We start from the raw sequence: 105,593 nt of genomic DNA, 5'->3' as shown, positions 1-105,593 counted from the left end.
CTTAACAGTCTATGATACCAATGCAGGCAAAAATACAAGAATTTAGTACCTACTTGCATATTTTATCGCCCTTTAACCCTTCCTTGACTCAAACGAAAATTTCAAGTGTAAATAAGTCAAATCGGTTCAGGCGTCCTCGAGTTTCAGGGTTCTAGCGTAGTTTTTAAATGTAAAGAAAAAGGAACAGACAAAAAAAAATCAAAAATTTTATATTTAAATATAAAACCAAAGCTTAGTCGTCAATCAGATCTCTAACGAAGTTAGCACGCATATTATCATAACCACACAAAATTTTAAACAGCAGTTAAGTCAACTTACACTTTATTCAATTTTTTAACAAATTTGCTATCTTGTAATAGATAAAAATAATAAAAAACTTAACGAAATAATAAAAAACAACAAAACTGCACGTCGTCAATATACGACCGTGGTGGGACTCGAACCCACTACTTCCGATCATTAAATCGGATGCCCTTACCCATAGGCCACACGGTCTTGATTTAGTGTAGCGAATTTAACCACTGCAATCGAAGTTAGGTAGGTAAGGCTTTATTTGAGTGTGTTTTCAACTATTTTAATTACATCTTAGCCTAGCTGATTCCCGCGGGTTCACCCGCGCATTACAGGTCTCACAATAATGTTTCTGTTTTCTCTTTATCATTTTTTTGTCTTCCCCGCAACTTTTCAACATTTTATCAAGGTTTACACCTTCGATGCACTTTCACGGGTATTTCAATACTAAAATAAGCCAAATCGGTTCTGCCATTCTCGAGATTTTTCTGCCAATTTTCTTTTCGCATCCAAGACTAACACAATCCGTGCGAAGGTAGAACGAAGTTAAACGCCTAAGCAATGTGTCACTGGAAAAAATATTCAAGAGATCTTGCACAGCTTTAAAGAGGCAACTTTGAACTTTGGCATTGTGGACCAAGTCTTAAGATTAGAACCTGTAATGCGACATATCGGCTAACTTACTAGAGATAGCTGCTTTAGCAGTATCTGCTGTATCCGCGCACTCATTACCCGCGATGCCCATATGGCCCGGTATCCATGCAAGTATCGCCTCTATATCCTTCCTTACTAGAGAGAAGCTAAAGCTTTTAATTTATATGATGACTGGACTTCGGAGTCGCTTATGTAATGTTACTGTGATAAGAGATATATGAACATGCCTCTAGAATACACACTCCACTGAACATTGGAATTGAAGTAATTGTTGGTACTTATAAATAACTAGCTGTTGCCCGCGACTTCGTACCCGTGGGTAGAAGATATAAGTTATGATTTATACCTGCCCTGGTTTTTTTTCACATTTTCCGTTGAATCTTCGCGTCTATTAGTCGCAGCGTGATGGTTTATAGCCTAAAGATGAATGGTTTATTCAACTCAAAAATATTTTTTCAATTTGGACCAGTAGTTCCTGAGATAAGCGCGTTCAAATAAACAAACTCTTCAGCTTTATATATTAGTATAGATAAATAAATAATAATTATTACTTATAAATAATTGTATTTAGTATTAGGAGAGTCACTACTCTCGACCTGCAATTGAATCGACCTAACTTGGCCAGAGCAAGTTTGCTGCACGTCTCCAGCCAAAAAGTGAGATAGACAACAGATTCCTTATTGAGGCATTGTAAAGCCATACTAATATAATAAATACGAAAGTATCTCTGTTTGTCTGTCTGTCTGTCTCGCTTTCACGCCAAAACTACTGAACCGATTGCAATCAAAGAGCTATGGCGGCTTTCCATACATCACTTTAGTTAGTAACTAAATTAATTTAAGCGTCCCTATATGAAATATATCTCGTTTTAAAGAGCATGTGTTGCCTTTGCATAAGAAAAAACACCGCATTTATAGAAGGTCAGGTTTTTTATTTATTAAGCTCAAAAGTTTTGTAGCTTGTCCTTATATAACCATAATTATCCGTGCATTGTAGTCCTTAAAAATAGTGTATTGATATTAACTCAATGGCAAACATTATTCAAGATATCTTCCAAAGAATATTAATAATTTCAGTAGTTTAGCAACCTGGGATATGTGTTCAACTTGGATTATTGACCACTAATCTTGAAATTCATCCGTTGTGCGTATGAGAGAGAAAGCTATTGAATGAAGATCATGATAAATTAAACGAAATCTATCAGATGCCTTTTGCTGTAGCTTCACTACATATTATCTATTATTAAAACAGGTTGCTTTCTTCAGTCTGCTTACATCTTTAAAACCAGCACTGACTTCGATGCCGGTTTTTCATTATATGACATGCCAAAATACCCAGCGGAGGGTGGGAAAGGGTAGCAAAATATATGATATATACCAATATTAAATATTTCCTTACACTGAAGCGGGTCATGAGATGACGGCTTGTTATAATTCTTTCTAAAAACATTTATTTCAAATAGGGACAGCACTAGTGGCTCATAATATGCTCATAATGCGTATGGATAAGGTAGGGAAAATGATTAATAAAAACGATTTTTTTTACAATAATTTATTCTTCCTCATCCTCTAAAACTGCACCATCGTGAAAAAAATCAGCTGGCCCAAGGATATTTTGTTCATAATTTTTAAAGGAATTGAGGGAAATCTTGCACAAGAATTCCACGCACTTTATCTATTAACGTCTCCATTGTGCGACGCGGCATTCCTATTAAAGACGATATTCTGGTGTTTGGATCTCCAGTTCCGAGTTTTAATAATAAAATGGCTAACCCCAATGTTCGCTCTCGCATCTCATTTAAACGAGGTACTTCATTTAATAATGCTCTGAATTGCTGTTTCGCACCCAAAATACAATCGGCATAAAGAACTTCTAGACCAAAAGCTTAAAAGAAACTCCACATTGCGTTAATCAACAGACAACAAACACACCGGAAGACGATTGACATGACAATTGTATTAAACAAAACGTTTTTTTGGCGTCTGTCAGTGTCAATGTCACGCAAGTTCCATCTGTACTGTAGTCCGGTGCTGTCCGATCGTGGATTAAAAATACTATCAATTACAATCAAGAATCAAATTAGAGTAGATTCACCTGTTTCTTATCAGTAAAATTAGTTTAAAGGTTTCATTTTGTTAAAATGTCAACAATGTTTCCTGCTTTATGTCGCATGTCTCGTACTTTCGTAATCAATAACAACAATTCTGTTAAAATAACGCTTCGGAATACGATACGATACAACACCACTGTAGCTAATGTGCTAAAATCCTATAAAGTTAAACCTAAGAAAGAACCCGGGGAAGTGTTCAAATGGATTTTATTGGTATGTTTATATACACATGAAGAGCCTTGTTATATTACTTACTTGTTATAAAATACTTACTCTTAAAATTTAAGTTAACTGAAAATCAGATCATATTCCTACGAAACTATCAGCCTAGATATAATGTTCAAGAGGGTCCAAATCTATCAATGTAAACCTACTACCTACTAACATATGTATTGCAGATGATTCCAGTGACTTCTTTTGGTCTTGGTTGCTGGCAAGTGTACCGTCTACAATGGAAACTAGGGCTCATTGATATGATGAAAGCTAAGACTAATGCTACTCCAGAGCTAATACCAACAGAGTGAGTATTCACAACAAAATGTAAAACAAAACATGTATTGCACAATATTAGAAAAGTAAAAATGTTATATAATATTATAGTAATCATACATTTCCGTATTCTTAGTTTTGCAGAACTGGAACACATGGAATATATGCCTGTTAAGGTAAAAGGAGAGTTTCTCCATGACAAGGAAATACTTATTGGGCCCAGAGCATTAATTGAACCCGACACCCCTTTACCTAGGACTGGATCACTTGTCTCTGACCCCAAGACCAACCAAGGATGGCTAGTGATCACCCCATTCAAGTTGTCTGAAACAGGGTAAGAAATTATTTTATTTTTTACACTGTCCAATACTACACGGAAAGAAGTACACCTGTGTATGCATGCTTTCTTGACCTCTCCAAGGCATTTGACCTTGTGTCGTATGACTTGTTATGGGAGAAACTCAGAAAACCGCGTGCCTACACAGTACAACGGATTTTTCATTTCTGGTACCAAAACCAGAATAATTATGTAAGGTGGGCAAATGCCTTCTCGGACACGTACAGGTTGGAGTGCGGGGTGAGACAAGGTGGTTTGAGTTCTCCTAGGCTCTTCAACTTGTACGTGAATGAGCTTATAGTTGGGCTCAGCAGCACACGAGTGGGATGCTGGATTGACAACATTTGTATGAACAACTTTAGTTACGCAGACGACATGGTGCTGCTGACCCCAACTGTAAGTGCAATGAGGCAGTTGCTTGCAATATGTGAAACATATAGCATTCAGCATGGATTGATGTACAATGCTAAGAAGAGCGAGTACATGGTTTTCAAGGCCCCCGGTAAATGTACATTGAATGTGCCCGCAATAAAGCTAAATGGCATTGAACTAAAGCGGGTAGAAAAGTTTAAATATCTTGGACATTACGTTACAGAGGACCTTGAGGACCAGGTTGACATAGAACGGGAACGTAGGGCATTGGCGGTTAGAAGTAATATGCTGGCCCGCAGGTTTGTGCGTTGTAGTAAACAAGTTAAAGTCACTCTATTTAAAGCCTACTGTCAGACTTTCTACACGTGCAGCCTGTGGTTCAGATATACGCAGAGGACGCTCAATGCCTTACGTGTCCAATATAACAACGGGTTTAGGATGTTGTTGGGGTTGCCCCGTTTTTGCAGTGCCTCCGGTATGTTTGCGGAAGCCAGGGTAGACGGCTTCCACGCGGTAATACGCAAGCGGCTCGTATCACTACTGAGCAGGGTCAGGAGCAGCACCAACAGCATCCTGCAGGTTATTGCGGAAAAGCAGGACTCAGACATCCTGAAAGCATTTATACGCGCACAAATTTTACTATAAATCTTATTATTTTGTAATTATGTATGGACATTGTTCTGAAATAAAGATTATTATTATTATTATTATTATTTTATTTATGATTTAAATAAAATTGTAAATACTGTCAAATATTTGAGAGAGAGAGGAGCTCATGGCTAAGCTATAACCGCATAAGTGAATCGATCACAGGTTAAGCTATGCTCGACGCGGTTGGTCCGTAAATGGCTGACCATCTTTGTCATAACAAGTTCCTCCGTGTTTCGGAAGGCACGTTAAATTGTGGGTCCCGGCTGTTATTCCTACATCTTTGACAGTCATTACAGGTAGTCAGAAGCTTGAAAAAGTCTGACAACCAGTCTAACCAAGGGGTATCGTGTTGCCCAGGTAATTGGGTTGAGGAGGTCAGATAGACAGTCGCTCCTTGTAAAACACTGGTACTTAGCTGAAAACGGTTAGACTGGTAGCCGACCCCAACATAGTTGGGAAAAGGCTAGGCCAATGATGATGTAAATACTGTCAAATATAAATGTAGACAAGGAGGTAGGCAATAGGACATTTCAGAGTAGAATGCGTCATTTACATTGCAGGGAAGAGTGCAGGACGAGTATGTAAACATATACTTCTCTTGCCACTGCTTAATGTCACTCGTGCTGCCCAGCGCTCCCCAAAAGAGCGGTTTTTAGTGCGGACTTCAAAGGACCGGCAGCGCGAGCGGTAGGGTGTGTTTACATTCTGCTCAAGCGCAAAAAAGACAAATACAATGCCCCATAGAATTCTGCATTTCAAAATATTATCTTAAGCAGGTTGCTAGGTACTTACAAAGTTCTATTACGATGAATAGACCTTCATCTTCTACGACGTCTTTCCTTTTTTTTTTCATTTGATTTATTTTTAACTGACGCACATAATTATGTATCGCTAAAAGACACAGCGCGGACGCTGCAAAAATGTCAACTGCTGATCAAATGCTGATCTGCCATTGCCGGAACTTGAAAGCGAAGTGAGAGGAAGGGCAGTATGTAAACACACATATCCGTCGATCCTGCCACAGCAGTATTAAGGGAATTATTGCCGGCAGCGCGAGGAGCAGCGATAGGGGCTGAATGTAAATGACGCATAAATACCCTGGAAGTTTGGTTTTTTCACTGATAGGTGTTTTGCTCTAGTACCCAGCAGGGACCAAAAATGCTCATGTTATTTTTTGTGATCATTATTGTTATAAAATCTCACTCATAAACGGCAATCTAAACCTGGCATACTCTTAGTAAAGCATGTACATAACCAGATCAGTGATAACATAAAAGAAACACAAATATTAATGAAGCTTATATTGGTCTTGTTTTAAAATCTGCAGCCATAGTTATTTAGTCATTGAACCATTAGTTAAAATGATTTCAGAGAGGTAATTCTGATAAACCGAGGATGGATCCACCAAAGTCAGCGACCAAAAGATAAACGTCAGCCATCATTAGTGGAAGGTGAAATTGAATTGGTTGGTGTTGTGAGATTAACTGAAAAACGGGCACCTTTCATGCCTAAAAACAATCCAGAAAAAGGATCATGGTTCTCTAGGTAAGAAATTCTTTGAAAACCTTAGGCTTAATTTGGACTTATTAATTATCACGATACTAATAACTTTATGTACATTTTAGGGATTTAGACCAGATGAGTGCTTACCTTGGCTGTGCCCCTGTGTGGCTTGATGCACGGGGCATACCAGATCCACCACAAGGCTGGCCAATTCCCAACCAAACCAGAGTCACTTTGAGGAATGAACACCTATCATACATTGTCACCTGGTATTCATTATCCATACTTACAGCTATCATGTGGCGTCGCTATTTTATTAGAAAGTTACCATTATTGTAAATAAATAGTATTATTTACGTTATTGTTACATTGAAATGCATTTTACTTTGTAAATTAGCTATTTATAGTGCTTTTGTTAATTGCTTTAGATGTTCAAGAGTAATACGTATTTGTAACTAGTTTCAATAAATTAAGTATGTAATAGTGAATTTAATTGTAATCTTCCTATTCAAAGACGTCACGGTAAATTACCGATACAAGTTTCGATATCCTTTCTAAACTTTATTTTTAAACATTTCTTCTAACCAAAATAGCGCTCTCCCGTTATCTAGAAAAAGCAAGGTTCCAGTGGTCTCTAAAACTAACACCACAAAAAACTATTGGCCCTGTCTCCGAAGCATTTCGAAGATAGTACATTATTTTCCCTGCTGAACTACCAATTTAAAGATAAAAATCCTCAAATTGAAAACCTGGAAATGGCAACTGCTGTTTTAAAACTTTTCAAGGGTAAGTCCTAATTTTTCTTCAGCACATATTTTAGTGTCTTTTCACATGTTTTAAAAGCTTAATGTTACATTAATAATAAACTTTCAAGGTTGTTATTGATGTGGTTTCTTTCTTCAGGAATTGGTGGGAAACACAAATTAAACACAGTAAATAATATGATTGAGATCTAATTGGACTCATAAGAGTTTGATAAACAGATATATGAAATTAGTATTAGCAGGTCTACTCTTGAATTCGATTTCAGTTGAAGTATGAAAATATGATTACATAGTATTGTATCCAATGCTGATCAGTAAAGAAATTCAAGAGTAGACTTACGTTGCAACATAGATTTCAAAGGAATAAGTCCCAAGTGTTGTAGCCCTGAGAATATTATTAGCGAAACAAATCGTACATGAACTGAAATCCCTGTGTAGTATTTTTAAATGATGCTGTGCAAGGGTATATTGACAGGTATGCTGTGTCATTTTATGCAAAAGCCCCTACTCTCGCCGTGCCGTCATCTTAATAGATACAGATAAAGCACAGCATAGCAATATATATAGGTAAATATCACAAAAATGACCACAATTCTTTACGTCTTTGATTTTATTACAATTATGTAGAAAATTGCTTCAATAGTTGGGACAACTCCATACTTTAGGTAACTATAAAAACCGTATTATGAATATGTTAGTTTTAAACTACGCAGCTATCAAGCGCCTCTGCGTATTTGCGCCTTTACTCAGTCTTTGCCGCAATGTGTGTTAAATATTAAAATACGGTTTTAATTCGTTTACACACAATTCTTATCTGCAAATAAAATCCAATCCAAAACCTTATGGTTACACCAACATAATTTATGATGATACACAAATGCGACTCAAAACCAACCATACTCTGAGACCTACACAGTGGTAAAACGAATGTTATAGGAGTGTATATGATGATCAAGATGTTTCAGATGATTCTTAACAATTATAAAGTAGTCCACCTTCTTTTCGGAGGAGAAAAACATATTTAATTTAGATTTTATTCAACTTAATATCTCTATAGAAACAAAATGTAATATATTTTATTCCATTGAAATGGATATAAAGATTTCGTTAATATAACGAAGTGCGGCGCGTAAAAGATCGAAACGCGCTGGTGGCAATGCCAGATGATGAGAGACACATAGATGTCTAATAATTTTACATGATACTTAATTACGTACAACTTAATAAAATTACATATATATACAACTTGTCAGAAATTTAACATTAAGAATTTATGAGAAATAATTTTAATAAAATAGCGCCGTATCTTATTGTACTTAACAAAAGTCGAACCAAGGGTACCTACCTTAAATAACATAATGCAAAGTAACTGTGTAATTAATTACATATTCTATTATACATAATTATTACACGCTCAAGTAATCAAGACGTTTAAATAAGTAACCTTTACAATTCGGAAAACGCGTTGAAAAGGTCACTGATACACGTACAGTTTACTCGTTCATGTATACCCAGAAAGAGCAAGGACAATGAAAAAATAAAGCATTTATAACAATTATGTATAGTGATTGTCCTTGCGATAGCTATAAAAAACTTAATTTAGATTTTTGATCATCTTCCGGTAACATGTTATTAATTGTTAAATGATAGGTGTGCAGTATAATTAATAACTGTGATAAATAACAAGTTATCGAAAAATGTTGCGCGGGAGAATAGAAGGCTGACTCGACAAACGTCGAGCAAATTTAGAGTTTAAAATCCAATTTTGTAGCTCCGCTTGATTCTTATTACCAATCGATGTTATAATTATTTTTTTAAGATTAAGAAAAAACTTAAACACTAGTATTTATGTCAACACGACATACGTGAAGACGTTACATGAACACAGGCAATATGAACTTAAATTCAAGCGGGCAAGTCAAAATTCGACACGTGTATTTGAGGCACGTGTACTGGATCAATTTTGGGCGTTGTTTTATAATCGCATATTCCACACTCTTTAAGTTTCCATTCCCATCCCATCGTCTGTACTGCGTGCAGAGTTTGTGCCTCTGTGTGTTGACGCCGAAGCATGCCTTCCTGTAATTTTTACGGATTGCCGTCAATACTTGTGGAGAATAGTATAAAAACCATATTTTTTTTAGGTTTATCAATGCAGATATTTCGGAACTTACTTTGATCTTCTCCCATTTGTCATCGACTTCTTGGAGCCAAGAATTAATCTGTCTGCCGTTGCAGCGGGAGCGCTGAGCGTTACGTTTCTCTTCCTGCTCTGGGGCTAATACATTGTAGACTTCTTTGTCTCGTAGTATTGTGCACACGGAGAAAGGAAGAGACTGTGAACAAAATTTCATGTTAAACGAACGCACAGACTTTCTATCTAAAAGGAAATGCTTATACTTCCAGGAAACTGGATGAATCTGATCATTCCTTGTTTAATAACAAGAATTGCTTGCTTATAGAGGTTATCCAAATCTCTGCACACAATGAATATCTCAGAAATAAAAAAACTTACTTGGTTGGCCACGGCGCGTTCGGCGCGCCCGTGAACACGCAATATTTCTTGTTCGACAGCCAACACAAGCTTCTCTTTTTCTACTAGATGTTGTATACGCAGCCTTGTTCTATTGAAATGTAAATAATTAAATCAGTAAAATTAAAAAAAGGAAAAGAACTACGAATGACAATTAATTACACCAACTTTTGTTTAGAAGTTTAAAATGAGATAAACAGTAAGATCCGCCTTTGTATGACTGTTAAATAAATTGATTCACCTTTCTTTTTCTTGAGTTGTAAACTCGTTAATCATTTGCGATGGCAAATTGTGGGGTATTTCAATTTGCGGGTCAGCATTCACGTTACCCTGAAGTGTGTATGTGCAGCGATTCATCAAATATTTGTTGAAATCCTTTGGAGGTTTGGGTTTTACCGGGAACAAACCTTTCTGGCGACGGTCGATCTGTACGAAAGGTTATATAAACCAGAAATTAAATATAGACAAAACTGCATCACATTTATATTAAAAAAAAAATATGCTTTCTTTTGCTTATGTCGATACACAAAGAAATTATAGGAAACTCACCTGTTTTCTAATGTGAATATACATTTGGTATGGGTTGGAATGGGTTATGTTATGCAGGCTTGTGCTTGTTTCATGTGATTCGCTCTTGGATTGATCACGCGAATGACCATCCTTTGATGCTTTAATTTTCCTTTTTCTTGGGTGAAGTTCCACATGCCCTGCATTTGCTAAAATAAAAAAGCATAAATAATAGTATTTGATAACAGTGGAGTAAAATAGAAAAGAAATATAACTATTTTGTAAATGTTTAACTTACATTCCGATCTACCCGAATTCGACGATGACACCGTGTGGTCGTGATCTTGGCCCTAAAATGAAAAATAACAAAGTATAAGCATCACACCTATTTACGAAAAACGTAAAGGAATTGAACATTTTCAAAAGGATCGTGTGAGTTATATAAACAACTATTGTTAAAAATTTGAACTACTCATGTACTTACAGAGCCCGAAGGTTGAGGACTTTTATTGGAATTCAAGTTAGCTTGAGCCTGTCCCGCCCCGGAGCGGCTGTCATTCCCTGTCTGAGGGGACGTCCTCTCCTTATCTTTATCTTTCTCCCCGTCATTCGCCCTATGAGAACGGAGGACTCTCTGTCCAGCCTTCGGACGAAAAGTAGGTTTATGAGCATATGTTAGTTCAGGTATTTAGAATAATCATGAAATGATACGTTATAATAAAAATAAAATGAGGCTTTGCATTCTGTAACACTAACACACGAATGTTTTGTAAAGTTAGAAATCTTAGAAATAATGTCGAATATTTATTACCTTGCCTCCTTCCCCTCGCTTGTCATCGGAGTTGCCGTCTGAGCTATCGGATGTCTGTCCTGTGTCTGTGCTGGTACACGGAATGACGTACGGCAAAGTCGATGCGCTACCCCGACCCTTGCCGCTTCCTCTTTGACCTGTACCACCTAAAGAAAATTAGTCAACACGAATTGTAACGGAAATTTACGAAAATATTACACAAAGCGAAGAAAGAAAACATACTAATACTAAAAGCGCGGCAAAGCTGAATATTCAAATATTTCTAAGTAGCAAAAATGCCATTCCAAAATCTTGCGGAAAAGAGGCACGACCCTGCAGCCGTCCCTCTATAGTTACATCGAGTTCGATAAAATCTTACCCTCACCCTCCTGCTCGTTCCTGCTGCCGGAGCCGCCCGCGCCGCCTGGGATCACAATCTTCAACGGCGGGACTTTCGGTGCTGCTGACTCCTGGCTTTTTGGATCGTCGTCGCCATCGTTGTTGTCTTTGGCTTGATTTGGTTTTGGACTAGCTACTGGGCTCTTTCTGTCTTGTTTGCCAAGTTGTAGGCCGCCACCCTTTCCTCCTCCAGATTTGCCCTAAGTACAATGTAATAATATTGATGCAATTAATTTGCACTTTTCAATTTTAAATCTAAGGGCCCAAGGGGTAAGATATTTATGTTTACGTTTAATCAAAATAAAACACTGTTATAAGGATTTTATATTTATAGCAGGCCTGACTGACACAATTTTAAAGTAGCTGTCATGTATCATCCCAATCAAGGCAGTAAAATCTTAGTTTATGGAAAAAAAATGTGTTCAAGCCAACATCTACCTTATTTATTATTATCATGACTGAAATATTACCTGATGTGAACCTTGTGCGTTTGCCTTAGAGCCAACGCCTCCTTTTCCCTGCGACTGCGCCGCCCCCTTGCCGGAGCCTCCAGCTCCGCCCTTGCCAACGCTCTGAGAGCCACCGCTTTTACCCAGCGGCAGGGCGCCCGTCTTGCTCGCCGGTCCCGGTGGCTTACTGCCGGTTAGGATACTGTGAATTAAAATGTGATGAACCCTCGACTATACTTAGGTGATTTAGCTCATCCCCGAATATTACATTAGTCAAAGGCGTAAAAAGCTCGAACAAACAATACATTAACTGCCACTATTTTAAATTCCGGTAGGCATCATGGCAAGTATAATTATATTATACTTATAAATATTGTATGGTATAGCTCGGTAGCGACCCGCCTCACCGTCCAGTTCCACTCCGCGCCACGGGGGCGGGCTTCCCCATCGGCTCCTTTTCTTCCGTCTCCTTCCGTTTCTTACGTTTGGAAACATCATCTTCGGCCGCTTCATTGTCTCCAGATTCTTCGTATGAACGTTTGTTGCATTCGTCCTGAGTCGATGACACCACCCCGCTACTTAGCTGTGTACCATCTGAAATCAATGAAAGATTGAATTACAATCTTTACTAAATTTATGTTTTCATATCTTACAGTAAACTCTGTACCCATTTTCTAAAAACCAACTACATATTAATTTGTTTAGTCGCCCAAATGCATCAATCACCTCCAAAACAATTTAACACAATTGTTACAGTTATCAGAATTTAAGAGTGCTTGTTTTGTATACAATTACTAACCAGCATTTAGATATTTCCTCTCAGTGGTAACCAATTTAAGAAGATTAAATGGTGAATGTTTCATGTAAGCTTATTTAAACAAATGTTCAGTGTAGATATTATAGCATTTTATAAGTGTACTGTATTCTAGGTATTCATTATTGGTTTATTCTTATGAAAAATAAACATTATTTACATTCACACAAACAAACATACACAACATACAGTAAGTACATAATATTATACAACATATTTTCGTATGCATTTTCAGGATATCTCTAAAAACCAGAAACTTAAGGAATAAAGAAAAAAATATAGTTAATACACGTCTGGTAATAAAATGATGTTCCAATTAGTTATTGTAATATAATTTACAAATCATCAATAATTATAAGGAATCCAAAAATTGACGAGGTTAAAGTTGCGCCCTGAGTTAGGCCATATTCAAAATTTTTTGGTTGCCTCTAACCGTCTCTGGATTCAGCGGTTCCCCCTTTTTCCTGTGTGGTGATGTCCTTGCCATCAAAATGTTCCCCCTGCGCTAGGGTCTCCATGTTGTTCCGCTTACTGCAATCGCTGTTACCACTGGCATTGCAACCTTTTTTGATGCTGTCATCCCTTGCCCGACTGACGTGTGTTGCTCTCGCGTTATTATCTGTTTAAATAAACCAACATGTTCCACATAAAAAGGAACTTTTTCCTGAGATAGTTAAGTACAGTATATATACATGACAGTCCCAGTCTATGTTTTTTTTTTTTTATATTTTGCAAACTTCTTCAGCACTGTGTGAATGAGAAAATCTTATAAAGCTTTGCGATTTTTATATTAGTAGATTTTAATTATAAATTAACTAATGTGTTGGTATTGCAACTTATGAACAGATAAAAACAAGATGTTTTAAGTACATAATAAAACACATTTTATATTGATATCATTATACTTACCTGAATCAGTTAGTGATTATCATGAGGGTATAACAAGTTCAGACAAAGGTGGGGTATACACTGTTAGTGATATTTGGTAAGACTGTTATTCTTTAGTGATTATTCAAAATTAAGCAGTTAGCAATTAATTCATGTCAATGATTAAATACAGTCATAAAGTAATAGATACTTTGTCCATAGTTCAAGCTTTTACACTTTTAAACTAAGTCCTTAACTACCAATAACTTTTTTAAACCTAATGTCTAAACTAACTAAAACTTTTTCATTAAGTTTGTTTAAGAGTCTAAATATAGAATTCCAGGATTGTGCAATTTGTTTCAATTTACTTGATACTGAGTCATTCCTTTTTAAGGTTAAGTTTAGATTATGGTTATTTATAACTTTACATTAAGAAATTGTGAATTGAAAGCAGTTAAATAAGTAATTGGTACATAAAAAATACATATACCCATACTAATTAAGCTATGACTAATTACAATAATTAAAGAATAGCTGGAAGTCATTAGCCTGATAACTACACATCATTGTCAACACACAATAAATAAGTTATTGACATTTAAGTGTTATAATAATCCTACAACTAAAGTAGTAGACTACTTCAAAGTGCACCAAATACTGTCAATCATGTCCTAAACTGACAATTAAAACTAAGTAACTTACCACAAATGATCAACTCATTTTTCAAATAGAAAAAGTCATTTAAATTCTTAATAAGTTTTATTTTACCTTAAAATCATTATATTACTTTATGACTGCCAGGCCCATTCAAACTTCACTAAACAAAACACTCCACACTTCAGAAGAAACTTTTGTTAGTACAATTCGATTTATTTCAGAGTAACAAACTTTCGTAATGAACACAGACATGTACTTTACAGATAATTACAACAGTTTCTCAGACGTATGATTTGTAATTAACATACTTATATTAAATAAGACAACATTTCTTTTAATAACTCAACTTAAAAATTTAATTATCATGACGTTCTGCAGTATATTTAAAGTGATATAAATAAAATGAACCTGTTATGACTGCAATGAGTGAAGGTTTAACAGAACACTAATACGTGTGTTCTAACATAATCATATTGTCACGTCAATAAGATCATCATTAGGAGTTTACGCAGGGGTCACAGCACGACCGCGGATGAAGTGCGGCGTGCATCATGATTTTGGTCAAACTCTGAGGCGAATAATGAGTACACTTGAACTCCCCTTTATTGTGCGAGAGCGTCCTCCTTTGCATTTCACGTTGGCCGACAGTTTGATAAGATTATACTCGTCCGTAAACTGTAATTTTCCACAATAAAAACTTATGCTAAATCGGTCTACAAGACCGCCACGAAGTTGGCGTCAAGGATCGGCCATCATTCGACAGCCTAAGAAACACGCCCCAAAACGTTCCTTTGTACGTACATGTGTGGATGTAATACTGTCAAAAATAGTATCAGTTTCTTAGAAATATTATTCTGAACATTTCTTACAATATCAGATGTTTTCTTTAAACGGAGGTTGATTTACAATTAGTTTTAACTACCTTTACATAAAGTGTTAAATTCGACAAGATGACGTATTTCATTATGCTTATTCTTAGTTGGTTACAGACAAAACATGTAACGAAACAATAGAATCTACGATGGAATGAATGACAATGTTCACGAAACGCACGAACTTCAGTTTGATCTACGTTCCATTACGTGTAGAAGACGTTTTCTTCACATATTTATTTTAACATTTTTTTTACTATTATTATTTGCAAGAGGCATTTTTTAAAGTTTAATGATATCATAAGACTATTTGCATTTTACGAAAAGGCTGGCGCAGATAGTGGTTATAAAAGTATAGTTTGGTATCTAATATTAATAAATTATAGAGCAATCTAAATGTCTGACATTAGATTATTTAGATACCCAGGCTTTAATTAATATAGTAACTTTTCTTTGTATTTAAGGAAAATAAAACTACTTCATATAGACATCTATGGGATTTCGAAATAAACCACTAAGGGTTCCGTATTAATTTGTGATAAGTTTAAAAAAGTAACAAGAACCAAGTAGCGAACACCAACTTACCGTAAACCAGGTGCAAATAGAACTTGCACACAAAGGGTTACGTATCATTTTGTAAAAACAGCGAAAATAAGCAATTTGCTGTCTTGGTATAACTGTATGGGTGATAAGTCCTTAAAATATTAGCGTAATTTTATTAGCGACATCTCATACGTTTATGTGGACTGTAAAAATTTAAAGATTTTGGCTGTCGATAAACGGACGGGCAGACAGAGGGGTCCTATTAAAAGGGCCTTTAACGAAGACCCCTTGGTTACAGAACAAAAAACATCCAGTTTTTTTGGCATCGGATAAGTAGGGTAAAATATCGCAGGCCTCGGCTTCGCATCGTCAACATTTATCGGTGAAAGAGAATGAGTGAATGAATGAGTTTCAGAAAGAGAGGTATTTTACACAAATGATGAGCTATCCAATGGCAATAATAGGTGGCATAGCCAAAAATCGGCCAAATATAGGAAGTAAAAGTTAATTCAATTACTTTGAAAAGAGGAAAGATGGATGCTTCCAATTCCAGTGACTTTTGAACACGAGCACACTTCTGAACTGCTAATGAACGCAGCGTGAGGCTTTTTTAAGCTTTCGAGATGGACACTTTGAATTGAAGAACGAAACTCGCGGAAGACTGCCCAGGCGAAAAATCAATTGAGGGGGTGATGGGAACCGAGGCAAAACAAACTACATGAAAAATAAATAACCCAAGAATTAGCGGCACGGCTCCTTTCGTTAGGATACAATATTTGCCCATTTGCGTCTTTGGGCTTGTGACTTACTCCGGGACACGGATTAAAATCCGTGGTGCAGGAGCATTTTTTTTTTAAATACCTTTATCCGATCTGGTCAAGTATTCACGGCAAACGTCTAAAACATCCCCAACTCATGAATCTCACTTTCCCGTTAATATTTCCTGAAAACGCAAGAATATATAGGGCGAAAGTTTTAAATCTACAGGAACTGCAGGTAGAAATGAAACGATTCTAACCTTGCTACAACGAACTACATTTTTTAAGGGATTTGGACGATTTAAAATTTGAAATTATGTTTACAGGTTGTCGACTGTAGATCAGAATTTTATCGGCACAGCATCAATTTATAGTGCGGCCGATGCACGTCAGAATAGAACTACAAACTATCGTTGTCTCTGTTTAACATAACTAGTTTGTATACCTTTATCTCGCTCTAACAAACTTTAAGTTTCTTCCTTTTACATATTATTAGGCAATATTTTACTTATATAAATAATGTAAAAGATAAAAAATCGGAAATGTCATGCTTTCACCCCTAACAATTAAATACCACCCTATTCAGTCAACCAATTTAATAAAACAACCGGTCGGGTTTTTCTGATCAAGTGGCAATTCACGATCAAAATGCAAACACGCTTCGGGCGAACGTAAACCACTAAAGCAATAAATAATTAATTGAAACCGAATTAATGAAATATATTCGCAATGTCGAATGCGGTAACTGAAATAATGACATCGTTACATCAATAGTACGTATACGTTTATACTAGTGCATGAAGCTAAGAGTCACAACAATGTATACTATCTTACAACTATCTTCACGCTAAAATCCATTTTCGACGCTATGGCGTAAGAAATCACGGCCTATTTCATACTAGTCCTAAAATTGGCATATATTATCTATACTAATCTATATCTATATACTAATATATAAAGCTGAAGAGTTTGTTTGTTTGTTTGAACGCGCCAATCTCAGGAACTACTGGTTCAAATTGAAAAATTATTTTTGTGTTGAATAGACCACTCATCGAGGAAGGTTTTAGGCTAAAAACCATCACGCTGCGACTAATAGGAGCGAAGATTCAATAGAAAATGTGGAAAAGCAGGGCAGATATAAATCATAACTTATATCTTCTAACCACGCGGACGAAGTCGCGGGCAACGGCTAGTAAAGGCTAAAGTTACTCTGTATATTTTGATAACCACTACAGTTTACCAAATTTTAATAAAAAAGGTATTTCCCACGCTCTGGTGCTGTATCAATTTAAGCAGAGTGGGTTCTTACGTTTTTCCCTTTTCAGCCCTGCTGTGTATATTTATAACGATTTAATGAATACTTAGGATACATCAACATTTATAGTTATTACAATTCGATATTACTGGTAAACTGAAACTGTTTTGAAAAAGTAAAAAAATATGGATTTAGAAAAGATAATTACTAGGGCCTGAGAACTTTCTTATTTTCTTCTTGTTAAGTTTATTTTCGGTAACGTCTGACCTTTACTCGCCTTTCCATTTATAAACTCACTGAGTACCTATTTCATAGCAACCAGATTCGTTGCGCGAATGTAGCGCCATCTAGTATAGTCGACTAATACTGAAAATAAACGCGGCTGTGCAGTTTGCTTCTTTAGTAATGGATGGCTAGGTCTCTCAACTACTCTATCTATGAATTTATTTATTTACTCCTAACTTCGTCTTGCGTTTTAACTCGCCTCTTCTTTCCCGCAGAATTGTCGAGTAAGGAATTTGTCCACGTAATTTACTATCTGTATGTTAATTTCATCTGATTGTATTCTGTCGTAATTGCCTTTGAGAATAAAATAGTAAGAACCACACAGTAAAATTTTAACCATCCTACTATAAAGGCGAAAGTTTGTAAGTATGGATGTATGGATGTTTGTTACTCTTTCACGTAAAAACTACTGAATGGATTTGAATGAAACTTTACCACAATATAGCTTATACATCAGAATAACACATAGGCTACAATTTTTGAGGTTTCTAATGTGAGGTCGTAAAAAAAACACATTTTTTGCGCTTACATTGCAAACGCTGACTGAATCCTACAAGATAGATAGAAGGCAGGTATAAATTATAACTTATGTTTTCTAACCACGTGGACGAAGTCGCGGGCAACAGCTAGTAGCAAAATAAAACTTGTATTATTGGCATAGCTTCTTAATACCGTTAATATCAGCTATTGATTTCATTTACATTAAGATATTCTGGCTCTGCAGAAAATTGCGATTGTTTTTGTAAAGTTTAATGTATACTCCATGGTAGTCTTTTTTTGCTACTTGGTTTGGTAATAGAGATCATCAAAACACTACTCTACTTTGCACGATTTCCTTTAAGCCATTCCCGAAATAGGGCAAACGTCGGGGAGTTCATAATAATAATATTCGGTTAGGTCTGGATGTCCTTTGTGAGAAATTGAATAATAGCGAGACCCCTGCGACGTACAGGATCAATTCCCAAGGGCTCAAGTCGTAAAAAACGTAAGCTCTTTGAAAGTTGTCAAAAGGGCAGACTTCATTCAAATTAATAATAGATTCTTATTAGTGATCCGCAATGCATGAAGGTTATGCTATTTCCAACCGAAACTTGTACATTAATAAACCAGATAAACGATTAGCAATTGTTAACCATACATAATTAACTGGACTAATAATTTCTTTAATAAGATAAAGCATAGAAATTTAGGTCACTTAAAATACCTCATCGGTGAAAAAAGTAAATTAAATTTATTATGTTATATTAAATTTTTAAAGACCTGTTGCCTCTTGCATTTATGGAAGCCTAAATTATTCTAACACATTGTTTTACAAGCTATGAAGAGTATTCTTTAAATAACTGCATATTATAAGCAAAGAATCTTATACTTGTTAGACTTACTGTAGCATCTAAAACAGTAATGACCGTCTGCATTTACAATATTTGTGAAGACTTACTTTTTATTAAAACAATATTTAAGTAAACAACTATTATTTAACCCTCGCAAAAACGCTAAATAAACGTATTAAATAGTTTAAATTATATATTTAAATACCATTATCATCATCCTACTCCTACATATCATTAAATATTTTAAAGAAAATACCACAAAAACAATATTTTTCCAGATTTTGTCTGTATACCAACAAACAAAATTAAATGTGAAGTCAAACACCTGTTGATTCTTATAATTTAAGAAAACGCTTTTTCTCTTTTCAAAATAACATACTAAAATGCAATTATGTTTGAACTTACCTATGACGCAACACAGTAACAAATTGTTTTCGTTAACAAATTTCTACCATCAACTAGCATAACACTAAATCCATATAATTCTAAACATCAAACAACATGCATTTATTGGCCAAAAATAACCAAACCAATTAGTCAGATATTTTAGTCCAAACAAAAATCTAAATGGAACTACTTGAGGAAGCTATGATTTATCAACATGCCGAATCTAAACACATAATACAGTTAATGATGTATGTAAGGATCAGTCGCCAGATTGTGATGTTCTAGGCATCTACTTAGTTACATGAGGTGAACATTCAGTTTGTTTGAGACAAGCATGACTAGTTTTCGACTTTTTTTGTAATATTATCAAAATTTTGTTGTTCACTGTACATATTATAAATTTGGTCATTTGATACCCTTAATTTTGTTGTTTTTAGTCATATACAATGTGATTTTATGTGTTAATTTGTTCCCTTAGATGGTGAAACCTTACAAAACTGTAGATTGTCCAGTGCAAATTAATATGCAATTGATTAAAGGAACTCAATGGTTTTGTTGGTGAAATGATAAGGCATAAAACTTACAAATTGTATTGTTTGTAAGATAATGTCAACTTGTACCATTATATTTAATGAAAACATAATATTAATGAGTAGCTAGTGTATAAACTATGCTAGCTCTATTATGAAGGATTAAATAACTAAAACATTAATATTTCTGCATATTATTTTACCCTAGACAGTCGACTATAAATAGATCAATCGGAATTAGGAAAACATACCTTTCAAAGACTCCACGTATTCAAAGATGTGAGGTGCTGCATAATCTGATGGCATTTTCCCCTTAGTGTTCTTGACAAATGGATCGGCTCCATGTTCAATGAGAAACTTAACCATTTCTAGATTGCCAGAAGTTGTGGCATCATGTAAAGGAGTATCATCATCTAAACCCTTTGCATTGACATTTGCCCCACCATTTACAAGTACCACTACAACTTGATACCACCCATAACTGCACGCTTCATGAAGTGGTGTCCACCCTATGATTTAAAATTTTAGTTATTATTATAACATATTTGCTCCATCCAAGTGAGCTAACTCCTCTTGATGGTGATATGTTGAATGTGTTGTTGACAACTGTGCTACCTGTGAAGTTTGTATTGTTCCTGACTACGATAAAAATTAAAATGAAACTAGATATTAGTTTAAAGTAACGTTATTAAAATAATAACTATCTACCAGAAATTAAATAGATTTGACTGTAAATCTTGCTAAGATAAGTTAATGCCGAATACTAGAAATGTTGAACATCGCTAGTTTTGTTGTTGACACCCCTTACAAACTAATCATGCTTGTGCTAGGGGAGGAATCATCGCAACATAGATAAATTCAAGCTCACATTATAAACACAGATCATATTAGATAAAAGTATTCTTGTAGCCTGAGTAGTGAGGTTTAGCTTGAACTTATTGTATTATGTTTGTTTCTATGTGAACATGAACAAGTATTAACTAAAACATCAATACAACATGTGACAACAACAAACATTGACTTTAAAAATTCAACATCAACAGTCTCAAACATATATTTCTTGGATTGACAAATGTAAGCAAATACATTTCATACTTGTAATAATGTGAAAGCAAAAGTAGAAACATGGATAAAATGGAGGAATCTAATAGAACATTGACCATTTAATGGAATCACTACATTACCAGCAAAATCTGGTACATCAGGATCTTGTCCTTGATCAAGCAGCTTCTTGACTTGGTCGTGATCACCCCTGATAGCTGCTACGTGCAGAGGTGTCTCACCACGCTCGTTGCGCTGCTGTCTCGTACGTTTTCGTTCTTCTGCTGGGGTCGGAGCGGCTGGACACGAAAATGGCGGGAAGTCAGTTCTGGCAGCACTAAGCAGCCTAAACTTGGAAAGTTTTCAACTTTTGCAGGAACTAACCTGGTGGGGCGTCCTGTGATGAGATCTGCATCACCAGCGCCAGTTGCTGCCGCTCCGACATGGGCGCTATGACTTGGGCCCGTGGCGCGCCGTCCGGCCCGCGCCCGGAGCCCCTCGACCGCGACGTCGATGGCATGCTTCGGGCATAACCAGCTCTCTACGTAAATAACCAAATTGTATGATTCAGCACTGCACATTAGATAGCACTAACAAGTATTTAAGAATCACTAGGCCACCGAATATACTATAACAAGATGTAAAACGACAATAATTAGGTACCTTACTTATGGCGCCAGAGGTAAGTCTACCTACATTTAAAACATCGTCATTAAGTTATTACACATTTTCACCGCGGAAATAAAGAAGCAAGAAAACTAAGCATATCAGAATTTCTTGAAATTCTACAAATTCGAAGGTAATCTTCAGTGAATAATTTCTACAACACTCAACAGACAGAGGAATGACAACTTCATATAAAAAAAGTGTGAACAAAATTCGATTATGCTGCCATCTAACTAAGTTCCAATATACTATTTCAAGCGGGAAAATTTGTAAGCAAAGCCCATGCCCATGTGAAATTGATATACATTTGAAAAGAAATGTGAGCACGATAATCAGTTTTAGTAATTTTAATGACAATTAGAAAGTGTAATCTCTCAATTTTATTTATCAACAGCTCACTCAGAAAAAAATAAGATACAATACGAAGTATAAAAAGTAAAACCAAACAAATAAGGTTGTTATTAGATACCGATTATAATAATAATGATGGCACTCGGTTTTTAGCTACAGCTACAAATTAGCCACTTTTGTTGGCCTATAATGTAGGATCGATGTAAAAGTCGTTTTTCAATAGTTATTTACTATCACAAAACAAGGCTTAGAATTAGAATAAAAATGATTCACAGAACATTAGGAATATGCAACAGAATATTGTATCTGACTGCAATTAAACCATTAGAAACACATTGATAATACATGTGATGATAGTAAGTATAGGAACACCGTTTACTGAATTAATTTTATTGTGATTGGATTAGAAGAAGTAACAACACAAGATTCGAGACTCGTTCAGATCTCGTTCAGTCTTATTCTTGGTAGTCTGTGGCAAATACCCATTGAGAATCGAGGACATCATAAATAAAATTTTGCACGCTGCGTACCATTACCAATCGGAAAGTTTGTTTTCATGTGATCGTCTAATTAATTTAAAAAAATGTGGAGGCCGACATTCACAATATTACGGAAAATTGTTTTGCCATCTCTAAAAGAGAACGTGACTTTGTCAAAGATACTTTTCTCCACTAAAAGCCGGCTTCCAAAATCAACATCAAAGTTAACCCTCGTTAGTGCCAGTATCGGAGTTCTGATAGGCGCGGGTTATGGAGGTTACACACATTACAAAGTTAATGTTAAGAAGCCTTTCATTCCGGTTGAGAATGAGGAATACGCATTTTTTAAAGAAGCTCCCGAGTATGAGGCTCAATACAAAGTAAGCATTTACATAACATTTCGTAAACGTTCCCGCCTCTGCAGTGCATAAAACTTTTCTATTGTTAGCTTCACTAATACTTATTTATTAGTGCTTTTAAAAAAAAGACGGACTTTAATTCGAATTACTACTTCATTATATTTTTATTAACAAAGAGCATGTGAGAGTAACTTCATTTAACTGCCTGTAAAAAATATTTTACGATAATAAATATAGTAGAGGAATTTAGCCATAGAAACCAGTTATCATGCAAGAAACAGCTGACATCATATATGATAAAATAACCGAAATAAAAAAATGAGAATTTTCTACCTACCTGGGATTTTTTAAAATTGAAAATAAATAGCATTTTGCCTGTCACATTAATTTATGGAATAAAGTATCAATAGGGTTAGGTACCAGGATATTATTATTATGTCCCTAGATTTTTTAATATATAAGAGTTCCTTATAAAAAAAAAAGAAATGATATGCAATTAAATTAAAATATAATTGGACATCATACTTTTTGAATGTAAGAAAAAGAGAAATATCATTTTTCTTACATAGAATTAATTTCCATTTGTCAGGGATACTATAAATAAGTTATTCTCACATTTTGCATGTGTAAGTTGAAGTATTCTTTATGATGAAAATCCTATCACTAAAATTATGCTGGATAGGCAGAACTAACTTCATCTGCATCCAAAAAATTAAACATTAAATAAATTACTGTTGAGATACAAATATTTTTAAATTTTTATCTGTATTGTACACATATTAAATATATCACTTGACTGCTTAATTCACCACTCAATTGAAAAATTATATTCACAATGCAGTGCCATTGAACTTAGCCCATTATTATTGAAACATCTAGCTAACTATGTAACAGAAAGGCTACTTTTTATAAAGAGTGACTAAAACCATAAAAAAACAAACATGTGAGGTGTTATTGCTAAATGTTCAAGTTTTAGGTTAATAATCAACAGCTGTGCAAGGCTTTTAACATCTTCTGTTGTGATTAACCTAAAACAATGTACATGTATTTAGTGATCTCTAATGATGAAATAAAACATCTTCTTACTAAAATTACCAATCAAAAAGCTCTGTGAAAAGGTAAACAGCATAATATTCATGCTATAATTGTACCTAGTGTTCTGTAAATCATAAATATCATGGTTTTGATATTCTTATCACTATAATGTAGGCATAAATTGTGGTTTAGGTATCAGGTTAATGAAAACATAAAAAATAGGTACTAATACACTGACTAGTGAATACACAACTTCCGAATCTGCACTAAACCCTCTGTGATCTCATTTCATCATGTAATAAAATGGATTTATAACATTTGCTGTGCATAAGTTGTATTACATAACACAAAAACTCACCTTGACAGGCACACAGGTCAGAAGTAGGTCTGTGAATGGTCTCAATTAGAAAATTAAAACCTCATTGTACATAAGATGCAAATAGACATACAGTTTGGTTTGTAGAATGATAACTATATAAAGCAAGTAGTGTTTGTAATGTAGTAATCTGTTAGAGCCTTGTTATTTGTATTATTGATGTCCGCTCATCGTCTATACTTGAAATTCCCTTGTTCGGGTAACTTGCTTTGTAAACTACCTAATGCTAGTTTTTGGTCATCACTTGATGAATAAACAGCTAGATTTTCTCTTGTGAATATATAGATCCTAAGAAGAGACAGTATAAGATCTAAGGATAATATTTTAGGAGGAAATTTTTGCACACCAAGAAACATCTAAGATGTGAAAAGCACAATACTGGAGGGATTTATGGGCTTAAATTATTCCATCGGTGGAGCTAATAATTCCCTCTAGTATCATGTATTCTCATCAAAACATCAATAAAATTAACATTGATCTCATACAGTCGGCGTGTGGTAAAATGGCAATAACGTAACATTAATTATTAAATTTTATAGTTTCTAATTACGATACAACCATTACCACAAGCAACATCAATAAAAGAAAGTAGAAGAAGACACTGACGTGCATCAGCATAGAAATATCTACATTTCAATAATAGCATATTCACGTTTATTATATTCTTTAAAATCACGTCAAGAATAAGCTTTTTAAAAGAGCTTGGTCATGCAATTTTCTCGACACACATTATTTGAGAGTTACAGATGTTAATTTGTTATCATATCATCCTTTCGTACCCTCAAACATTAACAATAAACTTACATAATGTCCACGATATATATTTTCATACCTTTACTTTGCGTTTTGGCATGTTTTCACTAAATACTGTACAGATATAAGACTAATGTATTTTTTATGATATTTGATGGTGCGACGTTAGCGGGTGATTACTCGTCGGAGTGCAGCCGCATATAGATAGATACATATTTCTTATGTACGCATGTGCAATATAGGTGCTATTGATTTTTATGCAATCTAATTCCCGGCTGTGACAACACCTGATTTATGGCTTCGTTTTCAACTTAATATAATGTTCCACTCGATTACTTAACATCACACGACTTTGATTTATACGATTCGCACTTATTTCCGTTTAAGGGTTATGTTTGTTGACGGGTGTTTACGACTCTTGCAATGCATTCAGGAATCAAATAGGTTGTGTCCACTAAATTGTTTATTTAAATTATTATGCTTATTAAATGTGTATATTGTAATATAACATAAAAAACTGTTATCTTTCATATTTTGCTGTGCTACCCTAGCGAATGTACCAATTTCTGTTACTCGGCGAATTTTTATTGATTTTTCTTAACGGGCCAATTTCATAAATTTACTGCTACTTTACGGCGAAGTATTGTTCATGTTGTTACTTAATAGCTTATTGTTTTTTGGCTGCTTGCAAATCTACACATTTTTGGTTGTATTTCGTATATTATGTACCTAAATACTTAGCTCATTTAAATTTGCTGGCCATTATATTAAATAATCTGGTTAAAGAAGAATGTGCCCAGGTCAACTCTGACCTAAATGTAGATTTTAAAAAACGTGTATTTATCTCAAATAAAATGTTAAAAAAATAATAAATCAGAAGTTAACTTGACGCTTGATTTGAAAATATGTCCGTTACAAAGTGGCGCAAGATTCCTAGAGCGCAGACGGCTATTACAATGCCTCATTCACACTGAATGGTGCATTGCAATAGCTTGATATGCGAACAAATCGTTCGGGCAGGTGTTTGAAACGCACCATTGACGGAAATTACAATAGGAAGGAGACAATCATAGTCCCACGTGCTCTTGTTCGAACATCTATACATCTTAATGGTTACATGTTGACAGTTACGCAATTTAGTCAATATGCCTTAAAGCAAGCATTCAAAAGCGAAATATAGTACACAAATTAATCGCTTATCAGTATTTAAGAATATTTAGAAAAATGTTTATACTAACTTCCAACCTTATATCAATTTTTATTTAATTTTGCAACATACGAGTTTAAATATTGATAAAAAGTCGTTAGCATATTCTTCGATACTTTAGAATAATAATTATGTTAAGTTTTATCGCAAAAGGTCGTCAGGTTCGGATTTTGATATCGGGCACTATTTTGAGACATGATTTTGGCTATGGTCTTCTTGACGAGTAACTTTATCAAAAGTATCATAATTTTTGTTTAAGGTAATAAATGAGGGTGATACGAGTAATCTGCAGCTCACGCTGTTTCAATATCGAACTTGTCCGTTTTGCTGCAAAGTGCGGGCATTCCTGGACTCGCGCGGAATCAGCTACGAAATCGTGGAAGTGGATGCTGTACTTCGTCAGGCAATCAAGTGGTCAGGCTACAAGAAAGTCCCGATACTGCTGGCGAAAGTCGATGGAGGTTATCAGGTAACTTTAGTGGACCTTTAGTTTTAGCCACTTGTCTATTAAGGTACTCAAAGGATTTCAGTATCATTTAGCGAGATTAATTACATTTTCAGCAACTTTTGGACAGCACAGCCATCATATCTGTATTGGAGACGTACTTCCAAGATAAATCACTGCAGTTGACAGACGTTATCAAGTTCTACCCCGTAACAAAGTATGTGAACGATTCAGGGACTGATGCCACGGATATTGCCAATAAATACTTCATTATGCATAACGCACAAGTGCCTGATGAAAAGGAGAGAGCTGCCGAGTTGTGAGTACGCTTTTAAATTAAGTCTCGACGCGACGCGACGGGAGGGTCGTTGCGTTTGTTATTAGTTTACCGTGTTCATTAATGGGGCGTAAAAGGGGGTGAATGTGTTTCGAGAGCGGACATTACATCTACTCTGTTAAGTTGTTTGAAGGTCCATTGCACAACGCCAATTTAGAACTATAAAGACTTGTATGGCAACACCGTTTCCGTATGCAGTTTGGTTATTAATGAGAAATGTCACAATTGACGTTTATGACGTAAGATGAATTATGTATTTCCAATCTGATATGAAATAATGGTAGTTCTCATAAAATATGACGTGATAAGAGTTTTTAATTGGCGGTTGCCGTGTTTTTGGTATACAAGTATTTTTATTATAGTTTTCGTTTCGATTCAAAAAGCATCTACAACTCAGATCATTGTTCGGTACTTGCCGGTAATATTTGTAATGCTATCAATAGAAAATTACTTTTTTATGTACCCTTGTAATTTATTGACCACATTTATTACTCTTATACTTGTACGTGCCGTTTACGAGAGCTTTATTGTTTGTTTACATAACGTTATGTTCTTGATGAATTTTTTAGCGCGTTTTATCTGAAATTTAATTGTAATTTAATTAGTTTTGATGGCCAGTATTTATAATTAATTCAAAGCTAGCTTAACAATGGAAAAATTAACAAAATATAACAAATTTACAGGGAAGAGCGAGAATGGCGTCAATGGGCTGACCGGGTCCTAGTTAATACTCTGTCGCCGAACGTGTATAGGACCATGGCCGAGTCTCTGGAGACCTTCCAATGGTTTGAGGAGGCCGGAGGTTGGAAGAAGTTCTTCCCGGCTTGGGAGTGCGCCCTAATGGTATACGTCGGAGCGGCCGCCATGTATATGATTTCAAAGAAGCTTAAGACTAGGTAAGTACCACTTATAGCATTTCTAAACACATGTAATAAAGTATTAAACACATATAACAAAAAATAGGGATTGACAACAGTGCTTCACATTCCTTTGAGTAGAAATTTTGTGTTTTGTCTGGTGTCATTATGTTTTGAATAAAGCTTGTTTTGATAAAGTAGTAGCGTTCTTGGGATATTACTTCTTAGTACTTGCCTTAGTAGAGTTTTCGTCGTAAAATATTTTGTGGGTTTTTACCTCAAATGTGTACTTACGCGTTTCACGCATTTAGCAATTCATTTCTATACTCTCCCCTTCGGTTTAAGTCGCCGACGACGCTTGTATTTGAGGGTATCTCTGTGTTCGTTTCGATGCAAACATCGTCGGATAAAGCAAAAACTCATAAGAATGTCTGCTACTCGATTCAAGAAATAAGTAACTTAAGTTTCATGAAATATTCATGACATCCTTCCCTACTTCCCTACTAATATTATAAATGCGAAAGTAACTCTGTCTGTCTGTCTGTTAAGCTTTTACGTCTAAACCACTGAACAGATTTTAATGAAATTTGGAACAGAGATAGAGTTGACCTTGAGAAAGAACATAGGATAGTTTTTATCCCGGACTTTTGAAGAGTTCTCTTGAAAACGCGATATAACCGACCTCGACGCGGGCGAAAAGCTAGTTCTCTATAATGTACTTAATTAACATGCATTTCATGCCGTTAGGTTAACGGCACTGAGAATGGCCCGGGTAAAACCACACAGCATAGATTATAAAATAGCGCATTTATCTATTTCTGTAAATTAACGAAATGTCATGTAGGACATACGCCCATGATAAGTAGAACAACTAACAATGGATAGAACGTATCAAAAACGGACGTCGTTTGTTTTCCTAGTACATACGCTAGACTCGACAGCTTTGTTCTCGTAAATTATTTTTCTGACAAAGCGAACTTTGTTATTGTAAGTTTGAGCATAATAACATGCCGCTAGCCTTTTGGACACACTCCCATATTCGTTATATATTTGATGCCTTGTTTTAATATTGTTTTCGTTTTACTGTTTTGGGCACACTCCCATCCGATGTATTTTTGATGCCTTGTTTTAAATATTGTTTTCGTTTTCTAGTACTTATTTTTAGTGTATATGCATTTAATCAGGTTTGTTGTTATACAAGTTATATAGCTGTATATTAAACGTGGATAATTGACGATAGTTAATATAGATTAAAATTCATACTAATAGGTACCTAAATAATTATTACACAATGTTAAAATGTATGTTCGCATAGTCGAATCAAAATTAAGATATTTCGTTTAGGCATAGTGTGTTTGACCTCTTATCTTTTATTGATATTTTTTATTTTGCTTTAGATATTACTTGAAAACTTATTGCGGTCCATTATTTAGAGGGTCTCCACAATTATACCTGCAAAGGTAGTGAAAATTTCGTAAATTTAAATGACAGTTCGCGGTTAATTTTCTTTTTAAATCGGTTTTACGTCGATTGATGATTTCAAAATACATTTTGAAAGCAGTGACTTTAAATTTCGCTCGGACTGGATGCGGTAAAGAGGGTACTGGGTGTTGTGGCGCAACTTGGGGTAGGTCTATGTCCAACTGTGGGCCTCCATAGGCTGATTGAATATTGATTAATAGATTTCGTTTAGTAACATTGCTGACACTCAAATGATAGTCGTATGTCTTAATTAAATGTTTATACTCTACTAAAGGTAAACTATGTTGTTAACTTTTAATGATAACCATTTAGAAACTAAATTTTAATGGTTCCATAACAATATAACGAACACAAATCAAACGAATCGGTACTTGAAGCAGTATGTTGTTAGTTTTTTTTTTACTAAAAAGTCTTTACCTATCGGAATAGAATATTTTCAAAGACCACGAACAGAACGAGTACAATATCGAAAGAATTGATACTGCTTTTATAATAAAGAAAGTTAAAATACGAGACTGCGCAAGGTGTTGACTTCATTGCTAATGGTATTTATTTTTACTATACTCATTACGTTGGTCACGCCACAAGGGAAACTAACCGGTCATTAGTAGTGACTGTAAACTTAGCTGTGTTGGTTTTTTGTTTAGATGTTTTATCGCCCGTTTAATCTTAGTGTTGAGGAGAGCTTTTATAAAAAACCTTTGCCTTAGTACTTGCTGATACTACTGACGCACATAAAAGTATTGTGGTCTGTTTTACGTCGTCGCGTCGAAGTATTACATATGTAGTCTAAGTCCAGGTCTCAAATTGACGAAATAACTTTCTCATTTCAGGCACAAGATTAAAGAGGACGCTCGTGAATCCCTCTACGATGCTGTGAATCAATGGATGGCGGCTGTTAACAAGAAAGGCACACCCTTCCTCGGAGGAAATAAGCCCAACCTCGCCGATGTCACCGTATTCGGGGTACTAAGTAGCATCGAAGGCTGCTCTGCCTTCCAAGACCTAAAGAACAACACAGACATTGATAAATGGTACAGCAACATAAAGAACACCATACAAAGGAGAATGGGTAAAGTTATCGCCGTACATGCATAAACCATATTCGTAATGTGTTTTGGTGTTGATAAGCTACACTTTTCTATAAAAAATATCAATATTCAGGTTTAAATGTTTGCAATATTAGCCTTAATTAATATTTACTACTGTTACTAGATATTATTTATATTAGTCAATATTTACATTTGTTTTTGAGCGTTCATGCTTTAGCGTTATCGGCCAGAGTTACTTGTGTGGACTAGGAGTATTAGAAATTAGATAGATTATTGTAATTTTTCAGTACAAATCGTAAGTACTTATTGAAGTTAAAACTAAATTTATATTTGGAATATTATATCTAGCGATCCTTAATACGGTCTATAGGGGTGACATGTTATGGCACGTAAATATTGAGAAATTTTGTTTTTGTTACTTAAATAGGAATTGTACGGTACCCACTAGCTTAAACTAATGTAGAAAGCAAAGGTTTCACATAGAAGGGTGCACGTGAATGCACACACTACACATGTCACACAAAACATGACTCATTCCTAATGGGTTCGTACAGTCTTTAGTCGCGTAAATGATAAATTTTAATTAGAATATTAATGCTCAGCGTGCATCTCGTTCTAATTATACTATAACGTAAAATATGCGAATTAAAGCAAGCAAATAACGTTATGTAATACGGCTTTATCGAATGTTTTTGTTGCTTATCGCTCTTGCCCACGGACCGCTCATCATCACGTGTAGTTTATTTATTTAATTAATTTAGCTCGTAAATTTATAGTTAGTACAGAAGTAAAAATTACAGTCTTACAATTATTACTTAAATGAAATGGTTCGTAATAATAAATAACGAGATTTTTTCTTAAAAATAAGTTTTATTAGGACTTGATAATTAGGAAATTATTTTTTACTTGAAAGAAGTATGGAGGCATATTTTATTCTTGGCTAAGTTGAATAAACATGGCCTAAAGAGAAATCTGACTTATTGTTATTAAGTTATGGGTGAATTATTCAATTTTGGTCGTGATCTAACAACCCCCAGCCAATTAGGTGAATGGGATAAAAATACCTAATTATTTTCTATGTTCAGAGATATTGAATGAAGTTAATAAAATATGTATTATTTTACACAATTTCTCGTACTTGAAACTAGCTATAAACAAACTGTTGTTATTCGTTCATAAGATCACTAAAAACTTAAACAATCTTTGTCACAAATGTACATAATATACTTCATGTTAAAGTTTATAATCAAAAATCATATATTAATACAGTAATAGCTACTTAAAATTGTGTGCCTTCATAAAAGTCCTCATTGTTATTCGATCATGGTCTGATTTATCCTAATTAGAGTATTTTAAAATGTTATTAATACAACGCTGTCAACACCAAAGCACGTAGACTAGCTTCCTTCAATTGTTAGAAGAATGTAGAGCAATATGTAAACATGTGATTTATTGTTTAGTTGAATTGTTATTAAAATACATGACTATTTATATGTTATGCTTATTATTTTAACACTTCCGTTACTTTATTAAAGAACAGCTTCTTACTTTTTTTGATTGATTTCTTTTTTGTTTCGTTTTAAAAATAATTGAAGATTGTGCAATGTCAATAAGCCTTTATGCGTTTTAATAAAAACACTAAACGCTTTACAACACATTGGTGTGAGTTACTTTCTGATGATTTAAGTCCTGTCATAAATAAAACACAATTTTTTTAAAAACATATTTTATTATTTTAATTTAACCATTGTTTCGAAAAGGAAACAATAACGTAAAGAGGTTTTACTTTAGTGGTACTCGTTATTTCTCGTTTTCTTATAATTATAACATTAAAGTCTCCTTTTCAAAAGTACATAAAGTAACCTATCCCATATATAGTAGAAACAATAAGAAAACTAAACGAAATATAGGCTAAGCTCAAAAGGAACTGAAGCTGAAACCTGACTTATTTAAAAAATAATGCACTGGCTGCTAACCGAATGACCTCTTAAAAAAAACTGAAAAAAATGACTTTTGAACACTGATTTACGCGACTACTCCCTCAAGACAGACCTGTATCTCAGGGTTCATTCATGTGTTTTAAAGGTCACTATTCCTATTTATCGGGAAAAGGCTAGGCCAATGATTCCTATTTATCGATAAGTATTTTTTTTTCTTTATAATCTTTGAATAGTTTTAGACTTAGTGATGTTATGCATTGGCTATATTAATATGATGCAATATGTAGCCATTTTTATTGATTTAATATGTAGTGTTTTATCAAGCGTATTTTTTTTATTATTTCCTTGTTGTTCGCAAACATACGAGAGCAAATTTGAATGTAATTTGTAGAAATTAACACGCGACTTGCGTGTACATTAATGAGAATCCTCGATTGGCGACGTCGGGCGGCGTCGCGGCTGTAGCCCCCTCGTCTGCGCTAGTCACCACATACAAAACAAACGGCTTAGCACCACCTGCAAGTTTAAAAACCATTAGAATTGATGCTTATGTAAATTATCGGATTCCCAAGGCCACAAATAGGTTTCGTAAGTCCTTAAGAAATTAATGTATCCGCTGTTTGGTCGTATCCGTCGTTAATGAAAAGGCAGATAAAGCTATTATTTCCAAAAAATGCCTAAGCTATAACCGCATAGGTGATTCGGTCACAGGTTAAGCTATGCTTGACGCGGTTGGTCCGTACATGGGTGACCATCTTTGTCATAACGAGTTCCTCCGTGTTTCGGAGGGCAGGTTAAATTGTGGGTCCCGGCTATTATTCCTACATCTTTGACAGTCGTTACAGGTAGTTAGAAGCTTGAAAAGTGACGGCCAGTCTTACCGAGGGGTATCGTGTTGCCCAGGTAACTGGGTTGAGGAGGTCAGATAGGCAGTCGCTCCTTGTAAAACACTGGTACTTAGCTGAAACTGGTTTGACTGGTAGCCTACCCCAAAATAGTTGGGAAAAGGCTAGGCCGATGATGTTGATAGGATAGCGAGCACAATCAATTTAATAGATTTACCCATGAGACAAGACAAGATCTAAAACATTCTACCCAATACCCAAATACTCACTTTGAACAGGTACAAATCCAATGCCGCAGAACCGATCCGTATTAACAGCTACACCAGTCGCGACGACTACAGGGTTCGGTATCACCACGAAGTCAGTCAGACAGTTACCGTTGTTCAAGGCACCTAGCGCTGTTCCTAGGACAGTGTTATCAGCCCCCTCCACATCGCCGGTCACGGTGAAGGAGAAGACGTCGTTGGCGACCTGTGTATAAACAATGCAATTGGTTGAATAAGGGAGATTAATTTTCAAAGTTTTTTTTTTCATATATGTAGGTACTACAGCCGCATTAAGTTCAGGAATATTCAGACTGAGAATAGGCATTCGTGGACAAATTTATAAATTCGAGTTATTAGACGATTTGAGAACTTTGAAGCTTTTTGAAGTCGGTTGAAAATTTTAATACATGATAACCATTTAAGAATAAAATTAGCTTACTTGATTGTACCGAATTGTACAGTAACCAGCTTCCATCCTGATGCAAATTCCGTAGTTCAAGTTGGCGATTTGACGGGTACCAGTTACCAAGGAGGCACTGAGAAGTGTGTTCGCAGCAGTTCCATAGTTGAAGCTATTGATCGTTCCCGTTATGCCCGTGTAGTATTGAAGGCAGCCGTTGGGCGCTGGAAATTATTCATTTTTGATATTGTGCAGGGTAGTGATAGTAATATACCAAGTGACTGAGTAATATTGTTCTAGGTCAGATCAAGTATCAATAGAGCAGACTGATTGATGTAAAGGTTATATCTGATAGGGTCATTTACATAGTTATTATATGTTCGTGATTTGCAGTGGGGTTCGGTATAGCAAAGCAGAGAGGAAGCGAAAGGATGTGTGTTGAATAACTAGTCATTTCAAATCTCCTCTTCGCTTAGTTTCGGAGGATTGGATGTGCCTGACTTTGCCCTATGAGTTGTTCAGTTAAGGATAGCTTATCAATATAAAGCCTAGATAACAAATAAGTTTGTAATTCAATATCTTACCTAGTCCAGGACAATCGCATCCAAGTTGAGTCAGCCTAAGATTCCATCGTCTCGAGAAGGTAGTGGCTAAAGTAGCGGTGATTATGATAGTGATGGCTGCGTTCCCGTTGAAGTCCACATATATAGTTTGTCCCGTCAAATCTCCGCAAAGTATCGGGACGACCGTATTCCCTCCTGTGATTGCAATGGCGTCTGTCATGCAGTTTCCGTCGCCGTTCGGTTGTGCTAACACTAGATCCAAGAAGTCTATGCGGAGCTGTTGGGGTTGAAAATTATAGTTTGTTTTAGTAATGCAGTTGTTAATGGTTATGCGATCCTATAATAGACCTAAGGAAAATCTTATTTTTATGAATTGGAAGTTCATAATCCAAAACCTGAGGTCTAAGTACGGTCGGAATGTACGGTCGGTCAAGAGATTCTTCTCTACACGCTTTCACAACTTCCGCAGTAGGTAAATATTGAAATCTTGCATATTTGCAGATTGTATTAGCTGTCAGAGACTTTTACATTATGTTTGGAAAATGTATTTATATTTGATTATTTTCAGAGAATACAGATAAGAACAATAATAGAGTACAGGTAATAGCTTTGTTTTATAATATAGTTTACGCAGGTCTGAGTATAGTAGACCCCTGCCAGGAAGTCGAACTTAGTCGTTAAGAAGAAAATATTTTTAACTTATCTTTTAGAAAAAAAATACAAAAGTTCAATTCATTTTTAAATTCTCGCTTTATACTCGTCTGAACAGAATAGTGTATTAAAATACGGTTGCGTTACTTGACATGTCTCAAACGCATTGGCGTCGTGTCTCACCTGACATATATTGTTGTTACACCGGTTCACAATCATGGAGCAGGCGGGCCCGCCGGCGTACGCCGCGGGGTAGCCCGGACTCGTGAAGTACGTATTATTTACGTTGGTAGTAGTACCGCACGTACGGGACACTGAAATGTATTGGGGATGTAAGTAGGTCGTTCAAATAAAGCGGCCTGGGAATGTTTGCTGTCTGCTAAAGGGTTGAAAATAGGTTGAGTTAAGAAACAAGTGTAGAGTAAAAAGTTTGACACATTCCCTTAATGATTGTGTTTTTTTACATATTTTTTTATCTTGTTTTAATGGAGTCGCGCCTCGCGCTTGTTGCGTCTCTTACGAAAGGCTAAAAAGTGTAATAATCAGGGTTTTGTCCAACATCGACTTGGAATTGACTTGAAATTCTAGTAGCCTTATTTGGATAATATTGATACTTATTTGAAAATAGACAAACAAAATATGTCGGTCAACCTATTGTACTATTCCAATTTATATGTAATTTTTTTACTACCACGAGTTACTAGAGTGCACTGCTATGGTTTATACCCTAAACTTTAGGGTATAAAAGCCGATACGCAATAAAATACGATCGTTGTAATCGTAAAGAGAAAACTAGATCAGAACCCTTCTAAGCTACGCCAACGTTAGTCATATACTGCCAGTTTGTCTGCTCAGGGCAATTACACTGGTTATAGTATTTGAGATGAAGGTAATTTTACATGTATGGCTTTAAAGAGTACCGTGTGCAACCGAAGTGTGACTGTTATCCTCTTAGATTACAAAATAGGTTTGACACTAAGTACAGTTAAACAAACTGTTTAGATACAAATCTAACGATGCACAGAAGAATGCTGGCAATTCGTACATCAAATTGTGTTATCCAAATTCTTTTGCTAGGATTTAAGTTTCCCCGGGGGCCGAATTCCATTTCTGAGATCGGGATTTAAGAGCAAACAATGTGGCACTTGACAAGTGCACAAAAATCAAGAGGGAAGCTACATTTAGAGGATCTAAACCTCGACAATGATTCTGCAATTGGTACAGTAGAATATAATTACCTACGTACAATTCTAGTTTATACCACTAGCAGGGGTAAAAATAGAGGATTTAACCCCTGGTTTCTACAGTTTTCTTCTCGATTCACTTACCGACACAGCACCTCCCTCGCCTAGACGCGCAAGTGCCCGTGATGGTACCGTTCAGATTGTTGCATTCTCGTCGTGCCAAACAGGTGCCATTCATCGTGTTAGCAGTCGCACAGTCAGTGTTCGCGAAACGCACGATACTTACAAACGGGAACACTGCAAAAATAATGAAGAGGTAGATGAATGGTTGAAAAGCAATAATACTTTTATATAGTGTTGAAATAAAATGAGATGTTTGAGGTGTAAGTTTACTGTTTTGTTACGTATGCGAACGCTTCAGTTTTAGATTTGAATGCCAAATATGTATATCGAAGTCTTCATTGATACCTAGATTACCTACCAACAACGGATAGTATATATTAAAGGAAGAATGAACAGCAGTAGCTTGACAAAGGGTTTTAGCGTAGCAGTTACAAAGGGACAAGAGATGTCGAGGCGGTGATTGATGTCCTAATTCTTAGACTGGTCACCTGCAGTGTCGCCTTGGTGACACATTCGGTTACTGTGTTAATCCAACTTGTTAGCTGCCCCTATATCATTTTTTTATCTCTTTGTCTAGCAGTAAGAGTGTAAAAGGAGGTAAAATATACATACATAATATACATACACATTCACAATATTTCGCCTTTTGATTTTTTTACAAATTCTCGCTAGCGGTCTGACATTAAATTATTTATTAAATGCCAATTGTAGATATTAAGAATTCAAGAAAAATTATTGAAAATAGTAAGTTTAATTTCTAAGAACCGTTTACAGCTGAAATAGAGTCAAAAGGTCCGGAGGTTATAGAAATCAATAGGTACACATTCGCGCAGCTTTAAAAAAAATAGATATTTTGGTATATACTTAATAAAAGTAAGAAACATCAAACAACATTATACAAATATTAAATTTTAAGACGACTTACATATTTTGCCTTTCCGTTCTCCGTACTGCGTCACGTTGGTACTCTCGAGATCCCTGTCCTCATCGAAGGTGTCGAAATCGTCGTGACCCTCAAAATCATCATTAGGATCAAGTTCGTCCTGATTCAGCCGATTGATAGAAGTAGCAGTAGTAAGTACTAATACAGCAGAAAGAACTAACCACCACATTTTAGACTCCATTTTTTTTAAGTTACAGAAAACCGAACTACTAGTTTAAGTTTCTCCACATTTGTTGCAATAAATATGAGTTTTCGTTTCACTCGTCCTAATCCCAATAGAAAGGGTCACGAAATGCGAGTAGACATGCCTATCATGTATAAATAAAGTGGGTGATAACGGTTGTCTGTTTGTGCAAACTGTTAGGGATGTTACCGTTTCTCATTTAGCACTTGCTGACTAGCAAAGTGTTAATATATCTCTAGTTGTAATTTTAGAGCAATGACAAGTTTACCAAATATCTGGGTCAACGTTGGATTTCTTGACCTAATTCCTTGAATGACCTGAATCTTGATTTTTTTAGCAGCACTATGTAGCGTGAGTTTTTGCCAGGAATTGCAAGAGCGTAATGTATCTCAAATATAAAAAGAGTCACGATTCGAAGTAGCCTCGCTATATACCAACTGTATCTGAATTTCTAAAATAAGTTCCCCATTTGTTTGTAAATAGGACGAAAAACACAAGGTTAGATATCGATAGTTTCCAAAACACGCGTACAACAAAGGTGCAATAAGTTTAGAAATGTAAGTAGTGTTATGCCAAAACAATATTCGCGGCATCGGTTACTTATAGTTTGTACACCTGCAGGCTGAATGGGACAAGCACAATTCACTTAGGTGCATAAAACGTTAAGTGTAATTGTTTCTGTATAAGCTAAAACGTACGTTTTCTTGGAAATAAGTTAATTGACATTCAGAGAGGTATTGTAAAGTTTTCTTAGACAATGCCGACAAGCATGGAGCGAAACGACTCGTATTTCTGTATGCAAGTTCATCGGGAATGTAATTAACTTGTCGCCGTTCCATTCACTAAGATATTACCATTTTGCCGCATTCTTGCGATTCACACTTTCGTTTGGCGGCCTCGCGTGGAAGTGCATTGGCTAGCCTAGATTGGTCAGGTACAGTACGGTATGTACCTGTAGCTAAACTGTTTGTTGACTATTTTTCTCTTATGTAGGTACCTCACACTAGCGTAGGTAACTCAAAAAGCAAAGATGATGACTATGCCTCTGGTTCGAAATTTTAGCTGTAAACACATACCTATGTCGGTATATACGTGCCTATGCTTACAATTTTCGGAATTCTGCATTAACAGTCTTGTCGCTAACTTCAACACAATCGATTTTACCATAACATATACATCATGTTGCAAAACATGAGATTTGCTGTGCCGAGAGTATTTTTATACTTAATATATCTGTAGATACGTTATTATATTTTAGCACATGAAAGTGTACATTCTGCATTCCAATTAGACGATTTTAATTACCTAGATTATAAAGATATTATTATATAAAAATAAAGTTCGAATACACCTTAAACTATTTGACTCCTATTTCAGTTAGTCAGTTGTTTTCATAACCATCTCGCGAGGTCACAGTGATCGCTTCCGATATGAAGGTGAACCCGAAGTGTCCCGAGTCTGACTGTACCAGCTTTTCAACTGATTTCAAAAATCAAGTCTCAATTCGTCTGTATTTTGTTTCCACAGAACTTCGGACTAGATAAACAGATTTTTATTTAACGTGAAATTGCTCTCATGTGGTTCAATACAAATTACATAGGTAATTTTTGGGTCCGTAGTTTTAATTGGTCTATTGTATGTTTCTGTTGTTAAAACAATATTATAAACGATTCCATCGGAAAAAAACTGTAGTAGCAAGCATCCTAAAGCAAAGCTTAGGTACAATAAAATGGTACCTGGTTACGATTTTCTGGTCTCTTAGCAGCGACCGATAGTTTGTTCAATAAAGTTCTTTGAATCGTTCTCTTCTCGTCAACTCTCTTTAGCACAAACTCCTCAGCTTTATAATAATAATACAGATTTTGAAATGTTTAAGAAGACAGTTACAATCGTACAGCACTAGCACTACAAAATAAGTGTCTGTCTACTAAGTTTGATACCACTTAAAGGTATTTGTATATTTATAAATTAAAAATAATCCATATGACTTATGCCATGTTTTTTTGCAGAATTGCAAAGACAGACGTAGTTATCAGTTCTCTCCCTTGAAGATCGGATTTCCATATCTCATTATCACACCAACAATTTTCTCATCATAGAAAGCTAAGAACTCTTTTGCTTTTATTTAAGGTCGGGTAAATTTGGATACATTCGGTTATACTTCCTCACTTTTATACCCACATGAAAGGGATAAGCCGATACATTGGCGCACGTGTCTAAGAATTATATGCGAGTGGAACATTATTCAGCTTTAATAAAAAACAAACTTAATCGAAATCGCCCAATCCGTTCGCGAGTTATGAAGCCACTGGCAGATAGTCAAACTTTTTTTTTATAATCTTTAATTATATTTAGGGGGTTTTTATCCACATGGATACGTCAACCCCATTGCATTGTACCTTATACTACATTTACTTACACGCTACTGAAAAGGGAATCACTGATTACAAACTCGAACCAGACCACATATTCGTTTAGTCATTTTTGAAACAAGATTTGACAAAAAAATTATGAGAATACGTCAAACTTATAACTCCTTTTTGCGTTAGGGGTTAAAACTAGAGACGCAATAAGACTTATAAGTGGCTTTTGGCAGAGTACCCTTTGTAAATACGAGGCACGAGGTACTTTTATAGTACCTAAAAGTGGATGAATAAAAAACATCAGTAAATGTGACTAAATTTAATTTGTTCTGAAATGTGAAGTAGTTGTAACATTAGTAGTTACACTTCGTGGTAATATTCGGTACACAAGGTATATGATATGAAATAAGTAGGTAATAATACATGTTATTTGTACCATTGACAAGATAAAGGGCCGGCAACAATGTTTTAATAATAATAAGTATACTACGGAGGCAGTAGCTTACAGAAATATTTAAATTGAAACATACTGTTTTATATACCCTGACGGTTTTATGAAAAAAAATTGACAGTTACGTTTTAATGCATTATTTCCTCTTCGAAATCAAATCAGAAAGGTGATGCTGGTCACTTTCTCGTCAATTTTATGACCTATCAAAAGGTTACTCATAGAACGGACAGAGTATATTTTTTTTTTGCAACGGCCTCAATCAATGGGTTACATGACTTATTTAATTTGAAACAATATTGTGATACATCAATTCTAGTACCTAAATAGTGCTATGGTAATTTTGGAACACAATATAACAATGATATTCCATTTCCCTCTCATAGACCATGGAAAGAAACGTCTTTTTTATGCTTATATAAATTAATTCATTACGGTGTACAGAGATATTGGTATTAAAAAATAGAAATTAACATATAGGTACTTGAACAATTTGATAAGGTTTGTTAGCTTAAATTGTTTTCAATGGTACAATTAATATTCAAACATAAATTTGGTATACTGTATGGCACTCAGGCGCCTAGGTTTAAGCTGTTAATACTAGAAAATAAAAAAAATATGTTACTTGTATTTGCAGTATTTATCCCATTTTAAATGACACTATTTGCTAATTGAAATGGATTGATTCTTATCGAATTCTTACCAATTGTTTAAACTGGTCTCAATAATGTCTGAAAATATGTTTATCTGGGGTTGTTGTCGATAAAGGTTCCTTACTACTTTTTATTTAAAGATTTTGAAGGTTGTTCTATTGAATTAAAGTATTTATCCCTTATTAAATGATGTAACGGTTTACTCACGCGTATGCAGACGCGGCGGGTCTGCTCATGATTAAGGACTCCGGTTGGGTCCGAAACTAGGCGGGCTACCCCGATACATACGCGTGAGTAAACAATTACATCATTTAATAATGAATCAGTCTCACGATAATTATTATAAAACTATTTATCCCTTGTTTTTATGTGATTTGCTGAAGTACATGTTAGTTAATTGTAGTGGTGTATTGCTGTTAAAAGACCGTAGAAAAGTATACATTTTATACTCGAATTTATAATATTCAGGGCTGTTTGTAAATTAAAATATATCTACTTATTTAATTTCAGTTTAAAGGTCTAAAGAATAAGGCACTCTTCAAACTAGGGGTGTTGGAATTTGGTTTCTTCATTTATTAATTGTCGACATGGTAATAAATACTGCAAATGCCAATACAATCGTGAACAAATTAATTACGACAATAAAAGTGGCAAATAACAAAATGTTAGTAAATCACACTTCTGGCAAAATCTAAAAACTATAATATTTAAACACATTAAATCCATATCTATTTTCTCAATATAATATATCTCAACTTTTTACACTCAACTATAAAAAAATAGGTACCTATATAAAAAAAAGAATTTAAAAACACGTCATTGGTAATAAATTATCTTGTGACTTAGTCAACATACTAACTATGCTCTTAAAAATAAAAAATACACGTGAAAAAGATACAAACGTAATATAAATATAAAAGCTACGGAAACAATAGAACATAGTGTATATAGCTACATACCTACAAAGAAAAAGCATGAACAGGAAGTGAGGTACAATTTTTATACAGAAAAAACGAGCTTACGTCTACATATTGTTTCGTAAAAACTAAACTAAGTTTTAATTTAAAATATGGCATCTACCGACATGTTTATGGCAATGATTCGGTTCAAGAAACTCAGCACATTAGATAAACTTAGTTACTACAACACTTGATTCCAAGACTCATGGGAACTGCATTCTCATGAAACTTTTTTTAATATTATAAATTACCACCTAGTTCCGTATTAAATTTAAGGCCTCATTTGATTTTGATACGTATCGTAAGGCAATAAGACTGCTTTAGTCTTCTTCTAGTCTAGTAAATAGATTTTATTCTTGTGAACTACACATCAGACTAGAGGATATCCTTACACGAAGCTCAGCCTGTTTCATTAGGTTAGAGATAAACTGAAATCTCGTAATCACGTTTAATTAGTGTTTCTATTGAAGATAAATCATATAACATCAAGAGCACAGTATCTTAATCGCCATTTCTTGAAGTGAAAGCAAGATAGGGCATAACGCGATGTAGAGTGCCATCTCTTTTCTACAAATGAAGCAGTATTAATTTCGAAGGCGTTTTTAGGCCCCAAGACGACCCAATACATTTCATACGGTAAATCAGTTTGCCTCTACCCTAAACACAATTGCGTTTACAAGAATAATGTAGAGTTATAATATAGCACAAAATATACCTTTTGGTTCCGTTATCTTTTATAGAGCTTAGTTTTATAGTAGGTACATAAAATTAAATGCAAGAAATAGTGGCAAGATTACAGTGCATTAAAATATGTGTGAATATTACACTTTAATGTTTATGGGTTCATGAATATGGTCAGAGTTGTCGGTGTCCTGTTTTAATAGCATCGAAAGTTACTCTACTACATATGGTACATTATCCAATATTATTGGATTAGGGTTTTATATTTTTATTTCTATAGTTCTATAGAGAGTACTTGTAGCAATAGTTATTTTGTCAAACGTATTTAGGTACCACCATAATTCTGTTTTTGTTTATGAAATCTGTAAGTACATTCTTTATGTTTATTGTTATCCAAGCACACAACTAATTTTAAATTTGTCTTGAGTCTGTTTTAAAACGCAGGATAGTCGATCAACATTCATGTTTGATACAACCTTAATGTCAATAACAAACACTCAAATGTATGGAGTTGACAGACAAGTCACGTGACCTGTAAAACGAAATGTCATTTCCATACATTTGGGAGTTACTTTTTGACGTTAACGATGGTGGAATGTCATTCAGCTAGTGGTGCTGATAATATAATGTATTATAAGTTAATTTCAACCCCTGTCGTGTGTGACTTAATTCTTCCAAGGTAAAATCTCTATTTACAAGCTTGGTTACAGTAAATAGAAATACAACAGCGGCAAGAAGCATATTAAACGAAACTTTATTACTGCAAAAGTAAGGCGCTAATATTAATTACGTTCTACATTTTGAAAATTTAAGTACGACAAAGTAAGCATAACTTACAGTAGCACAAAACTCTAATGACTATTCAAGATGGCAATTGCATTGTAGCAAATATTAGAAGATTTAGTTATAAAAGGTAAAATGTATAAACCGTCGGTGTTTGCAGTCTATTAGGATGTACTGGACGGAGGCAATAAGGCTGATGACACACTCCCCACTAAGTCGCCTAAAGCACTTCGTAAGATTTAAGTTATACATTAGGCCCTACGTTATTAATTCACTATAATATTATAACCTTTAAGTACAATAAATATATATTATCAAATATAAAATATGCACGATAAAACATGTTACTGAACAATTGTTACGAAGGTAATCTGTTAGTGATAAGACAATGTGGAAAAACCTTTAATAAATCGAGACTAGAAAGTGTAAAATTTGAACGTTTCAACAGTACGATCCTAAAGTCTTACGTAATGCATATTTAAAAAAAGGCACTTCCTCTTGGAGCTTTTGTTAAACCTGCACTAAATATTTGTGAAATGAATTTCAAAAATGTCGATATTAATTTCGTTTTCGTAATAAAGACAAATAATAGTCTATTATTTTCTGTCGATGTAGGTAAGCCTGTCTAGAAAATTTTGGATCATTTAACAGAAAGTTAACTTGACAAGTGTCAAATTCAAAAGTTTAGGTCGTACTATTGAAACAGCGTCCGTACTATAAGACTAACATATATCTACTTACTGATATTTAGGCAAAAATAATATTAAAAGATAATATCTTGGATATTCCTTGCTCTCTTATTAATTAACTTACGATAAATTAACTAATCATATCTAATGAATACTTAGAGCTTTTAATTCACGAGGTTTTTAAGCGACACCATTGCTGTTGTAGTGAGCAATTTTTTAGGAATCATTTACGTACTTCATCATCATTCATCAGTTGTAGTCAGACTAAGAGGTCTACCGTCAAAGTAAGACGGGTGGAGTTGTGTGAAAGAGATAGCGCACTTAAAGGTAGAGCGGTGTCCCGCTTCCACAACTACATCTGTCTTTCCTTGAGCGGTTATCGTAGGCCACTAGTCAACTTTCGCGGTAGTCTGTGAAAGCGTTCCCGTTGGATCCCTGACTACAGGGAACGGAGAAGCATCCCGGTGGTAAGAGCTGGTAAGACACACCAAGTTCATAAAGACCATGAGGATCTCCACAGGTGCACAGAAAGGCTACCAGGTAACTATATAGAGCAGGTATGTAAGTTAATCACTGGTCATGGCAGCGCTGAAAGTTTGATGAATGTTAATAAAGTCGACGATGAAAAACTCGGGCTCGGAGCCAATTCAAATTTATCAGTTCGAGATGATATCCGGTGAGGTCAGTTTATGCAGCGTCAATTGTCCAAACAAACACATTGCCATGCATTTCCCTTTCAAAGTACGATTCGTTAAAAACCTAACTTATGTAACTTAGAGCAATGAGCAACAGTGCCGCAAAACCCGTTCCATTAAAATATTTGTCATTTTTAATTTACATCATATAGTTATCTATAAATAAAATACGGGTGTTTTGGGATCTGTATAAATGACTAATCGAGTCATATACAATTTAAAGGTATATATTATGTAAAGCGATTTCCTTGGTAATGCTGTTGTGTTGTACATATTATGACTTTATTAGTGAGAATCATATAGTTCATGGTTAACTGATGGTTTACTAAGGTGTGTACACGAATACTTGCTCACGTTATGTACCTGGTAGATACATATCTTGATAAATATCTGTAATATTTTGAGATTTTTGTATAGTATGAAGTTCACTAGAAACTTGCTTGCCCTTTGTCGTTGGAAACACTCGAAGGGCGAGAAACTGTTTGTTTTGTGGTGTGTCTTCAGCTTCGCTTTTACAAAATATACAATAAGCATCCTTGTCAGCACTGGGAGGCTCGCTGTCCTTGTGCTCGGTCACAGTACGCCGTAGAACGTGTCCATCAGGGTCGTGTCCAGGTCGCACTCCAGGAAGATGCTCTCACTGCATTCCTCCTGGAAATGTCCAAGAAATAACTCCATTTACTACAAAACCTCTCAAAAAATAAAGTCAGCAAGAAACAAGATTATATTACAAGTAAAACATGCAACAACAATTCCTATGGTTGTCTGATCTTGAAAAGATGTATAAAAATGTCTGGTAAAGTAAATATATAGTTACCTGAGTGTTCTGACAAGCGGGCGGTTGGTCACCGCCCCTCCTCGCGTGTCATTTAGACGTCTTCGGCAGGTGCCTCTTCATGTGCAGGGCGAGGTGGTCGGAGCGCGCGAACGACCGCTCGCACACCGCGCACTTGAACGGCTTGGCGCCGGTGTGCTTGCGGTAATGGCGCGTAAGCTCGTCCGAGCGCGCGAACCGCCACTCACACTCCGGCCACTGACATGTGTACGGCTTTTCTCCTGCAAAACCAGAAGCTTAAACACCAGCTCTAAACAAAACCTAAACGAAAACGTCACTTCCAAGTACCGTTACTCTCAGTTCTCTCTGAGTCACCGGAATGCAAATTACCTACGTGTCATGCACAATACCAGAACGCAAACTGACAGAATCGTGTCACAGATGCACTACCATTAATGTAATGCTGTTATAAAACCATGCCAACTAGATCTCGACCTATCATCACTGAATTGATGAGGGCAATTTACTTAAAAGGTAAGCTTTGTTGACTTTCATAATTTCATTTCGACGTCAATGAACTTGTTGTGTAATGACGTGTTTCAATTCCATTCTTTAACGTTTTACAAATCTAGGTAAAATTAAGTATTTAGAAAGTTGGTTGGATACTAAGTATAAATGCCGCGTAAATAAATTGGACAAGTGACAATATACTGTGGTGAAATTCAAACGATACTTATAAGACAGTACTGAGGTACATTGTTGCCATTAGATACATCTGTTACTTTCGCCAGGCTATTGGATAGGCAGTTAAAGTTATTATTCTAGAGATCCTCTTGTTTAATTAAAATGATAAATTCTATTATTAGAGAAAACTTTTTGTAAGTAAAATAAAACATTGATTTTCGCAAGTGCCACTTATAGAAGATAATTAATTCGCATTATCTTGAACAATGTATGGGAGAAAGTTGTATTTAGTACCTGTGTGTATTCGCTGATGAGCTTTTAGATGCGAACTCTTCGTGTAGACCTTGGTACAGCCTGCAACAAGATTGTGGGACTTAATAATGTTAGTGGTGTTACACGTACCTTAAAGTCTAAAGCTAGGGTGCTTTCACTGTAAATTCAGATCCACAAAGATAACCCTGAAATTTGTCCAAGAAAAACTCGAATGAAGTAATAAAAACGAGGATTGTGCGAAATACTCTGCCAAGTTCCTTCATAATTACTTTGAATAGATTATGGTTGTCATCTTTCCATATTTCTCTATCCCCGCAAATCAGCTTTCGCGGTATGCATTCAATAAAGTTACAAAGTTTCAAGTCTATCCTAGCGATTACCAGTTAATCGGTCTTCTAGTTCTGACCAATGTGGAAGCAATCGGTAGAGTGGGCCAGTAATATGTGACAATGTATTTTATAAATTCTTTAACCTCAGCCGAGGTCAGTGACACACATTTGGCCTCTTTGGTCGTAAACTCTATATTCAGGCTATTTTGGGTTTGAGGGTAATCTCCTCGTTTGTTAACAATCCCGAGCTTATCTTTATTAATTTGTCTACTTGTATTAATTCTATGATTTTATCATTACATTCCGCCTGGAAATATCGTGTATTCTCATTCTAATTTCACTAGGTAATTATATATTTCTTGCATGTACTTTTAAGTTCAGTACTTAGTACTTAATCCAGTGGATTAGCCGGTCTTTAAATCACTGAGGTATCTTAATTATACATTAAATTGATTTTTTTTTTAAAAGAGATGATTATAAAATAATAATTAGGATTTATCTATCTAGGAGAATTAATTAAAGCCTTGAGTATCATATACATATAAAGAAACCTCGCTGAAGAGCAGTTGAAAAGATAAAGGGGCTTCATATTCAGTTCTTTTGCGCAGTTCTTGGTCCTAAATAAACTTAAGCAGAGACAGGTGGAAGGAGGGATGAGGGGTTCTTGCTGTGCGGGAGGATATGAAAGACTCTTAATATCTAATGTTAAAAATGTATTCTCCATCTGCCTTGGAATGTTGACACTGGGGTGGATCGATTCTAATAGAATAGTAGAGGTTCTTAACGATAAAAATGTGGACATAACTTTTACGCATACAAGCTGTGTCCTCGAGTTTCTTATTCGGGGGCGCAGCGTGCTTAAAGAGGGAGTATGATATTTTTCCTTGATGTTGTCTAGTGAATTAAAATAGATAAAGGAGTAAACTGCCTATATTACCTATGAAGTCACAGTGATGCACTCTCCGTTTCTCCAGTTCGGGGTTGTTCCGCCTGTTGTACTTGACTTGGGGCGGGGGTGCAAGCCGCGAGTGCGGCAGCGGGGCGTGGTGCACCTGCGGCGGCGGCTGCGGCGCGGCCGGCACCGGCATCGGCTGCGACATCGCCTGCAGGGAGGTGTACTGCTGCATTTAGTAATGGAAAGCTTATATTAACATTTCTTGGTATGATGGTGATTAAAATACACATTAGTACTAATTAAATGTGGTAATAGACAAAACTAAGAAGCGTTTTACTAGCGAAACTACTTTAAATCGAATGTTTAAAAAGTTGTTTTTACTTTGTGTCGGCTTTATCATTACAAGATTTTCAAGAAACTTAGCTACTAGTTTTATACCCTTATCACTCGAAGTAAATGCAGCAATATAATATGTTAGTCACCTGTGGATGATGATGTGGATGCGGCGCGGGATGCGGCGGCAGGTGCGGCGCTCGCAGCAGCGGCGGAGGGTGGTACGGCGGCGGCGGCGTCCGCCGGCCCGCGCCCTGCAAGCACACACCACGATTGCTGCACTCGAACTAACTAACCCAGTAACTACTGACAGAAAGCAGGACCTTACCGTCATCCCGCTGACACAAACAAATCTTATCTCATATTAAAATAACGAATTTACCTTAAATCCTTAACTGTAACATACACATTTACAAATAAAAATAAATGATATCGCTGGGCAGGAAATTCGATGGTACCATCTATCGCTACGCAAGCTGCGCGAGCATTCGAGTGGACCGTTACCTGCATGGTGTTCCCGGGGCTGCCCTGCTCGGAGCTGGGCGGCGTCAGCGGGGACATGTACACGAGCCGCGAGGGGGGGTACTTGGCGAACGAGGTGTTGGGCTGGTGCGGCGGCTGGTGCGGGGGCGGCTGCGGGTGCGCGTACGTCGGAGGCGCGCACAGCCTCTCCGTCTTGATCTCGAGGGGGCTGAGCAGCGGCGTCGCGCACTCCTCCAGCAGCGCCTCGTCCGCTTCCAGCTTGACGTGCGTGGAGCCCAGCGGCGCCAGCATGTTGGCATTCTCGGGGTCGATGTTCCTGATGGAGGAAGCGATGTCCTCCCATAGTGCGGGCCGGAGGAATGCATCGTCGCGTGAAGAAGTTCCGCTATCGAATAGGTCCATGTGGGCGGGCGCGAGTGAGGCGCCCTCCTGCTTGCAAAGCAGTGACTCTAGCTCAGATGTCTGTAACAAAGAAAATAACACAAACTTTATCATTTCTCTTGTCGCAAATTTAATATTACTATTCTTATATTTTCCTAGTGAAAGTTTTCAAACAAAAAGCTTGTTTCCCTAAATAATTACTTTAATACCATGCTCCGATGTCTAGTTGTACTACATTGGTAGTACAGATACACGCGCACCGGGTTCGACTGATTGGCGTCATCAATCATACTTAAGAGGATTAAAGTTACGATTAACATTAAGAATTTACACAATTTTGAACAATTTCTCCCTTGCTAGGTGGGCAAGAGTTGTTGCGCCGGCGCGGCGTACGATATTAGCATACAATGGCTGCGTGCCCACGCCCAGCGCAGGTGACGAGCAAGAGCTTTCATATCGGATCATTTCATACATTTCATTTGGGATGAGATTTAGCTAGCATCAGACTTAATTTAAATGCTGTCGAAATAAATTCTTAACATTGTGAATTCCTAACTGACTTATCGCAGGCAACGAAAGCGAAACGTCGTCGACGATAATTTATGTCCTGAAATAATAAAACTTTGTACCTCCACAGTTAGAGAGAGTTTAATCTCTAAACATTGTGCTATAGCTATATGTTGGGAACTGTACGGTGTTTACGAGTGACAATAAAATTAATGTAGTTGCAGTAAAACTTGTATAGTGATTGTGTTGTGTTCGACGTGAATGTTACAACTAGGTGCATAGCGGCAAGCGCGCACCTGCGCTATTGTTGGCCCGTCTTCTACTCGTACAGTTGACCACAAACCAGTGCTAACAATGTGACATTGACAGCGCCTTTATTTCATAGACTTGAAGATTTATTTTCGTAGTTTAAGGTTACCTATTTGTAATTGCGACTGTTCAAGCGTTGGGTGAAACCTCGACAGTTTGCATTGAGAATAACACATAAAGAAATTAAATGATAATTGTTAATTTGATTTATTGAATATTGCTTTAATTTTATAAAAAAACAGTAATATATAATTTAATCATTAAAATATGCAGATATTATACATAAAGGCAGAACCTCTGCCCGTCAGTGTCAACAAAGTGATATCTCATTGTTGTTTCAGTTAAATTATCTCGTCAGGTATCTATAGTGGGGTATGAAGTAATTTCCTATTAGCTCTTACCTTGATACAATATGTAAATATCGATAAGTTTTATGTTCGTTTTATCTGTTTGCTTTTCTATTGTTTAATGTTGGCGGCATGGACTAGTTAATACCTAACTGCGCTGTGACTAGTTCCAGCGACCGACAGAAACGTTTTTCTAATTGAAAATAGAACGTAGTTCGTGCAGGTTCCATTCCGCTTTTTATTAGCGAACAGGTGAAATACAGTTTAAAGTAATCGGTTAGCCCGGTCGGCAGCGATCGGAACCTCTTTGGAACAGCGTGGGGTGTCGCAAGAGCGCCGGACCGCGCGAATTCCTTCCATGACCTTTGCGGATCGAACGATTGCGCAGTGGCTCCTCCAGCGCGGCTAGACGAGCTTGAGCAACAACCACATAGACTATACCGGTACAGAACAACACATGCAATCAGCTGCCATAAGGCGATCCAGGGCTTTTAGACTCAAATGTAATGCGATAAAAAGTCAAAGTCACGCGTTAATAAAGACCGTTATTTCTGTGCTTAACATTCTCTAGTCCAATTAATACACAACAGCATTTATGACATCACTTTTCAGACCCTAGAAGTCTGAAAAGGCTGTATTATTCGGCTATAAGTTTTTGTCCGTGTTTTCCTGAGGAATGTTTAAAGCACAATGGCAAGTAAGATCATCCTTAGTAACGGAATAGTTCAGATAACCAAACTCTATAGCATTTTAATAGAGCACTTTTTTGTAGGTGATATTACGTGTTTAAAATTACTTACAAACAATTATATAATCTTGAACACCAGTTAATTATTCCAAGCCCGAAAATTTTCTTTCATTTACCCCTCGACGTGTCTGTGACTATTAAATAATTTTATTCTATGCGTTGGGCGGTACACTAGGCACCGTATTCGCTTCGGTTTAGCTCATTTACGAAGTCAGCTAAATCAGTCGGCTTATACCGAACAGACAGCTATTGTGAAATGAAAGAACCTCCCGCGGATTTGCACCGGTCAGTGATGAAACGCGCACTTGCACCAGATTGTATCTCGAATCTAATAGATTGTTGTTGTTATATTTCAAGAGCTGAATGAAGCAAGTGTTTAGCTGTTTGCCTGTTCTACAGTAACAAAAGGGGTGTTGACGTGCAAAGAGGGTAAATCTATTTCGTGCGTCAAACAATATCAGACACGTACTTTTGCCTATATCGGAGCAATAAAAATTGATAAAGATATTATTTTTTTAAAGTGCAGAAGTGGGGACGGTGACGTAACTGTGTGACATGAGTTGACAGGAGTGACGTCATGCGATACTTTTACTTAATTTGTCAATATTAAGTTTGTTGCGTTAAAAAAGTACGAATCCAGATCATTGAATGATCTTTTAAACAGAAATTTTAAATGTTTTGATAGTCTTAGGTAGTTACGTAGTAAGATGACTTTTGGAACCATTCATGTTTTGACATTGTCATGTCTCGTCACTATGATACGTCTATTGTTACCTGTTACCAACGTAAGTTGTCCTATCAATATTAGATTGTATCAAACTCAATGAATTATCGACGGTAGTATCGACACTATCTATAACATATTTGAATGGCTGAAAATGTAGGCCGGTATTAGGTATCATAAATCCGTAGCAAACACACTCCAAAATAAATTATCTACAACACAAAATTGATATAAAATGTAGCGATAACAAAGAAAATATGGAGGTGGTGCAATAAAGCACGTCCGTATTTAATATCAATTAAAATTGTACATAAATAGCGTAATCAATTATCACTTATCTCTGACGAATGGTGCGTAAGTGCATTAAAAGGTATTGTTGTATCAGGCATAACGAAATGCCAAAGTGGTAGGTATCGGACTGCAAAAAATCTTGTTTTCTGATTGGTCGGTCTGAGATAATGACGTTGTTGGTGAGCGCATTCATAAATAGAATGGTTTGGCGTCGCGACGGCGAGCACGTGCGATATTCCGCCGACCAATGACGACGCGCGTTGTCATCGCTCGGAAAATCGGTTGCCATTATTATTTGTTCATATCTGTTAGACGTTTCATACGGTAGCTTTGTCCAAACGTCATGCCATTGCAACGTCAATACAAGAACTTTTGGCGCTACTTATACGGTTGTATATCTATTCCAATAAGTAGCTACGTAAATAAAATAAGTCAAATATTTTTTCAAAATTCTGCCTGCAATTCCATTAGTAAAACCTTTATGCCTTCGATCGGCGTAATCAAGAATAGTTCTAAATCTGCTGCCTAATGATGGCGTTGGTAAAAGAAGTGAAGCTTTTATGCCCTGTTACAGAACTAATAAAGATTTGTAAAAGTGCTTGGCAACAATGAAGTTGATGACGTAGATATACCTAAAGGTATGTACCTTACCTACCTCCCTGTGCTGGTAGTCCACCCTGCGTGTTGAACTGCTATTCGCGAAAGCAATTCTATTTTCTGCATGAACGCCTACCTACTTCACAAAAGATTACTTAATAGTCTATAAAACAGACACCTACTTAAATTCAATGAATAATAGCAAAGCCATAATATTGTCCATAATGCCTCTGATTGTTTTCTCCTCTCAGAACTCTTAAACATAATCTTAATGTGATCAACATCTTAAATTATAGACAGATTGTAAAATAAAGTGTTAACATCATAACGGAACTTTTTAATACCTATTTATTTAACAATAAAATCGGACGCTGACTCTATTTCGAAATGTCTATTATTGAAAAGTAGGATAAATGTTAAATGGATACCTACTTATGTTAGTCAAACTTGATATCTATAAAAGTGATAGTAAAACAAGTTCTATGAACAAATTGAACTACGAAACACTAAAAATAATTAAAATTAAAAACCGCCTCGCGAAATTGGAAAGCTTTTTAGTGTTGTTCATATTTATAACACGATTCTATGAAACAACCAGTAAATATTAATATAACTACACGCATTACATTTATGCGTCGTTCCGTCCGACTTTAAGAACATTAAACGTTTTGCAGAATTAATTATGAAAGTTCAGACATAAACATGCGTCATGAAAACTTTTAACTCATTTTGAATGAAAATGTCTGAGGGCAATAACAGGAAAGGTTAAAGGAGGCCAGGCAGAGTGTGTACGTAGGCAGCGCTCATAAACCTTCCCGCCGCGGCCCCTGGGACCGTGTGCTAATTAGCTTTAAGGGGACGCGTATGACAAGCGACTAGCCCGGCTGTCGATCAAACTTGTAATCGTTTGTACGAAGCTATGTAGGCTACTCTAGCCACAAACAGTATAAACTAAAACATAAAGGACATTAGCTACCACAAAATATCTTTGTTTGCACAATTAACTAATTTAGTACAAAGACCTAGTAAAAAGTACGTCGCGAGTGTAACGCGTGCGTACTAACTACGTTGGCGACGTGAAAAGCATTGCTTATGAGGAAATATATGCTCGAAAGTTTTTACCAAAGCTAAGCGTCGCCTTAACTACCCCCCGATAGACGCGACCTTTTCAATAATGTATCCTCATATGAAAAGAATTAAAATTGCCGTCTCATACCGTTATGGCATTGTTTGAACAGCGCCTCGTCGACTGTCGTCGCTCTATTTCCATAATTCAACTTACGCCCACGCCGTTCATTCTTCAATACGCATACAACACTATGTAAAACAATTAAAATACACACGCCGCTGTCTTAATGCAAAGTCGTAAAGTTCATATTGCAAACAAAAGTGGAAGGCTAACTGTAAACTCGGCTCTGATGTAGGTAATCGGCATAATTCACAAAGTGACGATTACCATTATTGTCTCGTGGTATGGGTGACGATCGGACAATGCGCTTGCCTCGGTACTTCCGATTCTTATTGTATACCTTGGTACAATGTGCACAAAGTGGGTCTCCTATGTACTGCGACAGGCCTACGGAAATAATGTGCGTATGAACAGCATATAGCACACAATGATACAAAGATGTGACGAAATATTGTAGAGTCTTTTAAAATGAAAACTTTCGAAACTCATTGACGTTGCGTTGCATTTGTTTCTAAGTTTCTCGAATCGATTTCCGTCAAAGCAGATCTAGGTTACAATGACTACAGTATATGGTTTTCAGTTACCTACAAACTATCCTACTTTGTATGTTTTACCGTCGAGTGTGTAGTCGTGTACCCCTAAAACTTATGACGACAATAACTAATAGTAATAACATTTTATAGACAGTGAGTTCACATTGGCACGGAGTCGGCAGTCGTATTTATCGGCTGGGCGGACTAGGGCGGGCGGCCCGCGGATCGATAAGAACCGCCCACCGGAGTGGGGCGCACTTGCTTACTGAATACATTTTAATACAAAGCACTGTTCTACATCCTATGCTGGCTTCATGACATTTAATAGCTTTTTTTATTTAAATTTTTACCACATTGGGTATAACTAATCTCTATTTGGAAATAATTAACGAATACTTTGGTATATAACTAAATTAGATACCGAAGGATACATAAAGGATTTCTTAACTATTTTCCAATGATTATCTTGTAAAAGTGTAACAAATATACTGAAGTAATGATATGAAGAAATATAACAGTTTATGTAAAGGGGAAATGTTGGCATAGTTTGAGTAAACACCGCGCCGGCTCTCACGGTGGCGCTTAATAGAAGAATAAAAAAATGTAATTTGAGTAATGTTTACACTTCCCATAATTTTAGCTAAATGTTAGCCCGGGGGTCGGCTGGCTGGGGTGAACACCTTTTTATACCCGAATAAAATGGTATTTACGAGTTATGTGCGCTTCGTTAATGTTTTTTAGTAAATACTTTTTGGTATATAAACTCGTTAAGTCAAGCCTATATTATCAGTACTCGCGCTCTGCTTTCAGTTTAAGAACAAGGATTGATCATAAACATTCATATTTAATAAATACAGTTAGTGTGAAACAAACGCTCTACCATACAACAAACGAGTTAATTCTAACAGTTCGCCAAATAACATAAAACTATAAAATAAATTATTTACATTTAAAACTCATCGTAAAATTATGACAGAAGTAATTTATTACGTGTTTCGAACAGTTACTTGTAGCTCATAAGATTTCTACTGCAAAAGTATTGCGTAGGAGGATAATATAAGTTGATTGTAATATAAACACAGTATCTATGAACAGAAACGGGACTATTTTTGAAGGACTTTCTATTTCGGAAGGTTTTACGATAAGGCAGTTGTCAGTAAATAGTAAATAAATACATGTTATCTTGTCATCTAGGGGGTGAATTATAACCATAATTTCATTTAAACTTATAATTGGGTATGAATAAATAATTTATATGAAAATATTTCAGTAGATATTTATATCGAACGATTATAGAAATAAAACAATTCCTATGTAAAAAAAGCTTATATTTTTGATAAAGAATGTTTAGGTAAAGTAAAAACAAATGAATTGTACGAACAACCGCTCTTTTGAATAGTCAGCAGGTTCAGAGTGCGCGCGAACAACAGACGCGTGCCGACAAGCACATAAACACATTTCATGTACTACTAACATTACTATCACAAACTAGAATAAACTCCGATATTCATTATGTACTCGAACCCGCTACTCCACAGTTCCATACATAAAAATATCAACCATTTAGTAACGTTAGACTCCAAGTGTTTCCTGCATACTTTCATTTCCTTCCGCACACTTCTTAATGTTACGAAAGCAGTGAATCGCGCAACAATCGCAGTTAACCAGTAGGCATATAACATTTGTCTGGAAAGTTAATGAAAATTTGATTCCCACGACAGCGCGGCACCGAACAAAATTAAGTACCTCCATTGCACAAGTTAGTAAGTCGTACGTACCTGACGCGGTGTGTCCTATCTCTCATACAATCAGAAATCAGATTCTGCGGCTTGGCAGCGACGCAGCGAGCGGGGGTTGTCCAGATAACACGCAGATAGTTCCACACATTAGGACGCCACTGAAGTTGACATTACTACACGTTTTCCTGCATTACTCACACCAGTTAGCTTTCAAGTTATTACTAAGCGAATTCGTTGAGAAAGCGCTTGAATCAGACACTGGACGATATGTATATACATTGTGAAATCATGTGTAAGATTTATGTTCTGTAGAAGGTTTCTTGGAATGTTTAAGGAAGTTGCGGCGAAAAATTAACTATGTACAAGAGAAGAGTAGAAACAAAGCAGTGTCTCGATGGCTATTCAATTCATCGTCGCATTCAAAGTATTTAGTGAGAAAGTCAGCGGCTTTTTCTGTGGCAGTTAACACCTATTTGACATCCGGGCACATACTCTACGGAGTTTCCGCAAAAACATACAGAACGAACGACCGTCAAAACTCTTCGAATCGTTATGTACTAATGTAAAATTATATATCCCTCGATTCAATTTGTTGTTTACAGTCGGAAGCCATGAAAATTGAGATGTCATGAAATCTCAATCCTGTTGTTATTTGTTTTATAGGATAATAAAATCGAACTTTAATCTTGGCAAAAGCTTTGTTCATTTGTGTTTGAAATATGATTGTGTATGTATTCTAGGCACCTCGTACAGACAGCACTCCGACCAGACCGGCGCGGCGCAGGCTCGCGTGCTCAGCGCATGTCTCTACATTTTAGTGTAAGTCACACACCGCAAGTACCGCAGCGCCGCTATTAACAAATCACCGTATAAATATTCATGGGTGATCCCCTCGTCGGCCCGCAGGGATGAGCAATACGTAGCTTTAATAATAAAAACATATTAGCCGCATCGCATGTCTGTCTTTCCGTGACCGGGCAGTTTTACACCTGGCTGAATGGGGAGACGGGGAGATGGTAGGAGGACTATGGGAGGGTAGACAGGGGTTTATGGGTATAATGGGGTAAGAGGAGAGGGGGGCAGAGGCACCGTTTGTCAGCGGTCAGCTATTAATGAATGTGCCCATAATGTTTATTGTGCCCGCTGAGCAGTTTTGGGCAATGCTTGTAACTCATCGTTTTATAAATTAACTGTCATGACTATCGGCCGTATTGTGGCCGAACAAAACTTGGAGCGATGTTAAATAAGTGTACCTATAGATGTAGATGTTCAATCTGATTATAGATTTTCCAACTTTCTAAATTGCAACAAAGTTCAACACTTGTCAGCAGCTTTTGATAAGGTTTTGATAGCCTTCAGACCTTCAACGTTTTGAACACTTTTACATCTAATTCATCTTGTACCGAAACACTGATCATGCTGCCTGTTTTAGGACTCCCACATTAGTTAGACAAACGTAACCAAAGTACAAAGGGCAGCCCGTCAGTAATCAGTTGTCAGAGGGTCACAATTATCACGTGCCCTCGTTTACACGTTTGACTCCGTTTTATTATAATAATGAAATTATTAGAGAGCGGGGGTCGTTCGCGTGCGAGCCACGCGCCCCCTCTCGGATCGCCATTACCTCATTAAAAGATAGTCGTGATGCTACGACTGCAGGGGTAGTTTAACTTTTTAATTTAATGTATTGTACTTGCGGTTAAATACTTTCGTATTCTGAAAAGGTGTGATTTTAAGGGGTTCCCGGTTATCGATTTGTTAATTTCCGCACGTACACGGCTTTCTTCGTACTTTCATATCTACTACAGTTCAGTTGCACTCTTCCTAAAATTGGGTTTTATTGGTTACCGTATCGTTTTTAAGGACAAAAATGTTTTGTAAGTTTGAGTCTACCCGACGCATTGAAGCTTAAAAACACATGCTTTTCGAAAATTTGTTTCAATATTTTTTTTTATTCATAAAATTAAATATATTCTGTATAAAATTTCGCATCTACAACTTAAATTCTAATATCTGCAAACGAAAAGTGATATTAAAATTGAATGTCAAAAAGACACGGGGTATTCATTATGGAAGTCAATTAGCGAGCGAAGAAGGCAACAATCTGGCAAGAAGGGGTCGTTGGTAGGCAACTAATTAGCTAATGGATGGATCGCCCCTGCCCCGGCCGCGGCCTGCCGAGTACCTAATGGATTGTGGCACGCTCGCCACCTCGCCGCCGTCACATCTCCGATTTCGTCCGACTTGCCATCCTGATATGGAAAAAATATCGCCCTTAAATAATTAGGCAAATTATGCTTCGTTTAGAAAATATTCAGACTAAATTCTATGGAAAATTCCATTAAGAAGCTTTTTATTCTAAATGTTTTTCATTTTTGCCTTACCTAGCAAGGTACGTTGTATTCATGATTTCAGTGACGGTTTTCTGTTAGTTGTCGTTTAATATACACCTATTTCCTGATTTATCGGAATCGCCCCATAGTAGGCACCTCGGGTATTAAGTTCACCATTGTACGTTTTTCATGTCTAAGTTAAAGAAATATGTAATATCTATAATTAATATGCCTATTTATTCTACCTACTTACTCACTCAATTATAATTGTAGTCAATGCACGTTACCGATTATATTTATAAGCTGTCGCATTCGATTTTACATAGTATATAGAAAGTATACACTAAGTAGGTATATAAAACGATACAGAAACGTCCGCTATGGGACAAAAGGGAATAAAAAACAAATTCAAATATTTGAATACAATTTTTTTTCAAACAGTGTATAGAAAATGTTTCAAAGTCTTTATGATAATTTGGAAGAATGATTTTCATTAGTTTTGAACAATTTGAGGTCCTTTTACTGACAGGTACGTTCCTTTGTTAACTTATCTATTGATTTACTTAGAAAACTTGTAGTAAATATATATATTTTTTCCTAGATCAATGTACATAAACATACCTGTAACCATGTCTATTTGTAATGTATGTAGAAGAATTATCTGTTTTTTTCATATTCAATTAATTAAGTTGATATAAATCTTAATTATAAATAAATCTTTACGTCATGACATGCAGAATTATGCGTAAATAATCAAGTAAAAGGTAGAAAGTATGGAATAGCTATTTGCATTTATGCTAAGTTTAAACATATCTTTAATTTACTTACTTATTCGTGAAACTAGACTGGTTGGATAAGAAATAATGGGTTCTGCTCTCAGTAGCCAATCAAACCTTTAGGCTATAGACAAGTTTATTGTTCCTTTAGTATTGACTGACGAAGTTATTGTTTAAAGCAAACAACATAAAATGACAATAGTTACGGCTTTCTGTTCATGCTCCTATCTTCCTGCATCGTGTATATAAGAGCGTCGTCGTATAAATTACGTTTCGTCATTTACAAACCTTTCGTCTATGGCTAAAATGAGGAAGTGCAAATTAAAACCTTTTTAGAGGGGTGAACGCAAAAAGCTCAAGGACTTATTAAAACTTACTCCAGACATTATTAAGACACCCAACCCGTGGCCCACCAGCACAAAGCTATAAAATCGATTTTTATTTTATAAGTAGTATCTGAAATAATTCTTCATAATAATCGAAACGACAGTTTTATAGTTGGCTGCAATAAAAAACGCATAACTTGTGTTCTGACGCAAATTGAATGGAACCGAGGAGGTGAGAGGTGGCGTCTGTCGCCAGAATATAATGCACCTTACGGAACAAGACATGTGGTTTATATTACCTTGGCAGTGTTTGTAGAACAAAGCAGTATGGGGTAGTAGGAATTGTTATAGGATATATAGATGGAGGCGAAAAGTAGTAATGCAGCGATATCAGATGTGATAGTGACGCGACTGTTGTGATGGACGGGGGTGAGCAGGGCTGTGGATATACCGTGTCCTAATAAGAGTAATTTATACTGAGACATATAATGGAAAAGCATTTCCTTTCTATACATAATATTGACGATTATATTATTTAACGTAATGGGTATAATATATAAAGGTTTAATTCAACACTGACAATGTCGGTTACAGAAATTTGAAAACGACTCTACTTTAATTAAACAAATGCAAAACAATAATCCGTGTTTTAAATAAATTTAAAACTTACTTCGCACATTTACCTACTGGATATTAATCCTTAGATATAAAATAGACAATAAACTTAGCTAAATATAGTCTTTGTGGAGTTTAAGAGGCATTTCATTTTCATTTGCTGTTCGCGACGGCCGTTAGGTCATGTCGGCAGGAAGCGACCGTGTGCTACTGTCATAAAGATTTAAATCTTTACGACGATACTAAACTCAATAGAATACAACTAAAATATGCACTTCATTATGTACATTCCTTTTGAGAGTTATTAATTCAAATTAGCAATGAGAATGGAACATTCGTGCTGTGAGAAGCGCCTCTACAATGCCGTGGTATTGTGCCTCTGTATTTATAATCTTAATTGTATATGTAAAAATAGTTTTTTCATTTTGACAAGCTAAAATAATGCCTAAAACGAAAATGCATCCTATTATCACTTATAAGAAATGATTCGATGAAAATTTATCTATTTTACGTAACAAGTTTGACAGTTATTTCGTGAAATTGATACGCCTGCGAAGCCTTAATAACACTTCCTTTTACACGTCTATTTTCCATGATATTAAGTATAAGATTCAAAAGTTACGTTAACATGTATTCATTAAATTAAATATGAATATATTTGACGTCACCAGTGAGTCATTGTGTCGCAGACACCGTGTCTAAGTTGCTGTTATAATTAAGAATTCGTAATATTGCAATGATACTAGAAATATACTGTGAATCATGTTTGCGTTTCTATTTTAACGACATCACGTAATATATAAATATAACTAGTTGTTTTACATAATCAGTGTTGGATTTTTGTAATATTTACTGAGATTTAAAAGAGTAAATTAAGCGAATATGTTATTGCGATGTAAGTTAAAGCTATGGCTTGGTATGTTTGTTACTCTATTCTGAACTTAAATATCGGGATTTAACCCAAAATTCCCGTCGTTTTCCGTTAATTCCTGTTGAGCAATTTTACTTTATTACTATGTAAACGGATACTAATAACAAAACGTTAGTATCAGCGGTACATTTAATAGTTTTAAGTGCTCTCCCGACAGTACAGCGTTGGGAAAAGCCTGGCACTCATTCACGTCAAATTACGATTTAGCATATTCATGGCCTGAAACGTCAGTATAGTCAAGAATGTCATTTACATGTAAATGAGTGGGGAATAGTGAGCGTGCGCGCGCAGGTATCGACTCGTCATTGCGAACACCCCCGCCCTAGCCGGCCGCCCTGCGCCGTGATTGGGCCTCTACGCGGAAATCGTCAAGCGTACACTCCGAACTGAATAATTATGAATACATTATGTAATGTCCCGTTAGTTGCGACTTAGGGAGTAGATAAGATTTAGGGAATGGTTATATGTGGTATTAGACAAGTATATACTCGTCGTATATAAGGTTATCTTTGATTGCAACACAGATGTGTATATATTATTTTCTACTTTTTGTTCAATAGCTAACATTAGATGTGGTTAGAATATATCGATCGCTTTTTGATAAGTCTATTTCAAGTCTTCTGGTGATCCACTCATTGTGCTTTTTTGAAGGTAGATAGAGCTACTATCGAAGCTTCCAATTTACCGAATCTGTTTAGCAAAGAAAAGCAGTGTCATATTGTGCTTTTCAAAATACATTAGGTATTTAAAATACAGCTTTGAAGCGGAGTAATTACATAATTACTGATGAGTAACTCTAGCCGTCTGATAAAATTACTTTTTCTTAGAAACTATTAGGCAGACAGAGAAACTTCAAGTTGGCTGACTAATAAAATGTATTGACCTCAATAGATCGCTTTTAGAATATAAGACCTATTGAGAACTCTTAAACAAATAATTTGATAAATGTTATTGTTATTTAGGATTTATCTTTTGTTTATAAGCATTTATAGGTACTTACAGGTATTAGGCTATTCTTTTATTAGGTGTCAGTGACTGACGTTTTGATGCTGATCTAAAACAGCTTTAACAAAGGATTATTCATTTGGCTTTCAGTAATACCTAGGACGATGAAAAAAAACGGGAAACAGTTTGAAGGGCACTTACTTAGTTCTTTAATTTTTCCTTAAAGATATTGGAAAAAAGGTTGCAATGATTGTATATTACGTTGCACGAAAAATTTTGAGTTTGCATGTACTGTAATATTATTTTGCATTTCTACGCGCATTTAACTTTTACATGTATTTTAATATCAAAGCGACTGTAATAAAAAAATACTTGTGAATATGTACGTATTATAGACACCAAAATAATTTACGAACACCTGTTTCGGCAAAATCTTAGATGCGAAACATTTGCTGTTTGTGAATTCAAAAAAAAAAACTAAAATTGCTGTTTATGTCGATGAAGTAGTAGTATTATATAATACCTGTGCATAAATCAGTTTATTAGTCATACATTTGCCATCTAATATAGGATACGAATGTGATATAGATTTTAGTATATTTATTTTGTAATATGTAATTGGTAATTGCTTTTCTACCTCTTGTGCACTTACACTATAGTACACTTGGCTTAACTTTAAAAATACTTGTAACGTATATTTATCTTAGCGGGAGCTGATTAGAGAAACTTTGATTTTGCGGCGATAGAAATATGATTGGAATTTCAGTGTATGCCTGTATTAGTGAACAGCTTATTACTTTAATAGCGGAGAAAATGTTGAGCTCAAGGGAAATAAGTTAAACAACGAAATGCATGTTCGTTTCCTATTAGTAGTGACCTAACGAGTTTATTATGCTTTGTTTCCATGCAGCCTATTTACATTCGCAATAGGTATCACAACTGTCACACCTCTACTTCTCTAATTATGCCATGTTTATACAACTTTACATTAATGTGAACGGATAAAAAAACAAAACAATCTAAGACAAAAAGTTATAGGTAGACAAATAAACGGCTCGAACTCTCGGAGTATGTATGAATGACTACGCGATGGAATGCGGCGCACGCGACTCACACACACACACTCGCTCACATTTACATACACAAACTAAGCATAAAACAAGATTTCACACAGACAAACGCTCGCACTCACAAACTTTACATGTATTCACACATACACAACGTATAGTCGCCAACGAAATACTTTTTAAGTAGGTGTATTGTTATTTTATTCAAATTGTTGTAATTTATTTTGATTTATTTTTGCTTTTATCTCCAGGCTCGTATTTATTTAATAAATAACAACAAATTTATGACAGATGACTTTGTCAATAATCTTGGCAGAATTATAGGCTTCGTTAAAATACACAACCCTATTGACAACTTATAGATACTGAGGTGGTAATAGGTAATTAAATATTCATAAGCACAAATTATTCATTAAAATAAAATAATTAAGAATAACATTAACAATAATTAAGTAATTTTCACCTCGACGGTACGCGCTCTCTTGAATGGCGTTGCCAAGACGCGAGATTACTATTAGCCCGTTACTTGTCTCAATGAATGGTGTTTCTCTCAATAGCACCCAAAAAGCCTTAAACATTTTTTAAATCAAATGAAAATGTGCTTAATTATCTGCGAGACAGAGTATAATGTTGAAGGGAACACGTGTATGAGAGCCTCATTCTATGTAGGTTTTAAGATTATGATCCCATGTCGAGAGGAAGTGAAGTGTGGTGCGTAAGAGTGTGCGAAGTTGGTCTTTTACAAAAAATTTCGGCTGAGGAGCAGAGTGACGCCCACGCATCGCCGGAAATATCGTACAGATCATATCGAGGCTTTAACTCAGTACGCAGCTCACGATTCCGTCATTAGTAGGAATTGTGCATTTTGCCTTTTAAGAGAGGAAGTAAGATTTGATAAGGTCACTAAGTTTTGAAAAAGTCGTTGACCCCCGGATTGGTGTAATTTGAGTTGTGTTCTTGTCTTCAGTGATCTGTAAATATTACGAAGTTCGAGTCCATTCACATTTCATTCTTCATCAATTATATGGATATCTGGTTACCTTTTTAGATTTAGTAATATAAACTTTTAAGTATTAAATGTAGCTTTTATTGAATAATGGCTTGTCGGAATTCAGTTTGGTGGTCATCATTTTAGATATGATAATTGTTTATTATTATAATACAATATTTATATCGGCGTATACCTGTCTATTTCGCGCGAAATCGGAACTATGCAGACAGTTTTTAATTTTCTGTGTTTTCTGTGTTTTTTTCTCTTGTTTTTCAATAAGTCAACATTTCGTTTTACTTGCGTGACTTTGACCTGTCATATTCATACATTTGAGCTTTTTAAAATGACGTTAACAATATTTGCCAAATGCAAGTCGGCTTGACTTACTGACGCTATTTCACCGCGAAATTGTAGCTAACGTAAACGTCAATAATGTCAATCAAACTGCAAATAATTTCTTAATTTTATTAATCTTTGAATAATAATTTAAATCGAGATTAGGTATACACCGAGTAATTACAGTAACATAATATACATAAATCTGCGATAGGATATCTCGAAAGGCATGTAAATTAACAAGTTCCATTACAATCACAGCTTTGAACGCGAACATAGTTGCGACAAACTATTCAATGTTATTATATTAGACGCATGAGATAAGGGGTAGAGTGACTCTAACAATATTGTTACCAGGTAGACAATAGTCCTGAGTTGTGACAGCGCAGCCCGACCTGCCCGTCTGACCGTCACCGCAACTGATCGCTTAATCACGAACGAATTTGATTTAGATATTGTTTAATTATTTGATAGCAAGCTTGTTATACTTCGTGATAAGACAACGCGGAAAACAAATGTGAATTTAATTGACCGAACGACGTGTTTTTATTAAAAGTAATTTATTACGAGCATAAATTATGAAGTTTAAAAACGTGACATTTAAACTTAAGTATCATAGGTACGGAATTATTGATTTTTTTTGACAGAATTTTTAACACATAATGGTTAGAGAAAATTAATCATAGATTCGAATAAATAGTCTTGTTTTTCTTCACTCCATAGTTTTGAAAAGAAATACAAAAAAACTGAAGTGTTGTAGGCAGACCATGTCTGTCAAAGAAACCCGGTCGTTGGAGCAGAAGGGTCCTTGAGTGGAGACCACGAACCGTCAAACGCGGTGTAGCAGTGAAGCTGGCTTGAACTGGATGCGGAAGGCGGAGGGTCGGCTGTTGTGGCAAAACTTAGTCTGGGACGATGTCTAGAAGGACGCCTCGATGGGCTTACACCTTGATTGGAATACAATTTTATCAGTTTAGATTAATGTTTCAGTTATTTTTTTCATATTTTCTCATCCAACTATGTTATATCACTCGTATACAACCGGAAACAATCTTGAGTCATCATGAAGACAAGCATACGCATCGATATTGTCTGTCTTAACTGTCCATAAAACTACGTTTAAATAAAACATTAACATTCTTGTTTTGATGTAAATCATAATAGATCGTAACTCGGAATCAATAAAACCCGCGCCTGACATTGTCATAATGATTTTATCAATTGATTTTCGAATGGGCATTGCAAGTTAATATTTAAGTACTAATCAGTGAGCCAGGTTTACTGTCGAAATGTGTTCGATTCGTGTCATGATAGAAGTGGACCAGTTTACGGAGCCATCAACTATAAACTGGTCGTAAAATTTGTGTCTCGTTTGACTCCACGACACACGAGACAGCCGAGCTTACGAACATGCCGCAGACGAAGCAAACTACACGCGTCTTTCTGAACACACCTCCTTCAAAACGTAATTATGATGAATATAAAATATATATAGAGGTGATTTGAGAACATTAACGAAACATATACTAAGTTCTACTAACAAAAAATCGTGTATGAAAAAAAGATTATTAATCAATGATCTCAAATTTTATCATAAATCTAATTAAAAGAAAACATCAATAAAATGGTATTAATCGTTTTTAGTTGGATGTTGGCCGGGCAGCTGGCAACACTGCGCGCCCGCGAAATTTTTATGAATGGACATAACGGCACGCAGCTATTGATACCTCATTAGCATGGAGTCATAAATTACTCGAATCTTACATTCGGAGGCATGTCGGAGATCCGACGTATTAGAAAACTTCGACGGGTTTGGCTGGGCAAGGCTTTAATGCTAGCACACACTAAAATAATGCATAGTTTAATCTTTCTACGAAGCTTTTGAAATATTTAAGTTAGGACAACTAAATTCGATGGATTGTAATGTAAATCAACGTCTGAGTAAAATATTGTTTTTACTTAATTGTTATGACAAACAAGAGAATTTCCTCGCGTATTTTCTTTTCTAGTATAGAACCTTAATTGAGATTGTACACTTGAATATCTCATCGAGAGACGCTCGATGACGGTTATGTACAAGTAAATTTTTCAATGTATCATTCCCTTTAGTAAAAAGAAAGAAAGAAACAGCCTCTCTAATACCAATACGAAATCATCAAAAAAATGCTTAATACAACATAGGTAATGAATTGTTCTCAAACAAACCTTCATAAATGAAGTAATAACAAAGTAAGATAGAAACAAAACAGAATCTGAAATTGTCATCTCAAGCTCAGCGGATGTACAAGACGCATTGTATCTGAGTGCACATTCCATTCGAGCGGAAACGACAATAGTTACCCCACTTCCACTAGGGTTTTATCGCTGTAGCGGGATGCGCCAATATCTTTAACTGCTCATTCTCCATACAATTGGAAGTTTTAATGACAATAACGTAGTATACATGTAGGTATTGTTGAGCGGTATCAACGTGGCTGTGGGATGATGTCATCGCTTGAGCTAACGGCCTATACCACGCCGTAGTCTGCCTTCTGTCGCCGACCTGTGGACGCTTCGGTTTTGTCATCAATTTTAGAAAATCTCTATAATGTACCTACCTAGATATTCATCGGGATTTTTCTGACGGAGTTTTTTGAGACAAGTTTTGGAGATCACACTCATAATTAACGCTCATCATGACAGCTTTATTTTATTTTAATGCTTAATCAAAAGATTTTAGTCTACATTTTGCTTATTGTATTAAATGTAACAGTAAACTGTCTTTACATACAGAGAAAACTTAGAAACTATTCCTAAAAAGCTTAATTAATGTATAACATTCAAATTATTATTATATTTACAATTTCGATTTTCAGAATAACCGCGAAAGCTTTTGGTGTAAACACAAGTACAAAGGTTAAGTTAAAAGGAGTTTTTACAAAGCAGTATTTTATTAAGAAATGATCTATACGTAGTAATTTTACCTGTTTTTGGTTATTGTTTTTGCTGTGTTCGAATGCCGGGCATTCTGCGTTTCTAACAAGCCTCCTTTATACGGCATTTTATAAAAAAACCGCGCTATACTAAGTGAACGTACTGCATAAGTTATTCACATATTTACTGTTAAAGCACCATGTTTTATAATTTGAATTAGATTGGTTACATTTTCAATCTTCCTTCACATATTCTCATACTATTTCAATCGTTTTGATAAACTCAATAAATTGTGAAAGAAAACATGATTTCTATCATCATTTCGTTACCATGCCTAAGATATGTCAATTTGAAAACTATCTCTTGACATTGTAACAATCGTATACAGCTCTGATCACGCGTTTATTTTTGGTATTGAAAACACAATCGTTCGATGTATAGGTATAGGTATAACACTAAAGAAATACTGTATTTAAACAAAAAAGATATAAAACCTTTTTAGAACTACGAAAAAGGAATTATCCTAGATTGTAGTGTTAGTTGTGTTAGTAAGTCAGTGACCTCCGTACACTTCATTGTTTCTGTAAGGCTCAGTAAGAATTACCCTAGGAAATCGAATTACTGGGCGCTTGTAAGTGCGAGCTAATAACTTGTAATTACTTATAGACTATCGCGGTCGTTAACCCCGCTCATTATTGCTCTTACATGGATCCAAGGAGTAAGGAGGTTACAACTAGTCAGAACTTTAACTATTTTAGGAAATACTTTGTTGTTTATAATGCAGTTTGGGAAGCGAACTGGTTATTCGATACAGATATTAGACGATGAAGTGAATAAATTATGGAACTTCATCTAAGTTGACTAGAAAGTTCGGTTATTAATAAATGAAATAGTCTAGCGCTAAAATGAACATTAAAAGCGGCTTCTACTTCTGTTTTTTCCCATCATTACAACTAACAAAAAGTAATCTTCTTCTAAGAAGGAAATGAGAGCAAAAATTCCCGACAAACAGACCTCTAGAGAGATGGAGCTATATATGATATAATTTCAGGCCTAAAGAGCTTTACACAATTGCCCTCTGCCATATTTCCTTCAGTCACAGAAGTAAGTCATTAGCCGACTCTCACTAGCCGCGACACCCACAGGAGGTAAACCATTTCTCGGCCAAGGACAGCAAGCTCTGACCTCTATATAAAATACTTTACTTTACAATAACTAAACAATTTGTATCCGTGTGCAATAAACGCGAAACATTGACTTTTAGCCTATAGAAGTTAATAGATGCAATAATTTCGTTTAAATTATCCTTTGGCCCGCAATCGACCCACTCAAAGTTAAAGGATTTCTCACGAACTTAACTATTGCGTAGGACAAGTGGCCGGGACCGCGAACTAAGAACTATTGCCTAATAAATTGTGCTTTGTCCTCTAAATATGATAACTATTGGTGTAATCATCTATACTCATCGCATCTCAGCAATACGCAGACATAAACCAAACGCACCGGTGTAATCGTACGCATCAATTGTTTAATACCAATAATTCAATTCAACTATCAACAAAAGTCAAAGCTGGTTTGGAATTCAGAAACCTTGTCGACACAGACACCTTTAAACTATTAGATATTCAACAAGTTAAAGCCGATACACAAATCTGCATCGTGAATACTAATTACAAGTAGAAACTAATAAGAATGTGTCTCCTTTTAACTGAGTAAACATTGAGCGTGAAATATGATTACCTTTAAGAAACGTATAATAAACCAAGGCGTATTTAATAACTATTGAAGTTATTGTAAGCCTTTCTCGGTAAATATTTGAGTTACAATTGAAGAACACTCAAGCCTCTTCGTGTCGAGTGGCAAACTGAACTGATTCACATGCTCAGCCGGGTCACAGGCTTTTTCTACTAAAATAATGTTTGTTTTGTCTAACGAGGATATAAATATGTATGATGTATGCCTAAAGACTTAGTATTAGCCGTTATGGACACCTCCAATATTGATTTGATTGTGTACTTTTCTATAAATAAAATGTTCAAAGTTATCAACTTGATTTTCTGAGTTATTTGTTTTTATCTTCCATATTTTATTTTGGTGTCTCAGTTAATTGGTAGAATAAATGATTGATTAAACTGCTGCTTTTATCAACCCTAAAATCTACTTTCCTAATTTAGTTCCTATCATACGTTTTTGTGCCGGTCCGTAAATGCTCAGAGTGAGGGAAGACACGGGATTAGAATTGCTAATGAGAGACAAGGCTTAAATAGCTACGATTTATGTACTAGCGGTCGACGTAGATTGCCTATAGTTATTCCACTTTTCTATCGATAGTCGATGCCACTGAGTATCGAGAAATGGAACGAAGTAGTACGTAAGTGACGGAAAGTGTGCGCATGTTTCATTGTCGTTTCGACAAACTTGACACATGCTATTACGAATTGATGTTGCCGACAGTTTTTGTCATGTATTGTGAGGCACGAGTTTGCCGTCAAAAATGTACATTTATTTTAGTGATATCTGCGAGTATCGTCGGTAGCGTTCGATATGTAAGCCATCTGTATTATTGGTATAACTGTTTGAGTCGCGGTACATGGGAAAACGAAGCCGCCGCCCACGCTCCGGCGACCGGTGTCGCGGACTATCGCGGCCAGCGTTGCGACACACACCTCATGTGATTCTAATACACAGATAAAAATCAGACAACACCGATGCTTACCTTTGTTTCAAGGGGCACGCTGCCTAATGATGGATTCGCGCCCATTACTTTCTGTTATGGTGTTTGTTACCAACATAAAAGCTACCTTGCTTCAGCGTAACACTCTTTTTCACATCACACAAGACGTGAGCTTCAATAGTAACATAATTGGTGTCAAAATTTCATTTTTACGTCTTTAATTCTCTTATACATTTTGGTCCAAGGAGAATAGATAACTGTAGAAAGTATAGAAATCTCTAAATCATTTGTCGTTTGTGTGTGACGATACATGACATCATCTGGGGTATAAGCGCAAATTAAAATGCTAGTTTCCTGTTTATATCTTTTCATTTTGTATTTATTTTATGATTAGTCAAATGATAAAATTGGTTGAATCAAATTACTTATACAGTTTGTGTTCTTTTTTAAAAGAATAATAATTTCTGAATAATCATTAACAGCTTTTTATGGTATTTAAAGCATTGTTCTTGATGAAAGGTGTTTGACATGTATAGGCATCGGTGGGCGATTTAATTAGAGACATGAGTTCTTTATAATCGCTTATAAAATCCTGATTTTAGCGAAAGTGTTAAGGGACAGGAAATCGGTATCGTGTAATAAGATGTTAATATATGTATTTCGCTGAAATTTGGATGGCGTTCACAACGATTACTTTTGATATTTTAATTTGATATGTAAAGTTCCTAAATGTATAAGACGCGCTTTAAAGGAATTAGGTAGCATTTAAATAAAAATCTTTTTTCGCAAAAGGTTTACCATGTATTATGGTAACATGAGTATATCGTACAAGACGTAAAACAACTATTATGTAGAACATGCGTAAATAAAAAAAAAGGACAATTTAAAACTGTAACTAGGCAAGGCAATAATTAAAAAGCTTCCCTGGTCACGTGATCATAATTCTTCAAGAAATAATTAATGATTTATGAACGAAACCCGAGTCTGGCCAGTGGCCACCCTTGTGTAGTAAATCCCTAGCCCGCCCGAGGCCAATAGCTATATACATTATTTATTAATTTCTAAATTTGATTTGTTACTCTCATCAAATCTATCCAAGCGTAGTTAGTAAAGGTTCTAATATAACCGGTTATTGTAACACGACGAACGAAATTCTCATATCGATAATTATTTTAATTTTATCTTGCTACATCCCTAGCTTATTCGATTAGGTTTCAAACTAGGTAACAAAGAATTTAAAAAGTTACAAGCAGAACAATTGATTGTCATTGCTTAGAATTCATTGGTTAAGAAAAGGTTATACGTATAATAGAGAGCATATTGACAAAACACGAGTCAGGTCAATTGAGAAATACATAGATTTACAGTTTTCTCGTCTAAGTGATTAGTTCTGTAGATATCTGGTGTACAAAACATACAGTAGCTATCCATCAAACTGGTTAGCTGTTCAGACAGACTGGTACGTCATTAAATGTGACCGAAAAGGATTTAGTCGAGTCTTAATAAGGAAGGGTTTACCGACCGCGGTAAAAGTGGCCGACAGTAAGCAATACTACGATTACGTACTGTTTCGGTTATTGTCATAGTCATATGCAGGGATCTGCGTCGCTCAACGGTTTGAAGGTTTACGAAAATATGTTAGGGAGCGAGTCACTTGGATTGTTTGGCTGTAGAGCGGGAGCGAAAATGTTTTTTTTTCTGGTCAGCTTTGCATCATAGAACGTTTTAAATGATTCCCGCATTGAGGAATTTTATCCTTGTGTCGCGTGGCTTTCACAAAAATTCAAGTCATATGCTCAAAGACACTCAAACTCAGGAGGAGCATTCGCAGATCACACAAATGCTTGTCCATTGCGGGCATCGAGCGAACTTTGATATCAAAATGTCAATCAATGATTGTCAAAAACAGCCCAATTTTTCATAATTTAAACATCCAACCAGTAAAAACTGTATTTAAAATTTAATAAATACACATAGCATAATAATAAGAATCATCTTTAAAATAACAGTCGAACGCGCATAAGAAACGTCTATACATCATAATTACATCGGTTTGTAATCGTTTCTACAAGAAGATCGATTTCAAGCTCCCAGCTATGCTCGACTAACAGTATATTGGTAAAAAATTGTCAAGTGCGAGTCGGACTTGAGAGATTGAGGGTTCCGTACAAATAAGATAAATAAATCGAATTTACAAAAATAAATCTTGTGCAAAGTTGTGGTACTTTGCACCAATTGTTACTTAAGCTTGAATTTTTTTATAATGAATTTGTTGTTGTTGAGGCAACTGAAATACATCACCTGCAAAATTTTCAGCAATCTAACTAAAACGGTTTACATGATACAGCCTAGTGCCAGATGGATGGACAAACAGCAGAGCCTTAGTTTATACTGTTTTATTTTTATAATTTGTTTACGGAACCCAAAAAACATACAATAATGAAGATTTACTACTGAGCGGGCAGGTGGCGAGATTGATCGACAGATAACGCAGTTATTCTGATCAGCGGACTGATCTACTTATTTTTTTCAATCTTTATTGTGCCTAAATAAAACGAATGACGAACCAGTCACCTCACAAACATGTATAAAACTATTTGATAATCGATATAAGGAAACATTGTTTTAATCCTTACTTACTTTTAAAATAAGAAAATCGGATGCTATTTAATTTCAAAAGTATTTAAAACAACACATTTAAATTAAAAAAAAAATCAACTGTTTTTATTAAAATTCATTATGACCGGTTTTTTTTCTATCACAGATTCAAAACCGTATCTTAGGTAGGATGTATGGACGCTGCGCCGATTTTATTAGCGTGGAAACCATGAGGGGTCAAATTATGATGGTTAGATATAGCATTACATAAATAATTATGAAGCTAACATAAATAGAAGCGTGACATTATAATTCGATATTCAGCTTGAAATAGCTTTAAGTTATCACGTTGTAAACCTAATATTTGTTACTGTTTATCTAAATATGCTCTTAAAAGTGGAGTATTTAAGACATAAATATGTTGTAAGTAATGCATTTTGAGGGCAGGGATCTTTGGTACAGCAATCTCCACTACATACAATACTACATCCAGACCCACACTGCATACAATGGACACATTTGGAGCTTACTTGTGGAAAAGGGAGTCCATCACCAGTTACCAGTATGTAGACTATGTAGTTGTTTTTAAAAGACTTCTTTAACAGAAAGTATCATCAATCAATTTAGTAGGTAAAATACACACTTAGATAATAGAAACCAGCCTTAAAACTAGTCAAGTGTTAATAGTGATGATAAAATAAAAGCCTTCTCTTATGATTAGCGATTAAAGAAAACCACACTTAAAACTTGTTTATCGGTATCTTCCACTCGTACGCCACATTACATTGCTTGACAAGCTGTACAGCAATTACAGCGATACAGTTCTTTACGAGCGACGATATTCTCCACTCATTAATCGTGCTGATTACGGCCGCGTAAAATACGTGTGTGGCCGAATGCGGCTGGCCCCTCACCTCCGCCAACGGAAGAATGCCTGTAAACGCTCACACAAGTAATTACGGTGAAAACTCCAATGATTTCGTACCTCAATCACCTCTTAAGTAATTGTATTTACGCTGAAATTACCGCTTAAACGACTACTAAGAGTTATTTCATAGTCAAAGAGAAACATCGCTTTGTTACCCGAATAATTCAATAAGTGAATACCAATTTCTTTAAGTTATTTATACGAAGCTCAGAGGACTCAAAAACCGTTAACGAAGCGAATTTATACGGTTTTAGAATTTCGACTGTCATTCAAAAATAAAATACTATTTAATTTAAATAATTGCCTGTTTTTGATCACGCAGATCGTAATACGCCAACGCGATAGTATATTAGAATAAACTTTGTTTGTTTTTGATGAAAATGTTTATTGACACCGCAGGAATGGCTCGAAATGAAATAAACTTCGTCGAAGCATCGATTAAGGTTTATAACGCAATTTAAAGGCCGTCAGAGGAATATTAAAAAGCTATAGACATGATTTAGATTAGGACCTTTACGAAGTAAACACGATTTAATCGCTCCGAATTAAAAGCGTCAACAGATGCTTTATAAATAAAATGAGTTTGCTTTTAGGTGACTAAAATAGGTCTCGCATCAATGGCCGACCGGGAAAAAAACTGTCCTTTTGGAATTCGAATTGTAAGCGCACAAGCACAAATTTAAATTTTGAATTAGCATCACGCGTGTTATTCTATCTGTTCGATCTAAATCGGCTTTACCCTTCACTTTGTCAATGTACGAAGCGTTTCAAATCGAGCATTTACATTGCTGTGTTCTAAGCGCGACACCTTAAACCTGAATTCACTGACTCAGCAATGTATGTAACCCTTACTGACATTTTCCTTCTATAAGTGTGACGTACAATGATACGCAGAGTTTTGAGCTCATTTGTCATCGGAAAGATAATAGTCAATGCTCGTTGAATCGACAATGGCTCATATTTTCTTCTTGTTATTTGTATTATATACTTAAATGTTTAACGGATCTGAGGTCCGTGAGTCGAGCAGGTAGTAGGTTGCCTATATGCAGTTTAATGTCAGTATCAATCGTTGAATCGTGTCTCGGATCGGGTTGCACTGAACCGAAATATTTATAAGTAAATATTACTTGAGATGATATAAGGCATGTTTATTAAAAACGGGTTTTCTTTAGGTCTGAGCGATAATATTGGTGCGAAGTAACGAATGCAATACTTGTCGTATAATTGTTTCCGCATGAATTTATGAAGAGCAATCGATTTAAATCGAGTAGTTGACGATGCGCAATAATCGTATGTCATTGTTATGGGATATAAAAGCCTCGTGGCTACCAGTGTTTAGCGGGATCATAAAATCACCACTTTATCGGCCCAGCCGGGCAGCCTGGGCAATGGGCCTCCACCGATTTGTCTGAATCATTCAAGTTGTTAAAATTTATTTTTTCTCACTTTCCAATTTTGTGTGGACTTCATGGAACCAATAACAAAGACAGCGTAACGAGAATACTATCCCCAAATGTCTAAAATAGTAGAAATATGTATAGTCAAATAAATATTTTCAAATACTTTTAAGCCAAAACACCGTTGGCTCACTGCACAATAGACATTCTGAATTTAGCATGCAAGCAAACAAATGAACGTAGCAACTACACACAGAATAATGTCAAAACGTTATCAAGTGACGGTTATTCCGAAGATATAAGTTTGAAGCTGATACATGAACAACCAGTTGCAATTTCGAGCCAACAAGCAGTACCTACTCCTAGCTAATGTATGTTTCGAAACGCGTTTCACCTGATAGAGTGAAATGCTTTGAATTATCTAGGGCTGTCTACATGGTACATTTTTCCTGATACAAAAATATTGTATTACTGTATATATAGTTTATTTGCTATTGAGGTTTCCTTGCAGTTCTGTTGAGCTTAAAAGGGAAAATTAAATAGCGATCTGTGATATAATAACACAGTGACAGTGAGACAGTTGAATATGCCATGTATACTGTACATGATGCTTTAATACTTTCTGTCTAACTTTTAGAAAAGGTTTTATTTCAATTTGGTACCGAATCAGTTTTCCGGGCACTGATAAAACGTTTCGGTGATGACTCTATTTGAACCGTTCTAAAATATCATGCCCATTGAGAAGAGCCAGCAAGAAACTCTAGTAACTCTATTAAAAATAAATATATATACAATAAACCGTATATTATTTACGTTATGAAGAACAGCGTAAATAAGCGAAATGGTAGAAAAAATTAGTTATGCACGTACTTCTGCTCAAATTGTGAAATGTGAGAGCCATAGCTAAAATTTAGCATAAATGTGCATTTAAATCGGATATCGAAGTAATAATTAGAATAGTGTCATAATTATTATACATCTCACTTATCGTATTCCACGCTGAAGCAATCGATTTCGATACGGTCTTATATGAGAACCTAATTATGAACGTAACATACGATTTAGCATCTTCAAAAGCTATTAAATGTGATAACTTTATGAATCGAATGAAGAACAAATGAATAATGAAGGTATTTCCTCTGGCCTTTCACCATTTAATAAAACATTACAGTCGCTGTAGAGAAAGAGATAGCGTTATAGCTCGAATAGCGGCATCTCTTTTCCACAGTGAGTGACAGCTCCAGTCCTGCTTACCAGGCTACGGGCCCGTGGGATTCGTCGAGACCACACAAGACAATGAGGGATGTTGTTAATAATGGCGATTATACATGCGTAAATTTAATATGATTAATAAACTTTAACTTCTTCAGTCAGGAATTAATCTATGTTTTTGTACAAGTGTGCGTATTTTCCAATTGATTCATTAAATATCTAGTAAGGATACTTATTTCATTTTATTCGATCAGTTTCTAAGTTTTTCCTACTTTTATAGGGGTTTTTTTTTCCAAAAACATGTTACTGTTTCATTATTTTCAGAATGAATCGATGATTGATTGATTTCTAATATCAACCTAAACTAATTTTTCAAAGCAGAAGTTATCCAAAAAGCGTGTTTTTATCTTCAATAAATATATATCCTTAAGTACCTAAGTGATAAACCCCAGAATATTACCACGACTTAAGGTAACGGCGTAAAATATGTATTTGATTAGAAACAGTAGCCCAATGGCGAGTTAGAACAGACAGGCATTTCAGTACTATCTACCACTTACCACATAGAGCCTTAAGTATTACGAAGATATCACATCCTCAAGCAGCAAGTTGATGGTTTTAATCCTCGTCTAATTAGTCAATACATACGCATAACTATGTTTAATTATCGACCTTGCTTTCACAGTACATTTATGTGTTAATCCTAAGCTGACCGGCGGCCATTTTCACACTGCGCTGTGATAGCGAATATCTAACACAGCGTGGTTCCGTACTTTATAAATCTTACTTTCGAATAAATAACGAGCTAGGAGCTACCCCAGAGAGCCTATTTACTACTGCTATTCAAATATTCATACTGTTTCCACTATGAATAGAGATATCTTGATAACCGCGTTAAAGTTCACTACACATAGAAACGTGTGGCTCCTACCGCTGTTTATTCTAAATTATTTTCTATAACTGCTAGTACATTACGACCGCTCCATTTTCAGGACAACACTTTTCATAACACGACCAGTAGCGGCATTCACGTCGCTTGGTACGCATAGTCGCCGTACTAATTCCTTTCTCTTTAAGGAGGAAAATGAAACAGCCAATATGTAATTATAATAAAGCAATTTATAGTCTGAGACCATTATAACTGTGACGCAAACCAATTTAAAACAATTAGCTTATAGTCACACATTGTATAAAACCAATTACGAACGGAAAAATATATGAAATAGTTGGTAGTAAACGAATCAGCGTACCGAGATTAGCTAATCGGTCCAGCTACTTTGGATAATTAATCGATTTACCGCGGTGGCCACATTCACCACAATCGATACATTAGGTCATAGGTCGACGCTATGCTAAACAAGGACAGCTATCGGTTCCTCTGTTGCACCGCATTATTCGGCTTGAAATAGCGAATCACGCCTCCCACGTCCGAGTAGGATAGCATTATCGATAGTGAAATGTTAAAATGATAAACGTGCAATGCAAATGAAGCTTTATTCACTTCATCTAGGGCTCCAAGTAGTGCAGCCGGCGCCGAGTCACGATTCTAATATTCTCTTCAGAGGCATTCGGTATTTCACTACATTGTGTTTGTTATTATCATTTATACCTCTAAACGTATTATATGATAATGAAATAGTTTCATAGACTATTTGCGCAGCTGGTTTACTAACTATTGTGGTGACAAATTAAAATTTACGTTGACTTGTGGAATTTCTAGAAATCGTAACTTCTTCCTTGTGCAAATCGTTTGGAACTGGGGAAACTGTATCTGGTTAGAAGTTTATTATAATACGGTCTTATAGAGCCTACGTAGCTGCAATGATAAGATCTATGTTACCTCATACACTAAGCTGCAGCAAATAAATGGTTTAGATAAAACTTACATTTAAACTAAATGTTAATTATAGTGAATTGAACTGGAATTAAGGTCTTATTATTATAATAGCACTATAAATAGGTGGGACTATTTATTAAATAAACAGTTTGTTAGTCTGTACTTATAGTACTATATTTAATTTATATAGTCTTTATACTTTTACGTCTGTCAATATAGCTGAATTATTAATGTAAAAATTATTTCTTATGGTATAGGACATGTCAACAGACACAGGCATAACTGGTTGTCGTAGTTTTCCATAATAATTAACTTCATCGTAGCTTTATAATTTCAAATTGTTACCAATTTTGTGATATCTAATAACAGCCGTTACGTATTTCCTAAGTGTTTACTTAAATAACAGCCGTAAGTAATGAATTTCTGCAAAGTCGCCATGTCAGTGCTTATGTGAAGTCTAGGAAATGTAGGAAATTATTCTAATTGCGTAAACGAATTGAATTAGTGAAGACCATCAATTATGTTAACTGTTTTTTTTTAACCACGTGGATTCTCCAATGACGCCAGTTACAAAGCGAAAATGATCAAACAGGAACATAAAATGAAGACGACCTCCGTGGCCGACCGGTTTCAAGGCGTCGCTAGCTCTGAGGTCCCGGGTTCGATCCCCGGTCGGGTCAATGTAAAAATTCACATTTCTACATTGTCTCGGGTCTGGGTGTTTGTGGTACGTTCGTTGTATCTGAATTCCATAAAACAAGTGCTTCAGCAACTTACTTTGGGTTCAGAACAATATATATGATGTTGTCCGCATTTATTTATCAATTATTTATAAAATCAGGATAAAACCTACTTATGTGTTAATCCTGGTTATAAACTATCTGTTTATGAAGTTTCGTCTAAATACGTTCAGTGGTTTTTTCGTGTAAGAGGAACACACATCTTTATATACAAACTGTCACGTTTATAACATTAGGTATACTTATATGATAATTTTTGACATCACAAGACAAGCTTTCGAGGTGACCTACAATTTTCTAACTAAATCATGAAAAAATACCAAAAAGTCCACTTTAGGATGCATAATGTTATACGTGTACGCTCTTATAATTAGATAATTGAACCTTAAACGTAGAAACATAAAGTCTCAAATCAATTACACAAATCTATTTGTTTTCACAATAGAATAATGAAGACGTTCAGCATATCTGTCGGTTTGTTTGCCTGTAAGTTCGAGTCGCGATTCTATCAGTCAAAATCAATAACGAGCCGCGTCATCGGCTAAGCCTAGTCTGTTTATTCAAGATACTTGCTGATAACAACACTCGATCTACTTACTTACGAGTATAAGGAGGATTTGTCAGCGGTCAGTATTTGTTGCCCATGCCGTGTTATTCCGGTCATTTTCTGCCTGTTTTTTTAAATCGTTGATCAAATTATGGAGGAAGTTTTAGTCAGTAAAAGTCTGACACTTCTTACCGCTCAACTGAAAGCGGTAGAAGTCATAAAAATGTCATAAAAAGTATACTTTGGAAAGGCAAACCCATGTCTGGCATTAACTTTGCCATTGCAACATATGACTGAAGTAAGTAGTAACAAATGTATTGAATCTGAAAGAATGACGTTTATAATAACGTATTCAATTTTAATTTTAGCACTTCAAATGATTAAAGATATCTGTGCAAATGCTCATTATCTAATTTCCTTAATCTAATCGCCTTTAATATGACTAAATCTTATAAGGAGTATAAACTTGTAATTTTCATTATTATGTATCGTCGAGCGAATCGGGGAGATAAGAGATTTATCTTTCCCGCGTTTTCCTTTCTGAGGTAAGCGATTGAAAATTAAGATAAAGTAGAGACGGATTGATTTAAAAATTACGACGCTGCGAGCGAAGCAGGGTTACTTGACCTGGTTTTCATGAACCACACTGGCCCATTTCCTCAGCTACTTTAATAGGGGGTCAAAACTATTTATCTCCTAAATTTATTTTAGTATGCGATTTATCAACTATTGTATTACATTCATGTTATAACGATGTTAACTATACTGGGTTTGCGTGGGCAGATAAGCATTTGACACTTTTAGTTTTCCCCGTTATTTTTAAATGTAATGTCTTGAATGTTTACTGCGCAGCATTGCTTGTTAGGTATATGATAGTTAGTAATAAGTAGAAAGAATGATAATTCAAAAAAAAATGTAGCGTAAAGACTTAGTTGGCGATTTTTTTGAACTTTGTTTTTCCGAATACATACGCAGTATGCGTTGTTTATCAGTAAATATATGTTAATCATACGATGTTTGATAGGTAGCCAAGTGTGGCCAATTGTAGGCAAGAGTGAATATAAATTGCATGAATAAAAATATCAACATAATATCAATTGGTATCAGCTTGTCGTATCAGGCCGTGTCGTCACAAAGCATGGATAGATACTGCTGATAAAGCTGCATTTACGAGTAAACACAGAATATGGAGATTAAATAAGAAATATTACAAGTTTTTGAGACGTCGAGTTTGGGGTATCGAATGTTTATTAACATATATTTCGAGGCGTCTGAAGATAATCGATTGGATTCAATCGAGACATTTAGAGAAGTTAACTCGAATGAAGACTTTTCACCGGGAGAAACACACATGGACTTTCTCTGCCCTATGAAGGGTGGAGAGTTAAAGACACTTACTGACAAACCACCGGAGTGCTTCACCCTAGCCCTCCCTGTAAATGGGACCATGCGAAAATGGGACATAATGCAAACTAAATCATGCAGCCTTAGAAAAACTTCTTACCATCTAAACACTTGATTGAATTTTAATTGCAGCATTGTAGGTAAAAGAGGAATGTTATATTGCTTTAGATTTCGATGACAAATTCTTGTGATTATCCGACGTAATGCATGCTTACGTTATGAAATCAATTTGAATAATCATTTCGTCGGTTATCGAGTAAACATTATTTTTGTTAGTTCAAAACTTCAAACCACACAAGCAATTATTTTTGTTATACTATAAAAAAATGAATTATTATAATAACATACTTTTAATGCAATATCAATTACAGAATAGTAAATATTTCTCTTTATTGTTACAATAAGGAAAGTATTTAATACTACGCGTATTGTATCAAAGAAAATCCAATTGACAACATCGTCGCCGACTGACGATTTCTTACCTATATATTATTTAAGATATCTAATCTGCCTGTCTGTGATATATATTTACGAAAACATTGTAAATTACAATATACCTACTATATTTGTACATAAACAAGTACCTATATCAACTACAGACGTATATTTATAAAAATTGTTGCAAATGTGAAATCTATAAATTTTGGGGTTCCATAACTCAAGTTTAAAATCGACCCCTATACAAAGACTCTGCTGTGTATCTCATGGCTTCATAGTTAAAAATTTCCTTGATAATGTGCATTTTATGTTGCTCCATAATAAGAAACCATAATAAAAAATCGCGGCTAATCAACGATTGGTACGGTCATTAATTTGATGTTGACCTTTTTTGACCAAAATTATTTCTCCTTTAGCCTATTCGTACGGAACCCTGAGGGTCGCGAGCCAAAATCACACTTGACCGATTTTTATTTAGGACGTCACGAAGGTCTTACATTTTATCAGTTCCCTTCCACAAGTACTAGAACGTAGTAGTAACGTGTGTAAGTTAAAAATAATTAACCAAATCGTATGTAGGTCATCAAACAAAGGTGGGGTTCGCAAAATAGTTGATTTTAAACATTATCTACACTTGGGCACATTGCAGAAATATTGATAAGATACCTACGTCGACTGATAAAAATGTTTGTGTAAATAAAAGATGCATATTTTTCACTGATATCGTATTGGAGGCACTTGCCGCACGGCTTTTGCATTTCCTAGTACTTGCTGGCATACTTTTATTACTTTATGCAGTTTATTCGACATATTTTATTTGTTAACGAGGACTATTGTCGTCTCTTACTGGTATTTCTGAAGTACGAGAGCTTTATTTCGGTCGATCGATGCAGTAGCATGATAAGTAAGTTCCACTTGCTTATATAAAGATAAAACTTATTAAGCAAACTATATATCTAACCAGGACTCTACATTATGACTGCAACGATCTCTTCAATGGCTATTATTTTATCTCATGCATATATCATGGATATTTTGCTTTTTTCTAAAAAATACGGAAAGTGCTTTTCTTTTTTTAATATCGCAATAGAATTATTTAAATGACTAACTTGGATTGAAACTTATTGGCTGATAAAATTTGTAATGGTAATGGTTTTTATTAGTCTCAAATTAAAGTTCAATTCTTTAAATAATCCAAATGGTTATCGTCTTAATAAAAATGTTAATGATAATGCTTATGCCTCCGATTAACAAGCCAAAGAGTTCCAAATTCGAAACGTGTACCATACCCGAGTACCAGTCTTTATAGAACAAAAAAAAAGAACATTTTGTTTTCCTATTCCGCGGAGTGATCCATAAAACTGTATATCCACGTTTCCATTGTTTTATACGTGTCATCGTAACTTTTATACGTTTTCTTCATTCCAAACCACTCTATAGGGTAATACGAAACAAAATCGTTTGCGCAATATATCGGGCGCAATCAAAAATAGTGTTTCTTATTAACATATTATTTCGCTGTAAATATAGTCATCTACGCGTAAAACGTGTCGTTAAAATATAAAATAGTTGGCGTGTTATGATCGCACCGGTCTCGCGTGGAACAAGAAAGCCTTGTGGAAGCATTAGCCACAAGTGGAACGGGTCCGTAGCTCGTATCAAGGTGTAAGTGAAACTGCAGCGAGTTTATCAAATGCAATTTCATTATCTAGCAGACACCTGCCGAGGAGCTATTCTCTGCTCTAGGAAGAACATTACTTCGAGATAAACTTAAATCTAGTACTCCAATGATATATTAAGATACGCTATTTACATTTGTCAATGTGTATCTAACCAGTCGGCTATAGGCATTGCTTTGTTTCCAATGAAAGTTTTCAATAGATTGTGTACTGAGATTGTAATGCATTTTGTTGATGAATAAAAGTAAATTCAGCATATGAAAACGTACATGGAGGAGTTATTTTAATTGAAATACATGTTTTTTACTGACGTCGAATTTGTATTATATTTCTCGAAATGGTTTATTTTTGGAACATAAATAATTTTTAGACTTATCACAATTGATTAGGATCTATTTAAGTACGTATCTATACCTTATCAATTGTTCTAAGGTAACATGTTTCAATAGCAATACTAACAAAGGCTGTTAGAGAATTATGTAAACGGCAACAACTAAAATGGGCGCACAATGTTCTTGTAATGAGCATATCCAGTTAGTATCATCATTTCTTTTGTGGCAGAGAAAATACAAGACCCACTGCTTTAAAATTAAATTAACTCTAGCAATGTAGTGATTTAATCATGTATTTCTTTTCTATTGTAGAGAAAGCTAAATACTGTATCTGTATGAAAATGAAATGGAAACCTCATGGTAAATCATGTCGGCTATGGAAGCGGTATTGACATAAATCAATACTTTTTATTACTGTAATATTTCAAACACACAAGAAACTAAATCAAAGCCATGAGTGAAACGAAGACTGAGACAAATTGGGGCACAAGACAGATATATTTAATGGAGATGATGAGCCAGACGCTCGGCGTGAACACGATGCTGTACCTGCCCAGCACGTCCGCGACGTGGGGAGCCGCCGGGCACGCCATCGTGCTCTTCGTCATCTACATATCCGTCGGCATCCCTCTCCTATACATGGAGGCCGTGGTCGGCCAGTTCACCGGCCGCGACTGCCTCGAAGTGTGGAATGCCCGCGCTTGGCTCTCACACATCGGATATTTCCACATATTCTGGCAAGTTCTGTACTTGATATATCTTCACACCCTCAACTCTTTTATTATGCACTACCTACTCATCAGTTTTGAAACTCCTATGCCTTACTACGCCTGCGGACACTGGAGCATGCCTGACTGTGACATTTTAAATCACAACTACAGCGTTAACCAAGACTGCTTAAAGTTACAGCAGCCCTTGCCTTATTGTAAGAATTTGTGTAATTCGTTTCCCGAGGTTCAGTACTGGAGATTTTTTGTCTTAGGACTTAATAAGGAGGGATATTCCATAACATGGCGAGTAGGTCTTGCCTCGACTATCCTTTCTGTCATCACTTTTTTTAGTTGTCTTAGAGGGAGGCAATCCATGAAGTGGATATTGATCTTCGTCACCATATTTCCTATGGCTGCGCGCGTTGTTTTTATGATTGGTTCTTTGCTTCAAAAAGGATTAGTAGTCAAGTTTGAGGAAGCTGTTGATGCTGATTTTAGTTTATTTGTCGAGAAGTTTAGCTTGACGAACTCTATATCGGAGGTGATGTACAGTCTAAAGGTGGGCACGGGGCTGACGTTCGGCTGCTCGTCCCGCACCTCGTTCCGCGCGCCGTGCTACTCCAACACGGTGCTCGTCGTGGTCGTGTCCGCGCTCGTGCTCGTACTCGGCGTCTGTTCCACTGCCATGATGATCTGTCCGTATGCCTTCAAATTCGACATAAAGCCGACCACCGTTATGGCCTACCCTTTAGCTAATATTTTTGAGAAAATTCCAAGATTTATACATGTGTACGAGGCGACTTCTTTTTGGCTTATTATATGCTTTGCGTTCATAGGAGTATCAGCGTTAGGGTTGAGTATCAATATCGTATTAAGTTTGACAGCAATAGTGGCAAAGCGGCATTTGAAGTTATCAAAATATCCCGGCCTGATTTCTTTTCTTTTTATTTTTTCAGTATACATATTGACTACTCCACTACTTGGAAGTTCGGTGTACTTTCTAGTTGACCTTAAACGTCATGGTAATATGATAATGCTCTTTTTAGCAATGATTGAAAACATAGTATTCGTTCAGTGGTACGGACTCGAAAGGTTCTCTGAAGACGTACACTTCATGCAGGGAGTGCCGCCGAGGTCTAGTATAAAGTTCAGTTGGTTCGTATTGATCGTTGTTCTTGTGTACGTGTTTTTTTCCCAGTTTATTATAATGTTCAACGAACGGAACACTTCTTTAAGTTCTCAAGTAGGATGCTGGATGATAATAGTAATTGTCGGACTAGGCCTGATTGTGACTGTCGTTAAATTAATAATCGGCGTTTATAAGAAGAAAATTCGTGATTTGGTTAGGTTAGACTCTACTTGGGGTCCTAAAACAGAGATTTTGAAGCGCAGTAGAGCCATGTTTACTGCACAGGCGATGACTAAGGAGTATATGTACAGGCAGTACCACCTGCAGGCAGGAATCCTTATGAGGCAGAAGAGATCTAATGTGAGGATATGTCAGCGACCAGGTAATTTGCGAATACCATGATTTTTTAAATGAATATTAATTAAAATTAGCAAAATATAATATTGTTTTATATTCAAAGTTACATTGTACTATGAGAGGGTTTTTTTACTCAGTTGAGTCACTCTATCTTTTAATGTATGGCTATTATTGTAGAACAAGTATTGAGTATTGCGTAATACTCTAAGATCGGAGTGAGTCATCACCAAAAATATTTAAATATGTTCGTGTACCAAATTGTATAAAATAAATTATTACTTTTATATGTATATATAATTAATTTATTCCTACGGCCATATACAGTGACTCATTGATTTTGTATCTACAATAGCCAAAACCACAATGAATATTATGTAAAAAAATATACAAACTCTTTTGTAACCTTTGACCCTTAACCTTCTGTTGTATGTAATTGAATAAAGTATAGTTAATTGTCACAATATTCGTTTACAGCGTAATTTTCATAATTCTTGTTTAAGTCCTTAATTTTTTTTAAACCAAATCTGTTTATGTTTATCAATGGTTTCTGAATATTTCTACACTCTGTTATTGTATTCATTTGCAAACCTAAAGGATCTCTAAGCTGAATCAATACATCGTTATGACAAAGCTCTGAGAGGATTGAAACGGATAGATGAACAACTTATTTACATATTTAAATTTGATAATAAATACGTACTAAGGATACTAATATAAATAATATAATATTAATCTTTAACAACTAGACACGAACATCTGGCGAGTATTATCATACCAAGCTAGATTTACACCGGACGAAATAATTATTAATAGAATAAAAAAAACATATTCTACTAGAATAAATTGACTTAAAAAGGTTTTATAATTTTATGCGACAAAAACTGCAACATAAAAATGTTAACCAAAATTCCTGTTAATATAAAGATAATGTAATTCTAAACCGCTTACACGTCTAACATTCATCCAATTTATTACATTCTCGAAGGCTATAAAAAAGAAAGTCAACGGTTTCCTCTTCAGCGACCGCCTCTCATGTCCGACTTTTGTCAAGAAAAAATATATTATTTAAAAAAAAGTGGCGCGCCAAGCTGTCTGCTACCAGCGTAGTGTTGCAATCGCGATCGCGGCCACGTCTACTTCACAATAATACATGTCCAATAATTCTCTAACACGACAGCACTCGCGACTGATTGGTTTTGAGTCAGCAATCGATGTCAATGTGAAAGAATTATCTTCATTGACAAATGAGTTACGATTGCCTTTGTTAGATTCTTATTGGGCCTAAAGCACAGAATACAAAGAATTTGAGAATGAAAAGCTTTTATTAATAGTCGAAATTAGGCTGTGAAGTAAACAATATGTAGGAAATCATTATGTACTTGGAAATTATCCACAAGGAAGGTGCAATACCTCGTTTGACAGTGATCTTTGTGGTGTTAAAAAAAGGAAGTTACTACGTTTAAAGCATGTTCCCAATTTCGACTTCTTTGTTCTCTCGCAGTTCGTGCAGATAATATAACTGCAAATCATTAAGTATAACTTTAGGCATTACTTGACAAGAAAATTGCCAAAAAACGTAGCGATTCTTGGGGATTTAGTAAATGCAACTGGCATTGAAATGGAGCTTTGCGGCGTCGGGCGTCCTTATTTATTTAGCTGTATCGGTATATAATGTACGAGTGTTGGTAAGACGAGTGCAAATCCAGTCCGAGGCACATTGCGTCATACAAATGGAACATTTAGAATGTTTGACCCGACGTCAAGACCGACCGGTGGCGGCGCGCAGTGGCGACGAGTCCGCGCGAATTCCGACCATTGTCACGACATTACACCTATCTACTCAGCTACCAAATACATTAAGCACAAAAGCTGCACAACCACTTGCTTGTCATTAAGTTTCGATATTGCGAAACAACATTTCGGTTTCATTTGCGACCCAAAATACTTAAAGTTATCAATTTGTTTTGTTTGCTACCCAATTTACGTCACAATACTGCGTAATAAGCTTTTATTTCTGACTGACATTTGACTAAGTTCGATCGCAAGAACTTTGACATTTGGGATTGGTGAAAAGATTGTAACAACTCCAATGTTTTCTATTGCGATATGTATCTGTACATTTCATTGTTGTGTTTTGATTGTGAGCTTATAATTGTAGGCTCGTACTGCGACTTAGATTCGAAGGCGAAGTATATCGTTCAATGTTACTTCAACGAAGAAGTTTAAAGCTTCAATAAATAACGCGATGATACGTTTCGTAATCTTTAAATACGTTTGAGTGGAATTCGAAAACGCCATCAGCTTTCGTCTATCTGTTGGGTGACACCTACACTTTGGCTCACTTTGCTTACACTTAAGAACGAGCATTTGCAATTGCACAACGTTATTTAGGTGGTTTTCGTAAAAGACACCGTATCTGCGTTTAAGTTATTGGTTGCACGCTGTCTAAAAAGGCTGTTCAGTCTTGAATGGCATTACGGCGGTGTTTCTGTTTATCAGGCACGTTAACCTGTCGTGTGCGGTGTGCGGTCCGCCTGACCAACATTCGAGCGAGGAGGGCGCATCCAACTGCAGACACGTTACTCCGGCTGAATGTTTGTTCTACCAACACACGACCGCCGCCGACCCTAATAAGTACTTTTCGGTACCTATTGATTTAGCCGCTTTGTAACGATGCCTAAGAATGGTAATAATATCCAATATGCAAAATATCTAAAGTTAAACGATATGTGATGTTTATTTAGTTCCTTACGTGAAGACAAAGACTAAACTCATGTTTCTTATTATGACGATATTTTTGTATGTAATATTTCATGATGATGACTAGACATTCCACAATTTCTAATGTATCAATGATTTAATCCAAATATTACTAATACATAAATAATCTTTTGAGCTATTCAATGATAGTCGTTATTGTTAAACAAATGTGAACAATATTCGTTTTAGTAACGTCTAAATATTAGTTTAGGTAGGTGGGTTTGTCGTATCTGTCAGGTGGTTAGTCTATAACAGTCGCCGGCCGATCACTTTCGTGGACGGCGCGCGCGCAGGTTGCTCGCCGCGCCGCCCGCGCGCCGCACGCGACACGCCTCGCGTAACGGTGCGTTTTGTTCAAGAAAAGTCAACACCAACCCGCACGGCGCTAACGCACTCCAAAGTCATCTATACAACGGAAGTTTAATTACCAATGGCCATCCTCTAATTACCGACATCATTCTTTGTAGATTTTCATTGTTAGTTTGCTATAAACATGACCCTAGTCATAATGAAAACGAAACCAGATATTTATTAAGGCGCCGCGACTAGTTAACACTTGTAATAACCAAAAAACATAAAATTTCTTGAATTAAAAGAGAGCTATAAATTTAAGAATGCCACAAAAAATAATTTGAATTTTATATCCGAGATGTAGATGATATTATATTTATATGAAAAATATTCGCATTTGTCGTTTGTGGACATGTAACCGAAGATTATGAGCAACATTTTATATTTTACAATACGAAAATAAAATCATTGACGGTGTGCAAAAGAAGACACATGTCGAGGCTTGTGAAACGGCATTTTCGAGACTCGACTCGACCGATAAGTCGTTTGAATGTGTCAATAAGAGATAACCAAAGCAAATAATAGAGTAAAGGCACCAAGTCGATGACACTGTTATAACTGTCACGAGGAAGGAAACTTGACGGCTATGGCCACTATTGAGACAAGGCTGACGCACAACAGATACCTTAAAATAGGTAAAACATCACTATTGCCTTTTTCTCAACGATGCCTACGGTTAGACGCATAACCTGCCATGATTCGTAAATGCCACAACACTGGATTAATCTAAAAGATTACTAAACAGTGAATTCCAATTTGCAAACTTCCTCAACAATCTAAATTCCTTTAGTTGCTAAATGATATTAAATCAACTCTATTTTATAGCACAGAAAAAAAATCAATACATTTACATACCTACCTCAGTTCGGTAACATAAAAACTACCACTTTCTCATTATCGCGATTCTAATTTGAAGCTCACTTCGTTAGCGGTCGATCATTAACTCAAAGCCGTTTGATGCGATTATTACGAATCAATTTCCCAACAAAAATTTAAGACATTATTAATTGTGTATCAATAAAAAGCGGTCTGTGTCCGGTGGTAAGTACCAGCGTCCACAAGTATCATTCTGCTTCATTCCACAAGTTGCGATCGGCAAAAAATTGACACGTGCCCCACATTACGATACCTTAGGCCCAGCCTCCATTAATATACAAGACAGAATAGATCATAACTCACTGTGGACGTTATGTCTGCTCACTTGAGTTTTATGGCTCTTTAATATTTACTCAGCTCTATTTTTATGTATGGCTTGACGGGAGCAGTTTTTGGACCAGTTTTTTACATGACTTCAGGTTTGAAATAGAGCTGATTGAGGGTCGTAAGTTCGTAAGTGACATCCGGTTCCAGTTTCCCGGTCGTGTGGTCTGTGTGAAGTCGCCGCCGGGCCGGAATGCGCACCGAGTACCGCCGGCAGTGCGCCGCGGGGTAGAAAGTGGCCGCGGTTTCGACCCGGCCCTTATCATCGCCGACTAAATTGTTACGTTACGGTGTATTTAGGACAAGATGAGTCGCCTGCATCTATGCTATATTTATCGCGGTTTTATGCTCGTCATTGGACTCTAGAACCCAAAAAAATTTTGATGTCCAAAATCAGCAACAACTGATATAATGTCCCTAGCAAAAAGGTAAAGAAGTCCATCTATAATGTAGACAGCCGTCGATTAAAAACAAAGTATTATTCGATTCAAATATCAATCCAAGAATGTATAAATAGGTAATTTCCTATATGTCAGAGTGCTCAGTTACATTGTACTTGTGAACAAGTGCGTCAAGTACATAATGCGCAATTTAAATAAGTAATTAGGAAGCGGCGAATATAACAGGTAGTATGCTATTACTGGACGGACAGCTTCCGCAGATCAAATACGCGCACTTGTGTTTACTAATTCGCAATACCTTAAAAACACTATTACTTGTAATATGAAACTGCAACTATGCAGTATTATAAAGTTTAGATCATGTCAAACTTAATTATTATTGAGATTTATGCGAAATGATAAAATAATGGCAAATAGAACAATAACGAGAGTCGTCGTTTAAGAAAATTATAAAATCCCTAAAAAATTAACCGTTGGCAAAGTATACGCAAAGCTTTCCATTGAATGGAAAAATGCACTGTGGAGCCGGTTTCTTCATACCTTCCGGATTCCCAACCTGCTACTCTAGGTCAGCATCTCCCGTCTCGCTCACTCCCGCGAGCCTCGCCTCAGATTGCAAGATCGATTTGGGGTCGCGTCGCGTCGCCCTAACCTAGATTGTCTGCGCTCGGTAGACTTTGTAATACAGCCTGACTCGACTCCGCGTCTGTTCCTTATTAACTATGCAAACTTCTATTTTCATGGTTAAAAACCAGGACTGTAGACTTGGAACAATAAGATCGGCTTTGACACATCGAGAGCCACGATATGAGCCTCTCACTCACGTTGAGCCTTGCTTATGTACGTGTAAGGGTCGGCCATTATTACCATCTAATGATTGAACAGACAGACTGATTGACAATCCTTAGCAATACACGTGCTGTGTGCTTACGTATTGTGACCGCAATGTCCTACTTTAGTCTTATCTATGATAAATAAAAGTTTTTAAACCTAAGCTTTGCGTGTACAGTCGCACGCAAGTATTTTGGAGTATTATAAAGTTGGTGTATGAGTACTTTAATATTTCCATAGATATTTCATGTATAGTTTAGAGATGGTTCCTAATAAGGCATTGCACCTGTGCGGCGGGTCCCGATCGGGGGCAAGCGGCGAGCGCGCTTTGTAATCATTCAAGTGTTCCGATGACCGAGCCACTACCCTGTAACTACCGTCCATACTTAATATTGTAGCTAAAATAACTCTGTACGTATGTATCTGTTCAAAATAACTACCGAATTTTAAAATAATTTCTACTTCAAGATTAATATCTAAAATATTCCATATAATAATTAGGATCTGAACTAATTATTTTATATCAAATTGAATGTATCTGAACTGAATTTATATAAATGAGATTTAAAGAGAAAACTTTGGAGAGTCACCGATGATAAGAAAATATCTATTGTATCTCAAAATTCCTATTAATTGCATAACATACTTTAAAACTTTAGAAAAAGCACAAAACAGAATGACAGTTAACTAGTAGTAAATAACCATTACACAAAGAATATGTCCGGAAATGCGTAAGTCGCCGCTGGTTTCTCGTACTACTTTAAACAATTATGTAAAAGTAATGGATCCTAAGCTGACTCAGACACTGATTGTGTAACTTATGAAGTACATGCAGATGACATGGACCCCCTCGTTAGTAAACAGTTACAACAAAATATTCTTTCTTTAATGACTTACTGAACATTTTTAGCAATTAACTAATATTGGTTCTAGTTAGTGAAAGCTGTTCGTACAACTTTTACCAAATAAATTTCCGATATTTTTCTAAATATTATGCATTGTTTATTGTCCCATTCATCTTGTTTTACAGTTTCCGCGATAAATAATTAGACATATCCAAGTATAGTTTATGTTTTGTTTAAGCAAAACGAAACGGTTTAGCTCTTTAAAATACATTGTTAATACCTGTCATAAATCATGTTTACGGTACACGGATATTTTGTGGCTTAACACTTAACGCACAATAGATTTTACTCTTTTTGGGTTTATCTGGCAATATAAAATGAATGTAGGACACGTTGGGCCAATTATAAACTGTCAGCAGTATGATACGACCTGCCGCACAGGTTGTAAATGTATACGTCACCCACCCACGCGCCGAGAGAAAAGAGCAAGTCCAAAACACTCGGAACATATTTGTATAGTTTGTTTTGGAGTCCGCCAATAGCATTCTTGAAGGCATGAATCAATCGGCAAACAAGCCACACTTGAAGTTGTAACATCTACGTGTATTAACAGCGATAAATATTCTAAGTAACCGAGGCTAAGTTGAGTTTACTTTTTGATATAACGATATCTACCATACCTTCGTATCGCTTATATGGTGTACGTTATGGCATGTTTTCGCGGATTTTATCTATTTATCAATGGATTTATATTTGTGGGCAGCCGAGTACTTGTGTTGTGAACACAACAACTTGGCTTTGTAAATCACTTTAGGAAAATGCACATGAAAATGTATCGTCTTCCGCTGCGTCCTGTAAACGGTCGTTTTGCAAAGCAATTTATGTGCATGCCACTACCGTTAGGAGCATTTTTGACTTTCATGCTCTTTCAGGGCATGTAGGGTTCAAAGCTTTGTTTATTTAGATCAGCAAGCGTTGGTCCAATTGATACGAGTCGTTGAGGAAATACCTAAGCTACTCGTAATCAAACAATCGCGACATTAAAGGAGATCAATTGTACATACAGAAATGCTCATTGTCGTTTAATTTATGTTATCGACTAACAACATTAGAATATCAATCATGTGAACGAGAATACATAAGGAGGATGGAAATGTTTGGATCATTTTCCATATTATTATTTCCAACTGTTTGGTGTGTTTTGGTTCAAAACAAGCCGAAAACAACCGCTTCGAGTACATATTGCTTGCGGAATAATACATGATATTTGTAGTGGTATGTACGTAGGTACATAATGGCATAATCGATCACGTATTGAGCGCGATCATTGTGCTCGTCAGTTGGACCGTGAATCCTGTCACAATATCCCCTCTCCCCGCCCCGCCGCCTCCCCTGGACCCCTCTTCCCCATATGAAACTCATTTACGTTTGCGCTTACGCAACTGAGTAAAACCGCTCGAGTGTGAAATGTTATTAATATGTAAGAGACGGTTTAAGTTACAATAGGGGAAACATGGAATTATAAAAGTTAATCAAATCCTGTGTGAATCGAAGTTGGAATGTCGATGTCACGGTGATGTTGTTTTGGTTATCTATTGGACTGTTAGACTTTAAAAATGTTATGCGAGGATGTAGCGTGTGGATTTCCTACAGTGATTTTAGGACTGATATACCATCGGATTTTAAAGTCAGCTGCTCCAGTTGTGGTAGAAAGACGCCGTTCAAGTCTCGATTTCTTATTGTCTAAAGTGTAGGATGGCTACTGGTCATTTATTCTATCTATCTAAAATAATCCGAATCAATAAAAAAATATGTTTTTAATAACCTACCTTTTAGTCGAAAAATATATTTAGTAGACATGGGTAGAAAAAATAAACGAATTCAAAAACAGAAAGGCATCGGAAATTCATCTATTTACGTGGCCATTAAAGTGATATAAAAATAACAATATGATACGAGTGAGCACAATTACGCATCGAAATAGAAAAATCATAGAGTTGCGGCGCGGAACAGAACAATGGCCGATGTCACAGTACTCGGGGGTCTAATGGTGCGTTTAATATTATTTCACACACGATACCGACAGCAAAGAAGGCTGAATGATTTTTATATTTTTTGTAGCTGGCTGGTTACGTTAAACTATTTCGGCTGCATAATATGAATTGAGTAAAAAAAAAGTATATTCGGAATTAAAATTTAAATATCTAAGTTTCTTGGTCATTACTTTTAGGGGGATTTCAGTAAAAAAAGTGTATTCGGAATTTAAATTTAAAGAAAAAAGTTTTTTGGTCATTAATTTTACGGGAATCTTAATTTTTCAGAAAAAAAAACATAAAATTATTATGCTTAATCCTGCCGTTTTGATAATTTAAACGAACTGTTATTTTCCCGCTAAAAAGTAAACTAGTCATAGGTTTTGGTCTATCTTTTTACAAGGTCATTAAGCCATAAATATTTTCAGAGGTTACGGGCAATATTGATAAATACAGAAAACGTTCGTAATTGGACACAAACGTATTTTTTTGTGTGCATGTGTAACCTACGTGGCGTTTGCGCATGAGTTGGCTCGGACTAATAACGACAAACTTGCGACTTCCTTTACACACTCCAGTGGACTTTAATATCCCATAGTACGGATTTTATAAAACAATCTTATTCAACGTTACAACTCACGCTTATTATTTCTGTAATAACATCATCCTTTTTCTGTAGCAATCAAAAACTCATTTACAAACTCCTTTCTCGCGTAAATTGATACATTTCGTCGAGAAAAGCAAAAAGGTTGAGTAAGAAAGTAGAAAGTCGAAAAATTTGTACTTTTGCAAGAGAAATATTATTACAGTTAAGGCTTAGCATAAAATCTATTAAATTATTAATAAAACTGTCAACCGAATGTATTCGTTTTGGAGCGCTTGTGATAAATTAATGTTTTCTTACAATTCCTGCTTGTCCATAAAATATGACTAGGTGAATTTATTTCGAATCTCTAAATGTTAGGCAATACATTCAGTGTGAAGAAACAACAGTGCCAACTAAGAACTAGGTACATTTCCTTTGATCACAATAGCTGTGAGATTTTCATTAAGTTACTGAAAACCATTAAAATACCCGTTGTACTTAATTTAATGGAACTTTACAATATGCTTGGCACAGAATATTGAATACAAAAAAATTAAAACTAAAATTCATACCGTATATGATCAAAAGTGACATTCAATTGTGATGAGTTTTACTCTCAGACCCTAAAATAATCAAACAACATCAACTTATAACAACGAGTCCCAGCCCTGGCACAACAGTATTTCATTAATATTAGGTAATACCTGCTATCATTGCTATCATGTTTAAACTATAACACAGGTGTTACGTTGAGTATTGTGCGAAAAACTAACTTTCCATTTACTGGTATAAACAGACGTTGTAAAAACCGGCCGGGCTGTAATCACTGCGATTGATAACAACCCGACGTTGTTTCCTTGCATATTAAGATCCATTCGCAATATATTTATTTTAAGTAATTATTCGTGTTTAAATGTATTTTTGGTACCAATTTTGCGGTTATGGGGGGGGGGGGGGCGATACTGTATGTTCGATATTACGATTCTTTTTTATAATGGCAATTTCGGTTCATATATTAAATATGGGTACCTATAATAATATGGGTGGAGACGAAATGTCGAATGTCGAAAGGTGTCCCGTAGCATCGTAATCATATTGAATGCGGATCATAATGTTATTTGTGTTATTAAAAATGGTTTGCTTGTAAATACGGTGACTTGATAGATTTGACCTTAAAGCATGGGGGTCGTGTCAATACTGCGCAAAGCACGTAGCAAATAGGACGTTATCCTCTGTGCCCTACGATTGACTTTCAATCGTACGTTTGTCTGACCGTTCATAATTGGGGTTTACACCCTTTGTACTGGGAATACGTCTATGATGTGTTTTTTAATTCATTAAACAAGCGTTAACGATGCTTCTAATATTGTTCGAATTAAAAAAAGGATAATTAGAATTTTGTTTTCGAAGTTCCGTTTATATTTTTTTTGTGTGCATGCCAGTTGAATAGACTCGTCATTACGTATTGGATTAATGGCGTCTGACCTTCAAATAGCTATTTTTGTCCTATGAACAGCTAGCAGTACTGTCATAGGTCGTAAAACTTCTTGGATCCGACTTCCGAAGGTTTAAATACAAGCCCGGAGTTTTATGACCGATTGACGAAGAGTATGGTGTCTACGCAATCAGATATTAGCTCGAAAATGTTTTTTTTTTCATTTTCTCCGCATATGGTTCTTAAACAGCCAAGCTTTTTTAATATGTTGTATGTAAATAAACAAGTATTAGAAATTATTTTTAAGAGAAGAAGATAAATAAGAATCAATCAATTGGCATTGTAAACATAGGCGCAAGTCATGAAAACAGTTTACGACTCGATGTCTTTTTAAATTATTAAGTTAATATTACTATTAAATAAATATACTTAAATTATAATTCGTTATGTGTGGCGGTAACTTAACAATAATTGGGCAATATTGCATTGAAACTCGCGATGCGTGGCTGAACCGACTGATAATGATAACCGTTCGTAAACCTTATACATTCCAACTATTTTGACCGCGCCCGTCTTTTAATAACATACTTATATATAAATTAAAATTATTACTTTTAATTAGCATTATGAAGAAAATCGTTACTACGATAGATTGGAGGTTCATGCATAGATTAACGTTGTCTCAAACATTCTAAAAAAAAGAGGCATTACAAAAACAAAATATTACGATTAAGTGGTAAGTATTCTCTTTTTAAAACTTGTAAGTTAATAATATTGTTAGTTTACGCTACTGTGTGAAATATTGAATGTGCTCGAAAACCATCGTTTTAAACGCATCACGCTCAGTTATATATCAATATTCAATGAAACATCAGTTCAAGCGATACTTTTAGTTAAAAACCAATAAATAATTTGAAGCGTATAAACCGAAATTGCCATGCTCTATTAGCGGCCGCGTTACACAATAGTGATTCCCATACCGGCCACGGTGGCCGCTCCCTCACAATGTCTCCTCACGTTATGTTCCGTGTAAATTGGTGCAATCACTCACATAGATGCTTTCATACATTTTGGCTCCATTCAACTGTGCAGACCGACAAAAACCATCTCGCTTAATGTCGAATCAAACATCAAATTACACAAATATGAGAAGTAATAATTAATTGATTTAAAAAATATAAAAACCCGCGTTTTTTAATTTTATCAAAAGAAGCCCTGCCGTTTTTATAGTTGTAACATGCATTGTCATCTGGTTTGAATCTACCCTGAAAATATCAGCCTGCTAGCTTATCGGGAAGTGTCTCAAAATTGAGTTGCAATATGCAACCGGAACGACAAACATACAAGAAAGGGAGTTTATAAAAACGTGGGAAAATTACGATATAATGAACGAAATTTATTAATAATTAGTTATTGCTTGATCGCACACAATACTTGAATAAACCCTAAAGTATTACGAGCCCCTGGAGACGAACTCCGTACATTAACTTTTTGCGTGTAATGTAAAAAGGTTGATGGCGGCCTTATTAAATTATATTTACTTATTGTTTCAACAACAAACAATATTAACAAGTTTTTTTGTACCCCTTCATTGTAAATACTATAATGAGGTATGTAGAAGGAATGACGACAGCGGTGAAGGATTTATTTTTGAAGTGGTCTCTGCAATCGTCCTTAGCGCAGGCTTTCATAGCTTCACCTCACTTATTAGTTTGACTTTACAACCATCAAGTTACAACAAAGATAAAAGCTATGTTACCAACGTTCACCAAGTCCATCTACTGCGGAGTTGCGCTGCTAACAATCTTATTAAGCTTAACAGCGAAAAATGAGGCTATAATCAATTATGAATACGGTCAGCGTATCGCAAGTCTGGCAGAGTAGTGCAAAGCTCGTCGCCAGGCATGCCAGATAAACGATAAGGCACAGTGACGCATTCTTGCGATACAAACACATTTATTATTATTAGATCTACGTAAGTAGATGTACACACATGTCGCTTATACGTGACAATGTCACTGCCGTGTGTGGCATAAAAATTAGTCTCAACTATTACTATTGCGCTGTCATTTAAAAATTAACCTTAAAATTATAGGCTAAGGTATAAAATGCTGTTTTAATATCAGATATTATAGCTTAACCGTAAAGTTGTGTGCTTATTCATTATGTTTCAATTCTATTGGCGTATTCCTGTCGGTTCTTCTGTGGCCGCATGTTAAATTTAAGCCATCGTATTTTTAGTAATTGGAATATACCAGTATATAAAACTGTTTGTATTTCTATAAATGTCTTTTTTATATAAACGTTAAGCTGAATTTATGTTGCTTTTATTGTAACGTGAGCTACATTTTATAAATATTGCATTAGGTTGTGAACATTCTTTTGTTACGACGTTTTAGAATGATGTGATAGTATATTGTTTTAATATTTAAATTTGATCCTATGAGCTCAGTTTTGAATCATAATGTATGCAACCAATACTTTATCTGTTATGTACAGTCAGCAACAATATAACTATATTTTTTCACTGTTTAGATGAAAAGAATGTTGACTCCAAACCTGCTGTAATTTGTGTTAGCGATTAACGAAATACGAGTAAGTCTAAAATGAATATAAATATCATGAAAAACAATTTATTTACAATTTTTGTAGCTAACTGTACAAAGACACTGCAATCCTTTTGAAAGGGAAACCGTCGTTGACAAGTCGCACAAGTAAAAGATGATTTAATATTCTATTCGACAGTACCCTATGAATATGCATCAAATAATTAAAACGTTTACGATAGCAATCAATATTCGCACACAGTTACACAAATATAAATTAAGTTATAAAGCTTCAGACTTGTTTAATTAGATATGTACACGAAAATCCTAAATGCAGTAAATCATTTAATTAATCACTGGAGTTATCAATGAATGAGTAATCTATCATTTTAATCAAACGTAATAATATTATGTTTTAGAACATTTTATTGTAAGTACTTAGTAATATTTGTTGATTGTAATTTAGTATGAAAACAATTATAGTTTGAAACTTAATTAAAAATCAAAATTAATTAAAAAAAGGCATCTCTACGCGGAGATCGATCCCGTGACATGCATGTGTGTGTTTGCGTGGTGACATACTCCACTCGGCTATTCGTGTAATAAAAAAAAACAAACTCGTTTTACTTTTCATATCTATACGGAAAGTGATAAATTATCCTCTTATAATTATTATCAATACATTTTACTATCATAGTTGTAGAGTTTCATGATTAGTTGATAACGTCTTAAGACCTAGAATGCTTAAGCCGGCACCATCTTTTATTAACACATTTATTTCTATTGTTATAACATCAACATCTCCGTTGTCCTAAAAAGGAAGCGAAACCTCGATCAGCGAGGTGAAGAGCGGCATATCCCCTCAACTTACAATTCTATAAAAAAATCTTACTCTGAGACGTGATATTTGGTCCTGGTTTATTCATTAGTCACTAACCTGCATCTGAAACCAGGAGTCGAGGAGGCCGCCGGCGTGTGGAGCTGCCCAGCGACCGCCGCCCGGGACTATCTGTAACACATACGTACACGTTAAAGGAAAACTTGTGGAAATTGACGTTTGTAAGAAAGATAAATTATTCAGCTAAGGGATGTTGGAAAATGTTTGATTATCTCGTATTTACTCTCATTTTTACGTACTTTCCGACACACGAAGCTGCGGTGTTTCTGTTTAAAACGCCCAGGACATATCGAAAAGTCGAAAGCGAGACCTTTGACTTACTAGTCCTGCCAGCGCCAGCTTAAGACAATATAAAATTATTAAAAAAAATGTTTTTAAAATAGACTAATTTTCTTAACGAAAGTTGTCCACTGTCAGGAACAGAAGCAATTTAAATATGATTGAGGTAAGTTTATTAAGGTTATAATCTCTTTCGGATTTCGAACAATCGACAAAATATTGCCGTTCCCCGTAGCGTCCACAACTGTTGTCGCATATTCTTTAAGACCTCAATATATTGTAAAGTGCACATAAAGTATTGAAAGTGTTAACTAATCATTTGCAGTCTTGCTTTCCTGATATACCAAAACTTGGTGAGGTTGCTGTAGACCTCATGTAAACTGAATATAGCAGAAACAATACGCTACTTATAATCAACAAGAAAACATTACGAAGAGAAAATATTCAGTAGTATGAATTATAATTTAAAGTCCACATTGTCTGCTGTTCAAAACACACCGCTGAACAATATTTGTACTTACTTAGGACATATAGGTACATACATACTTAGTTGTTTATGTACTTGTACGGTATGTATTCATTAGTATCCACGCTTTAAAAGTTATGTTTAAGGGTGATTTATTAAGGCTGAAAAAAGTGTGACAGATATATTAGACTAGATCTCTATTAGTAAATAAAATACAAATATACATTTGCTTGAAGTATATAACACTGTAGTTGTTATACATTAGCAGTGGTTGATTCCAGAGTGACATAAAGACGATGAAATAAATAATTGTTTAAAGCACAAGAAGGTTTTAATAAGTACCTAATCTGTGCTGAAAACATGTATATATGACTTTCTATCGTAAAAACTATGATAGAAAAAGGTTCCATTTTTATTACTATGAGTAAAATTCATATAATTACACATGGTATTTATGGCAGTGTAGGAAACATAAAATATTTTGCTGAACAGAATGGTTATGGTTGAAATTAACTATAAGCATTAATGCTTCAATTCTACGGAAATTGTTTTGCTAATACACACGCAGTTACATTATCATTACTTTTCCTATAGTTCATTTTGAGATTTTTTCGACCTTTAAAGTAAATAAACTTTTCTAATTTCGTGAATACTCGACCGATATGTACATACGTATGAACTAATAAGCTTTTTAGGAGAAATATAAGTATTAATAGCCTTGCGCCGCGTCGAGGTCGGTTATATCGCGTTTTCAAGAGAACTCTTCAAAAGTCCAGGATAAAAATTATCCTATGTTTTTTCTCAAGATCAACTCAATATCTGTACCAAATTTCATTAAAATCAGTTCAGTGGTTTAGACGTGAAAGCATAACAGACAGACAGACAGAGTTACTTTCGCATTTATAATATTAGTAGGGATTCTGTTTTGCTTTGAGTAGTAAATATAAATATCGTTGTTGAATTTTGCAGCTTCCATAATTTAAAGCACAAGCGTTGTGTAAAGTGGTTCAGACATTACTCTCACAAAATATTAATACTTTTTATCCAAAATTGAAACTATCTAGAAGTTTCAATAATGAATGTTGTAGCAATTCGTAAAATATGGAAATGTTGCATAAATCTGTTAAAACAAAGTGAAATGACAACTTATTGATTGATTTAAGTAATCTTAGGAGGCTTTCATAGATAATAAAAGCTTTTCAAACACAGACGAAGATCTTCACGTTTGACTACGTATTAAAACATTCATGTCCGCTGCAGTTTGTGTTCGTTAATGTTTAATTGAACCTGTGTAATTGCACTGAAATGTTAAGAAGTTCCAGGTAAATAGATACTTAAGCTTCTATACGACTGAGGTCACTGCGTAAAGTGTAATAAACGTTCAATTAGGACATTAATTAAACACGTTTATAACACAAGTAATAGATAGTTATTGATGACGCGTTAATTGCGAGGATTACACTCTACTTGGGGCCGATGTAGAAGGCGTAAGACGCGTCAACTGACGAAGCGCGTTTGTATCGTTTATAAAGGGAATCTGTGATCGCGTCGACGACTAGAGTAAAATTGATCGGTGTGCTCGGAACCTTATAGAACAGATTTAAGTTACACAAAAAATGCATAAGATCAGTAACGGATTAACAGATTATAAATATTATAATTCTGGAAGTTATGAGTATTAGACCGTTGGGATATATATTTGGGTTTTAGCCAAGTGTGACGCAATTACAATTTCAAGACGAGCGTTGTTATGTTTATTAGATGCATTCAATTATAAATATTGACATTAGTAGTACAATCGTGGTGAAATGTCGATCAATAGTTTACGGTAATAATGTTAGTTAATAAGCTTTGTATCACTGATTTTCATACCTATATATATAGATGTACTAGATTGCTATTATATTCAGTTTAGTATGCAAGTAAAATGCGTTCGTCAATTGTTTTTGTTTTTTAAGCCATTGGTAAATGATGATTTAGATTTATGCATGGTATATGACAGTGATTTTCTTTTCCCTGCCCGTACCTCATCTGGTCAATCTCAGATTAAAGAGTTGAAACATTCTAGGCCTTTGTATACTACACACAACTCTACAGTATATAGTTTTACGGCTGTTTAACAAGTCGGTTCTAGGTAAATTCCGTTAGATCAATCAGGATCTAATCTTTAGGATTTATAGAATGAAATAAAAGCTAAATAGATTGACTCGCTTACCGCAGGTTTAGTTTAAAGCGTTTTAAAATGTCTTTTGATACTTCGGTCTGTATATTTTAACTGATGGAGAGTTAAGCTGACTTCAATTGAAGTTAAATAATTACATCATTCACTAAAATAACCTAGTTACTTACACACGAATAAAAGTTACGCTAAATAGTGTTTTTGATTTTTAAAGATCTTTATTATAAAATAGAGTATTAACTCATAATATAAGAATTAATACTGCATGGTTTTGTTTAAGAAATTTCCATAAAATCAGATTGCTATAGATTATTTAAGATGACGGCAATAATACGGCACTTTGCCTATATTTACTCGTTATTAAGAATAGTTTGTTGTGCCATTCAGAATAATGATCTTATAAATATTTGTAATCTTTGGATAACCAATCGTTTAGCTATCATTGGTTGTTGTCATAGATTTGGGAAACGAATGGCAGTCGCGCGACAAACGACGCTAACTGTATTTTAATCTGTAGAAAAATCGGTTGTTCCATAAGTTTGAAAAGTGGCCAGGCCACTATAGGCATTATGGTCAGTATGCTGGCCCGCGGCCTATCAATAAACTCTTTGTTCGTACAAAATAAAGAATCATTCGTATTACCTTTACTAAGTTTCGTACATTTTATTTTTGACATGTTTAGTATTGCTTACATTAATTTCTAAATTGTTGCTTTTAGGGTCTTTCTAGCTCGCCGAAAAAGTAGGCTTGACGATTTGTTCTTTATCTTACACTACATTAACATAAGGTTGCCAGTAAATGCTGCTTTAAAATCTTTAAATATTTAATATTAAAGCTATCAAAACAAAATATTGTAGGCAAATTATTTATTTCAATTTCCAATTGATTTTCTTCAGTCAAATCAATATGAAATAAATGAATTTATTTTAATAATGAAATATTTTTAGTGTAATTATTAAAACCTCATTATAATTAAAATAGTTTAAATACTTGTTTCGCATTCAATATTTGTAGAACAGAAACAGTATTCAAGAAAAGCGTTTTACCGTCGCCGTCGGTCGGCGTTGATGTCTTTTGTAAGCAGTCCGCTCACATACCCATAGCCATACGAAACGGTTATATTTACTACATAATTATAATATTAATTTATTTATTTACATATTTAATTACTTATTAAAATACTTAAAGTAGTTTGCTAATTATCATAATTTATTTTTTGATGTTTATTTTTATTTTCCGACATTAACGTTGTTTTGGGCTACGGTATATGACGTTTTTCTCTTTAAGGTCTAAATCGTAGATTATATACTCCTTGTTGTGGACGCCATGCAGATCAATTTATATCAGTTTAATTATTTTGTTATTATATGCAGTGGATTACGTTAACGACGAGTTTGTCACTTAATTTTCCGCTTCTTACGCATATGAGCTGTGTATGTATGTGTTATTAATGAAGGTTGTAAACAATTTGTTTAACGACATATGTTGAATGTTTTTAAAATATTTCTCACTTATTTATCGCACTTGAATAATAATAAATCAACAAGAACGTTTGTTGAATAATGAAATCTATTTTTATAATAAGTTGTTTTAATTTCACTTCGATTCCGCTATTACTAAAGTAATTAATAATGACACAAAAATGAAATATATATCCTATTTTGTTAAATTAAGTCTTATTGCAAGTTTTAATAACATTGCCAGACTACTTATTAAAGTATTAACACAAACGAAAACTTTTCAACAAGTTTTATTCAACTTTTATTTACACCGTTACTTAGAATTATTTATGTAATTTATTAAAAACAAACACGCAATCAAACGAAAGATACACATTATCGACGCATTTTATGTTACTATCGTTCACATTAGGTATGTATATGGAGAGAAGAGAATTAGTTTTACAAACCAAGTGGGATCGCATACGGCGCGTGACACTAGGAAGCACTAGGGTGGCGAGCACGGGTTGGACAACACTACAGTCACTGGGGTGAAGTAGGGGCGGTGGACTTGGTGTGGGGTCGTACCTGGTCGCCCACTTGGTCCTCAGCGCGCGTGATCGCGCAGGCCTCCATGCCCGGCTCCCCGGGCTGTCTCGTGCCTGTCCGCTTGCCGTCACGTCGCGGGCGCGTCTCGGCACCGACGCGAGGTACTCATGGCGCACGCCTGCGCGCACCCACTGCGCGCGACGAACTGCGTGATAGCGCGCCGCGACCTCCTTGCCGGGGTTGCAATGAAAGTGATTAGGTTCTTGCGCTACTGATAACGAGGGTTCGCCTTCGGTTTCCCAATGTACGCTTCGTTTGTTGTGGATGTGATGATTTCTAAATGTGAGTACTTGTTACTACTACTACTATTGATAAGCTACTAAACTAAAATATAATATTTTTCGGTAGTGTCTAAAGAGGTCGGAGACCAGCTTGTTATTCCTCTGTTTTAATCATTACTGAAGTAATAAATAGCACATATTTATATATTTTTTGCGCATATTGTTTAAAGCGACCATAATATAGATCCGAGACATACGCTTGAAAAAACATCGTTCTATCTTTAAAGAGGACATAATTCATTTTACGAAACCAAATATCCTACCTAGCCAACAAAAATAATTATCCAAGCCAACCTATAAAAGAGAAAATCGGTCACTTGCGCGTCTCGCATTAAAAAACTCGCAGAATTCCAGTTAGTCCTAGGGCACGCTATCACAAACTTATATATCTAAATCACTTTCGAGTCGGTGGGTACTCGCTAGTGGCTCGGTTATCAGCCTGCGGACACCCCTACCACCACCACGTTAAGTAATACTACTGTCGTTGTGGAAGCGGGATGGCGCTATATTCGAGGCATTGCGCCGTCTTGCTCTTTCACTTCCAATACGAGATTATAGTAGGCCCCCGGGTCGCAAGCACTCGCGCTCGTAGGGCAGCCCGCGCCGGCTCGGCTTTCACTGCTAACACACAGTTTTTCTTAATATCCATTATTCAAAATACTTATTAATAGCGAGCACTTTGAAAGGCCTATATTTATAGACAAGTTATTAACGACGACATTGAAATGCGTAACTAGTTGTGTTATTACCTGGTAGATTATAATTAATATAGTGAAACAGCTTTATAAAGATTCTTTGACGGTTCCTGGAATGACATTTTGAAAACGAGCTTATGGAGCTGTCTCTATATTGTCCGTACTAAATGTGTACTACACGTATCAACTTGACTGATTACGAAGAAAATATTTTGAGAATAAATTGATTTGATTTTATGTTTTAAATTCAATCCTTGTGTTAATGTTTGAAAACTCTTAAACTTTTCTTTTTGGTGTTTTAAACAACGAAAACCTCATCCGTCGATCTGTTTTCAAATCGAATCAAATACAGAAAACAAAACCTATTTTATAATTTATTAGTCTTGTCCCTTACCCATGAGGGACAAATTAAAAAAAATGCTTTTTTTTTCTTGTCTTTCAAGGCGTTT

The 105,593-nt window shown here is 35.6% G+C and overlaps 6 protein-coding genes across 22 annotated transcripts; 3 read left to right on the top strand and 3 right to left on the bottom strand.

The window, feature by feature from the left end:
* Positions 1-2,937: 2,937 nt before the first annotated feature.
* Positions 2,938-6,895, top strand: LOC113494012 (surfeit locus protein 1). The gene is made up of 5 exons (XM_026872127.1): positions 2,938-3,268; positions 3,454-3,575; positions 3,681-3,878; positions 6,276-6,449; positions 6,530-6,895. The coding sequence occupies exons 1-5, from the start codon at positions 3,086-3,088 to the stop codon at positions 6,744-6,746; spliced, it is 894 nt and encodes a 297-aa protein (XP_026727928.1). The 5' UTR covers positions 2,938-3,085; the 3' UTR covers positions 6,747-6,895.
* A 449-nt stretch (positions 6,896-7,344) lies between these two features.
* On the bottom strand, positions 7,345-22,064 carry LOC113494010 (ankyrin repeat domain-containing protein 11). 15 transcript variants are annotated; one of them, XM_026872111.1, is made up of 16 exons: positions 21,853-22,064; positions 21,574-21,730; positions 21,333-21,488; positions 20,400-20,657; positions 13,097-13,282; positions 12,257-12,443; positions 11,871-12,051; positions 11,381-11,600; positions 11,023-11,168; positions 10,696-10,854; positions 10,510-10,561; positions 10,254-10,420; positions 9,946-10,130; positions 9,687-9,795; positions 9,346-9,507; positions 7,345-9,250 (listed from the first exon to the last, which is right to left on the bottom strand). In XM_026872111.1, the coding sequence occupies exons 2-16, from the start codon at positions 21,707-21,709 to the stop codon at positions 9,077-9,079; spliced, it is 2,478 nt and encodes an 825-aa protein (XP_026727912.1). In that variant the 5' UTR covers positions 21,710-21,730; positions 21,853-22,064; the 3' UTR covers positions 7,345-9,076. The 15 variants fall into 15 exon arrangements, with proteins under 15 accessions (XP_026727912.1, XP_026727915.1, XP_026727914.1 ...); XM_026872114.1 differs by having other exon boundaries at positions 11,023-11,159; XM_026872113.1 differs by having other exon boundaries at positions 11,387-11,600.
* A 612-nt stretch (positions 22,065-22,676) lies between these two features.
* Positions 22,677-32,081, top strand: LOC113494009 (prostaglandin E synthase 2). The gene is made up of 5 exons (XM_026872110.1): positions 22,677-23,065; positions 26,675-26,884; positions 26,977-27,179; positions 27,881-28,093; positions 30,370-32,081. Exons 1-5 carry the CDS (start codon positions 22,790-22,792, stop codon positions 30,632-30,634), a joined length of 1,167 nt encoding a protein of 388 aa, XP_026727911.1. The 5' UTR covers positions 22,677-22,789; the 3' UTR covers positions 30,635-32,081.
* An 83-nt stretch (positions 32,082-32,164) lies between these two features.
* LOC113494008 lies at positions 32,165-38,207 on the bottom strand. The gene is made up of 7 exons (XM_026872109.1): positions 37,486-38,207; positions 36,582-36,734; positions 35,437-35,567; positions 34,624-34,879; positions 34,079-34,263; positions 33,643-33,844; positions 32,165-33,044 (listed from the first exon to the last, which is right to left on the bottom strand). Exons 1-7 carry the CDS (start codon positions 37,682-37,684, stop codon positions 32,923-32,925), a joined length of 1,248 nt encoding a protein of 415 aa, XP_026727910.1. The 5' UTR covers positions 37,685-38,207; the 3' UTR covers positions 32,165-32,922.
* A 4,337-nt stretch (positions 38,208-42,544) lies between these two features.
* LOC113494007 (dendritic arbor reduction protein 1-like) lies at positions 42,545-105,180 on the bottom strand. Of its 3 annotated transcripts, none has more exons than XM_026872105.1 (8): positions 104,148-105,180; positions 99,236-99,307; positions 48,752-49,192; positions 48,397-48,501; positions 47,957-48,140; positions 46,712-46,771; positions 45,776-46,014; positions 42,545-45,609 (listed from the first exon to the last, which is right to left on the bottom strand). In XM_026872105.1, the coding sequence occupies exons 1-7, from the start codon at positions 104,193-104,195 to the stop codon at positions 45,824-45,826; spliced, it is 1,101 nt and encodes a 366-aa protein (XP_026727906.1). In that variant the 5' UTR covers positions 104,196-105,180; the 3' UTR covers positions 42,545-45,609; positions 45,776-45,823. The 3 variants fall into 3 exon arrangements, with proteins under 3 accessions (XP_026727906.1, XP_026727908.1, XP_026727907.1); XM_026872107.1 differs by having other exon boundaries at positions 47,957-48,122; XM_026872106.1 differs by having other exon boundaries at positions 47,957-48,137; positions 104,148-105,179.
* On the top strand, positions 83,456-85,772 carry LOC113494005 (sodium- and chloride-dependent neutral and basic amino acid transporter B(0+)-like). Its single transcript, XM_026872104.1, has one exon. The coding sequence runs from the start codon at positions 83,568-83,570 to the stop codon at positions 85,353-85,355; it is 1,788 nt and encodes a 595-aa protein (XP_026727905.1). The 5' UTR covers positions 83,456-83,567; the 3' UTR covers positions 85,356-85,772.
* Positions 105,181-105,593: the final 413 nt, after the last annotated feature.

This window comes from Trichoplusia ni, chromosome 5 (assembly GCF_003590095.1).
Source record: "Trichoplusia ni isolate ovarian cell line Hi5 chromosome 5, tn1, whole genome shotgun sequence".
Taxonomy (NCBI): Eukaryota; Metazoa; Arthropoda; class Insecta; order Lepidoptera; family Noctuidae; genus Trichoplusia; species Trichoplusia ni.
This window is presented reverse-complemented; position numbering and strand designations above follow the sequence as displayed.

Excerpts from the sequence above, each read along its gene's own strand:
- LOC113494012 (XM_026872127.1), top strand. The coding sequence starts at position 3,086 with ATGTCAACAATGTTTCCTGCTTTATGTCGCATGTCTCGTACTTTCGTA. Across the intron at positions 3,576-3,680 it reads CCAGAGCTAATACCAACAGA|TTTTGCAGAACTGGAACACA; the intron begins GTGAGTATTCAC and ends CCGTATTCTTAG. Across the intron at positions 6,450-6,529 it reads AAAGGATCATGGTTCTCTAG|GGATTTAGACCAGATGAGTG; the intron begins GTAAGAAATTCT and ends TGTACATTTTAG.
- LOC113494010 (XM_026872111.1), bottom strand. The coding sequence starts at position 21,709 with ATGCCATCGACGTCGCGGTCGAGGGGCTCCGGGCGCGGGCCGGACGGC. Across the intron at positions 20,658-21,332 it reads TGATGTACCAGATTTTGCTG|GGTGGACACCACTTCATGAA; the intron begins GTAATGTAGTGA and ends TTTAAATCATAG. Across the intron at positions 11,601-11,870 it reads ACGCACAAGGTTCACATCAG|GGCAAATCTGGAGGAGGAAA; the intron begins GTAATATTTCAG and ends CATTGTACTTAG.
- LOC113494009 (XM_026872110.1), top strand. The coding sequence starts at position 22,790 with ATGTGGAGGCCGACATTCACAATATTACGGAAAATTGTTTTGCCATCT. Across the intron at positions 27,180-27,880 it reads AAGGAGAGAGCTGCCGAGTT|GGAAGAGCGAGAATGGCGTC; the intron begins GTGAGTACGCTT and ends ACAAATTTACAG. Across the intron at positions 28,094-30,369 it reads TCAAAGAAGCTTAAGACTAG|GCACAAGATTAAAGAGGACG; the intron begins GTAAGTACCACT and ends TTCTCATTTCAG.
- LOC113494008 (XM_026872109.1), bottom strand. The coding sequence starts at position 37,684 with ATGGAGTCTAAAATGTGGTGGTTAGTTCTTTCTGCTGTATTAGTACTT. Across the intron at positions 36,735-37,485 it reads AGAACGGAAAGGCAAAATAT|TGTTCCCGTTTGTAAGTATC; the intron begins GTAAGTCGTCTT and ends TTATTTTTGCAG. Across the intron at positions 33,845-34,078 it reads GTACAATTCGGTACAATCAA|GTCGCCAACGACGTCTTCTC; the intron begins GTAAGCTAATTT and ends GTTTATACACAG.
- LOC113494005 (XM_026872104.1), top strand. The coding sequence starts at position 83,568 with ATGAGTGAAACGAAGACTGAGACAAATTGGGGCACAAGACAGATATAT.
- LOC113494007 (XM_026872105.1), bottom strand. The coding sequence starts at position 104,195 with ATGGAGGCCTGCGCGATCACGCGCGCTGAGGACCAAGTGGGCGACCAG. Across the intron at positions 99,308-104,147 it reads AGGACCAAGTGGGCGACCAG|ATAGTCCCGGGCGGCGGTCG; the intron begins GTACGACCCCAC and ends TATGTGTTACAG. Across the intron at positions 49,193-99,235 it reads ACTCCTGGTTTCAGATGCAG|ACATCTGAGCTAGAGTCACT; the intron begins GTTAGTGACTAA and ends TCTTTGTTACAG.